At 37.6% G+C, this 144,179-nt stretch overlaps 9 protein-coding genes across 12 annotated transcripts in view; 4 read left to right on the forward strand and 5 right to left on the reverse strand.

The window, feature by feature from the left end:
- Positions 1-11,009: 11,009 nt before the first annotated feature.
- Positions 11,010-11,945, reverse strand: LOC129423277 (olfactory receptor 52L1-like). The gene is made up of 2 exons (XM_055179529.2): positions 11,594-11,945; positions 11,010-11,464 (listed from the first exon to the last, which is right to left on the reverse strand). The coding sequence occupies exons 1-2, from the start codon at positions 11,943-11,945 to the stop codon at positions 11,010-11,012; spliced, it is 807 nt and encodes a 268-aa protein (XP_055035504.2).
- Positions 11,946-22,009: 10,064 nt separating this feature from the next.
- Positions 22,010-23,024, reverse strand: LOC129423279 (olfactory receptor 52N5-like). The gene is made up of 2 exons (XM_073870981.1): positions 22,594-23,024; positions 22,010-22,464 (listed from the first exon to the last, which is right to left on the reverse strand). The coding sequence occupies exons 1-2, from the start codon at positions 22,988-22,990 to the stop codon at positions 22,010-22,012; spliced, it is 852 nt and encodes a 283-aa protein (XP_073727082.1). The 5' UTR covers positions 22,991-23,024.
- An 11,081-nt stretch (positions 23,025-34,105) lies between these two features.
- Positions 34,106-35,062, reverse strand: or70b1 (olfactory receptor, family 70, subfamily B, member 1). Its single transcript, XM_055179531.2, has 2 exons — positions 34,711-35,062; positions 34,106-34,581 (listed from the first exon to the last, which is right to left on the reverse strand). Exons 1-2 carry the CDS (start codon positions 35,060-35,062, stop codon positions 34,106-34,108), a joined length of 828 nt encoding a protein of 275 aa, XP_055035506.2.
- Positions 35,063-42,958: 7,896 nt separating this feature from the next.
- Positions 42,959-84,765, forward strand: slco2b1 (solute carrier organic anion transporter family, member 2B1). Its single transcript, XM_073871101.1, has 16 exons — positions 42,959-43,228; positions 48,593-48,702; positions 49,484-49,587; positions 53,295-53,432; positions 56,710-56,872; positions 56,981-57,205; positions 57,858-57,955; positions 58,324-58,455; positions 59,686-59,791; positions 63,273-63,437; positions 63,654-63,843; positions 68,853-68,997; positions 77,606-77,772; positions 78,691-78,755; positions 82,304-82,424; positions 82,517-84,765. Exons 3-16 carry the CDS (start codon positions 49,510-49,512, stop codon positions 82,716-82,718), a joined length of 1,995 nt encoding a protein of 664 aa, XP_073727202.1. The 5' UTR covers positions 42,959-43,228; positions 48,593-48,702; positions 49,484-49,509; the 3' UTR covers positions 82,719-84,765.
- A 4,869-nt stretch (positions 84,766-89,634) lies between these two features.
- serpinf1 (serpin peptidase inhibitor, clade F (alpha-2 antiplasmin, pigment epithelium derived factor), member 1) lies at positions 89,635-96,220 on the reverse strand. Its single transcript, XM_055180558.2, has 8 exons — positions 96,126-96,220; positions 95,049-95,112; positions 94,793-94,976; positions 92,294-92,449; positions 91,984-92,187; positions 91,749-91,888; positions 91,121-91,331; positions 89,635-90,489 (listed from the first exon to the last, which is right to left on the reverse strand). Exons 2-8 carry the CDS (start codon positions 95,109-95,111, stop codon positions 90,224-90,226), a joined length of 1,224 nt encoding a protein of 407 aa, XP_055036533.2. The 5' UTR covers position 95,112; positions 96,126-96,220; the 3' UTR covers positions 89,635-90,223.
- A 145-nt stretch (positions 96,221-96,365) lies between these two features.
- Positions 96,366-101,943, reverse strand: serpinf2a (serpin peptidase inhibitor, clade F (alpha-2 antiplasmin, pigment epithelium derived factor), member 2a). 2 transcript variants are annotated; one of them, XM_055180556.2, is made up of 8 exons: positions 101,870-101,943; positions 100,469-100,537; positions 100,176-100,353; positions 99,004-99,147; positions 98,651-98,839; positions 98,395-98,537; positions 97,696-97,894; positions 96,366-97,260 (listed from the first exon to the last, which is right to left on the reverse strand). In XM_055180556.2, the coding sequence occupies exons 1-8, from the start codon at positions 101,876-101,878 to the stop codon at positions 96,839-96,841; spliced, it is 1,353 nt and encodes a 450-aa protein (XP_055036531.2). In that variant the 5' UTR covers positions 101,879-101,943; the 3' UTR covers positions 96,366-96,838. The 2 variants fall into 2 exon arrangements, with proteins under 2 accessions (XP_055036531.2, XP_055036532.2); XM_055180557.2 differs by lacking the exon at positions 101,870-101,943 and adding an exon at positions 101,279-101,368.
- Positions 101,944-112,428: 10,485 nt separating this feature from the next.
- slc13a5a (solute carrier family 13 member 5a) lies at positions 112,429-126,982 on the forward strand. 2 transcript variants are annotated; one of them, XM_055180325.2, is made up of 12 exons: positions 112,429-112,736; positions 113,942-114,070; positions 114,450-114,586; positions 115,239-115,426; positions 115,855-116,035; positions 116,144-116,266; positions 116,643-116,855; positions 119,352-119,458; positions 119,643-119,752; positions 119,909-120,070; positions 124,003-124,140; positions 125,886-126,982. In XM_055180325.2, the coding sequence occupies exons 1-12, from the start codon at positions 112,629-112,631 to the stop codon at positions 126,009-126,011; spliced, it is 1,722 nt and encodes a 573-aa protein (XP_055036300.1). In that variant the 5' UTR covers positions 112,429-112,628; the 3' UTR covers positions 126,012-126,982. The 2 variants fall into 2 exon arrangements, with proteins under 2 accessions (XP_055036300.1, XP_073727203.1); XM_073871102.1 differs by lacking the exon at positions 112,429-112,736 and adding an exon at positions 113,139-113,717.
- Positions 126,983-127,419: 437 nt separating this feature from the next.
- med31 (mediator complex subunit 31) lies at positions 127,420-129,427 on the forward strand. The gene is made up of 4 exons (XM_055180327.2): positions 127,420-127,608; positions 127,823-127,897; positions 128,377-128,473; positions 128,926-129,427. The coding sequence occupies exons 1-4, from the start codon at positions 127,587-127,589 to the stop codon at positions 129,143-129,145; spliced, it is 414 nt and encodes a 137-aa protein (XP_055036302.1). The 5' UTR covers positions 127,420-127,586; the 3' UTR covers positions 129,146-129,427.
- An 11,727-nt stretch (positions 129,428-141,154) lies between these two features.
- The window catches only part of LOC129423923 (multidrug and toxin extrusion protein 1), a 17,351-nt gene continuing 14,326 nt past the window's right edge, over positions 141,155-144,179 (forward strand). The window contains exons 1-4 of one of the 2 annotated variants that reach the window (XM_073871106.1): positions 141,155-141,330; positions 141,806-141,907; positions 141,985-142,053; positions 142,137-142,285. In XM_073871106.1, the coding sequence (XP_073727207.1) occupies positions 141,319-141,330; positions 141,806-141,907; positions 141,985-142,053; positions 142,137-142,285 (332 nt within the window). In that variant the 5' untranslated portion in view covers positions 141,155-141,318. Of the gene's footprint in view, positions 141,560-141,805; positions 141,908-141,984; positions 142,054-142,136; positions 142,286-144,179 lie in introns of both variants that reach the window. The other variant, XM_055180461.2, reaches the window with a different exon arrangement.

Genomic DNA, 144,179 nt, shown 5'->3' on the forward strand with positions numbered 1-144,179 from the left:
TCTCGGGCCCCCATGCCCCACCCTCATAATATAGTCCAGACTTTTCAAGGGCCCTGTCTTCCTTTGGGGCCCTGGTAATCAGTACTGGTTTTACCCCCAGTCCGACGCCCCTGCGCATACTACAAGCAAGCGAACAACATACAACATAGACCGCAAACAAGTTTACAAATAAGAGATTTACTTACTAGTCCATCAACAAGATCGCCAGATCAGCATCCCTGTTGCATCCAGTGCTGTCTTTAAGCTCATGCCAACGAGTTAAAGCCTGACCGAGTGGGACTCTTGTCCGGTTCCTTACGCGATCAGATTCTCTTTTCCTTTTCCTACTCTCTTCCGAATGCGCTTTCTTAAAATCGTTTAGCATCACGTCTCAAATTCGCACATGCAGTTGTTTTTATAGGCTTGATCGACTTCGTGCGGCGCTGCAACAACCGACAGCTGGATGATGTTAAAGTGCCATCTCGGATCATTCTCGCGGTACATTGATGTCATCCGGCGGTCGGTTCTTGCAGCACCGCACGAAGTCAAACAAGCCTAATGTGTGTGACGTCGTTGCTGTAAAGCAAGTCGTGATTCTCGCGAGATTTGTCAGGGGCCCTACTCTCAAGCTTGCATTGCTGGTTTTTCTAGTGGCGTCCTCCCCGAGCTTCAACAGGAGAATGATTCGCCCTACTCTGACTTTGTTTACCACCGAAATAACTTTGAAGCTGTTATATTAACTCATTCCCCGCCATTGACGAGTTATCTCGTCAATTATGAGTTAATATTTAACAAATAAATATGCTTTTCTGGATGAATTTCAAAGTGAAAGTGTAATACCGCTTTTATCCACTGGATGGCGCCAAAACCGAATTTATCAAAAACGGAAGTTAAAAAGAAGTAATGATTTATTTTAACTGCCTTTATGTTTGATAGTCATTCTGAGTCTGATATCTAACATAAATTCCTTTACAAAAACGCAATTTTTTAAGCTTTTTCCTCAAAATGTTGTATTTTTGAACAGAAATATCCATATTTCAGTGGTTAAATTAAGTGGAAAAAGTATATATAATGAAACGTTTTTTCCCCATTTTGTTTGTTTGTTTGTTTATTTATTGTTTGTTTGAAAGCAAAGGGTGTGTTCTTTAATTTGATATCATTTGTATGTTTATATATTTATAGAAGATCATTTTTCCTGCAAGGAATTTTGTGAAACTTTTGTTGAAATCACAAAAATGCAGGTGGGCAACTTTTCTCAAAAAGGCTGGCGGTGAATGAGTTAAGGTAAAATAACTGCATGGTGTGTCTTTAATATTTTAAAGATATATAGGCTAAACACCCTTTCCATTGTACCAGAGATGGGACCAAGTCACACATGTGCAAGTCTCAAGTAAGTCTCAAGTCTGAACCTTCAAGTCTCAAGTCCCAAGTATTTTTTTTTTTTTTTGGCAAGTCAAGTCAAGTTGAGTCACAGGCTATGTGAAGTCAAGTCAAGTCCTGTAGGTCAAGTCAAGTCCAAATCAAGTCAAGTCACCTTATTATTGTAATTTTACCTGCAGAATCTGATCTTAATAAAGATATATAGAATATAAAGATATAAAGAAATACTCATGTTCAGTAAAATAAATCATGGAATTAAACAAAATTGTAATCTCTTCCATTCGCGTGCCTACATGTGAAATAACGAACTTGAGCGTGCAAAAGACGCGATATGTGAACCGGCCCTAACATTGTAGAATCCAGCTACTTTAGCTATTATTACATTAGCTAACTACTAACTAACCAGATATTAACAAATTGACAAGCACTTACTGGGCTTTAAATGACAAAATTAGAGGTTGTTGTCTGGCTGCCCGTGATTTTAATGTTCGTCTTTTGCCATCTTCTTTAAAGCCGAAAGCGATGACCCTCGGTACCCCTCTGGCTGACATGTTGATATCTGTTCTAAGTGGGCGTGGTGTGTGTAAGGTACGAGAGGGCATGACTGATGATAGTGTCGTGATTCAGTCATGACAGCGCCATTCTCAGCCTGCACTCCAGCTGGGTCAACTTTATTTTTTAAAATAGTTTATATATTTTGTATTCAAACTGAAAACATGATGTGATTAACACTCAAGTCATTCAAGTCATCGTGTCTCAAGTCAAGTCAAGTCCCGAGTCTTTAACCTCCAAGTCCTAGTCAAGTCTCAAGTATTTTATTTTTTGTCAAGTCAAGTCACAAGTCACAAAAATAGCGACTCAAGTCGACTCGAGTCCAAGTCACAAGTCCCCATGTCTGCATTGTACATTACATACAGATATAACTGTTGGGAGTTCGCCCCCTAGTGGCAGTTGTAATTAAATTTTAAGTTTAATTGTAAATCTGTCATGGGAGAACTCATTCCAGCGCAAGAACCTTTAATCTTATGAATATATTTATAGTTAATAATTTACTTACCACTAATCAGTTGTTTTTAAAGTATTCAAGTGTTACTGATAAAGTTAAACTTTGCACACAGTTTTGATTGGAACACACTGAAATACATCACTTCCGGTCGGCGTGTCACATGCGGTATAGTCACATAAGTTTATTTTCTTTAATACATCCAAAGCTCGAATTGGATCAGATAATTACGCACACGCAGCCCTTTCTGATTCTCTTTCCGTGTTTTTGGCCGTCATTTGTCATGTACAGTGGAAAGGTAAAAGTAACCACGCTGAATTTAAATCAGACTATGACCTAGAGCTGCAACTAATGATTATTTTTTCTGTCGACTAATCTAGCGATTATTTTTCCGATTAGTCGACTACTCTAACAATTTTTTAATTAATCTAGTGTTCTTTTTTTGATTAGCTAATTAATCCTTTGGATAACTTTACAAAAATGATTAGTACAACTTCTAATAAAGTATTTCAACTTTTATTACATTTTTTCCAAAAAATACTTCAATGAAGTTTTACAGTATACAAAAATAAAATGCCAAAAATAAAATGTAAACAACACTTTAGGGCATCAGGCATAAATAATGCCATATAAATTCTGCCTAACACTTTGCAAAAGATGCATTCTGAAGCCATTTTGTGGTTTAAAGTAGTAACACACCACAAAAATATTGGTCAACAATACTACTGCATGTAAAACATACCTGAACGTTAACAGTTTTTGAGGAGCCAAGTCCAACAAAAACACTGTGCAAAAATAATGGCCAATACACTTCAAAGTTTACCTGAAGGCATCTTGTAGTTTAAAGAAGTCCAACATAAATACAGCCCATTTTCTTCCTATGGAATAGCCTGCTCACTAAAGTACATGTGTATATCATTCCTCACAACTTCACTGTGACTTTCTTGATCTTGAATGTGACCAGTGTCATCCTCACCATTACTGTGGTCATCTGAATCTGAACCGAGCAAAGTGTCCAACAGAGACACTTGCCTCTTCTCTGAAAATTTAATGTCTGCACTGGCTGACTGAGCCTGTTCCTCACATTGGTGTTGATGTGTTTGCTCCTCATATCTTCTTTTCTCTTCAAGAGCAAGAGCTTGAATATTGAGGTGAACTTTTAAACTGTCCTCTGCTGGCAGGAATTTTAGTTTGCGGAATCTGGGGTCCAGGGCTGCTGCAATAAGACATATATTGTCTGAATTTAGTTTCCCACTCCCATCTTGATTTTATCTCCTGTGCAGCAACACTTTGGAAAGCCTTGACTGCTGCGGTCTCGAAAATTGTGGTCTGTATGGATTTCTGAAGGCCCTTTACCAGAGGAGGTAGAGTGGAACAAGTCACACATGACTCTCCACTCAAGAAAACAGTAGCACACTCAAAAGGCTTTAGGACTTGTTCCACTTCCTCAAGTAAGCTCCAATGATCAGGTTTTAAGTCCAGGAAGCACTTCCCTCGTGGTGTGACATCAGGTTGGGAAAGTGTTGCAGTCAAAGGCCACCTCTTTTCAAGCAGGCGGCTGATCATGTGTAAAGTACTGTTCCATCTTACGGATACATCATTTATTAGTGCATGCTCAGGGGTATCCATTTGTTGCTGCTTTGCTTTAAGCTTTGTAGTGGCCAGCTCGCTTTTTTTAATGTTCAACAAGGCACTTCGCAGCACTCAGTGTCTTGCTGACCTGGGGATCCCTTAGGGCATGGTTAACAACTAACTGCAATGTATGACCAGCACGCCTGAGAGAAGAGAAGAGATGCCATGCTTTTCTTCCAAAATACGCAGAGCAGTGACAACATTTGCAGCATTATCATGGACAACTACAATTACATTGGCCATGGATATCTCAAACTTCTCAGCTGCTTTTTCCACCCAGTTAGCAATGTTTTCAGCTGTGTGCAGATCCTCAAGTGGCATGGTGGTCAGATTGTACGATGTAAGCTCCCAGTCTTTATTAATGAAGTGGCATGTGACACCCAAGTAGGCCTCTGTGGCAATACTGGTCCATGCATCTGGGGTGAAAGCTATTTTTGAGTGACACTTTTAATCTTCAAATTTCTCCGCATATTTGTTCTCCATCCACCTAGTGAAATGGGCAAACATTTGCACTGTGTGCAAACAGTGACATCCTTTTTATGAAAAAAATATTGTACACAGCGTTGCCTCTTCCTGAAAAAAAACCCCCACAATATTAACCCCCAGGTGTCCAAAAACGCGGGGACGCGTTTTGATGTGTTTTCTCCTTATCATAGCAGAATCAACTTAAAATACTCCATCATTAATAATCAAACACTTACGTGTTTGACATCATTTGAAACTCTGAGGGGTCCTCTTTAATTAGTGTACATTCACAATAACAAGAGATCTTTGTGTTTTTGTCAAATAAAGAAAATAAACAGGGTGCGCATTCAGACATTTATGTCTCCGCCAGCTGTCTCTCAAATCACGTTACAAAAATCAGTTGAAACTCCACGAATACTCGTCAACAAACATGATACACATATCCAAAGAAAGCCCGAAATGTCTACTTTTAAACAAGCTAATTATAATCAAAACAAATATTTCCTGTTTATATAATCTGCATTGAAGTAAAGAGAGTACCGTTTTTCCTGGCTGAGCTCATTATCTCTAATGCGGTCACGCCCTCAGGCTGTTGACATGGTAATGAAGAGACGAGCAGTTCCAACAATAATAAACAAAGCGTAAAGTTTTATCAGATTTAAAGACTTTACCGCATGTTTGGATTATAAACTTTATACACACACGTGAGGAATATCTTTATTTATGTCTGGACATTGAGTAAGAGAAGCGGTTCCTACTTTCCTAAGTTTAACGTTACCTAAGAAGAAGAACAATGGTAGACGCAATAGAGAAGGATATATTCCTGAAGAAACTGTAAGTCATTTGTCTTCATTTATATTTGCTATCATGTAATATGTTATGGCTTGTGAAGTTCAGCCTACATAAGCAACCTCAGCAGACGGCACGCTTCGGATTTAAAAACTTTCGCATTGTTTACAAACGAGGGCGCGTGATTTCACGTAATGGCGGATTACATTAATACATGCTGTACAGACAGTGTAAGACACAGTTATTCACTTTCGTATCCTTCATGGCAACTTTGAGTAATGCTGCACTGCTGTATCTTTTAAAGGGGACAGAGAATGAAAAAACATTTTTACCTTGTCTTTGTTGAATAATGGTAGTCTACCCACATTCACAAACATACAAAAAGTGCAAAACATGCTAAACATCTCAGTCTCATAGAAATTCCTCTTTTAGAAATGTTAGCCAGAAAACAGCCCAATCTGAAAAACTGATGCTTATGACATCACAGGCATCTCAATGCCCCTCCACTTTAAAATAATTGGCTACATTTTTTGAGTGGCAGCAAAGTCAGCCAATCAGTAATGAGATTGCAAGTTAAGCCAGTAGGGGGAGCCAAATAGGTGCAAAACCACTTGTTTAAAATCCCCCACCCTAATAGAGCTATCTGAGAGAGGTTTTTAGGAAGCTTCTAAGGCATTACAGACCCAAACAAAAAAAAAATTGTCTACATGTCACATCACAGAACAAGGATAAATACTCCGTTCAATCATTCTATGTCACCTTTAAGTATGTGCTGTAATATGATTCCTTGTTTATATGCTTATTTACAAACGAGTAAGCGTGATCACGTAATGGCGGATTTCATTGTTACATGCTGTACAGTGTTAGACGCAGTTATTCACTTTCGTATCCTTCATGGCAACTTTGAGTAATGCTGCACTGGGGGATCTGCTGTAATATGATATTGTTTACATGCAACACATTCCATACATTGCGCTTTACACGCGACACCGTTTTATTATGAGCTCCGCGTTGTTTACACGGAGACGCGAGCTCGCGCACATCCATTTGCGATGTGTTTTTAAAGTTCATACTCGCTTACAGAAACGTGTTTAAAACAGAAGCTAGACGATAAGGGGATGGGCATCTGAAAACAGTCATCTGAAAACAGCTTTTTATATAACTAATCATTGCAGATGTTTATCTGAGATACTAATTTAGTTTATGATAGTTTATCTGAATGTAGTGCTATCATTTACCCATCAGTTATGTATGTAAGGGTATTTCTGTGGACAATTTATGCTGACAGCTGTTCATAACTCTCTTACAGGTCTGCATCCCTCTCATCAGTACAAAACTATGAAGTGGAAAAACATATTCACACTCTTTGGACATAAAGTTATATGGTAACATGAGCCACATGAAGTTTACAGCTCTGTTGTTTATCAGTTTCTTATACAAGTTAAGTTTTTTGAATAGGGTTTGTTTCCAAATAAACTGATAATGTCCTACTGACCTTCATTTCTATTTTGATTATATTGTTAACTTCTTAATAAACCTCAAACAATGTAAATTTGTCCTCACATTCTTTACTGTAGTTCCCTCCTGCCTCATTATGCAGCTCATTATGCGAGCCTTTGTTTGCTAGCTGTCAATCAATCCTTCTCGCATACGGCCACTCTAAACAAAAAGTGTCTTACAATTTCTAAATCAATATATTGGTTTATGTAAATCAGTAGGCAGGATGATTTTCACATAATTTTAAAGAAAAAACTCTAGACTACTAGATTCTGTTTAGGAAAGTCTTGTTAAAACATGTTTAGTATGGGTTTTGTGAACTTATATCAGTGACTTAAAATTTTAGCTTTTTAAAAAACCACGCATAGACCTTTTTCTCTCAAAAATACAAACATGTACATACATGTAGCTCATATAATATTTTAGCCCAGTTTGTGCTGAACACAGTGGTATGAGACACTTGCCATTATTATGTTTTAAAGCAACTGAAAAAAGACCAAATGTAAGAGCATGTCAGAACCTCTGACAGTGTCCCAAAATGGTCGGACTCCAGAGGGTTAAGGCTCTGATAGATCTACACAAGGGAGGTCACGACTCAGCCGTCTTTCAGACCTACGTGCGGCTACTGACCTGATGCTCTGTGCGTCCAAGGTCAGCGCCAGGCTGTTGGTTGTGCAATGTCCACACTACTGGTCCAGGAACACCATCTCAGGCTGTGTCTCGCAGACATGAATGATGTCAATAAGAATCGTCTCCTGAATGTACAGACTGGCTTTTTCAGCGACGTGGTGGAGTGCTTTACAGCAGTTCTCGAATGCCAAGCAGACTGAGGCCATCATGCCAGCTGCCCCCTTTCGGTGTATCTACCTCAGCCTGCTCCTCGCTGAGGGCGCCCTGTTACTGCTATTATCATTCCTCCAGGCAGCGCTCAAGAACCAGCTGTAGCAAGGCTGCCCTGCCCTGCCCACGGGGGATCACTCTCAAAATGGTTAGTTTGTTTCTGTTCCACACGATTCAATTCGACCGGCTTACCCCCAAATTTTCGGGCATCCGTTTCACCATGGTGAAAGTTGCCAACGCACACTTACTGCGTGCAGAGATCGCTGTCCTACTGGCGAAGGACGCAATAGAGCCGGTCAGGGTTTTACGGCTCATACTTCATAGTACCCAAAAAGAGCGGTGGGTTACATCCGATCTTGAATTTGCTTGTACTGAACCGTGCACTTCTAAAAAAGCTGTTTAGGATGATAACGTCAAAGAGTATTTTTCAATGTATTCGCCCCCAAGATTGGTTTGCAGCCATAAACCTGAAAGACGCATACTTTCCATTCTCCCTCGCCACAGGCCATTTCTCCGCTTTGCGTTCGATGGAGGGCATAGCAGTACAAAGTTTTACCATTCGGGCTGTCTCTCTCTCCCCGTGTCTTCACGAAGGTAGTGGAAGCTGCGTTAAAACCCCTGAGAGAGAGAGTGGTGTTCGCATTCTGGCTTATCTTGATGATTGGCTTATAATAGCTCACTCTCGGCACATGCTGTGCAAACACAGAGACTTAATGCTTCGGCATCTCGCTCGTTTGGGTCTTCGGGTCAACTGGGAGAAGAGCAACTTTGTCCTGTGCAGAGGACCTCTTTTCTTGGTATGGAACTGGATTCGGTCGAATTAACGCACCTAACCGAATGCGCGTGTACAGTGAAACCTAATGTGTCTCAAAGGCAACTTAGTGGTCCCCCTGAAACAATTTTCAGAGCCAGCCTGGTGCAGAGGTGCACACCGTGTAACCATTACACCTGCCGTCTCACTTTCAACATTGCGACTGTTGCGTATATCAATCACTAGGCGTGGATGCACTGACACACAGCTGGCTGCGGGTCCCCAGTGAGCCTTCTGTCACAGACACTGTGCAAAGTCAGGGAGGACGAGGAGTGCATCTTACTGGTTGCTCCTTATTGGCCCACCAGGAACTGTTTCCCTAAACTCATGCTCCTCGCGACAACCCCTCCCTGGCGGTTTCCCTCCTCCCCAGTATGTCTTATTACTGTTATTATGTCAACCATTGGTTGTTTATATCTTGTACCACCCATACCCCACCGGGGGGTGGCTTCAGCAGCGTTCCTACTCCGCTCAGTCAGGTCACTTCCCAGTTGCTGGTTAACTATCGTGGGTTAAGGAACAAGTAGTGACTGGCCTTCTGCCCTAAGACCTAATTCTCCGTCTCCTTAGTGGATTCGGAGGGTTTTACACAGACACTGGAAGGGTCAGCTTCAGTGGCGCTTTGGTAGGGATTCCCAATTCATCGGTCACAACGTGACGTTGTAGTGACCGACTGAAAGGCAACATCTCGGTTACGTATGTAATCCTCATTCCCTGAAGGAAGGGAATGGAGACGTCACATCCCATCGCCACGGTTTGCTGTTCCACTGCTGATTACCGGCCGGGCACTGATGCTCGGCTTTCTCAGCGAAAATAGTGATTTGGTAACTGCACCTGCCTCTCGTTAAATATTCAACCTGCGGGGCGGCGCCGGCAGATGCAAATACCTGCATGCCAAGTTCATTGGCGTTTTAGTAGTTCCTCGGAGTAGATTGGTCCCGCGGAGCGCATTCCCAATTCTTTGGTCATGACGTGATGTCTTTGTTCCCTTCCTTCAGGGAACGAGGGTTACATACGTAACCGAGACGTTTCATAAGCTCTTACTTAGTGTGAGAGTGTTAAATTCAAGTGAAATTGTGATTAACATTGGTTAGGAACCCTCCCCACTTTTTTATTGGTGTTTTTGGAGATATTTGTTAAATGTTTGACATGTTTAACGTTTAAATTGTTAAGTAGCAGTTCCATGAGCTTTGAGTACTTTATGTGAGCTTTGAGTAAGAATACTAAAATCTATGTGAAGCTTTACTGAACTCTTGGGCGTTTTCCCGTACAGGGTTTAGATTAATCCAGAACTAGGCCTTAGTTACTGTATATTAGGAAATTAAGGTAATTTTTACAAACGTGCCTTATAAAAAAACATTATTGTGGGCATCTTGAGACAAAACAATGAGACTGACATTTGTTAATATATGTCAGTGTAAAATGATTTTAAATTAAGACAGCTTAAACATGCTTTTTAGTCTGGAACTAGGATACCTGTCCAGGAAATCGCCTCTTGGGGCGGTACACGCAGTTACTTGCAATTCTATTTAAATTTTTAAAAAATATTTGTGACTGTTATTGTATAATTTTTTTTTTCAAAAGCAAAGGCTTGGTTCTTTATTTTGAACATGTTTATGTTTTCAATGCAGAAAATATTCTAAGGGCCATCGAAGTTTGGAGAAAATACATTCTGACTACGCCCCTGGCTGGTATGTTGGTGACCGCTAGCAAAACCAGCACCAAACCAGCATAGACCAGCATAGACCAGCTTGGGAATTATACTGGTCTATGCTGATTTTTCAGCAGGGATTGAACACATATGTTTTTTTTTCGTATACTATATTACTCCATCTGTTGAACTATTATTGGATTAGCAGTTTTTAGTAAAATTTAATGGATTACATGGGCTCTTAAAGTCACATGTAGAACAGATAGCAAATTAGATTGCCATGTATAGAGCATGTAGATTAAACACTGAATGATTTTTTTGTGCCACCCCATGGTTTGCAATGGCCTCTTCTGGCCACCCCTATTAAAATTTTCTGGGGGTGCCGCTTGACAGAAGTACAAAGATATGTGGTTTTCTTATGAGAGGTTCAAGAAGAACATGAAATTTCCAGTCTTTCTTAAAACTTAAAGGGCAAATCATTTATAAACATAAACAATCATTATTAAGACAATCAGACACATTCATCTGTTGAGTGAATTCCAACTGTGTTTATGTCATTTTGCCTCATACATAAATTATACTTTTACAGTATATTACCATAATCTTACAATTTACGCATCACAATTATATCACCTAGACATGGAAAAATATGTAGTAATATATTTTCTACATAGATGACAACAAATCTCATTCCCGTGAATGTTTTTGCAATAAACAACTAAAGAACGCTGACATGTTTTCTTGTAAATTAGCATTTTGTATTAGACTCTTAATAGATTTCACCAACGAAGCAGCAAAGAGGCCGGGATAAAGCAGAAGATATGATAGGAAGCAAAAGAAATAGATGAATGTATAATATAAGCTGAGAGCATTCAGTTGATATCACTTGCTCATATTTTACCTGCGCAGGTAGCGTTTACCAGCTTTTGCGTCTGAAATGTGATTTAGAAAAAAATTCTAAATCACATAGAATTATTAATAGTAAAATATTTAAAAACCTTTTGTCTTATTTCTTTGGCTTGCAAACCATATATTATAGGATTCAAGCTTGAAGGTATGACAAAAAAAAGTATAGCAGATATTTTTCTACCTTCAGGGATTTCTGAAAAGCGATGAAGGGTAATTGTTATCAATCCAGAGATCAACATAATTAAATAAACAGTTAAATGAGTTGAGCAAGTTTTTATGGCTTTACGGTTTGTTGCCTTGTTTTTGCTCTTTATGCATATCATGGCTATTCTAAAATATGTTATAAACACACTCCCCATTGAAGAGCTGAATAAAACCACAGTGAAAGTTAATCCATACACATTATTAATCACCACATTTTCACATGACAATTTAAAAATTGAAGCATTATCACAATAGTGGTTTTGAATCACAGATCTGCAGTGAGACAGACGTATAGACAAACTAAGCAGAATTGCCACCAGTATTAATGGAACACACCAGGCTCCTACTGATAATTTTACCACCATTTTACTTGTCATTATTGATGAGTATCGTAATGGATTACATATGGCCACATATCTGTCAAAGGCCATGATCATTAGAATGGTGTGAGCTGCTGTTCCATACAAATGTGTAAAAAAAGCTTGAAAAACACACTCCACATAAGTGATGTAGCGCATAGATGGATCTGTTAAAATATCCTTCAGCAAGAGTGGCACAAGAACAGTTGCCCCCATCACATCATTTATTGGTAAATTGCAAAACAGAATGTGCATGGGCTCATGTAAACTTTTATCTGCCAAGATCTGAACCAAAATCCCAATGTTAAATACTGTTATAAATATGTAAGCAATCATGAGAAAGATAAATGCAAGATGGTTGTACTGAGGTGCTATTTTCAGTCCCTCCATTAAGAGTACGGTGTATTTGAATGTCTGGTTGTCCATCTGTGACCTAAAGGAAAAATATAGATAGATTGACAGCCCAGCATACAGAACACATGCTGTACAGTACAGGGACAGTAAAGCACTTGTATTAATAACATCATCCTGAAGTATTGCACAGCACTATACAACATTACATGTCAATGATTATGAGAGGAGTATTTTTCTTTGTCTGTGAAAGTACAACTTATTTTTCAACTCGCCCCAGATTTGTTCAATGGGGTTGAGGTCTGGATTTTGAGGAGGCTAGTAAGAAAAATTAACTAAATCTTCTTATGCTGGCCACCACTGTATTTACAAAGTCATCAGTATGCTCTATAAACCATAGAATAGAGCAATCATAAAGAAAATTAAGTCCACTCAAAGGAAAGCCTTTGGGTTGAGTTGCAAATGAGGAAATATATTGACAGACACTATACCTGAGAGATATGCTGCTGTAATTGGTGCAAAAGGTGAACATACCAAATATTAAATTTAGAATTGGTACGACTTGTTCAACTGATATTTGTTGTGCTCAGAGCAACCATAATTATGAAATAAAATAATGTTTTAGAGCGAAAAAGAGTCAGTATTTTCAGACAGTATACAATTTAGAATATGTAAGAATTACACTTGAAATGTTCTTTACTTACAAGGGAAATGTATAATAGATACAGCAGTGACTTGATGTGCTAAGTTGCACCCACTTCTTCACGGTGTTACTCAGTAAACAAAATAATAAAGAATGCAACATAAGTTTAGTGGACATGGTGGTTTTATACAGTATGTGTCCCACAACAATTGACATATTTTTCGTCATACCCCATGAGTGGTTTATCTGTTTATCATTGGATAATAATAGATCTGTGTTCATCTGTGAGTTAAATTCAGCGGCTTGTTAAACTTATGGTAACTATTATTTTAGTACAATTAATATTTATATTAACTATTATTATTATTACTTGACATCCAGGTTATATTACATGAATTACTGCATGTGGTCTTATCTCCATCTACGTTGTGTGAAGGTTACAGACCAGCACTAACAAATAAACAGATTTTGGCAAGAATACACAATTTGTTTTGTTACATTTTCATTGTCTTTAATTTTTAAGTTATTCATTGTAAATGTTCAACCCAGTATCACGAAATTGCGTGACTATTTCATGCATGGACCAGCGTGACAATGTCACGCTTTGCCGCGTTTGAGCGTGAGCATGTCACGCTTTCTGTTTGTGTCGCTGTCACGTATTGGTTACTCAACTTTTTTGTCCTAATTTCTTACCATTGTCGCTTCGGTTTAGGGTTAGATTTACATAAAATGACACCCTTACCTAAACAAACTCTAACCCCAACGTCAGGTGACAATTGGTTAAAGTTTAGAAAATATAAAAGAATAAGTATTGTATCTTTTTATTTTATAAACCAATACTTAAAATGACAAATACTTAAAGTGACATATAACACAAGCACCAAATCTAACCCTAAACCGAAGCGACAATGGTTTGAAAATAGGACAAAAAAGTTGAGTAACCAATACGTGACAGTGACACAAACAGAAAAGCGTGACATGCTCACGCTCAAACGCGGCAAAGCGTGACATTGTCACGCTGGTCCATGCGTGAAATAGTCACGCAATTTCGTGATATAGGGTTGAAATGTTTGTCTCTTGTTTCCATTTTTCCTGTGTCATGTTCTGATTGATCACCATGTCCTATTTGTCATGTTCTCATTGGTTCTCTTGTCTAATGTGTTGTGTTTTCTGGTGGTAAGTGCCTCTAAGCCTGTTCCTCCATGGTCCAAGTCCATTCCAGTGGTCCATGCCCCAGGTCCGCAATTGCTCCACGACCCAAACCCACACTTGCTATGTGGCTAAGGCCACCATTGCTCCCCAGCCCAGGCCTGTCAGTGCTCTACAGCCCAGGGGTCTAATTTATAAAGTGTGCGTACACACAAAATGGGTCTTGAAACGTGGGTATGCCAGTCCCACGCAAAGGTGGTGATCTATAAAAAACAAACTTGATGGGAGAATAGGCTTTCAGAATGGGATCTGAGGATGATTCATGTACACACACTTGCAGGTGATCTGTGATTTATAAAGGAAACATTGCTTTGGTTTATAAGTTTTAATATTTATTGGCATATGCCATTTTTGTGCGTACGTAGACTTTAGTGAGGATCCAACACACAGTTATATAAATTAGAGCTCAGGCCCACCATAGCTTCACAACTTAAGCCCACCAACCCCAACCATTGACCTATGATTCCCTTTCAGTCGGTCACTATGAGGTCAAGTCGTGAATGACGAATTGGGAACGTGCCTCGAGGGACCATTCTACTTTGAGAAACTATTTACACGCCAATGAACTTGGCATGCAGATATTTGCATCTGCCGGTGCTGCCCTGCCGCTCTGGTATTTAACGAGAAGCAGGAGCAGAAATCAAATCAGCATTTTACACTTCAAAAGCTGGCAGTAACTGCTCACGAAAAGCTCTTCTCTTTTGGATAGATCTCTGTGCTTGGTTGGTCGAGCTTCACCTTCAGCAAAGCCTAGGAGTGTTCCACCTCTTTATTTTTTGCTTTTTTAGAGAGTGTGTGTGTAGCCGTTCCCTGTGTGCTGGATCAATATCTAGCATCTAAAAGAGTGATTCCTCTAAAAGAGTTTGCAGTGTTTTGCGTCTTTTTAAAGACAGCACTCACTTGCTGAGTCGTGTAGCAAATGGAGGGGTTACGGAATAGTGTTGTTTAAAACAACCAATCATCAATTTGATAATGATAAGTTATTCATTAATAAATACAATTATTAATGTTGATATTTTCTCCACCACCCTGTTAAGGGAAATTATTGTTTATCACTATTCCAATTTGGGGAATTGTTGATTTAGCTCAGATGCAAATACATACAATTAATCGTCATTAACTATATATATTTTGTAGGTTCCAGCAGAACGAATTGTAACAATGAATTGATTAATTCGCCAGCGAATATATATCTAAAATTGTACATCAATGCTACATCACGCTCAAGGTTTCAGCAGAATTGATCAAAAGTTAAAGTGACTTTGAATTAATCAGAACTCAGAAGGCATCCATGGATAAACAATCACATTTATTAGATTACTCTACTGGGATTACATGAGACATAGACAATGGAGACAAACGTGAACATTTAACATGAAATAAAGAGAGAGAGAGAGAGAGAGAGAGAGAGAGAGAGAGAGAGAGAGGGTTGCATAAACCACATTCATCTTACTTTACCGACTTAAATGCAGCTATATTCTAAGATATAGGTACTTGCATGTCTGTGCAGTTGAAGGCATTTGAAAGTCTTAGGTTCAGATGGAAGAAGATGGCTTGCAGGTCCAGTTGCAGCATTTTTATGCTGGAAGAACACACCAGGTTGTCGGTGTGCGAACCGAGTGTCCAATCCATTTGAAGAGTTGTTCCCAAAGGTTTAGAAGTGAGTTGGTGGTTTTCTGATTGTTGAAAATCCATTCTTGGTCAAAACTCAGGTGAGTTTGGCCTAAAACTCACAGAACAAAGAAAGGCCTCTGGACCTAATTGCCCTCCTCCCCCAAAGGGTTCAGATCTTTAAAACGAGAGATAACATGCATATAAACATTCACCATGAGAAATGTTGCAAACTATATTGATGCAGTTATCAGGAAATGATAAATGAGATGCATAAACAATGACGCACGTGCTGTAGTGTCATGGCAACATGAAGTTGGTTTAACTCTTTAAAATGAGGGATTTACAACATTCACGACGAGAAATGTCAGCAAACTGGACTGAAGCAGATATCAGGTAAGTTAGCTCGTTACTTACTGCGTTGAAACGGAGATCATTCAGCAGCATAAAAGAATATCGCGTCACATGCTCATTTGAGCTATAATAAACAAAAATACCCACGCGTCATCCCAACAAGATATATCGTTCAGCTCCTCAAAATGCGGGTTTTAAATGCATATAAACAATCACGATGAGAAATGTCTGAAAACTGTATTAAAGCAGAGATCAGGAAGCTCGTCAAATATCCACTCAGCATTAGAACAGCACGTCACACGCTCCTTTATAGTCTTATCATAAACAAAAATACACGCGAGTGGTTCTTGGAGAGAGAAATAATATATAATATGCAAACTTCAGATGCTGCGTACAAGAGAGGGCGGGACTTTCAATAGGTCATGTGTCTTTCCGGGACCATCATATGCCGGGTAATCATGGCAGTGTGAATGAATAAAAAATATAAGGATCCCGTAAAAATCTCGGATGCCTTTCCCGTCTATTTTACGGAATGTCTGTGTGAAAAGGGTTTTGTAGAAGAGATGATGAAAAGACTCAACTTAACTGAACTTAACTAACTGAACTGATGAGATTCCTGTATTTATCCTTTGGGAAGGACACGCCCATTCAAGTTTGAATCGACCAATCAGAGCTGAGCAGGGGAGAGTTGTTTGTCCCCTTAACTGTTAATCTTGCATCTTTTATTGCCTGCAGATTCCTTGGCAAAATATTAATCCAGATCATTGAACAAATAGAATGAATTGTTCTACCATCATACAATCTTTATCAATTAAGAGGAAACTGAAAGGTGATCAGCTTGATACCCAACATGAATGGTTTTAAACAAGCATTAAGTTGTGACTAATTCCAATGTAAGAATAACAAACTAATTAAACATCTCTATTTGTCAGAGATAATCTAGACTCAGTTATAGAAACACAATTGTACATGAGAATACAAGTTATTTAAAAGCAGTTTATAGAAGAGGGAACCAACATACATCAAACATGCATAAATGTATTTACAGACACAATCTCTTAAGAGTTTGTCTTAAGAGTTTGGGCAATTCACACTTCCTTTTCAGCTTTCTGTTGAGCTTCAAAAGGTGCCATAAAATGTCCCCCCCGAGACGGTTGGGGTGCGTTCGGGGATGACTTTAGCCCCTTTGATGTATCAATGAAGGGAGACTAAATAGGCTATGGGGGATAGCACATAATATCATATTTACTAGCTTTTCTGCAATCCAAGTGTCAGCTATGATCCGGTTCTGGCAATCCAGCCAGATGCTACAGTCGAGAGCGTCTTTTTAAAGATGTCTTTCCGGCCGTGTTCGACTTCTGGATGCGGCAAATACATGGGTCCTCGTGATGGACACGATCGTTGCGTCTCGTAACTTGGCATACAGCACGCAGAGGCGGCGTTCATGGAAGGTACATGCTCCACTTGTGAGGGCATGATCTGCGAGGTTGGGTGGAGTTTCTCCGGGATGCTCGCCCTCCGATGCCTAGTGCCCCTAAGAAGGCGGCTGTGAAGCTCCAGAGATATGACCTCCGCGTCACGGTGCTGGGTAAGTGAGCTGGTTTGTCCAGCGGCCCCCAGCGCCCTGATCCACGACCAGTTGAGGTGCAGATGGAGACGGAAAGCATGTGTTCTATGTTGCCTCCGTCCTCTGTCGGCCCTCCCGGGGATTCTGTGTCTGACGTAGCATTGGAGGGGCGTCTGTAATCCTTGCACGCTGACACAGACCCACTCCTGCCTTTGGGTAGGGTATGGGCTCCCATTTGCGGCTGCAAAGATGGTCGGTGTGGAGTGCAGGATTCCTCCCCCACCCGCACCATCCCGCCTTGATAATTGATACTTCGGGGCTGCTGCAACCACACAGCCCCCAACACCTGTACTATTCTTTCCCGAGGTGCATGAAGAAGTGACTTGGTCGTGGGGAACCCCGTTCTCCTGCCGGAACCGGCTGTTTCAGCCCTCACCCCTCATCTCCCTTGATGGTGGGGACACCAGGGGGTATGCCGGTATCCTGACGATAGAGCGCTCGGTGGGGATGCAACTGTGTCCCATCGGTGCACCTCACTTCACAGGCTTGTAGGCATTCCTCGTCTCTGACGGAGTCTGCCTAAAGGGCTTGTGGGGAGGCTGCTTCTGCCATGCATGCCATGGCTTTACTGCAGGTTCATCAGGCCAAGGCACTGAAGGACCTGCACGAGGGAGGTCACAACCAGGCAGTGTTTGAAGAACTTCGTGCAGCTACAGATCTGGCGCTTTGTGCGACCAAGACCACCGCACAGGCCGGCAGCCGTGCTATGTCCACCTTGGTGGTCCAGGAGCGCCACCTCTGGCTGTGTCTGGCAGACATGAAGGATCCTGATAAAACCCGATTACGCAGAGGAACATATTTCAATGCATTCGCCCACAGGATTGGTTTGCAGCCATCGACCTGAAGTATGCGTACTTTCATGTCTCAATACTTGCCAGACACAGGCCGTTTCTCCGCTTTGCATTTGAGGGGAGGGCATATCAGTTCAAAGTCTTACCGTTCGGGCTTTCTCTCTCTCCCCGTGTCTTCATGAAAGTTGCGGCGGGTGCACTGCAACCCCTGAGAGAGAGCAGTGTTCGCATTTTGGCGTATCTAGACAATTGGCTCATAATGGCTCAGTCTCGTCAGATGCTGTGCACACACATAAATAGTGTACTCAAACACCTTGCCCGTTGTGAGGGTGCCACTGAGACAGGTCTCCAGGCATCCTATTGTTGGCACAGATGCCTCTACCATGGGGTGGGGAGCCACGTACGGTGGGCTCGTCACTTCGGGAGTCTGGTCAACACCCCAGCAACATTGGCACATAAATTGCCTCCAGCTGTGGACTGTATATCTTGCACTCGTCCATTTCATCAAAGTGATTTGAGGCAAAAGATGTACTATTGGGCACTGACAACACTGCAGCTGTAGCGTATATCAATCGCCAAGGCGGTCTGCGCTCTTGTCACCTGTCGCATCTCACCCGTCCTCTCCTCCTTTGGAGTCAGAAGAATCTGTGGTCTCTTCGTGCCATTCACATCTCAGGGTCGCTGAACACAGCGGAAGACGAGCTCGCACGAGCATCATGCCCCGGCGAGTGGCAACTCCCCCCCCAGTCGGTTCAGCTGATTTGGAAACATTTCGGCAGAGCGCAGTTAGATCTGTTTGCTTCTCCAGAGACAACCTGTTGTCGCCTGTTTTATTCACTAACCGAGAGAAAAATCTGTGTGGATGCACTGGCACACAGCTGGCTGCGGGGTTTCCCCCCAGTAAGCGTTATTGCACGGACACTGTGCAAATATACGGAGGTTGAGGAGCACATTCTATTAGTTGCGCCGTACTGGACAACCAGGAATTGTTTCCAGAGCTCACTCTCCTCGCAACAGCCCCTCCAGGGCGGATTCCCCTGAGTAAGGACCTTCTTTCTCAAGGAGGGGGCACATTATGGCACCCGCGCCCCAATCTGTGGAACCTCCATGTGTGGTCTCTGGAAGGAGCGCGGAGGTTCTAGGTGATTTACCACACTTGGTATCTAACACCATCTCTGCAGCGTGAGCGCCGTCAACGAGACAGGCGTACGTGCTAAAATGGAATGTTCATGTTCATTGACTGGTGAGCTTCTCAATGAGAAGACCCCCGAGAATGCTCAATCAGAGTCTTATTTGCTTATTTACCTCCAACATCGCTTGGACAGAATGCTGTCTCCCTCTACCATTAAAGTAGGTATCGCGGTGATATCAGCGCGCCATGCACCGATAAACGGTAGGACAATGGGTCAGCACGACCTGGTTGTTAAGTTTTTAAGAGACGCACGAAGGCTGCATCCTTCTCTGCCTCCCTCTATTCCTCCTTGGGACCTGTTCGTGGTGCTAAAAGCCTTACAGGACGCTCCCTTTGAGCCTCTGCATTCTGTGAGTGTTAAGTTTCTAACTATGAAAACTTTAACACTCCTTGCTTTGGCCTCGGTTAAGAAGATAGGAGATCTTCATGCATTTTCGGGCAACGATTTGTGCCTACAGTCCGGGCCCGCTGAATCCAGCATAACACTAAGACCCCGGCCCGGATACATGCCCAAAGTTCCCACTACTCCTTTCAGAGATCAAGTGGTGAACTTGCAAGCGCAGCCCCAGGAGGAGGCAGACCCAGTCATGGCTTTATTATGTCCGGTGCGTGTGCTACGTGTGTATGTTACTCGGACTCAAAGCTTTAGAACCTCAGAACAGCTCTTTGTCTGTTACGGTGGTCAGCAGAAGGGAAATGCTGTCACCAAGCAGAGGATGTCCCATTGGATTGTGGACACTATTACCCTTGCGTATGAAAAGCAGGGTATTCCTTGCCCGTTTAACATCTGCAGAGCTGCTGGCTGGGCGACACCTAACACGTTCACTAGGTTTTACAGTGTTCGTGTTGAGCCGGTATCCTCTCGGGTTCTTTCTTCTAATCAGTAAAGACCACCAGAGACCGGATCGTGTCGGCTTGCAGCCTCTATTTTGGTGCTGCACAACCGCACCATTACGAAGGCCATTATAGCAAAAACGTCACAAAATAGCATTTTTTCACTCCTCTACTGCCTTGACAGCTAATGTTGCGGAGTTTCTGCTGTCAGCCTCTCACTTGATGTTTCCATGTGAACCTAGGTTAGGTTAGGCACCCACATTGCGCCCCCTGTGGATCTCTATGTGTGTATTTCCATGGAAATTCTACCACTTTCCCCTAGCAGAGCACGCTCCGTGTTCCCCTAGTATGAAATTCTACTAAGAGGGTTTTCATGATATGCTTTAAGCTCACACGATGTCACCCATGTGGTAGACATCATAGTTCCGCAGCGTTCTAGTCCCACCTGATGAGTTCACTTCCCAGTTCGCTAGTCACTGTTGTGGGTTAAGGAACAGGTAGTGACTGGCCTTCTGCAGTAAGCCTTAGCATCCGCTCTCTACGTGGAGGGCGGGGGGCTTTTGCAGGAACTGGAAGGGTTCAGCTTCTGTGGCGCTTTGGTAGGGTTTCCCAATTCGTTGTTTACGACGTGATGACGTAGTGACCGTCTGAAAGGGAACGTCTTGGTTACATATGTAACCCTCGTTCCCTGAAGGAAGGGAACGGAGACGTCATGTGGCCACAGTTCTGTCCATTGCTGAATTAGGCCGTGCACTGTTGCCAGCTTTCTCGGCAAAAAATCAAGCTAATGATATTGCACCTGATCCTCGTTTAAATACCCGAGCGGCGGGGCGGCGCCAGATGCAAATATCTGCATGCCAAGTTCATTGGCGTGTTAGTAGTTTCTCGAAGTAGATTGGTCAGGCGAGGCGCATTCCCAATTCGTCGGTCACAACGTGAGGTCTCCGTTCCCTTCCTTCAGGGAACGAGGGTTACATACGTAACCGAGATGTTGTTGTGTGCCCTTACATTCTGCAAATTGTTAAGCAGTTTACCACTCAAAGATAAATTACAGTGCTTAAGTTTTATTTATTTTCATTGTTTATTCCTTGTTGAAGGTTTAATTTAAGAAAGAATATGAAATCCTAATGCATTTTGCTTGAAATTGCATTCCTTTCATAAAAATTGATTTTTCTCGTTTTTTTTTTTTGTTCAAAATGTTCAATTTTTGACGAAACCTACTTGCATTCAACTGGTGATTAACAATGAACGCATGAAGATAAAATTAAATAGCTTGCTATGGCCTCTTCTTGCCACCTCTATTAAAATTTTCTGGGGGTCCGTTGGACAGAAGTACAAAGATGTGTGGTTTTCTTATAATATGAGAGGTTTAAGAAGAACATGACATTTCCAGGCTTTCTTAAAACTTAAAGGGCAAAACTCATTATTGAGACAATCAAACACATTCATCTGTTGAGTGAATTCCAACTGTGTTTATGTCATTTTGCCTCATACATAAATTATACTTTTACAGTATATTACCATAATCTTACAATTTACGCATCACAATTATATCACCTAGACATGGAAAAATATGTAGTAATATATTTTCTACATAGAAGACAACAAATCTCATTACAGTGAATGTTTTTCCAATAAACAACTGAAGAACGCCTGACATGTTTTCTTGTAAATTAGCATTTTGTATTAGACTCTTAATAGATTTCACCAACAAAGCAGCAAAGAGGCCAAGATTAAGCAGAAGATATGATACGAAGCAAAAGAATTAGATGAATGTATAATATAAACTGAGAGCATTCAGTTAATATAATTTTCTCATTTTTTACCTACTGTAGGCAGCGTTTAGCAGCTTTTGCATCTGAGCTCCTCAAATATGAATCACATAGAATTATTTTTAGTAAAATATTTAAAAACCTTTTGTCTTATTTCCTTGGCTTGCAAACCATATATTATAGGATTCAAGCTTGAAGGTATGACAAAGAAAAGTATAGCAGATATTTTTCTACCTTCAGGGATTTCTGAAAAACGATGAAGGATAATTGGTATAAATCCAGAGATCAACATAATTAAATAAACACTCAAATGAGTTGAGCAAGTTTTTATGGCTTTACGGTTTGTTGCCTTGTTTTTGCTCTTTATGCATATCATGGCTATTCTGAAATATGTTATAAACACACTCCCCATTGAAGAGGTGAGTAAAACCACAGTGAAAGTTAATCCATACACATTATTAATCACCACACTTTCACAGGACAATTTAAAAATTGAAGCATTATCACAATAGTGGTTTTGAATCACAGATCTGCAGTGAGACAGACGTATAGACAGACTAAGCAGAATTGCCACCAGTATTAATGGAACACACCAGGCTCCTACTGATAATTTTACCATCATTTTACTTGTCATTATTGATGAGTATCGTAATGGATTGCATATGGCCACATATCTGTCAAAGGCCATGATCATTAGAATAGTGTGAGCTGCTGTTGAAAAAAATTGGTTAAAAAACGCTTGTGAAACACACTCCACATATGTGATGTAGCGCTCAGACGGATCTGTTAAAATATCCTTCAGCAAGCGTGGTAAAAGAATATTTGCTCCCATCACATCATTTATTGGTAAATGGCAAAACAGAATGTGCATGGGCTCATGTAAACTTTTATCTGCCAAGATCTGAACCAAAATCCCAATGTTAAATACTGTTATAAATATGTAAGCAATCAAGAGAAAGATAAATGCAAGTTGGTTGTACTGAGGTGCTATTTTCAGTCCCTCCATTAAGAGTACGGTGTATTTGAATGTCTGGTTGTACATCTGTGACCTAAAGGAAAAATACAGATAGAGTGACAGCACCAGCATACAGAACACATGCTGTACAGTACAGGGACAGTAAAGCACTTGCATTAATAACATCATCCTGAAGTATTGCACAGCACTATACAACAATACATGTCAATGATTTTGAGAGAAGTATTTTTCTTTGTCTGTGAAAGTGCAACTTATTTTTCAACTCGCCCCAGATTTGCTCGATGGGGTTGAGGTCTGGACATTGAGGAGGCTAGTAAGAAAAATTAACTAAAACTTCTTATGCTGGCCACCACTGTATTTACAAAGTCATCAGTATGCTCTTTAATCCATAAAACATTGCAATCATAAAGAAAATTAAGTCCACTCAAAGGAAAGCCTTTGGGTTGAGTTGCAGATGAGGAAATAGATTCACAAACACTATGCCAGAGAGATGTGCTACTGTCATTGCTGCAAAAGGTGGACATACCAAATATTAAAGTTAGAATTGATAAAACAGAGCAACCATAATTATGAAAAAAGAAAAATGTTTTGGAGCGAAAAAGAGTCAGTATTTTCAGATCTGTCAGGTGCTCTAATAATTTTGACCATTACTGTACAGTATACAATTTAAAGTATGTAAGAATTACTCTTGAAATGTTCTTTACTTACAAGAAAAATGTATAATAGATACAGCAGTGACTTCACCTAATATGTAGTACAAGTTGCACCCACTTCTTCACGGTGTTACTTGGAAAAAAAATATTATATAATGCAACATACGTTTAGTGGACATGGTGGTTTTATACAGTATGTGTCCCACAACAATTGACATCTTTTCCGTCATTCCCCATGAGTGGTTTATCTGTTTATCATTGGATAATAATAGATCTATGTTCATCTGTGAGTTTAATTCATCGGCTTGTTAAACTTATGGTAATTATTATTTTAGTACAGTTAATATTTATATTATTACTATTATTACTATTATTATTATAACTTGTATATACAGGTTTACATTACTGCATGTGGTCTGATCTCCATCTACACTCGGTGACAATTACAGACCAGAACTAACACAAAGCAGACTAACAAATAAGAATACACAATGTGTGGCAAGAAAACACAATGTTCATGTCTTTAATTTTGAAGTTATTTGTTGTAAATGTTTGACTCTTGTTTCCGTTTTTTCTCGTGTCATGTTCTGGTTCATGGTCACCATGTCCTATTTGTCATGTTGTCATTGGTTTTCTTATCTAATGTGTTGTGTTCTCTGGTGGTAAGTGCCTCTAAGCCTGTTCTTTTATGGTCCAAGTCCATGCTTGTGCTCTATGGTTCAGGTCCCCCAGTGCTCCACATCCCAGGCCTGCCATTGCTCCACAATTTGTTGTCAATGTTTGTCTCCTGTCTAATGTGTTGTAAGGGTTGAGTTACATTGGTTGGGTGCTTTGGTTATTTCACTTTTTGCAGGTTGTGATTGGGGCATGGATTGAACGAACCTGTTCTAGATCCAGGGAAGGTGGGCAAGGCCCAAACAGACATCATCAGGGTATCCACCAAACTAGACTGGTGATGCGACCATCATGTGAAGTGGCTCAGGTGTAACAGCCATCTTGTAAAGTGGCCTGGGTGTAACAGCAATCTTGTGAAGTGGCTCAAGTGTAACAGTCATCTTGTGAAGAAGCTCAGGCGTGGCAGCCATCTTGGGAACTGGTTCAGGTGTGGCAGCGGCCATCTTGGGAACTGGTTAATTGGTCGAGGTTAATTCATGAGAGAACTAAATGGATATCAACACTCAACATAACATTCATTCAATGATTGACAATTGACAATGGAAACATTAGGCTTATATACACAGAGTAATCAAAGATGTGTGTGTGTGTTTACACAGGGTGCGTGTGAAGCGTCTAGTGCAGTATTATGGAGGTGCTTGTAGTTAGTGTATGTTGCATGCTGCTTTCTGCTTGCAGCTTTTGTTTTTAGCTACTGCCGCTGGCTAGCCGCCTCACAGGGGGTGAAAAGAGGAGCCGAGTGTGTAAGTTTCCTCCGCCAGTACACAGCCTCTCCACCACCAAGACTTTTGCAGTGCCTCCTTGCAGCCACACATGGTAACTGGGTACCTCACAGTCCCAGGCTAAACTGCAAGGGATCTCAGAGCAGCAGTGGGCCCTAGAGATGTGGTGTGCAGGCCCACCACATGGTGGACATGCCCTGACTCCTGTCAACCACTGCCCCAGCTATGGGTAAATAGCCCCACTGCCTTATGGGCAGTCTCTTTGAACCAAGGCTAAGGGAGCACACCCCAACAGAAAAGCAATGCGCTGGCGGTGCGCAATAGACAGGCCTAAATAGAACTAGGTCCCGGCAGCCTCTTGCAGCCAGGATGGGGAGCTGGTCGTCCTGGGCCCACCCATGCCACCAGACCTACCTCATCATGGGGAGAGCGCACCCCTTATACTTTAAAAAAATTCCTTGCGCAGGTATCCACCTCTAACCACGGTGAACATTACCTGTATCTACATCTGGTTGAAGTCTGGCGGCGATGGGGTGTCTGACGACAGGGGCAGGTTTGAATAGACTGGGAGCTCTTAGTCAGAGCCCTGAACGTCAGCGGCACAGGGTATTGGTCGCTAACAGCTGGGGCTGAGTAGCAGCTGTTCTCGGCAGCACCTTGTGTGACTGAGCAGCCCTATTCAGGGACCGCACTGCTCACCTCAAGCTGAGGAAGGGCCTAGAAAAGGCGGCCTAAAAATGCCCACTCAACATACACCTGGACAGGATACCGCACCTGTTGTGTTATTCCACTTCTGTGGTCGAAACAGAAGAAACAAATCCTACAACCTTAAACTGGCAACATGGAACATAAGAACCCTAAAACAGAGAGGGTATCTCTGTACAAGAGCATTACACCATTACATCACCAAGGTTTGGGATGATGAAAACATCCCACAGCAATGGAGAGATGCCAGTATTGTTACCATCTATAAAAGTAAAGGGGATAGGGCCATCTGTGGAAACCATAGGGGCATATCACTTCTTGCTGTGGCAGGCAAGGTCCTGGCCAAGGTGATGCTACAGAGACTGATCAATGACATTACAGAGTCCATGCTACCGGAGTCACATTGTGGGTTTAGAAAGAACAGGGGCACAGTCGACATGGCCTTTGCAACCTGGCAACTTCAGGAAAAGTGCAGGGAGCAACATAAAGACCTGTTTATGGCATCTGTGGACCTTTCCAAAGCCTTTGACACGGTGCAGAGAGATCTCTTGTGGGAAGTCCTCCACCGGTTTGGATTTCCCATTAAGTTTGTCAACGTCCTACGTCAGTTTCGTGATGAAATGACTGCTAGGGTGACAATTGGAGGGCAACAGTCAAGTCCTTTTCCTGTGTGCACAGGGGTAAGGCAGGGATGTGTATTGGCTCCAGTGCTTTTTAATATCTTCCTCATATGCGTCACCAAGCTTCTCCACAAGGATATTGAAGACAATAGTGGGGTGACAGTAGTGTACAGACTGGATGGTAACCTCTTTAATATCAGGAGGCTGCAGGCAGCCACGAAACTTCACAGAATGATGAGCTGCAGTATGCAGATGATTGCACTCTCATATCTCAGTCTCCACAACACCTTCAGTCTGTCCTAGATGCAGCAGTGAGGGCATACAGCAGTAAGGGGTTGTCCATCAACACCACCAAAACAGTGGTACTCTGCCAATGGAGTGCCAACATCCCATCTGTGCCACCCATCTTCACTATTGCAGGTGAAAAACTGTCAGTTGTCCCATCATTTAAATACCTGGGGAGCATTGTCTCTGAAGACAATAGCATTGACAATGAGGTCCAGAACAGAATCAAACAAGCATCAGCTGCCTTTGGGAGACTCCTGCAGTGGGTTTTTCAGAACAAGAACCTTCATCTCAACACAAAAATCTGCATTTACCAAGCGGTCTGTATCACCACCCTCCTCTACAGCTGTGAATCTTGGGTTACTTTCAGCCGCCACATCAAGTCCCTGGAACACTTCCATATCTGCTGTCTCCAGCGCATTCTGGGAATTACTTGGCGGGACAGAGTGCCTCATACTGAGATCCTCAGGAGAACAGGCTGCAAAAGTATTGAGGCCACTGTCACCCAGCACCAACTGCGTTGGTTGGGGCATGTGATAAGGATGCCCTACAATCGTCTGCCCCACAGAGTCCTATATGGCCAGTTACAAAAAGGCCAGCGCTCTGCTGGAGGTCAGAAGAAAAGCTGGAAAGATCAACTGAAGACAGCGCTTAAGAGGTGGAAAATCAAACCAGGGGACTTCGAGAGCATGGCTGCTGACCGCAACATCTGGCAGCAGTTATGTCTAGATGGGACCCAAGCACTGGAGGAGAAAAGGACAGTCAGGAGACAACAAAGAAGGCTCAGGAGGAACACACCCATGACTTCCAGTAGCACCAATACCATGTTTACATGCCCCACCTGCAATAGAACTTGTGGATCCAAGATAGGACTATTTAGTCATCAGAGAACTCACCGTTAACAGACAGAAGTGGACGTCATCATCGAATTCGATTGACAACCACAAGCAAAGCAAGCAATCAAAGATGACAAGACACAAAAACAATCAGCACACGGACCAATAAACAAAAGAACTACTGAAAACTACAAACTTGGCAAACAAAGACATAACTTCAAAATAAGAGCACAGGGAAACACAGAACATAGAATTTTTTTAGAGGGTTATTCGTATCTTGGTCAGCTCCGAAAAAGGTAAGTTATTGGGGTTTAAACTTTATAATTTGTATACTCCCAGTTAGGTTGTAGCAATGCTTTGCATTGTTTTTTTGTTTTAGTTAGTTGTTTTTGTGTACCTTGGGTTGAGTGCACTGCCGTGGTGGTGTTTCTGCGCTATTTGTTCGGATACACGCCAGTGGTATTTGGGTGCTTCAAAGGACTTGACTCTTGGGAGCACAAAGACTAGAGAGGATTTAAAAAGGTGTGCACAGTTTTTATCCTTAAGAATTACCTGAGCTGAATAGTGGTTAGAAGTTAATATTGAGTAAGGTGAATTTGTTAAATTAATTTGTAATTTTGTTGCATTATTTAGTTTTGTAAGGCGCCTTCAGATGAGCTATTAAATCTGTGCTCTCTAAAGCCTGAAATACACTGCAGGATTTTTGCCCTCCTATAAGATCATTACCTTATCACACTGTGCGACGTGGATCACAGTGTTTCCTCTAGGATTTTTTCCAGCTGTGGCGGCAGGGGGCGCCCATGATGATTATAAATGTACTTTTTTTATGTAGAATATAGGCTACAGTAAACTAACATGTATTTTTTATCATTTTCATGCTGTCATTTACTTTTCCTTATATTTAAAGCATGCTTTTCTATGTTTAATCTAAACTGTATTTTCTTAAAAAATACGTAAGTTTTATAGCTTCATACGGATCTTTCATTGTAGTTTTAATGTAGTGTGCAAGTTCTAGCTCATGTTTAGCGTTACAGAGCTGTTGCAAAGTCATGCACAGTCCTGTTTGATAATCCGCACCGCTGTGATTTGACAGAAAACCTGACCAGTTATCCGACATCAGCAGCAATTTTTTCCAGCATTCCACACCCGGCCTGGTTGACATAAAGAGCCCGACCCGGTCACACCGCAAATCGCGCAGCTAAATATAAACCTTTAACGTTCTTCAGACAGAGCTTAAACACAAATAAGCACAGGGTCATTTAAAAACTGCTACCTATCGGAATCGAGTCGAATTTTGGTCTTGGATGTTAGACCATGTTGTTTAGCCTACTCTTGCTTATTGAGTCCCGACCTGCATCTACAACGCAAATTACACTTTAATATTATTACACGCGTTACATCAAATATTATGCGATTCACCCGCGGGTACCCCGATCCTGCTGTCTGAAAACATATGAAACCGTCTCACCGTCTGCCTCAAGTTTTTATTACCAACGTCCGTCTCTTCCACGGGAATAATGTAAGTTTCCTTCCAAACAAATTTGACTATTAATGTCTTGCAGTCCCATATAAGTAGTATTCAGTGTTTAGCCTTTTGTTTTTGGACAAACATCTTAACATTTAATGTGAAACTTTGTGAGGGTCGATCTGAAGCACAGAAGATTGACTGGCAGCTGAGCGGTCAGCAGCGCTCTGCGCTTATAGTCTATATTCTGAATAACTAATGGCCTGATAAGTTGATAATATGAGTACAGTGATTCCAAATGAATGTCCAAAAAACTTGTAATATGTTAAATCGAAAGTTTAATCATGTCTTTTCTCGCAGCCCAGCGCTGCGTCCATGTATATGCGCATGTGAAAAGCATACGCGTGATGACCTTGCAACTTAAATTACCCTTAATTTATTGCCATACAGATAAAAGTAAAAAAACATTCGAAACTGAAAATTGTTTTTTTTATTTGTGTAAACTCACAATAAGGAGAAAACCTTGTGCTTATTTAAAATCATTAAAAACATGACGTGCTTTCTGCTGCTTTGGTTTAACAGCGCCTCACAAAAAAAGAACAGCAACTCAAATACTTTTTTATTCGTTTTGTCAATCTGATAATTATAACATATTTCGTGTAGGTTTATTTATTTTATTATATTTCTCAAAACAGAGACGTAGCCTAATCATCATCTGTTGATTTAAATCTATTTGTGCATGAAACTAAACCCATGGGGGAAATTATGATATTTTAGGAGATTTATTTATTATAAATGAGTGAACAACGCGAATCCAGAAAGGAATTTATTTCTTTAAAACAGCCAGTCTGGCAGGGCGGACATTTCGGTAGCTTTATTTATTTTGCGAGCTGCCGCCGTGGGTTTTGTCTAGAAGGGATACAGAAAATGCCGATTAGATTTGGAGGTAGGATCTTTAGGATGAAAACAGCGGCTCTGGCTAAATGAGAGACAAATACAACCGACAATCCTGTGAAATTTTGTGTTTAGAGTTGGGTTTGGGTGAAGGATTAAGATAAAACAGTGCTCATCCGGCGAGATTTCTTTGCTGTATCCCTTCTATCCACAACCGCAGGCGTGGCGGGGATGTTTTAGGCGTGGCGGCCCGCCACGGTTAAATATATATAGCGGAAACACTGGATCATTTAAACTTGGGTACGACAAGCATGTAGTACGACAAGCTGTACGATGATGGCACGAAGCTTCGACGGTTGCGTCACACGTTAGCGCAACATCACCATCATGCGTTTGGGGTAAACAAATACCAGTACGCAGGTCGTAGCAGCAAACACACTGTGCGGGGATCATGCTGAATTTCAGACACTGTCAGAAAGCTATTGTAGGCTATTTTTGGACGCAAGACTGGGAAAATACCGTCTTTAAACCTCTCTCACTGTACGACATAGGACCACCGATAAAAAGCCATGATCACAGAAATCGCGACGATTGTTTCACGATGGCAATCTTTCATCTGGGACAGCAAATAATCGTGCAGTGTATCCCGGCCTTAAGAATGTTATGGGAAATTCTAAATCAATACGAATTGAGTGGCATTGATAAGCAATTGAGAAAAGATGAGCTCAGTGAAAGTTAAGAAATAAGTTAGGTGATCTACCAATTACGGCAGCACAAGAAACAGCTGGGGCTAATTCTGCAGCTAAATAATCAATAGTTTCATTGGTTGATTTGTCGTTTGAGCAACAGAAAGAACTTTTAAAATGCGTGAAACATGTGCATGAAAAGGAAATGCGTTAATTGGAAATAGAACTAGAAAAACTTAAATTAAAAAACTTGATGAGACAACTTGATGAGACGGTTGCGTGAATAGGAAATAGAAATAGAAAAATTTAAATTAGAAAACTTGATCAGACAACGTGAAATGGATTTTGAAAAAATTAAATATGATCAGATATTATTTGCAGAACGACAAAATCAACAGTTTCAAATAAAGTTTGAGAGTTTAAAACTTAGAGGTGAAGGAAGATCTATCAATCTCATGGATAGTTTTGATTAAATAAATTATTTGAAATTGTTGACTGTGTTTAATGAGAGAGATCCTGATGTCTTTTTCTCATTATTTAAAGTATACCTGGCGAATGGGGAAGGCCTGATTCCACACAGTGATGTATACGTCATTAATAATGTGTATAGTGAATTTAATCTTTTAATATCACTGTATTGATGTGTTAAGCTGCATTGTGTTAATGTCCCGATGGTTTTAATGAAATTCTGGGCACTAATTAATAAAACATGGCCACGATTTAGCTTAATCAAGGGAACAAGTTAATAAAACGTGGCCACAATTTAATACATCGTGGGAACGAATTGCTAATTCGTGGCCATGATTTTAAAAAAAGTTTGGCCATGTCATGAGGCGGGCCTTCCAGCGAGTTGATATCCAGTAACTATTTAACTCTGCTTGCACTGCTGGTGTCAGATTTCATTGGCACACACACACAACATTGTGAGCAGAGAAGCCAGAAACTAAAACACGGGCAAAACCGGGTAAAGACAATAAACACAACACTAAGCAAAATGGACTAATAAAACAAAGAACTTGACAAAACTTTTAATTATTTAATTACAATATAACTAACATTGGTATGTGGCAAAGGTAAATACAAAACAACCCTGCTGAAAAAAACAGCATACCAGCAAGACCAGCATATGTTGTGTTTTGGTGCTGGTTTGCTAGTGAACACCAGCTAAACCAGCATCAAACCAGCATCAACACCAGCATTAGCACCAGCTAAACCGGCACCAATCCAGCATTAGCACCAGCATCCCCTGCTGGTCATACCAGCATATGTTGTGTTTTGGTGCTGGTATGCTGGTGACCACCAGCTAAACCAGCATAATTCCCAAGCTGGTTTGATGCTGTTTTTTTCAGCAGGGAAATCAGCACAAGATAGCAAACACAAGGGCAAGTAAGGGATAAAATTAAGAGGGCAACATGAATCAAATAATAATAGGGTGATTAACAAGGATATATAAAATTCATTATATTTTTATAGAGCTTTTATGATGCAGCACTCAAAGTGCTTTACATATAAGATAGGTACCACCACCAATGTGCAGCATCAACCTGGGGTGCGTTTCCCAAAAGCATTGTTAGCCAACTAGTGTCATAAGTTTCGTCGTTACTGACAAAGTTCAACGATTTGGTACCATAGTTCAAACGAACATTCGGAAGCTGCATCGCAAACTTGTGTGGTTTGAACGACAGCTTTTTACCTGTGGTTAGAAGCACAGTTCCTTGTTATTACAATATGTAGACTTACGTTGATCATGCTTTTGAACAAAATAAGCAAAAAACATGTAGTGCATTCTATATCCATTCTAAATAAATACAAGTTTTATTTTACGTCTTTACTGCAAGTTTGCAAAAATAATCTGACATTAAATCGATTTAAACGAATTAATTAGTACTCCTCCTCCAACGTGACATCATCAACTATTTTGTTGAACCAATATGGTTCAAACGATAAATGTGCGACAAAATTACTGTTTTCAGGAAAAACCGATTTGACTACGGAATAAGTTTCTCCAACTATGCATCGTACTATGGTGGTTCAGCAGGAGTTACGTCATTGTTCGAGAAACGCACCCCTGGATGATGCAATATTGCGCCAGAACGCCCACCACACACCAGTTTTATTGGTGGAGGGGAGACAGAGTAATGTAGCCAATCAGTATATGGGGATGGTTACAATGCTAATGGAAATTTTGACCAGGAGGTGAGGGTGTATCTTGATAAATGTTCTTATATTGAACGTTTTGCAGGATATAAACAACACTGGTCCAGAAGCACTTCCTGTTTTAGTTTTTTAACACTGAACAAAATATTAAAGGCGCTCTAAGCGAATCTGCGAGATGTTAGTTTTTGTTGACACTTGAATTGTTTTCAAACAGACGGAGCGTAGCTAACTCCTCCCTTCAGTGCTTTCATGAACGCGCCCAACCCCCACCCCCAAATCCTTTTTTTGTTTATTGGCTGGAATACTTTGTTTTGTTTTGTGGTGCTAGGTTTGGCCAATATGTTGTTATTGCCGTTTGTGTAGCCTGGGCTGTCTACAGAGATCGCTTTTTTTACAGTTAGATCAGCGGACAGGCAGCAAGCAGATAGTGAGGAGATGTTTGCTGTATGTAACAAAAAATGTTTTATGGTCTAAAACGCGTCAATTCGCTTAGAGTGCCTTTAACATTAATTAATATTAGAACAAAATACAAACAACAGAAAATTTAGAACTGAATAAAAATGTAAAATAAATGTGAACAAAAATGTTAAAACCAGTGTTGTTTACATCATGCAAAATGGTCTATGGACACATATCTTAGTTCACATTTTGTTGCAGCCTGCGAATTGCGACACAGCTGTGGAATAAACATTTAGGGGATTCACTCCTACATTTACAAGTGTTTGACACTCGAAACTTTGAAGTGTGTACAGGGCCATGGTGTCTAATGAAATGGCAATGCCTGTGTTTGAAAACAAGTAATAATATATACTTTTGGACCATTATTAAAATATTTATACAGTATATCTCGATATGGCCTTGGAAACACACAGACTTTAAAAACATTGAAAATGTGACTTAAGCTTGCTGCTTCTTTCCTAGCACCTGCAAGAGATATTGCACAATGGGATCACTACTAAAAAATGTAACTCTGTGCATTACTCATCAATGACCATCATAAATTCCTGATAGATTTCAATATTTGTAATTATATACTAAAGTTACTTCATATTAAGTTCACTTACTCATTTCCCTTAATAAAAAATGTGAGATATACAGATGTGCTTGTTAGATTAAAGATCAGATCATTTTATTAGTATCGAATGCAATGGTTTTCAACTTTATGCAAGTATATGTGTAAGCAAACATTTCTAAACATCAGTTATATTTCCTTTATTGCCACATAACATCTACAAAAAAATTACATTAAAAAGTTTATTGTACTCATATTGTATGCAGTGCAAATTCAAAGTATATAAAATGTAAATGTTTTACTTCATCAGGTAAAATATGACATTATATGACAAGAAATTCATATTAATGATCATAAAAGGAATGCAGATCAACCCAACTTGTACAGCATAGTTTATCAGTAATGCATTTCTTTTTAAACAAATGATCTGCACTTGAATTGTGAAAAAGCAAATATAAAGAAAATCTTTCAACAAGCGCTACAGTATGTGTTTTCCTAAAAGCAAGGCTAGAGAATTTAATTTGGGAACATCTTTCTCTGATTTATTTTCTTTATGCACAAAATCTGCATAAGCGCATGTCTAAGCTCAGTGCACTGCAAGCCATATATGACAGGATTTAAAGTACTAGGAATGATATGAAATAACAGGGCAGCAAGTTTCCTGTAATCTGAATATGCAGGAAAGCGATGTAGTATTACAATAGCAAAGCCACTGAGAAGCATAATCAAATACACTGTCAAGTGAGTGGTGCAGGTTTTAATTGCCCGACTGTTTAAAGTTTTGCTCTTGGTTGTCAAACAAACAGCAGTTATTTTAATGTACGTAAGTGCAACACTTCCCATGGAAGAGACCATCAGCAGCACTGTAAATATTAAACCATACAGATTATTAATGGACACATCCTCGCAAGATAACTTAAACATAGATGCATTATCACAAAAAGGATTTGATACAAAGGTTCTGCATCGGTTAAGCCTCAGTGTGAGGCCTAACAAGATGGCAACAAAAAATAACGCCACACCCCAGGCTGAAGCTGAGAGCGTGATTACCATTTTATTACTCATTATAGTGGTATAGCGGAGTGGATTGCATATTGCCACGTATCTGTCAAAAGCCATTGTCATCAGTATGGTATGGGAGGTTGTTGCATATGTGTGAGTAGAGAATGCCTGCACGGCGCATTCTGCGTAACTGATAGTGCGCTCGGATGGCAACCTTAAAAGGTCCAACAACAGCCTAGGGACCGTGATGGAATTACCAAAGATATCATTGAAAGTCAATTTGCAAAACAGCAGATAGATTGGTTCGTTGAGACTTCTCTGTCCTGCTATGAGAATAACCATACCACAGTTCATCACCATAACTATGATGTAAAAAATAAGGAAGAATAGAAAAACAGGGTACACGAACTCCTCGGATACCTTCAGCCCTTCTAGTTGCAAAATTATGCTGTTGTAAGTCAGGTTATCCATTGAAAAGCTGTACCGTTAAGCAGTCTAAAGATCTTAAAAGCAATTAAAAAGCACTCCCCTCTTAAAGCATCACTGAAGTATATCCTGAAATACAGAAATGTTTTTTCCAGAACAATGTTGGTAAATGTATAGAACATTCAATGAGGTAGTTACCAATTCTTTAGAAAGGAGTAAATGGGTTAAAACCAAAATCACAGTTTTATTTTCACATGCATGTGAGAATGAAAAAAAAGAGATCTGAATGAGATCTATTAGTGAGGCTGTGCTTATTTAAGAGTGCAAGGCTACAGAATATGCAAATATGTAAATCTGTACATTTACATCACCCCTACATCAAAGGTCAAAATGTACCATGGTTAACATCATCTGTAGGATTTTTTATAGTTTTGTTTTATATAATTTTATTTTAGTGTTAAGAAGAAATGATTTACATTTGGCATTCGTTTCATTATTTCGTCCAAATAAAAAATTAAATGTGCAATGTGTAACTTTTAAAAGGATCTCTTGACAGAAATACAATATAATATACCTTACTATATTATCAGTGATGTTTACACTGTAAAAATGCATCATGAAGTTAAAACAACTTTTAGACAAACTGTTTCGTCCCTTTGCTGTCTCAGACAACAACATGTTTGTCCTGTGGCAGCTACTGTAGCTTCTCTTTGTGTTTCGAAATTGAGGTTGGATGCGATTCGCAATCTCACCGGTAGATGCCACTAAAACACATTAAATTCTTATGCTGCGTTTACACAAACCACGTTTGATGCGTCAAAATCGCATCTACCGAGCCTAGTTTGCCGCTTGAACAGTTTGAATGCATTCCCGCACGTCTAGAGCAAAGTAGACACGTGGAAAAGCAAGTATTTGACGCATGCCGTTTCCACTGCAAAATTTCCAACTGCTATGCGGTTGTCTGTTTGCAAGATGGCTGAGGTTGACTGTGCATTTATCGAGAGAGTTACCGGTTTGTATTTGGTCACCTTACTATAGGGTGAAAATAAATGGAGCGGGTCGATAAACGTCAAAAGTTAAATGTGTATTTACAACTTACCAAGTTGCCCAATGTCCTCACTGAGACTCTTCCAAGCGAGGTCCTTTTTATTTCTGTCTCTATAGAAATAAGAACTTGTGTCGTATAGCTCTGGGTGACTGCTTACCAACAATATCAAGCGCTCCTTCATGTTGAATGAGTGACTACGGCGGGGCTGCCGTCACAGCAGCAAGCAGGCTCCTGATTGGTTAACAGGGCCCGAAAGTTCAAATTTTTCAATTCGGGCGTCAGTCGCAAATCCCCAAATGCACAAAAAGCACCATTCGCGCATTCTGCGCCAAATGGTCAATTTGCGCAATTCACATTGACTTAACATTGAAATAACTTGCGCTTGACGCCTCTACCGCAGTGTAAACGCAGCATTACATTTTCAAAATGTAAATGTATATGTTGGCACAATTATTTTGGTCTATAAAAATAATTTTAAACACTTAAACAAATATCTTCAGAGGAATGCCCTGTTTAAGCTACTTTCCTTTCCTTGCTGCACTAGAGGTCGTCTGCGCAGGACTGTTTATTTCTGTGTGTGTGTGTTTGTTTGCGTGTGTGTGTGTGTAAGCAAACACATTTAGATCAAAAGTTTTTTAAGATGACGAAAAACACTTTTGAATGGTAGTGTTCAGTGTAGCCAAGGTACACTATTAAAAATACAACCCAGGCTCACTCCCCTTAATGTACCTCTGCTAGCATTTTTTCATATCCCCAAGTACATTTCTTCTGGTACATTTCTCTGCAGAAATGTATTTTGTTTATTTATTACTGTCCTTTTGTTAGTCACCACTATGTATTTGTGAACAGCCAGCTCTTGACATACCTCAGCCGCGAACATGATACATTTTGACAGTAACGACATCAGACGTTTATTTGCCACAGTCACATGAATATATGCCAATAATGTTCAGGAAAGACTGCTTTCTAACCTTAAATGAACCCACAACAAAACTGAGAAAAACAAGCACCACGAAGTTAACTTCCTGTCTGTGTTTGTTTAATGGTCTGGCTAGTGGCCAAACTGACCTCTGGGACAAAAAACGTTTTCAAAACGTTTAAAAATGAAAACTTTTAGATTTCCTAAAGATCAGGGAAGATGGTGAGCATGGATCTCCGTTGTGGGAAGAAAGTTTTGTCAGCTGATCTGTAGTTAACATTTTTACATTGATTTCACACAGTAACGTTAGCTCAGTGTAGTAGCTGATTTGATTTTGATTTAAACTAAGCTAATTTACAGAAAGTTACAAACAGTCTGTCATATGTATATCTATGTGGTCACCTCCTAATGTCTCCATTCTTCTATTCTTAGTATTGCGTCTCATATAACACAAAGAAATCATTTGTGGCTTCATGGCTGCTTCTGTTGTGGTCAAATCTAAATGAGCAGTTCATTACAGAAACACTGGGGCATATCTAATAACCTCTGGGCATTACTTGCAACACCAATGACCAACATCTCTAATTGAATTATTGGACATCCATTATTGTCACAGGAGACGAATTCAGAACAGTTAAATTGTTTTCTACAAGCACCTTTGTTGGTGTGATTGAATGTAGCCATGCGCTGATTCTGTGACATTAAAACCAGCGGGTTTAGATGTTACCACATAAAGGATCTTCGCCAAGATATTTGTGCAATATGGCTTTATCTTTCACAACATTTGGCATCCTATCAGTTTTCTGTAGGAGAAAAACAAACTTTGATGCTTCTAATCGCATTATTAAACTATGAAACACTAGCCTAGCCACATTTTATTGATATAACATGATATTGCTATTGAAGTGGAGATCTTGGGCTGTATTCAATTGTTGCATAAGATGTTTTGGACAATAACAAATAACAAAATATCCAATTACGAATTAGAGCCATGAGAGGTCTTAAGCATCCTGGGACTTCATTATCTCCTCTATTATCATCTCTCCTCATTAGTAGATGTATCTGAAAAACATTTATTAGTGTGTCAAAAAAACTCCCAGAGGATTAATTATTATTTGACATTTTGAAGTGTCCCCAAAAGCAACCTATTTTAGAATTCATAATAACAATGCAACAGTTTCCTTGTCCCTTTGAGACAATAATAACACAAGCGTCTCATTAAGTGACTAATTATCATTATCATCATCTGCAATATGTTGTCTAATTTGGACAACAACAATTGGTTTGGGGTGATGTTGTTATGATCCTAAATGTGTTGTAGTTACATTGCATCAGCGTTGTTTACAACATTATGTGACTCTTTGAACAGCAAACATCCTATAGTCTATGGGGAAGCCAGATGTCAGACCATATCATCAAAATAATTCAAAGACTATTGGGATACAGATTAATGTTTGTAAAGTTTTTCATCAAACTTATGGCCTTTAACACATAAAATTTTACTGTTTTCATCTAAATTTAAATCTCTTAATAATTATACCAGTGCTACAATTGTACAATCCATGTCATACAATAAAAGTTGCAGTTTGAGTCTTTTCTGTGGCGCTGTGAAATGACCCACAGTCATTAGTGATGTCCAAACCATGAAAGAATCATGCGTTTGAGTCAGAACACCTAAAGAGGTTTATCAAAGTTACCTAAATCACATTGTACACAGCAACATTCATATTTGAGTATTTTTGTTTTGTTTTCCAGTCTAAATATAAAAAATAATCTTAAAGCCGAGGCACTGAATTGCAATTCCATAAACTTAATTCAAGTTATCTCTTTTATCCCACTGGGAGAACATTTTATTTGCTTTAAGCATGTAAAAAATGCAGCATATTTGTCAAATCAACATATATTTTTATGTTACTTTAGCTTAACAATTTAAGTTAAACTATTTTAACTTGTTTTGTCAACTTATCATAGGCCAAAGCTTAAAATACTAGGTTGGATTGATTTGCAAGTCATGCTGCATTTTTTAAGTTCAAAATTATTTTTTTTAATCATTTTGCTTTTCAAGTAAATGAATTTTGGGTGCTGTCGTGCCTAGTAGTATAAGGGTTTTGTCTTGTGTTGTGTTCATGTCTTTTATTTTGTGACATTCTAAATAAAAGACATGAACAGCTGTCCACTGCTCCTTTTGTGCGTGTGTTCACTTCTCACTGGGGATGGATAAAATGCAGATGTTTCTTTCCAAGTATAGACAAAAATTGGCTATTTCATTACTTTCACTTTTTACTTTATTTTTTTTGCAGTGTAAAACCTTAGTTGCACAAAAGTGCAATTCTGAATCCTTGTCTACTTTCCTAGTACTCTTTTTCATTGGTACCAGGAAGTACCTTTCTGAATGTTTTTGCTTTAAATGTAAACTGGCATGACGCTTACACCGCACCTAAATATATTTTAAAAATCAAGTATTTCTTTGTTTTGAGGAAGGCCTGTGAAATAGAGCATCATTACAATTTTGTTTGTATCTGCTGAGTTTCCAGCCAAACAGCATAATTGTGGTCATTATAATTACCAAAGTGTATGCAATCATGGCTGTCAAAAGCCAAAACAATGTGAGCCCAAAACATTTACTGGAATAGATGCCGTTTTCATGTAATCTGGTGCCTTTAATTTAAATTAAAAAGTGTTTTATGGCCTAAAAGGTTTGATAACATTTTTGTGCCGCAAGAGTACAGGAGGTGAAAGTACTGAAAACACGAAATGGAGTTTAAATTATATGGTCGCAGAATAAGCCAAGTGGAATGGATTTGAGGAAGCAGCATGGAAGTCAAGGATGTAGCTAAACGGAGTGGAACAGAGTTTAATTTATTATGGCATTCCTCTAGTGGAATAGATTTGACTGATGGTGCTTTAAAAAGTGAACAGACAGATGTGCTTAATTAAATAAAAGTTAGTGGGTCTTGTCCCACTAAATTATAAGGGGACATACACACCAAGGCGTTTATACTGGTGGTCTTCGTATGTTTTTAATTGTTTCCACCAGCAGCTGGCGGGTTTTCTCAGCACTGAGCGCCGAGGGTTTAAAATGTTCAATTTTGGGTGAAACACTTAGCTTGTCAATGTCACAGTCAAGGAGTGGCGGAACAATTATCACAACAATAACCAGCACATCATTCAATGACCGATAAAGAAAGCAGAAGTATCATAGCAAGCAAAGCACTCAGCTGAAAAAAGCTGGCAAGCGCCTACAGTCAGCATCTGGCTGGCTTTTCAGCCACGTTTAAAGGGACACCAGGCAAGTCTGAGTGTTTTTTCTTTATGAAGCTCCCCCTAGTGTCTGGTAGTACAGGTAAATGCTTTCAAACACACTGTCGTAAAAACGAACCCCTCACCATGAGACATTTACAGATAATAATGAACGCAAATAAAATATCAAAGTGTTACTTACAAGCGCAAAAGCAAGATCTGCATCTGACTTGGAGCCTACTCTGTCCTTCAGCTCTCGGCATTCTGAAAAAGCTTGACCAATGTTGATACGTGTGCGAGCCTTTGCTCGGTCTGAAGCTCTTTTCCTTTTCTTTCCATCTTCTGTCAAGGGTTTTCGTTGCTTTTTCCCCGGCTCTGCCATTATAACCACGTTTGCAACAATCGCTAGCTGGGTTTCGTTAGCCTGTCTCTGTGCTGGGGATGCTTGCCGTAAACTGATCCTGCTTCTTGTGATGTCTGAGACTTTGTGAAACTAAAGGACGCGGATAGGATACACCGAATTTGTAAAGGGCTCGTTATAGTTGTTCGTAGGTCCTAGGTAGGTGTATGGTTTCGTGTCAGTATGGCGTAGGTTTCGTGTCAGTTTTCATTTATACTTTTGCGTCATCGTGCGCGTCGACGTGCAAACACATGCGCAGACCGCTGGTAGGCAGTATCCACGCGTAACCACAGTAGCAGCGCGACCGTCAATGAAGAAGAAGCTTGGCAAGTTAACCCACAAACGAAGAAGAAACGGCAACTTCTTATGTATTATTTGAGAAGCCCAGCAATGATGGAAGTAAATAAACAGCGAGTTTTGTTGCAGTTTGAGTTTAATCCCTCTTCAACTTGGCTCATCTTTGTTTTCACCGTCGCAAACGAAAATACCTATGACGCAGTTTTTTTACCTGACAGGAGGGGTTCTGGTGGACCAATCAAAGCGCTTGCAGTCCGCGTAGAACCGACGCGCTGTTAAAAATTGTGCGAAGTGCACGCCAGGCTACGCAGAGCTACACACAAGCTACAGATAACCTACGCCGTATAGCTTATGCACGACTATAAATCGGGCTTAAACAGGATATTCTTCCTACAGGCAGTCGGTCCGGGCGCCCTGTAATGAGTCATTTAACCATATACTGACTTACGAAGATGATTAATAAACACGAAAACGTTGCCTGGTGTCCCTTTAAACGCTTTGGTGTAAACACCACCTAATGGTTCTGACGCCCATGTGTGCAATCATGGCATTCATCCCAATTCATTCATTTTGGGTCACTAATATTATGACCTTGACCATCACATTTACATTTGACAGATATTTTAATTCAAAGCAACTTACATTGGATTTATTATACAGTATGTTTATATTCTGCATATCTTTATCATTATGTTAGTTTTGTGATCAAACTCATGACCCTAATATAATTCTCTGGCAGTTAAGCTACAGGAATGTAGTTGAGTTATTTGAGTGTTTCTCCAACCTTGTTTTACCGAAATCCAACATTTATTTTCAGAAGTCAATGATGTGTAATAAATGTTAGTGTCTCAACAAGATCTTTTCTGTTTGACAGCATTTTCACACTGTCTTAGTAAAGACAACCAGTTATTTTAGCTCCCTTTATAGTATATTAATTTTTAATCCTTATATTAATGAACATATACATATTTTTATTGTTGTATCCATATTTTACATTTAATATTAATGGTTCATATGAATTATTTTGTTCTGTTAAAACTTTTCTTTTGCACAATGGTTGTAGACACCGTAGCTTGTTTTCGTTACAGCTTTCCATGATGACTGTTGTCTTGGAAGAAGCTGATGTAAGATGTTCCGTACCATAATCCCCAAGAGTTGCATCATGTTGCTGGTAATGTCCTAGTAAGATTGCTACATATGAATTTAAGTCTATGTAAATGACTACTTTTCTAATTCCAGGAATCATTTTTAAATAAAGTTTGTGGTATTGAAAAATATGGTGTCAAAGTATGGACATTTTTTGGCTGTTATGCAGCGATTACGACTTTCTGTTCCACTGACTTCCATTCATAGACATGCAAATGCAGCAGACGCGAAATGCAAATGCAAGCTCATGCAAAACAATTTCGCATGTCGGTGCGTTCAAAGAGTTTAAGTTTGGTGAACTCTGACCTATAAATTTGTATCAAGTGAAAATGTGTGACCAATAGATGATTGATATGAAACAGCATGTCCTTTGCAGGTGAAGGATAAACTAAATATAACAGTATCACACAAACACGTCAAAATCCATGATGTCTGAATAAAAAACTTTTTTTTTTTACATGTTTTAACAAGTGATATCATATCCAGCTGCTGCCCATATCCTCTACACAGGGCTCTGCCTAGAAATGTTGAGAGCTAAAAATGTGACCACAGCATTACTCTGACTATTAAACATAAATGCTTGTCTTATCTATTTGTCTAAACGACGGCCTTATTCCAGCATTCTGAAGCAGCTCATCAAGTGTTCAGGGTTGCTTGATACTTGCAGACAGTTGTATGAGCTGGGTTTCTTTTGTGTGTTAAGCACACTTTCTACTGAACATCAGAATCCATGGTTAATCCAAAGTTTCACATATTCCTGCAACAGTATACAGCGACACAAAGCCATTAACATGATTCAGGTTTTATTGCTTTAGTCTCCGCCTCAGATGAGCAAAGGTCAAAAATTGTGAAATTTGATCAGTCCAGTAGATAGCAAACAACACAACTCAACACAACAACCCACGAGCCAGTGGGTGACAAACACCTTAAGATAACACCTTGAGTAACATTATGGTAAAACAAAAAATATCTTTCCTTCTTCGTTCCTTTTCTTCTTCTTCTTTCTTTTTCTTTCTGAAGAAAAGTGGTTTTGCTAAACTATCTGTTGGGATCAGCCAAGATGGAAATTTGGAGGACACGGACAAATAAGATCGTGGGTACTGGCTCAGTCGATGGAGAAAGAGTTCTGAAAGGGATGGTGGCTGCTCGAAATAAAATTGAGTATGTTTATTTTAAATTAGTTAATGATACATTTCTCTGAAATATGGGCTGTGGGGAATTTTTTGTGTGAGGTCGGGGAGGATGAAATGTTGGTTTTAAAGATGTAAAGAACTGTTATCTGAATTGACTGAATTATTGCTGTTATTTTTTATGATGTTCTGGAAAGATTTATGACGAATGAGTAAATAAATATGTTTTAAGCCTTTCCTACTTCTTTCTTTCTCTCTTCTTTTTTCTTTCTTTCTCTGTTTTTCTTTTTTTCTTCTTTTTAGGATTGAGATATTGTATTGTTTCATAACATTATTTGTGTTGTAATTGATGGACAATTATTTTTGATATGCTGTTAGGGGCTGGACACACCAAAACTTTTAAACGCGTCTGAAAACGCCTTGATGACGCCGAATGCCAGCTGTTTTTCAGCTGAGTGCCAGCTTTCTTCAGTTGAGCACTTTGGTAGCTGTGATACTTCAGCTGCGAGCCGGTTGGTTGCTGTGGTAATGTCCCGCCCCTCCTCCACTGTGATTGGGTGGCCGTGTGAGAACTGACATTGACGAGCGGAGCTTTTCTCCCAAAGTTGAATCTCTTTCAACTCTCAACGCTCAGCGCCGAGCTCGGAAAAACCGCCGAGCGCCGTTTTTCAGCGCGGAAAAAACCCACTAGCATCTGGCTTATTTGAAAAACGCAGAGCTTCCATTGGAAACAATTGAAAACATGCGCCGGCCGCGGGCATAAAAGCGTTGGTGTGCACGCCCCCTTACAGTATTTTACAATTGCTAAAACACTAAACCCCATTCTCTGAACCCAATGCTCAGTGGCCTAAACCCATTTGTCGAATCAGTCACTTTGTAGGCAAAACTTTAAACAAGTTCAGGTAGTTTAGACACTGTTTGCAAATCTCATCCAATCTTTTTGCAAAACTCTAAACACATTCTTACTCACTGAAACACATTTTGCAATGTGTTGCAAAATGGTAAATAAATGGGGCAAAAGTTAAAACACAACTATAACACAGCTGTTATCGTTTACACACAACAACTCAAAATTATTCACACTTGTTTCTAATGATGTGATCAAATCAGCGGTCTAATATATAAGCCAGTTCAGAGTACACAAGTGGCCCAATTACGTTGAGTGTTGATACCACAATGGATGGAAACAATGTGAAAGGCAGAGGAGGGAGAGTTTGTGTAAGAGATGGTGGACGAGGAGGAAGAGTACAAGGACAATGTCACCCAATGTGCAACCATAAGCAATGGGGGGGGGGTCTCCACCGTCATGCAACCCTGGGGCTATATAACACTGACCATCTTCTTACATTTTTGGGGTGGTCTTCGGGATGTTTTGTTTGAACGGTAGCAGCAGCACGTGCATCCTGTCTATGTTGTGGTTTGGGACAATGTCAGCTTTCACCGTGGTGTCCAATACGTGAGTGGTTTAACATCAACCAGCGACTCGTAAGTGTTTGCCTTCTACCATACAACCCTTTCCTTAACCCAATAGAAGAGTTTTTCTCTGTGTGGTGATGGAAGGTCTATGACCGTAACCCATATACAAGGGTAAATCTTTTACAGACAATGGAATTGGCCTGTGATGGCATAGGTGTGGAGTGTTGTCAAGGCTGGATCTGGCACACAAGATGGTTCTTCCCGTGTTGCCTAGGAAGGGACAACATTGCATGTGATGTGGACGAAGTCCTCTGGCCGGACCCAGCCTGAAGACGGGATGCTGAGGGAGAATAAGTCTCTCATTGACTTTGATTTTGCAATTGCACGATATTTTGTGTAATACCCTTTTCATTAAGAGTTGTCTTTGTTCTTCGGGCTTACTTTATGTTTATGCTGAAAATACAGAAATTCAGTATTACTTGCAGTACTTACAGTATGCAGTATATTTGCTGTACTGAGTTGTGAATAATTTACTTTTATTTATGGCAAAATTATTTTCTATATGCAATAAACATTTTTCTCTGTAACTACATGCTCTGGACGCTGTTTTCTCGAGTTTTCTTGTCTAATGAGTTTTATATATTGACTGGCTGTGTTTACATTTTGAAAGCATTGTTTGATTTTGAGCACAGATAAAATGGTTTTGTTTTGAGAATATGGGTAAAGGTTTCAAGAAATGTGTTTTAGCAATTGTGAAATACTGTAGTTTGAGTTTTGGGTATATGTTTTGACCTTGTTTGTTTGTTTGGTTTGTTTTGACTTAAAGGAACAGTATGTAGGATTGTGGCCAAAACTGGTATTGCAATAACAAAACTTGTGGCTAAAACTGGTACTGCAATCACACAACTGGTGGCCAATACATAACATGACAACATAAACATCAGTTGAGGGCTGCAACTCCACTTTTTAAATGACAATATCCTGGCCAGACCACTGTTGTCAGTGATATAAGTATTTGAAATTAAAATGATTTTTTTTAATTTCTAGTGATATATCAGGGCCATTTTATGATTAATTGATATACATTTCTTACATACTATTCCTTTAAGTTGGTTTGTATGGTTTTTATGTCTATGTATAATAAAGGTGTATGAAATCTCTCTTCTTCTTTCTTTCTCTCTTTTTTTTCCTTCCTTCCTTCCTTCCTTACCTGTACCTACTTACATACCTACTTCTTTCTTTCTTTCTTTCTTTCTTTCTTTCTTTCTTTCTTTCTTTCTTTCAAGCATTCTAACTATGCCTCTATTACAGTTTTTATGAATTGCTTACACACGTTTTTAAAACTAAGTCTCCTTTTTCAAAACTCTACACACAATTCTTAAAACTGCACACACAAAATGCAAAGTAGCTCACATCTCCTTCAAAATGCAACACTGCATTCAAAATGCCAAAACACAGCATTTGCATCAAATGGCAAACACTTCTTTCATAATAATAAATTTTTGGATATACCATCTAAACACTGCGGTTCTAAATCTAAAGCTCTTTGGTCTTTATATCTACATTTCAATACAATGTTCTCCAGTAAAAGTAATCTGCTGAGAGAGGTAACAAGTAGACCGGAAACGCCAATGCAATGTAGAAACAGAAAATATTTATTAGTCCAAACATTACTGTTGTATACATTAGCATACAACAAAACTATAAACATGTAAACCAAAAATATATTCTTTACAGTAGAATACAGTAAATTGTGTCTGGGGTCCCGGTCCAGGAATTGGTGGTGGGGGGTGCAGATTGCCAAAACAGGTAATCTGACCTTTGACCTATTCATAGGCATGCCTATATCCACGATTGAGGTCCCCGAGGTCCGGACCTCGGTAATTCTCTGAGGTTTACATAATAGAAGTTGTAAAATAATAGCCTATTAAGGCTAATAATTTTACATATATTTGAAATATATTCTACCATATAGTAAACATATATGTGAAACAATATCTCTACATATATTGTTAATACATTTTCGCATATAAATCAAAATACAATATTGCAGATATTTATAAATATAATATTGCATATATTTTTAAATATATAAACACATATATTATATCCATGTACAATATATTGAAAGTGGCAATAATTTGTATATTTTGCAATATACTGCAATATATTACACATATATAGAATATATATATTCTTCAATATATTATTCCATGTATTGCCAATGTATAATATATTGGAAAATGGAAAGTAAAATAATATATTGCAATATATTACAATATATTTCAAGTAATATCTTGGTAAATATATTTTCCTTTCGTAAGGGCAATCGTAAAAAACTGTAAATGTTAATCATAAGAACTTGTATGATTGTTTGCCTTCTTCCCTACAGTATATTTTGTGACTGGTTCTGTGAGAAGTCATCTTTTTACAGTTTTTTTCAACTGCTTACACAGAAAATTATTACTTGTCACACAATTTTTAAACCTGACACCCAAGCACCAGAACCACACACTAAATCTGCAAAACCATACACAACTTTTTGGCCTTTTACTCAGTTTTCAGTTTCATTGAACACTTTTTGCAAAACACAACCCACAGTTTTCTATACAACACACAGAATTCTGACAGAAGGTTTCTTGATTTCCTTTTATAAACACAACCAATCAGGATGGCACACTAATTTATCAGTGCCTCACACTAACTCCTCACATGTGCAAACACTTGTTGCTTTACTTAACAACAACAAATCATGACTTTAGAAGTGGCCTATAAATAGGACAAAGGTCAAGTAATAGCTTTTGGACAATAGATGCCCATGCCATGCCATTGTCCATTAATACTTTTTTGTGGATGAGGTGGGCTTTAATCTCAGCAAACCAGAAGAAGGGGAAGGAATGTCATTGGACAACGTGGCGGAAACATTACAATGTGTGCTGCAATTTCACAAAATTTTTTGCTTTTGTTTTTACTTTATATGTTCGACAGCTCTCTCCCAATTACATTCAATCATGTATATGCAAGCTTTTAAAAGAAGAGCTTTAGGTTTTGAATAACAGTGTGTATATGACATATTCAAAAATATAACATTATGGTAAATGTGTTTACAACGTAAGACAAATGTTTGCTTTTGAAATATGTTTGCGATATTTTGACTCTGGTGTTTCATTTTGAAAGAGATGTGAGGCATTTAGCATATTATGTGTGCAATTCTTGAATTTGTGTGTTAGCAGGTGAAAAAAACTGTAAAATCATTTTGTATATGTCACGGGAAATGTAGAAACTGTCCCAAATATCAGAATGCATCCCTGTAAATCACTGTAAATCTAATGCATGACTATTACTATTTCTGCACTATCCTATATTGTAATTGGGATGATGTTATAGAGTGAGTGTGTGGTTTTATAAACAGTACTTTGTCTCTACCTGCTGGCAGACTCTTTACTCTGTGTTCCAGTTTGTCTTTTTCCCATGAGAGGAAGTTGAGGAGGAGTGTTTCTTCCTTGTATCAAATAACCTATAGCATACATTAAACACAGAATGTATTGTACATTTTCTTTTACTTATTTCCGTTCTTTGTTTCTATGTTATCTTCTCTTCATTTAACCTTACATTTTATTTTTACATTCTTTTATATACTGCACATCAGTATGAGGAGAGCTTTTGGGGCTCTTCCTCATATTCTTTTAAAAAAACCTTGTGGTACCTGTTTCTTTAGAATTTACTATTTTAGTGAGCAGAATTTTTCTTAAGAAGTTTTACAGTATATTTATCTGTGAAATGTAATAAGAAAAGCAGAAATGCACATCTTATTCCAAAACTGACCCCAACATTGACATAAATAATACATAAAAATCAAAAGACTGATCTAAAGACTGCTTTTAGACAAACGTCAATTGTTTCTTTTAAAGGTATTAATCATGATTTTATTCAGCATTTTTACTTTTTGACCACTCCATGTAAAATCTCTTCCAAATAGCTGAGATTGTGCAATCTTGAAAGCCCGCCCAGGAAGTGGTAAAGTTGTCTTCAGCTTCCTTAAAGTGAAAGTAGGACAGACGTTCTCCAACTCTTCAGTCACAGCAAGCTGTAAGTACCCTTCTACATACTAATGAAATCAAGTTGCTTCACAAAGAGCTTAGGTGCCCTAATGGTAGTACACTGTAAACATTTTGCAGCTGTTTGCCAGTGACTTACTGTAGATTTAAATGTATGTTATTTGCTAGTTTGTTCAAAGTTAAATGAACATTCAACATTAACAAGTCTTTATCTTTACAGAATAAAACTATATAATAGCAGCCTCATGCAAAGCATTCTGGGAAACAAAATCTGTAGGAAAAGGCTTTGCATTAGGCTGTTATTTTACAGTTTAATTCAGTAAAGATAAAGACTTGTTACTGTTTAATGTTTATTTACAAACTGTTGCCAGTAAATAACATAAATGTTTTACAGTGTAGCCTATTGTTGTAAAAGAAATGCAGAAAGACTTCATTCATTGTTTGACAAATGGAAATGCGCTGCTATACAGCAAATTAATACATTAATACCTACTTTATTTTGTTTTATGTGTGTTTTTCTAAATATACTAGTCAACATTTATAGTGGATCAAAACCTTTCATAAAATTTGTTTTAAAACCAATTTCCAATATACGTTCTTGTCTTTGGACAACTTTGATGAATATTTTTGGTCCACTTTGAATGTTGATCAGTGCAATAAAAAAAATCTTAAAAATAAAATTGTAGTTTTATTTTCACATTCTTCTCAATATAAAAGTGCATATTTTACAGTAATACCTTCAATGCTGAATTCAAATAACTAAAAGTGACAAAATAAATTCTTGAAAATTACACCATGTCTTGTTTCTACAGAATGTGTGGGAATCTTGTGGGTGAAAATGACAGCTTTTGAACTCCAGGGAAACACGCAGACAGTGAGACCTCGTAGAACAATGGGTCTTTTTAACAATATCAAGGTAAGATTTTAATAAACGTATATAGTTTTATAGTTTATTAAGCCTATAGATTGCACTAATAAATTGATTATGCATATTGTTGAAACAGCTGATTAAAGACAGCATGATAGTAGACAAATCCATTTGTCTTGCCGGTACGCATTCATTTACTTTAGCGATTCTGGGCTTTCAGCCTGGATTGTGAAATGATTTAGTGATATTTGACAAAAAAATAAACCAGAACACTGTGAGCACTTATTTTACTTTTCATTTCAAAATGCTACAACCCACTATTTTTATGTGTAAGCTTCTTTCCTTCTCAGTCTCCAAAGATTAGGCCTGATGATTTCCTTGTATTCAATGCACATCCTTATATTGTTCATTATGTTTAACCTGATTACAAGGTGACTACTGATATACAGACAAATGAAAGTAATAACAAAACTTTACACTGCAGTTACACCACATCGAGCTCAGATTCACAACATTAAAACAAACTCATTTCTCAGCTAAAGTCCAGACATTTTCTAGTTTATCACTTAATGTTGACTCCAAAGGGTATTCAATTCCATTACAAATCACTCATCTATGCATTTTAACACAACACTGACAATTCATGACATGCATTTTGTAATATAAGAGACATCAAGCCACAATATAGCCTATGTAGGTCAAATTAAACGTTATTTGCCATAAAATTTCCATATTGCTTATTTTCATTTTGCTGCAAAGATTTTATTAACTATGTGAAAATCTTTTCATCGTACACTCTAAAAATTTTTTTCGTTTTTTTGTCACATAGTGGGGTCAAATATGGACCAACCCAACAGTTGGGTTTCTTCATTTTTGATTGCCTCTGTTTTTTAGATTGATAAAACTTTAAAGACTGTTAGTTTAAATAGCTTATACCACGTGTCTGTTGAATGCTGTATTGTGATTGGCTGAGAAATGTTCCGTGGGTATGCATTATTTTTCGATAGCCGCACACCTAACCTTTAAAATGTCTTAAAAATAGGCACCAGATCAATGTTTGTGGTAACCGTGGTATAAGAGGAATAATTGACTCCGGTCCTTTGAATTATTTGAAAATAATGCACACCCGCAGTGTAACGACACTCCGCTTCATGTTGTGCCACATAACCACCTTTGGTGTGCATTATTTTCTTATAATTCAATGGCCCGTCGACAATTATTCCTTACTTATTTTATGTTTAGACAACTTTCATTATTAAAAACCAGAGTACTTAAAACTTTCGAGGAAACCAATTACTTAAAAACATGTAAGTAAACCAACTCAAAATTTTGAAGTAAATAATATTTATACATTTCAATTAACCCAAACTTTAAAGTTTATATTTCATATTTATCTACACTATACTTAAATGACTTCGTTGTGTTTAGTTTTTCACACGTCACAGAAACAGACAATGTGAAACTAAGAACATTTTATGTAAGCGAGAAGTGACTTAGCTCAGTGCTGGCATTGACTTCACGCAGTTATTGTTTAAATCAACACATATCCCACCAACAGCCTAAGCACAGCCACTACACTTCTGAAACAACCACAAAACTAAAAATAACAAACTCTTCTAAATCTCCAACATAAATGAATGTTTAACACTACTGAGTCTTTCTCTTTACTGAAAACACATATAATGTTTGGAATGTTTGGAAATTATACATTATGTTTTTGAGTTCGCTAAGTTCCCTTTCAATACGGTTCACTTCGCATTGCGTCAGTTAGCTGACGCTATGGGGGGGGGAAACTCCCCCATAGCGTCAGCTAACTGACGCAATGCTTCGTTCCCGTTATTTCAGGGAACCGGGGTTACGTGAGTAACCTAAACGTCCCCTTTCAATACGGTTCACTTCGCATTGTGTCAGTTAGCTGACGCTATGGGGGAGTTTTCCCCCCCATAGCGTCAGCTAACTGACGCAATGCTTCGTTCTCGTTATTTCAGGGAACCGGGGTTACGTGAGTAACCCAAGCGTTCCCTTTCAATACGGTTCACTTCGCATTGTGTCAGTTAGCTGACGCTATGGGGGAGTTTCCCCCCCCCATAGCGTCAGCTAACTGACGCAATGCTTCGTTCCCGTTATTTCAGGGAACCGGGGTTACGTGAGTAACCTAAGCGTTCTTTGACTTATTTTATTTGAGTTTGCGAAACCTTAAAGTGGTGGAATACTTTCATGTCAACAGAAATGAGTTGTCACAACTTAAGTGGAGAAAAGTCAACTTAATTTTATAAGTTATTAACAACTGACCTGTGGTTGTAATAACTCATCTCTAGTCAAGATAAATAATAGTAAGTTGAAATGACTTGTAAATCCAAGTTGATTCAACAAAAAAATTAAGGCAGCAAAGTATTTTTTACAGTGCATATAAAACTTTTAAGTTGAATACATTTTTTCAGTGGTTTGAGTACAGTTCACTCGATTTAAATGAGTAGGCTACACAACATTTTTTAGAGTGTAGTTGATAAGCCCTTCTTTGCTTTTTGAGTGTCCGAAACTCTTATAGACTTTAGTATATGCATTAACTAACATAATGAACAATATACAGTAGTTTTTCAGCATTTATTCATTCTTGTTAAAATCAATACAGCTATTCATGTTAGTTCATGTATTAGCTAATGCTAACATTTGAATCGTTTGATTTTCCAGTAAATGCAGAAATAAACTCTTTCCCCGCCAGCCAGCGCCAGCATTTTTTATGATTTTCATAAAAGTTTAATGCCTTCCAGAAACTTTTCTTCTTTAAATATATAAACATACAATATATCAAATGAAAAAAAAACTTTATTTGTTCTCTTTTTATCACCTCTCAAATATGGGTAGGTTCACTCTGGCTGGGTTATTTTTTAACACATAATGGTATATACCATTGGTATATTTTTAACCCATAATGGGTAAATATTGAACACAACACACCGATGGGTTAAAACTGACCCATGCTGGGTTGTTTTAACCCAACAGAAGGGTTATTATAACCCATGGTTGCAAAAAACAACCCCCATTGGGTAATTTTTAACCCAGCATGTGTTCTGTCCAATATTTACCCATTATGGGTTAAAATGACCCAGCCATTTTTAAAGTGTTTTTTCAAAAATACAACATTTTTACAGCTGAGATAATTACATTTTTGTGAAGAACTTTTGATCAGTGGCAGGCCGTGCATTTCACAACTAGGCCTTTAATGCCGTCCTGAAGTAAACTATATCGTAATACCATCATTATGACTTCACGGCAACAGAAACACATCAACCATTAAACTGCAAAGACAAATGAAAATAACTGGCCAAGATTAATAAATGCTGTAGAAGTTAATTAATAATTCAAAACATCTATATTGTTCTTTCTCTAGCCTTATTCCTACATGTGAGCTGTACACTTATTATTGTCTCCCTAAAATGTTAACCCTCTGGGGTCCGACCATTTTGGGACACTGGCAGTGGTTCTGACATGCTGTTACATTTGTTTTTTTTTTCAGTTGCTTTAAACATATTAAGTGCTTATTTGTAAATCACTTTGGTTAAACGTGTCTGCTAAATGAATAAATATGAATGCAAATGTCAGCATCTGTATTAAAAAAGACTGACTATTAAATCTAGCTTCTAATTCAGTTTTCCATTATGGATTTGTTTTATTTGTATGTCTACTAACTCATTTATTTATTAAAATAGGATATGTTTGCTAGCCATTTTTTAACGACTTTTTGTGCATTTCAGTTTTTTGTACTGTGTCATGGGATGCTCCAGTTGGCTCAGCTCCTGGTGTCTGGCTATCTGAAAGGCTCCATTACCACTATTGAGAAAAGATATGGATTCTCCAGCCAGAAATCAGGACTTCTGGCTGCTTTCAATGAGGTAAGACTAAAATGTTACAGTAACTTTGCAGATACAAACAGTGAACATGCAGGTATCCTACAGTCAGAAATGCCCTGAAGAAAAAATACTTTTTGTTTGTTTGTTTTGGCACTGGTTAGCTCCTGGTTGGCAATTATCATCTTTTTTATTTCAACAAGTTGAGACATTTAATCTTATCATTAGCGGTTGTGAAACTTACACCAGTGGTTCCCTCAGGTATTTATGAGCATGGACGTCATTATTACGACATGATTTACGTCCGAGTGATTTAAAAAACAACTACATGCTGAGCAGTATAGGTGTACTTCAGGTGTAACGGATTATTGCTGTCTACAAGTGCACCTGCAAAACCCATACTTCTAAGTCAAGGATTACGTGTAATTCATTGCATTAATTAAATCAAGAAAATGTCACATCAAGTCATCCAGCCTACTGTATAATGGGCCCTATTTTAATGATCTAAGTGCATTGTCTAAAGTGCATAGTGCACGGTCTAAATGGGTGTGTCCGATTCCACTTTTGCTAATTTAACGACGGGAAAAATTATTTATGCGCCAAGCGCACGGCCTAAAAGGGTTGTTCCTATTCTCCTAATGAGTAATGGGTGTATTTTGGGTGTAATGTGCAATAAACCAATGAGAGTCTCAGCTCTCATCCCCTTTAAAAGCCAGTTGCGCCTGCCGCCATGCCTATTCCCTATTTAGAAAGTGGAATTTGTTAACTGAAAAACTAAACGGAGGACCACCAGTTTAAGAATAATGTTTAATAATTTTGTTGTTTTCATTTTTATTAAAATTATTATTTTTTGGATTAAAACCTTTAAAAGACGTTTTCTTTCAGTCATAGAAGTAAAAATAGCAGGCTTTTAATTGCTGTAAATGTATTGATATCCTAAATAATAATTGTAATCTCATAAAATAATTAGCAAATATGCAAGAAAAGGTTTGTACTCTAAAAATACAAACAAGAAATAAAGAATTTACAAACGTGCAGAGAGTTGTTTCAGCACTCGGACAGCGCCATGGGATTTTAAAAAAGCATTACTTAATAACAGTTCTCATTTCATCATATCCACAGGTACAGAGTCATCATATACAATAAATCCGTGGGGTAGCATTTAAAAACATTTAAAAACAGATGCATTTGTTTAAAGCAAAGCATTTGTTTACTTACCTGGCTACAGGTGAAGCAGCTCTTTATGCCTTCTAACATCTCATAATCTTTTAAGAAATACGTTTTTAAGAAAGACTCAATCATACTCTTTTACTTTCCTTTTTTAATATTTTAAAACGTTTATGTGCTGCTGCCCATCCATGTGATAAGCAAACCCGCGTTGCCGTCCTGTTTATAGCGCATATTACTAACGCGCTCTTTAAATAACAAAAACATATTGCGCCATTGACTTTAGACCAGGTTTTTGTTGGTCAATGGCGTAGTCTATTTTAGTTGCCTCAAAATAGCAACGCGCCAACAATGCCCCTTGAACACACGTCTTTTTCAGACCAGAACGCCCATGGGCGAAAAAAAAAAACGCTATTTAAACGTAGTGCTAAACGTGAAAATAATCATTGTGCCGGGTTGAAATTAGCAAAAGACACTTGCGACACGTATTGCGCTGCATTGCGCCGGGTGTATGATAGAGCCCAATCTGTTAACAACCTATAAAATTAAGGTTAAAGGTGTAGCGGAGGATTTTCTCGAATTTTAGAAAAGAACCGCCTTCTCCACTTTTTAAAAAAATGCAATTGCACAACACTTCTAATTGACAACGAGGAGGAACAATAGTCTTGATGATCCACCCGGAAAAAGAAAATCCTCCACAATACCTTGAAGGAAATCCTAGTAATTGATTTATTTTTTCATCAATCATGCACCATACATTGATTTCTTATATCAGTGTTTAATATATATTACAATATAAGCTGTTCCATACATTACATTTTGGCTGATATAAATGACTGAAATAGAGCATAAACAATTTTAATAACTTTGCTGTTGGAATTGTCCGCACACTGAAAGACTTAATCAGACCAAAAAAAGTCTATCAAAAATATTTTTTATTTTTCGAAAGCAAAAGTAAAAAAGTGACAAAAGTGCAAAGTGTATTAAAAACAGACCAGAGAGCAAGCTTTTTAGCCCATGCTTTCTTTAGTGCTCATAAAGTAACATTGCAACATCACACTTACAGTATATAGCCACAATTGCAAATTGTAAGCAGCTGATCTAAATAAATAAGGGATAATTGTAATGCCAGCTGTTTCCTTGTACAAACAACTGCACAATCATTATTTATATTGACAACAGACTTTTTTCCACTCTGTTTGAAAACAAGATGCCCCACGTCTGCAAGAATTCTGAACTCCTCTAAAGTTGCACTGTCAGCGTTGACAACTTCAGTTTCTTATTTTTGAAAACTATTTGCTTGCTTCATTTTTCAGGGCTTCCTGCACGCACACAAAAGAAGTACAACAAAAGTTGTCACTGGGGCGATACCCATTTAAAAAGTAAAATTTTGTACCTAAGAGATGCATATTAGTACCTTAAAAGTACATACTGGTAGCTCAAAGGTAAATATCTGTATCAAAATGGTATTACGGCCTTTTGAAATGGTACAATCCCAGTAATAACTTTTGTACATTTATTTTTAAGAGTGAGGGCCTCCCGTAAATACAACTTTGTGGTGGGGTTCATGTGCACTCATGTCATGAACATGATCATTTTGGCATGACTTAAACACACCATTATCTGCGGATATGTTGAAATCATGTTGGAATTACTATAATTAAAGGTATCTGACTTGTCCGGCTTGTCATTGAACTCCAAAATGGTAGCTGGCTCAACTCTTACAACACACATTTTTATTTATATGTAATTGTAGACGTTGCACTTTTTAAACGTCTGCATTTAGCCAAGACTATATATAAGAGTATGTTTGAGTCTTGTCATTGCAGTCATTCATATGCAATAAATGTAAACGCAGCATTATACACCTCCTCTCTCCCTAAACATTTCCCTGAAAAAATACTGTATGCATTCATGTACACAAAAAAGCTTGGACATGCATGGTTTTGCACAAAAAACAATTGATTGGCTAAACGAAGGTTCTGACCTTAGGACACAGTTTAGATTTGTTTGCACACAGATAAGTGATATATTTCTCGACATGTATTTCCATAAACATTTCATAAAACACCCCTTTGATATAATTTTTTTTTACACAGAATTTTTGAATAAACAGCATACGTCTGTCCAATATTATTGTTTTATATTTGTTAAGGTTGGAAACACGGTTCTCATCGTGTTTGTGAGTTTCTTCGGGAGCAGGGTTCATCGGCCGAGATGTATTGGAATTGGAGCAATAATCGCAAGTGTGGGAGTGTTTCTCATAGCGATGCCTCACTTTCTTAGTGGAAAGTATGAATATACAGACTCCAAAAGCTGTAAGTTTCAAATCCTATTGTGTCTTAGGAGAATTTTACATTTCTGTTTGAAAAAAAAATCTTTACTATTACTGAACATCTGAATGTTTGTTGTTGAAACATCTACAGACACCAAATACAACAGCTCTGGCCTTTGCCAATCAGACAGCATTGCCACAAATGAAGCATCCAATCAGACGTGCAACCGAGAAAAAAGAGACGCCCACCTAGGAGTGTATCCGGTCCTTCTGATGGGCCAGTTACTGTTGGGTATCGGCGGAGTCCCCATACAACCATTTGGGATTTCCTACATAGATGATTATTCAAAAAGGAGGAATTCTCCCTTTTACTTAGGTTTGCATAGAAACGCTAGAAGCATTTGGTTTTGTTCACTTGTCCATTTGTGATCCTTTCTGTAAAATTTAGGCTTAGGTTAAGTCTCATAATCTAAGGATGAGTTTGAAAAAAAATACATGAAGGTAAAAAAGTCACTGGGGCCGTATCTTTTCCAATAGTACACTTTTTTCTCTAAAGGGTGCCTATTGCTACCTTAAAGGTAAACATTGGTACCTTAAAGATACATACTAGTTCCTCAAAGGTACACTGTAAAAAATGTCTGTAGAAATTACAGTATTAATGGGTATTACTGGCAACTAGCTGCCAGTAATTTTCTGTAGATTTTACATTTATGTTATTTACTGGCAACATTTTGTTCAAAGTTAAATGAACATGAAACATTTTTTGACTTTATCTTCTACAGTAAGTTACTGGCAACCAGCTGCAAAATTACAGCAAATTTTTTAGAGTGTACCAAATTGGTACATATTAGGACCTTTTAAAAAGGTACCATCTCAGGCTCAGTACCGTCAAGTTTTGTACCTTGTGTGTAAGATGATTTAAGTAGAAAGCTGTAAATCACAAAAATGACATAAGCTTGGTTTTCACAGGAAGGGTCACAATTTTGTATTTTGCACTTTTTGATCAACCCTTGATCAATCTCCTGCAGGTATACTGTTTGCAGTGACTGTAATAGGGCCAGCATTCGGCTACATGATGGCCTCTGTCCTGCTTCGTTTCTTTGTTGACATTGACAAGATGTCTTTGGCTGAGTCTCACATTCCATGTCAACACCTTTATAATGTTCTTGACGCATGTTAAGCCGAAGACAGAACAATCTTTCACTGTGACCCACAAACCAATCTTTTCAAGCTTTAAATGGCGCGGCGGGATGCGATTATTCTGTAAATAAATACTTTCACAACTAAACGTGTTCGGACGAGTGCGATATGTCACGCAGAAAAATATTAAATAGATTTGTTGACCTCAAGGTTCAGCATGTTGTTGTTCTTTGCTATTTTGCTTAATCAAACATGAGACAGGATGTCATTTTATAGATATACTGCAACAAGTTTGGCTTTATGCCTTTCAAATGTGGGGGATGTATAATGTCTTACCTGCTTTTTCCATTTTCAGCTGAAATAACTCTAAGAAACGATGATCCCAGATGGGTGGGAGCCTGGTGGCTGGGATTCCTTGTGGCCGGGACGATACTTTTGTTAACATCTTTGCCATACATGTTTTTCCCTAGGAAGATGATCAAGGAGGTACATCACAAATCTCACCGGTAGCCTTGTTGACTTAAAAAATGCCTTGAAAAATGATAAGGGATGATTTTAAAAATTTGGCTGTGATACACCATAAAGACAAAGCATCAACTGTAAGCTGTTGCATGTGAATGAAATGTTCTTTTGTTCTTTTGCCTTTACTGTATCAAGTGAAAGTGCAGAATCTATCATCTTACTGAAACTGGCTCTGGTCCCAATGTTGATACAAGAAATGCTAAACTTGTCGTAAACTTGTCTGAGCATGCTTTTACAGCTTTTGTTTAGCTTGATAAAATAGCATGCTAACCTCATATAAGTGTTATATGTGCGTGCATGTGTGTGCGTGTGTGATCATGGTTGATATTCATGCAGGTTCTTGCAATACGCTCCTAAATAAAAAGGGCCAATGTGCACAACGCCATAGTAGACAAATCACTTTATTGTTTCCCAATCTTTGTAGGTTGCTTTGAATATGTAATGTCCTAAATGTAATGTAAATGTATGGTTCCATTAAGAACCTTTATTTTACAAAGAACAAAAAATGGCTCTTCTCTGACATAGCTGTGAAGAACCTTTAATAGCACCTTTATTTTTAACTCTTTCCCCGCCAGCATTTTTAAAAAAAGTTGCCAGCCAGCGCCAGCATTTTTCATGATTTTCACAAAGGTTTAATGCCTTCCAGAAAATGTTCTTCTTTAAATATATAAACAAACAATCGATCAGATGAAAGAACAGACCCTCTGCTTTCAAACAAAAAAAAACCGTTTCATCCTACCTTCATTAGTTCTCTTGTAATCATCTCTCAAATATGGGTAGGTTTCTTCAAAAACACCCAATTTTGAGCAAAAAGCTGAAATAATTGCAGTTTTGTGAAGGACTTTTGATAGAGATCAGATGCAGAGCGATCTTTAAAACATACACAGAGTTCTTTCTCTTTCACGGGAGGTGCTACTTCCGGGTTGTATAAGTTGCGGAAGTGATAATAGCGGTATTGCGGAAAGACGGAAGCGTTTTCCCTTAATTAACAAGATATCTAGTCTATGGCGGCGAAAGCGTTTAAGAGTGTATCACAATTTTCTAAAATAGGTTTGCAAATGAAAGTGGATTCAATCTCAAATTTAACTCTTACTCATAAAAATTTAACTAAAGACACATAATAATTATTTGGAATTAATGCTATCAGGCTGTATGAATTGTGTCTCAGATGAACGATTGTTTTATTATATGTAGGAAATCTCAGAAGCTCCAGCAGAACCATCTTCAGAGAAAATGACGGAGGAGAAGAAACCCCCAACTGACCCAACAGAAGACATGTCTCTCACTGATTTCCTAAAAAGTATGTTTCACAATTTTGATCAAATGAAGTTAAATTCTCCCAGCAGTCGACAATCTTAAAATTTTGAGCATCATAATAGCATATGTAAAAGCTTTATCCTCTTACAATAATTTGGGTGAGTCTCACATTCCATGTCAACACCTTCAGAAATGTTTTTCACGCATGTAAAGCTGAATACAGAACGGTCTTTGTTTGTGACCCACAAACCAATATTAGCAAGCTGTAAATGGCATGGCGGGATGCCATGATTCTGTAAATAAATACTTTCACAACTAAACATGAGCATCATAAAAACTTTGAGCATCATAATAGCATCTAAGCTTTATCCTCCTACAATAGTTTGGGTGAGTCTCACATTCCATGTGAACACCTTCTGACCTTCATAAATGTTTTTCCCGCATGTAAAGCTGAAGACAGAACAGTCTTTCATCATGATCCACAAATTTCTTTAGCTTACATGTATTTGTACACATGTATCTGTACACCCTTTCCTCATTTAGTAGGCTATACATGGATCCATGAATATGCAAATTAGTCCCTGACTTTACTCAATCACGCGTAGACCATTTACAGGAATATGCTAATTAATCCCTGGCTCTACTTAATTGCACCAATTTGGACTTTAGACATGAATATGCAAGTTAGTCCCCACCACCACCTAATCGAACCAGCTCGCACCATAGTTATTTTTGGACATATATGCAACATTTGGCAGTTTCAGACACATATCTGCTTTCACAATGCATTTGAGAGTTGTGCATTTGCAACACATATTTTTCTACGCTAATGTTAATAGGTTAGAGCGTCACAGAAGTAGAGCTGAAGCAGCAGTATTGCAGTTGTTTCAGCGCAGAGTCTATGCATTCATATCCATAGCTCCAACTACTAATCTACTCATTCAACTGTGTTGGTGTGTTGATTGGTTAGATGTTTGTGACATAGGAAACCAACGCAATTTTAAACTGCAGTTTTAGTCTGTCTTTCGAAAACTCCAATTTAATAGAGAGAATATTCAGCAATGATGTTGAATTTGCACATGGTTTGATTCTTAATGGCTGGCAGCATATTTTGGCTCACAAGTGCTTTAGTTCAAGCACTCTGCCTCCCACGATACATGCATAATGAAACTATCAGACCCCAATTGGCAAGAATTCTCTCTTTCAGTCTGAAACGCTTGCTATAAAAAAGAATATGAAGTTGCTTCATGTGTCTTCTAAAATAGAACCAGATGTCTGATAGAAGTTAAACAATGATATTGTTCACATTACTGCAGAATTCAATTGTTTAATATTTAAGATTCAATATTCTTGAGAGCTCAATGTTACACTCAGTTTAACAGAAACAACACTGACAATTGCATTCTACTGACTCCAACAAATATCTTTTCAGTTGTATTCACATTCTGAATAAACCTGTGCTACTGCATTCAAATTGAAAGTAAATGTCTGTCACGTTGAACTTGTGTGCACTCATGTGAGGTTCTGTCTTCACAAAGGTGGAGATGCCCACGTGACATTTCAGAACTAGTTACTGCCTTCCATCGGAGCTACTCCTATCAGATCTGAAAGCGATTCAAACAATGTGCTCTACACCCAAGAAAGCAGAAGCCATATTACTAAATTTGTCCAACAGTTGTTTTGGGTGTTGGATGGTGTGAATGATTAGTTACAATTCGTTACACCAATAACTATAAAGTTTTAGAGAGAATAACACCAACAGCTCATCACAACCACATCATCAATGGTAAAGATACAGAGGAACAACATTTTGGGACTTTGTTGCCAGCTCATGAATAATAAAACCATTAAGGTCAATTAAATGGCAGCATAAACTTAAATGGAAGCATAAACTTCACCTGGGAACTGTGCGCAAGTAACCTTAAAGGAATATTCAATTTTCTTAAAAGAAAAATCCAGATAATTTACTCACCACCATGTCATCCAAAATGTTGATGTCTTTCTTTGTTCAGTCGAGAAGAAATTATGTTTTTTGAGGAAAACATTGCAGGATTTTTCTCATTTTAATGGACTTTAATAGAGCCCAACATTTAATACTTAACTCAACACGTAACAGTTTTTTCAAAGGACTATAAACGATCCCAAACGAGGCATAAGGGTCTTATCTAGCGAAACGATTGTCATTTTTGACAAGAAAAATAAAAAATATCCACTTTTAAAGTACAACTTCTCATCTAGATCCGGTCGTCATGCGCTAGCGTGACCCCACGCAATACGTCATGAAGTCAAGACGTCACAGAGGACGAACGCGAAACTCCGCCCCAGTGTTTACAAGGGTGTTGAAAGAGGACTGTTCCTACATTGTTGTATGTCAACTGATACTAATTAATGTCTTTGTGTCAGTTTATTGTTTAAAATGGTCCACAAATGTGCGTTTCATATATGTAACACGTGACCTCCCTACGTCACTACGCATTTACGTTAGGTCGCGCTGGACTGGACCTAGACGAAAAGTTGTGGTTTAAAAGAGCATATTTTTTATTTTTCTTGTCAAAAATGACAATCATTTCGCTAGATAAGACCCTTATGCCTCGTTTGGGATCGTTTATAGACCTTTGAAACTCCGTTGAAAAAAACTGTTAAGTGTTGAGTTAAGTATTAAATGTTGGGCTCTATTAAAGTCCATTAAAATGAGAAAAATCCTGCAATGTTTTCCTCAAAAAACATAATTTCTTCTCGACTGAACAAAGAAAGAAATCAACATTTTGGGTGACATGGTGGTGGGTAGGTTGTCTGGATTTTTCTTTTAAGAAAATTGAATATTCCTTTAACAGCACAGTTTACGAATTAATACAGTATAAATATGCATAATTAATAACATATGCAAGATTTTATGTTCAATGATTAAACCGAATGTTCGTGTTTTGACTTTGAACTTGTTTTAACTTGTCTTGGCTTACACCCATATGGAAACGGGTTTCCCTCATAGAAGGTCCGTATTTGTTTAAAGGGCACATATTTCATTGCTAAAAAACAACGTTATTTTGTGTATTTGGTATTATACAATGTGTTTGCAGGGCTTATGGTTCAAAAAACACATTATTTTCCACATACTGTACATTTTTGTAGCTCCAGATTTCCCTCTCTTCCTGAAACACACTGATTACAAAACTCATCGGTGTGAAAATATTTCTTTCAGCAGAAAATGCCATTATCAGTTTTTAAACATAAGAAAACTTTCAGCAGCTAAAATCTTGGTGCATCCCTAAGTAATATTTTGTTTCTACTTGTATCCTAAGTTATATTTTGTTTCTTACTTGTATGCTAAAGAATTTTGGTACTGTGTAATTTTTATTCCCAGTACAAAATCTGCTTCCTGCAGAGCAAGTCAAGAAACTGCCTTGGCAAGCTTGCCTGAATGCTGTTTTTATTATAGATCAGTTAACTTCCAAAATGTTTCTTTGTATGCTGTAAAAACGAGAGTTACTGATTCTTTCTGTTTTCTGTCTCTTATCTCACCACAGGCTTTCCCAAAATCATAATGAGAACTTTGCGAAATCCAATTTATCTGTTGATAGTGCTGGCTCAGGTAAATCTTGCTGCCATGGTAGCAGGACTGGCCACCTTTATGGCCAAATTCATAGAGAAGCAATTCACACAGACAGCCTCCTTCTCCACAATGATGATAGGTAAGCTAGTAAAGAACACACACGTTTTCAAGTGGTGAACACATTAATGGGAAGAAAATCTTTTGTTCTGTTGTCTGTGGCTTATGTAAACATTGTAGGCCTACTGTGAAAATAGCATTCCTTACTATTTATTTAAGGAGGATTTAGCATGGAATGCATTATAGGGTACGTGTTACCATTAGAATGTGTGTTTATTTTAACTATGTGTATTCGCAGGTGGTTTGAATATTCCCTCAGCCATGTTGGGCATAATGGCTGGAGGAGTTATCTTCCGTAGAGTGAGTCTGTCCGTCAAATCTTCTGCCGTGATGTGCACAGCAGCGGTTTTTCTTAGCATTGTATCTGCACTTCCACTCCTATTCCTCGGCTGCCCCACACAGAACATTTTTGGCGTCAACAATTTTAGGTGAGTCGCATTTCAATAGCTTGCAATGTCAGCACTAAAATGTCCAGTTCATTGTGGAAGTGTACATCTATTGGGAATATAGTATATAACACGTAGGCCTGTATGCACTCAGTTGTCCACTTTTAAAAAAATCTTCTATTTTGAACAGTAAGAGGTCTTCAATGTTACAAATGTACAATAAATTTACAAATAAGGCAGTATTATGGACATAAATGACACATTTTAAATACTATCAGCATGATATACAGATAAGTGTACTATGAGCATTGTGAGGAATGGTTGAGAACGAACCCAGGCACAGACACAAGTAGAAAAAACACTAAGGACTTTATTTACAAAAACAAGAAACAAAAACCCATGATGGGGCAAAACTAACATCAAACAGGGAAAACAGAACACTGACAAGACTAGACTATATTTTATAACAAACAGCTGGACTAGACTAACACTTTAACAATGAACTAGACTTAACTGGATCATACTCTACAGGAACACGACAGAAACAAAGCAGTACGTAGACAGAACAATGGGCTCAAGGACTTTAAATAGGGGAGAAATAATAAGGGGGACAGGTGACAATGATTAAACAATAAAGACGAGAGGATTACAAGGGAGTGGGGTAAAAGTGACAGGACACAAGAAACACGTAGTCTAATAAAACCAATAGAGGGTATGCACATGACATCACCGTCGGAGACAGGGACTGCGGTTACACCCACTGAGTGGCAAAAGACAGAGCAGCAGCATTTAAGTACAGCGTGACATCGACGAAAACACAGTGAAAACGTGTCGAAATGGTAAAAAATGTTGTGCGATAGACCATATTAACAGATTAACAAGAATTCGGAGCTATCGTTTTACAGACTGCCAAAAAACACAGAAAGGAGAAGTAAATTGATCATTCATGCCAACGTCAACAAACCACAGGTGGGTTGACAAGTTGTTAGGGTCACTATCAAGCAGAGGCTTTACTTTCTACTTAAATGTATTTTTCAAGTATTTTATCCGTGTTTTTCTTTGGAAAGCATACATTCCAAAGCATAGTATCATAATTTTACTTTTCATAAATAATATGTGTTTGTTTTACATTTAATATTTAAGTACATTAACGTACTTTTACTCAAGTAAAAGTACACATTTTTAATGTAATTAGGTTTTTAAAAAATTTTAATATGCAATATTAAAGAATACACGGCATGATTCTTTGCTTTAGACTGTAGTGAAGTAATGTTTTTCCCACGAGGAAAAAACGTCTAAAGAGAAACAGCTGTTGTGTGATAGAATGTACTAACTTAACAAGAATACTGAGCTATCGTTTTACAGACTGACAAAAAACACAGAAAGGAGAAATAAATAGATTGTTCATGCCAACGTCCACAGACCACAGGTGGGTTGACACATTGCTAGGGTCACTATCAAGCAGAGGTTTTACTTTCTATTTAAAAGTATTTTTCAACTATTTGTATTTTATCCATGTTTTTCTTTGGAAAACATACATTCCAAAGCATATTATCATAATTTTTATTCTATCACATTTCATAAATACACGTTTTTGTTTTACATTTAATATTTAAGCACATTAACATACGTTTACTCAAGTAAAAGTACACAATTTTAATGTAATTAGGTATTAAATGAATTTTAATATGCAATATTAAAGAATACACAGTATGATTATATGCTTTAGAATGTAGTGAAGTAACATTTTTCCCAATACAAACAACCTAAAAAGCACAGATGCTTTGTAACTAATGTAACTAAGTATTGTCCACCTCTGCTATCAAGTCCAACTAAATCCAATTTAAGCTGTTATTAGTCAGTTTTACTAGCATTTGCACGCAGCCGCTATAAAAAGCCGCCATTTTGTTTAGGGCTGTAACGATTTATGTTGCAAATGCGTGTTTTCTCAATGAATGATTTGAATGAATTACGGTGAAATGCTGCCACATCCAAAAGCCAGGGGGCGCACTCGTGCAGAAACACCACTTGTGCCACAGAAGAAGTAGCGTTACAAACCCTATTCCAGAAAATGTCTACAGGAATATTTATATTGCTGTTCTTCAAATTGTTTCAGGTATTTTCATGATAATAAAGAATATTTTGAATGACTTTGTTTAACGAGTGTTGCTTTTTTAAATGCACGTTATAAACGACTCAGACTCAAAAAATTTTTAGATTGATAACGGACTTCTTACTGACCAAAACGCCATAGTACACGCACGAGCTGCGCATGAAACACAGAATCGCGATGCAGCCATGCAGATTCGATTTTAGACAGGTCTTTTTAATGGGACACGCGATGTATCGTTACAGCCCTAATTTTGATAAAGGTTTGCCACTCAACAGGGGCGAGTTCCGGCGTGGTCTCGTGGGAAAAGTGCCGTCAATGCATACCCTCTATAAAGACGAGAGGATTACAAGGAAGCGGGGTAAAAGTGACAGGACACGAGAAACACATGGTCTAATAAAACCAATACAATGACCACGTTATCCCACACAAAACATGGTACTGTCAGAACCCTGCCACAAAGATTAGATATAATACAAGATAAGATTTTGACAGGATCCTGACAGAACATACTATACATATGGATTAAGTAAAAGTGTGTATAGGCATATGAACATCATTTACACTAGTGCAATGGACAGTAAAGTTACATAGAAAATATTTCAGTGTGCAAATGGATTACTCAGTACTCTGAATGAACAGAGTGCAAGTAATAACAAGTTTACTGTTTTTTTTACTTGTTTGCAAATAAATAAATAAATCAGATGTAGTGATGAGGAGGGGTGAGGAGTCTATGTGTATGGTGGGGCGGGGGGCTGGTGGGTGTCAGAGGGCAGAGTTCAGTAAGGAGACAGCTGTGGGGAAAAAGCTTTTCCTGAATCTGCTGGTCCTTGCCAGTAGGCTCCTGAAGCGTCTTCCCGAGGGCAGGAGGTTAAATAGTTTGAGAGAAGTCTTTAAGAATGCTGCTAGCTCGACATAGACAGCATTTTCTCTGGATGTCCTCGATAGCAGGAAATGGTGTCCCTGTGATGCCTTGGACCGTTTTCACCATAAATGACCAGTAAATTACCTTCGTTCATATATCATATCTAATGTGTATCAGCTACTACACTGAGCTAACGTTACTTAGGGTGACCATACGTGCCATTCTTCCCGAACGTGTCCTGGCCAGGATTTCAGTGCGTCTTCCGGAAGTCGTATTTGTTGACCGCATACGCCATTTAGTTAAAAACATAAGACATACAATCAGGGCCGGCGTCAAGGGGGGGCATTCGCGGGCAGTGCCCCCCCGAACAGGTTGTTGTGCCCCCCCTACAAAGTTTTTTATTACTTTAATATATATCAAGAATAATTTAAATAAATTAAACATTGAATGTTTCATGACTTGTAATGTAATCAAATGAGGAAAATATAGTTGATATATGTTTTCTTTAATTAAAATAGACCAGTTTCTCTGATTGGATGTATTGTCGCGTCTCACCCGTCGTCTTACGTCTTTAGCATATTTGTGACTTGATACTAGCAACGTGTTTTTTCGCGGCATTTTATGGATCGTGTAAAATATGGATATTAGAACATTTAGAACGAACCAGCACCGCCTGCTTCATCTTCATGCAAACACAGACTGGCTCAAACTCGGAGATTAGAGGTCGAGGTGGAATTTACAAATCTACAGGACACTGTTTTAAGAAAGTGTAATGTTCTTACACACCGTCTTCAGCTATTTTAAAGGTAAGTTAGCGTTGTTTTAAATTACGTAAGCTTAAATGTGAAGTGTGCCTATAGACCGTTAACAGCATTACGACGTGATTATGGTAAAGCGGTAAAGCTAGGACGCGGTGTGCGCTGCGCTATGAAACCCATTCATTGCAATGGCTTGTGCCGCGCGAGGGCGGTTTGTTGTTGCGTCGAGCCAAGCGCGAGTGCAGCGGAGCTCAGCTTGCGCTCACGCCACGGTCGAAGTTCAACAGTTTTGCGCATAGTTTGTGGTCTTTTGCACTTTATACGAGAAATGAGCTGACAGTCTGTACTGGTTGTATGAGTGTGTGCTTGCTGTATTTGTTGTTTTAATGTCTTGTTTTTGCAAGTTATTGTTGCTATTGCGTGCCCCCTGTTGGAAGCCGAGTGCCCCCCTGTTAGTTATGGTCTGGCGCCGGCTCTGCATACAATCGTAGTTTCATTCTTACCTTAAAATGTAATGGTTGCTTTTCTGTAATAATAATAATAATAATAATCCTCTATGATGTATGCGGTCGACAAATACGACTTCCGGAAGACGCACCCGAAATCCTGTCCAGGACGCGTCCGGGAAGAATGGCACGTATGGTCACCCTAACGTTACTGTGTACAATGTATGTATACCATGTTAGCTACAGGTCCTTGTAATTTTTGCCTGGCTTTCAGAGATTAGTTAAAACACTAGCCAGACTGATAAATAAACAAAGACTGTAAGTTCACTTCGGTTCAGGCGCGTAACCACAACAACATGCAATCTGTAGCGTTTTCCTCTCTATCACTATCTCTGTTTAAAACAGAATCGCAAGTTACTTGCAAAGGGACTTTCATGTGGGCTGAAGTCAAACTGGCATTTCTAGCGAAATCGTACCAGGCAGCTCAAATGATACTAGTTTAGAAATTACTAGTTACTGTTGCAAATCAGGTTAATGTAAGGAGAAGGAGACAGTGTTGAACAATGATTTTACATACTTGCTAAATTACTATTTTGTTATTTTTTTTACAAAAAGAGCAAGCCTAAAACAAACCCAAAGATCTGGGTTGCCAAATCTCTAAAGCTGTTGTTTCATTCATTGATTGTGGTTTCAGTTTAGTTACATAAACAGTTCACATGCTTTTGTATCCCTTTACAATGTTGCGGACGATGACAGCATTCTTTTTGAAGAGTACAAACATCTTGTTAATTTCCCACAAATGCAATCATTTTAATGCTTCATCGAAAAAGAGATCATGCTGTAATGCATCCTGTTTGTTATATTTTTTTCAGCAATGACCTCCAGCAGTGCAACTCATGTTCCTGCTCTGATGAAGCTTTCAACCCTGTGTGTGGCTCAAATGGAATTGAGTATCGTTCCCCCTGCCATGCAGGCTGCACGACAGAAGTACTCGAAATTAATAAATCAAAGGTTTTGGTAAGTTCTTATTCACTTCCTTTCTTAAATTTGAATTGAGCAAAAAGTGTGCCGATTCTGAAAGTTCTAAGGGAACTTCACATAGATGTTTGAACTTACTTAGGGAAGTTAAACCGATAGTTAGAATTACCCCATGAAGTTATGAGTAATTTAATATAATCTTGCCTTATATCGAAACCATCCACAATTTTCTTTGAAATCCTTGGATTAGACGACTTCTTATTAGTGACTGTCATTGTTTTGGTCTCTACTCTTTGCGTTCGTCACTACGCCACTAAGTCACTACACATTGTAAGCTATGTCCTATACTGAAGCTCTCTGATTTATGTGCATTGGCACTAACAAAAGCTAGTTATTATAGCGTATAACATTTTTAATATGTATTGATCAGTACCCCCAGAAGGCCTTCATTTGCCCGCTGCATCATTTATTGAAAGTCATAGGCATGTTTGTTTTCAACTGTTAAAAAGCATGGAAGAGCCAGGACATTTACCCTACTGAAAAATCCAGCTAAAACCAGCATAAGCTGGTAGCTGGTATTAGCTGGTTTTAGCTGGTTTAAGGTGGTTTACGCTGGTCCTCCCAGCCTGACAAAGCTGGTCATGCTGGTGGGCCAGCTGGTATTCCAGCATGACCAGCTAAGTCCAGCTAGACCAGCTTAAAATGTGACCAAAACACAGCTGGACCAGCTTGCTACACCAGCAAAACCAGCTTCCTACACCAGCAAAACCAGCTAAAACTAAGCTGGGGACCAGCTGGAACCAGCTCGCCGGCTTGTGCTGGTCTTGGCTGGATTTTTTAGTAGGGTACTTAAATATCTCCAATTGTGTTCATCCTAAAGAGGATTGACATATGTATCTTGGATGGCTTAAGGGGGAATAAGTCATGGGTAGTTTTCATTTGTTGCTGAAATATCCCTTAAGGAGTTTGATTTTTACTAGAGATAGTTTCTACCTAGAGGCCAAATATGTAAGGTGGTCGAGCGGGAAAGCCATGTGGAAAAGAAAAGGACCATGCACACATTGGCAGGATGACAACAAATATCATTTTTATACTGGGATAAAATGAAGAAATGCTAAAATTAGTGTTGTATAAGATGGATCAATGAATTCAAATTGAAAATATGAAATTCTGTTACTGTAGTTAAAGGGAAACTTCACCCCTGTCTTCATTTACTCACACTCATTTTGTTGTAAACCTGTATGAGTTTCTTTATTCTGCTACACAAAACACAAAAGCAGAGATTTCGATAAATGATAACCACACAGTGTCACGGTGGGATTACACCGAATACTGGAAAACTAAAAGACGAACCCAAACGCAAGGATGTACAAAAATATAACTATGTATTTATTAACAACAGAACAGAAACACCCACGTGGGGGTAAAACAGAGGATAAACTGAAAACTGTGATGAAACACAAACAGGAACACGGGAGTACAAGAACAGGTATCAAAACACACGAAGCACATGAACACTGAGTTTTCACAAACAACGTACGCGCACAAGACGGAGAACGAGAGGACATTATAAAGACACCACATCAATGGGGAACAGGTGAACATAATTAATCACGTAAGACACGAGTACATAAGGGAGTAGGGTAAAAGTGACAAGACACTGGGAACACGTGTCACACATACATGATGTGAAACACACACGTATTCCCACATAACACAATGCTGCCCTGGTCTTGCCCTCTGGATAATAACCAAGGTCAGGCAAGACCATGACAGCCACAAAACACTGGGAACACGTGTCACACAGATATGATGTGAAACACACGTGTTCCCACGTACACACAATGCTGCCCTGACCTTGCCCACAGAACATAGACCTGAACCTATACTAAGGTCTGGCAAGATCACGACAGCAACAAGACACCGGAAACATGTGGAAGCCACACACAGAATGTGATCCCACATGTCCCCACACAGAACATGATACTGCCACGGTCCTGTCAGATGCACTCAGACCAACATCTAGCACGGATGTCCGACAGGACCGTGACAGTACCCCCCTCTTAAAAGACGGATACAAGACGTCACCAACAAAAACAAACAAAAACATTAAACACGAGGAACGAGAGACTGAACAACAGACAACACCCAAGAAATCAGAACAACAAACATCAATGGGAGACAAACATAGGTAACAAATGGGTTGGGGTGGTTTAGCAAAAATAACACATCATGAAGGGGTGGTGGGGAAAAAACAGGGGGAACAAAATGTCCGGGGTGAAAAGAATGAGTCCCAAACCTCTGCTTAAACGCAGAGGGGTGACGAAGTCCGGGTTGCGCCTGCGGCTGCGCAGGCGGCTGACGTGTCTCCGGCTGCACCGGCGGGTGACGTGTCCCCGGCTGCACCGGCGGGTGACGTGTCCCCGGCTGCACCGGCGGGTGACGTGTCCCCGGCTGCACCGGCGGGTGACGAGTCCCCGGCTGCACCGGCGGGTGACGAGTCCCCGGCTGCACCGGCGGGTGACGAGTCCCCGGCTGCACCGGCGGGTGACGAGTCCCCGGCTGCACCGGCGGGTGACGAGTCCCCGGCTGCACCGGCGGGTGACGAGTCTCCGGCTGCACCGGCGGGTGACGAGTCTCCGGCTGCACCGGCGGGTGACGTGCCCCCGGCTGCACCGGCGTGTGACGTGTCCCCGGCTGCACCGGCGGGTGACGAGTCTCCGGCTGCACCGGCGGGTGACGAGTCTCCGGCTGCACCGGCGGGTGACGAGTCTCCGGCTGCACCGGCGGGTGACGAGTCTCCGGCTGCACCGGCGGGTGACGAGTCTCCGGCTGCACCGGCGGGTGACGTGTCCCCGGCTGCACCGGCGGGTGACGAGTCTCCGGCTGCACCGGCGGGTGACCCTCCAGCTGTGCCGGTTCCAAAGCCCTCTTCCTCCTCTTCCTCCTCCGTCCAGAGGCAGGAAGGGCAGGATGGGAACCGGACACAGAAATGATCTCCGGCGTCGGGGAGACGGAAGATGACATCTCCAGCCTGATCGCCCCGGTCCTAATGCCCCTCGGGCTGGATGGAGTCAGGCGAGATCCAACAGGTCCGGTTGGTCGCCGCCTGGCATTCACTTCGGGTCCGCATACGAGTGGGTCATAAAACTCGTAACCCGACTCGTATGCGGGACGGGAACTCCTTCCCCGTATCGCCAGGCGGCTACCGGCAAACATCCTCGCTGGGCTCTGTTTAGGCGCGTACGTTATGTCACGGTGGGATTACACCGAATACTGGAAAACTAAAAGACGAACCCAAACGCAAGGATGTACAAAAATATAACTATGTATTTATTAACAACAGAACAGAAACACCCACGTGGGGGTAAAACAGAGGATAAACTGAAAACTGTGATGAAACACAAACAGGAACACGGGAGTACAAGAACAGGTATCAAAACACACGAAGCACATGAACACTGAGTTTTCACAAACAACGTACGCGCACAAGACGGAGAACGAGAGGACATTATAAAGACACCACATCAATGGGGAACAGGTGAACATAATTAATCACGTAAGACACGAGTACATAAGGGAGTAGGGTAAAAGTGACAAGACACTGGGAACACGTGTCACACATACATGATGTAAAACACACACGTATTCCCACATAACACAATGCTGCCCTGGTCTTGCCCTCTGGATAATAACCAAGGTCAGGCAAGACCATGACAGCCACAAAACACTGGGAACACGTGTCACACAGATATGATGTGAAACACACGTGTTCCCACGTACACACAATGCTGCCCTGACCTTGCCCACAGAACATAGACCTGAACCTATACTAAGGTCTGGCAAGATCACGACAGCAACAAGACACCGGAAACATGTGGAAGCCACACACAGAATGTGATCCCACATGTCCCACACAGAACATGATACTGCCACGGTCCTGTCAGATGCACTCAGACCAACATCTAGCACGGATGTCCGACAGGACCGTGACACACAGTTGACAGTTCCTATTGACTTCCATTGTACTTTAGGAAAAGCAAATACTGTGGAGGTAAATGGGTACATCAACTGTGTACTTAACATCATTTATCAATATATCTGCTTTTGTGTTCAACAGAATGAAGAAACTCATACAGATTTAGAACATGGTGGTGTTTAAATTATGACATAACTTTCATTTTTGGATGAATTATTCCTTAAACAGGCCCACAGACTTACAAATCAGACTAAAAAAACCCTTCCCTGACAAACCCACTTCCTGAATATACAATCATAATATCGACCAGAATGGTTCCTGTATTTTTTTTTTTAAATAAACCAGCAAGCCTGAATGAACATAAATTACAACAGAAGTAAGATTTACGATACCTCCACAACAGAGTTGGATATGTTTAAACATGGACCAGTGCTGTAACTTGTTTAAGTACATGCTGTACTGTACTTCAGTTTGTTTAGAGCTGGCAGACAGCTACAATGGATATGAATGCCACTGTAAGGAAACAGAGCCTCTATTAAATAAACAAATAATGTAATGGGAAAATAAACTCAGTCTATACCTGTATGTATTTTAAAGGGGACATATCATAAATATCTGACTTTTTCCATGTTTAAGTGATATAATTGGTTCCCCAGTGCTTCATTCAAAATGTGAAAAAAATTAACTCTGTTAATTTAGTTTTGGTAAACCATTCTCCACAAGCATGCAAAAAAATAGGTCATTGTGGCTCCCCTTGTGATGTCAGAAGGGGATAATACCGCCCCTTAAACCACGGCACTTAAATTTAGTGCATAGATCAGCTCATTTGCATTTGCAAAGTGGCAATTTTAACATGTTATAATAAATTATCTATATGGTATTTTGAGCTAGAACTTCACATACGTACTCTGTGGACACCAAAGATTTATTTGACATCTTGAAAAAACTTGTGAAATGTCCTCTTTAAAACTTTAAATCTCCTACATCCAAGAAAAACATTATGCCTTATTTTATGATTTAGACGGCCAAAACAACTAAATGACTATATGAGTGTAAACTCTTGCGGGGTAAGCCAGTTTACTTCCTCTTTGTACAATCTACTTTAGAAAGATTTAAGATTAGGGAAAAGTGAAACATAAATAATACATTCCTTGATCGCTATCGTCCTCAAAGGGAATAAGAAAAGAATTGATTTACTGATATATAGCATATTTAAGCAATATCGCTCGAGTAGGAGTGTGATATAGCTCTATATCATCACGGCTGTGATTAGGCCAGAGGAGGCAATCACAGCCGTGATGATATAGAGCTATATCACACGACTCCGAGAGCCATATTGCTTTTATACAACAGTTTGACGGCACACGTTTGAAAAAAGAAAACTAGAAAACAACAACGTAGTTATTTTAAAAGCCTCTTTGTTTGGGAACTACTTTCTTCCGCCACGGATTTGAGGGCGGCCAGAATGACAGGTAACACTTTCTGCTGCTTTGAATCTCATAATAACTCAATGGACGGAAAAGCCGTTTCTTTATATTACCGTTTCTTGGTCACAAAGTGTAGTTTTAAGATTAGTTCAGTCGAGAATATATATGTATTATATTTAAATCTGCAGTCGATTAGTAAAGATAGCGCCTGTTTGAACGTTTGCTTAGTGAGATTCTGTGCGTATGAGAACCAAAGCATGAGCGGATGTCAGTGTTCACTCGCCCCGCTGACCACCGCCCTCTCTGGGCTACATCTCTGACAGGGATTCCCTGGCTCTCATGTTGGCCTGATGATCAAAAATTAGATCACATCATGTCATGATGAAACTATTACTTGGTTTCTTATTCATATTTAGTGTCTTTTGTGTTGTAATTTATTTGGCGCGAGGTAAAAGTTAATAAAACTATACTTATAAATATAATGTTACTATTGCTTTCCAATTTAATCTTTACGCGATATCATACGACCACTCGCTTGTTATTAGACTTTGTTCTTGTCAGTACTATATAAATACTATATTATATTTTTTATAAGTGTCAGAGAGATGTTTTTTGCATGCTGCTTATAAATATATCAGTGGTGATATCTCATAACGTGTTTTAATAGTCACGATAAAATAAATGATCAATGTCCACATTTAACAGCTGTAGTGCTTACCTGCAGTTCCACGGTGTTTTTGCGTTCTGAGGAGAGAGATCGCTCCAGAAAAAAATATTGTTTACATTCCTCTTTCCAAGTGTTAATCGTCCACACGATGTGACAAGACATTACTCCCATTAAGTTTATTGTAACATCCAAGAGCGCTGATCTTTGACGGAATAATAACTTCCGATTGGGATTCACACACTGATTCACGAGCTAGTGAACTAATGAGACACACAGAGAGTGTTTAAAACAGCGCGTCTGTGTGTGTGCGTGCAGTTTTTCCAGTCAGAGATGAGCCTGTATCACTAATACTAAAATGACCAGCAGGTGGCGGAATGATACAAAATGGTGAAGCGGTTACTGTGCCGTTATCAGTAGAATATTGCACGCCTTTTAGCCAGATTCGAGAACCGGGAAGAACTGTTGTATAATATATATACCATACATACAGCAAGCTGCCTCTGTGCCTGGACAGTTTCAGGTTTGTACCCACAAACCTTTGCCCAAAAGTTTAGACAACACGTCATTTGGGTATGCTACAATGAAAATAGGTCAATTAGCATGGATACAGAGCCTCTATTAAATGAAGAAATCATGTAACGGGAAAATAACTCCATCTATTATAATACCTCTATGTATTTTTAAACTTTAAATCTCCTGAATCCAAGAAAAACATTATGGCTTAATTTATGATTTAAACGGCCAAAACAACTAAATGACTATATGAGTGTAAACTCTTGCGGGGTAAGCCAGTTTACTTCCTCTTTGTACAATCTACTTTAGAAAGATTTAAGATTACGGAAAAGTGAAACATAAATAAAACATTCATTGATCGCTATCGTCCTCAAAGGGAATAAGAAAATATTTGTTTTACTTATATATAGCATATTATATATATATACTATACAGCAAGCTGCCTGAGTGCCTGGCCAGTTTCAGGTTTGTACCCACAAATCTTTGCCCAAAAGTTTAGACAACACGTCATTTGGGTATGCTACAATGAAAATAGGTCAATTACCATGGATACAGAGCTTCTATTAAATGAACAAATCATGTAATGGGAAAAATGACTCATTTTATGTGTATTTGATAACTTTAAATGAACACATGTTATGCCACAATAAAATGGGTCAGTTAACAAAGTAAAGCTTTGTTAAACAGATCCCTAATGCTCCATAATGTGTGTAATTTAAGGCTTTTCATTAAGACTTGGTCCTCTGTGCATATGCAGAAAAAAGAGATGGCACTTTCAAAACATTCATTTAGCGATCAGTCTTTAATGTTTTTTATTGTAACTTGACATCCTAAAATTTCCCAGATGTCTATAGAGACGCAGCTCTATCTTTAGCGCAGTGTAAGAGATAAGAACCAGACATGTTGGCATGTCATAATGGTTCACTAGTAGGAAATGGGAATTTACAGTCCATATTTATACTGTTTCAAATATAACTGCTTTCTCTTAAATGAATCGTTTCAGTTGGTAAAGTCTATAGCAGGGTCAGTTGAGCCAGTTGTATTATAAAACAGAGACAAAAAATCAGCAAAATTTCAATGAAATCCTTTAGAGAAAGAATTAAGCAATAACAAAAATAAAAGTCTTAAAAAATCAAATTAAGTTTTTTGATCAATTGGAAAAAAAAGTCAAAATAATTTAAGCTAAGCAAGTCCTCACTTATCAAGAAAAGCTCATTGTAAGGTAATAAAAACAATACAGTTCATTATGTAAAGTCTTTATTCACCACTGATAATATAGTTATGTAGATTATATTGCATTTCTGTCAAGAGATCCTCCTAAAAGTTACACAATAAAACATTTAAGTGCAACATAGATTTTTTATAATGTAAAGATATTTACAGTATTAAAAAAACGTGAATTGAGTATTGTGCACATATATAATAATACATACAACAAAAATAGCAAAAATAATAACCAAAGCCAATACATAATAATTTGGTTTAAGGAGCATGGTTTTACTTGTTTTATTTATACATACAAAAAAGGCGAAGCATTTCCCGCATGCCTTATCTTTATAACTGCTTTCTAAACAAACAATCTTTTTTTTAGCGCAGCCTTGTCATCCACATTGCATAGCAAGTGAAAGGCAGTATCAGTAACCCTGATATGCTACAAAGATGCCTGAAATAAGACCAAGGCCTGGTTTCACAGACAAGGCTTGAAGCCAGGAATATATGCCTTAGTTAAATGGAGATGTTTTGAAAATTATGTTACTGGTGTGTATCATAAGACAAATTAATGACAATGACATATTTTAAGAATTGTACGTACGAGTTATTTTCATTTGAGACAGCTCAAACATGTGTTTTAGTCTAGGATTAGCCTTAAGACTTGTCTGGAAAACCAGGGGCAAATTAAATTAAGCCAGGAACATGAATATACCATGATAGGTCTAAATTATATGTGTTAAACTTGTGTGTCACATGTAAAAATTGTTACACTGTTTTAAATTGTTTAACCGTAAATGCTTTTCTCTTCAATTTTATTTTGTCCGTGTCTAACCATGACTCTCCCATCAGAACTACACAGGCTGTGGATGTGTGGCATCAGGATCACTGGACTTTGCCACACCAGGAACATGTGGAAGCGGCTGCGCTACCCGACTCATTCCTTTCATGATCTTCTCATCCATCACATGCTTTGTGGCTTCTCTAGCTCACACTCCATCATTTATGATGATCCTGAGGTAAAAATATAATTTTAATAGTTTAGTTTGTCATTTAGTGTTGTAGTTTTTTAGTAAAACATATATTGAAAGGTTTGTTTACTTAAGAGGCCTGAGAACATTTACCTGCATGATTGTGAAAAGGTGGAGAAGTATGCTTATGTGGCATTATGTACAAATGGCAAACACAATAAAAACAAATCATGTTCACGGTAGGTTTGACACATGTATTATGGTTGTGTTGAGAACCCAGGATTAAGTTTCTGAACAGGTTGAGACTTGTTAAAGTCTAACACTTGCATAGTTGTTGTTACCTAAGGCATTGTAGTTGTGGGTTTTTTAAAGTATTGTAAGAAGTGTTTAGGGCAAACACATTACAGAAATCCAAATTATATACAGTATTTATTTGTGACCCTACCTGTCAAAACCCAGTTAGTATTTTGTGATTGAATCTTTCCTACATAAAATCATATAATGTAAAAAAAAATTGATTCAAATCTCATAGTATTCGAAGACTTCAACCTGGATTTTACAGACAGGGATAAATCTGGTTCTTCTATGAAACCGCTTTGAACGAAAACCTTTCAGAAAAAATGAAGGGTGTAATCGTTACACACACTAAGGTGTCCTCCCATTTTTTGTGTCCTCAGATAGGTCAAATACTATGACAAATGATTACAACCTTTAACCAGACTGTGTGAAAGTATCATTTTATATTGACTTGCCTGTGCAGGTCTTGATAGCATGTCATGAAATCTGTCATGAGGTTAATAGCAGAGTGATGGCTTCAAAGTGCCTGTACTTTCTGAAAAGCCTAAGGAGATGCGAACTTGTTTTGTACACAGTGCTAATGTGCTTTAGAAGAAATTTTGTATCCCTTTTGTATCCGCCATCCTTGTTCTAATGTGTTTGACTGAAATGTTTTTGGTTTGTCTTCAGGACTGTGACTCCACAGGACAAGTCCTTTGCTTTGGGAATTCAGTTCATGCTGTTTAGAGTGCTTGGTAAGTAAAAGAAATGCAGAACAGACTTGTTTGATTGATAAACAAATGCCAAACCTTATGAGCACAGTGAGTACTCTAAATAATAGCAAGACCAGTAAAGGAACACTTCATTGAAGACAATAACAGATTCATGTTATAAGTTGGACAAAGTTCTTAATGTTGAACCCAATTGTTGGGTCAAATATGAAAATTTCTGGATTAATGTAACCGAATGGCTTTATTGACCCAATGCTAGGTTGAAATGACCCAGCATTTTTTAAAGTGCAAGTAAATTGCTACATTAAGACACCGAGAACATTGCACATCTTATAACATGCAGCTGTTATTATCTTTAACACTCTGAGGTCCTTGGGTGATTTGGCTTCCTTGAGCAGTTTTCAGTTGCTTAAAACAAAATAATGGCAAAAGTCTCATAACACTGTGTTCAACACAAACTGCTACAATATTATATAAGCAATGTATGTACATTTTTGAGAGAAAAATGTTCATGCGTGGTTTTTGAAAAAGGAAACTGTTTCAGTCACTGATATAAGTCCTCAAAACCCATACTAAACATGTTTTCACAAGACTTTTCAAAACAAGATCTAATAGTCTTGAGGTTTTTTTTCCTTTAAATTGATGTGACTCATTCACATAAAACTAAGACACTTTTTGCTGAGAAAGGTCATATGCAAGGAGGTGTGAAAGCTCCTGAATAATCTGTGATTGACATCTGAGGAAACAAAGACTTGCAAAATGAGCCTCTCAGACAGGAATGTGAGAGGAAACAACTTTTTTCCTTTTTTCTATAAGGTATACTTGTGAAATTTTATATATATATATACATATATACATATATATATATATATATATATATATATATATATATATATATATATATATATATATATATATATATATATATATATATATATAATTATTTTCATTATTAAAATATTTTGCTGTAATTTCTCAAGTATACCATATAGAAACCATGGTTTTATTACAGAAAAAGTGCTAAATACAAGTTGTCTTATCATATGTTTATTAAAAAAATGGTTTCTGTAATACAGGGCCGGAGTGGGGCCACTTTTCGGCTCGGGAGTTCAGGCCCAAAACCGGCCCACTTGGTGCAATTCCAAATTAGCACTTTTTACAAATTGGATAAATAAAGTAGTTCAGCTCTTACTATTGTGTATAGTTTTAATACCATGGTTCAACCAATAATGTAAAAATTAAATAATAATTCACTTATTCACTACAAAAAACAATTAGTAATAAAAATAATACTACAAAGTAATTTTACTGCATGTACAGATCAAGCTTGAGTTTTGTTATCAATATTAAATTACATAATATTTGCAAAGTCTATGAATCGCCATGTATTGGGCGATACACAAAAGGATTTTAATAAAATTTTATACTTTGCTAGTGAATAGGTTAACAAAAGTATTGAATAATTACATTGCTAATGCCAATCCAATCATATGCCTATCTCTGTTTACCTGCTGCCACTTGTGTTTATCCTCTTTTAAATAAATTGTTATGCTTGTCACATTTGGCAGCATCCTCCTCCAATGCCTTTTTCAGCCCCTCCTGGCCTTTTCCTCCCACCCATCCTCCCTAACGCGTACCGTTACTGTAGGGCTGGCCCAGCTATCGGTAGGCGCTAGCAGTCGCCTACCTGAAAAAAGTTTTGGAAAGGACTTGCTATGGACCCAACCAACTCTATGGGAGGGAAGGTTTTCCCGATTACCCACCCCGGGCCTGCTGTAATAAGACAAATTGGTAAATTTGTGTTCACTGTGGTTTGAGAGATTACGCGAATAAACAAGATTTTAGAAGATTTTAGATTTTAGTTTGCAATTGTGTCATTTACAGTAAGAATACCACAAAGCGTGTCAAAATAGATGCCTCTAGTGTGTTTGTTTGGCCATCGGGTATACAGTTTGACAGAAACACAAAGAAATCACTCGCGTCTCGAGAGAACTTTCAGTGACACACATACGCAAGAAAATAGATGTCCAGTATGCAGAAAGTGGATCAGGAATTGAGTGCCCATTGACTGTGGGACGTGAACAATGCATATGGATCGTCTCAGCTTTTTTACAAAATACTCTAAGTCTCTTTGTGTTAAAAAAAAGAGGTTGTGGTGTGGGCATAAATTTCCCCAGTTCCCAGAGTTCATTTCAACTTGTACTTTTTGTACCAATATGTGCCTTTGATGTAATATATACCCATTAGATAGAAATATGTACTTTTGTAAAAGGGTGCTGACCAAGTGACAGCTTGTATTTCTCTCTATCTGTCTGTCTGTCTATCTATCTATCTATCTATCTATCTATCTATCTATCTATCTATCTATCTATCTATCTATCTATCTATCTATCTATCTATCTATCTATCTATCTATCTATCTATCTATCTTCTACATTTAACAAATAAAAAATATTTTAACATTGTAATGTTAATCACTTTTCTATGTACACTACTGTTCAATGTTTAAGGTCACTTGACGGCACTGTAAAAGTGAAAGTAGTGTCTACTTAAAAAATTACTTCACTTGGTAACACTTGAAAAATTTAAGTTTTTGCAACATAATGTTCTCACTTTAAATAAAAAAATTAAGGTGATTTTTTTTAATTACATCAATTGGTAACACCTAAAAAATATAAGCTTTTTCAACTTAATTTTTTTTTACTTTCAGAAAATTGAAAAAATAAAAAGTTAATCCAACTATAACTGATTGCCACGGAGCCCATAAGGGGACATGGAGAAAAAATGTAATAAAGTTTAGTTTCGCATGCGCACGTGAAACAAAACTTTTTAAAAAATTATGCACATGAAGGTTTCACGTGAGCAAATGAAACTAAACTTTAGATTTTTTTACTCCAATGTCACCTTAGGGGCTCGGTAGTTTGCCGTATAAAATGTTTATTCTTTAGTAAAAAGAGTAGAGTAGCCTACATTTTTGCAAATTTTAAGCAGATGTTAAAATATAACATAGTTAAATGAATTTCATGTTGATTTTGCTATGTTGATTGAGTTTACTATTATTCTAAAAATGTGGAAAACAGCATAAAGATTGAGTAAGTGACACCAACATTTTAAATGGTATGATACTTTAGAAGTTTTAGAAATGTTTACACAGTTTTGACAAACATTTTCACAGGGCCTGTTCAGGTCCGTCCTGTTTAGTTGAGCGTTACTTGGCTTTGTTTGAGTTGTTTGCTCTCAATACAACAAGATTTGCAAGTATTGTGAAAGTTGTAAAGGTGATAATCTCACAATTTCGTAATACCATTTAATAACATTGTATGCTTCACACATAACACATAATAGGAAAGGTGTGTTGGGATGATACAGAATTGTGATTGCAATACTAATAATATCTGATGGGTCTATCGTGTTTGTATTGTGATAAGCATGTTTTTATAACCACAATGTCATGGGAAAAGTACATTCACTGATTAGGTATGGAAATGATTCATACTGTGATGGATAACATAATCTACATTTTACATAGGTATTTGCATAATATGTTCACAAATGTGTGTATTTCCTTACAGCCTTCCTCCCAGCACCTGTGCTGTATGGACGTGCTATCGATAGCACCTGCATTTTGTGGGGAAAGAAATGTGGCCATACAACATCATGTAGCTATTACAATTTAGACCATTTCAGAAACAGGTATGTTTTCATTTATTCATTTGGCAGACACTTTTTTTATTCAACAATACTTTCAGCGAATTTAAGCTATTAACATTTGTTTTGTATTTTAGATTCCTGGGACTCCAGATTTTCTTTTTATTCGGTGGCTTCATCTGTTTCCTTCTGTCTTTTCTGGTGCTTCGAAGGATAAATACACAGCCAAACGATCAAATAAATGACGAGAGCAAAAATGAAAAGTCCTTAGATATGAAAGATGTCAAGCAGCCATTGAGCACTTCAGATGGAGAATGCAAAACGCAAAAATGTGTTTAAACGGCAGTAAACAGAAGGAAGGAAAACTCCATTTAAGGACTGAAAGGAGTGAAGCAATAACTGACATTGAGATCTGGAGACCTCTCATGTTTCCTTGGTAATCTGGCTGTACCTTATGCAGCTCTTCATGCTAAAACAGGCCAAGTAAATGACACAGGATGAATCCCAGCCTATTCATTTCTGTTTACAAATGTTTTCAATGAAAAAGGTTTAACAATGAAACATACTAATGCAGGGAACCAAATTCTTCTGCCAAAAAACATGTTAATGTGTTTGTTAAACACGTCTTTACACACTGTTTATCAGTGAGAACAAGGTATTGGGACTGTGACACTAAATATGCTTTTATACGCTTACAATGTGAAAATTATGTTGTTTGAACTCACTGTTAAGTTTAGACATGGAGCCATGTACATAGAGAGGTGAATAACTATGAATTATCGTTTCAGAGCCCTTTTTTATTTCAGACTTTCTTACTTAGTATTTTTGTCTTGTTTTCAGTAAAAATATCTAAAAATTCTTCAATTATTTTCTTGATGAGCAAAATTACATTGTTTTTAGACAAAAAATATAAAATTTGGATGGATTTGTGCATGAAACAACCAAAATAAGGTCTGCCAATGGAAGAAGAAAAAATTTCTTGAAATAAGTTTACTTTTTTCATAAGCACTTATTTCAGGAAAATGTTTCTTTTTTTATTGGCAGATTTTTTTTGCTTGTTTTGGGCACAAATTAGTTTGAATTTTATATTTTTTGTCTAAAAACTAGACTTATTTTCCTAGGTCATTTTGCTCATGAAGAAAATACACCTTGATTGGAGAATTTTTCGACATTTTTATTGAGAAAAAAATACAAAAATACTAACATTCACACTGCAAAAAATTATTTTCAAGATAAAAAAATTCTTAGTATTTTTGTCTTGTTTTCAGTAAAAATATCTAAACATTCATAAATTAAGATGCTTTTTCTTGATGAGCAGAACGATGCAGGAGGGTGGGTCTAGTTTTTGGACAAAAAATATAAAATTTAAGTGATTTTGTGCATAAAGCGAGCAAAGGGATCTGCCAATGGGGTAAGCAAAATTTTCTTGAACTTTTCTTGAATTTAGTGTTGAAGAAAAATGTTCGGGATTTTTTTGCTTGCCCCATTGGCAGATTTTTTTTCTTGTTTTATGCACAATCATTTATATTTTATATTTTTTGACTAAAAACTGGACTTGTTTTCTTGGGTCGTTTTGCTCATCAGGAAAAACATCTTAATTTTTTTTATATTTTTACTGAAAACAAGACAAAAATACTAAGAATTTTTTTCTTGAAAATCATTTTTGCAGTGCAGTATGTTATGCTTTCATGACAAAGCTGTTTAGTAACTTTTATACTGTTTTATTATAGTCTATATGCGCACCAATAGAGGCATTCTTTCGTTTCAGTATATTTGAAATATATCACATCTCTTTAAAGGTTTCAGTGTAAGCAACATGTATTCATACAGTAGCAGTATAATTATGAACATATGAAAACATCAGATTCACTGTGGTAAACTTTACGGATTGCAAGTCACATGGTTATATGTGAAATATATTTTAATCTTTACATTTAAATACAGTGGGGTGGTTTTTTGGACAGGGTCTATAAAATGCATGTTTGGCTCAATTAAAAATCACCTTGCGGTGCCATTTTTTCTGTCTTAAAATGCACACCAGTAAAGTTTTTTTCTTGGGTAATTTTTGTAAAACCTACTTGGAGTCCTGGATTAATCTAAACCCTGTCTGGGAAACTGCCCAAATATGTGGGTTGTGGAGGCTTTAACCTGCTGAATTAAAATACAAATTTCATATTTCATAAATGACATTTTTTTTGTATAAAGTTTCGTGTGCAATATTAAATATGCATTTACATGACAAATGTGACTTTGTCTGTGAAATCCAGCCTAAGTCGTAATCTAATAATGATCAAATGTAACAAATAATCAAATGTAAAGTGAGCAAAGTATTACATTTCTTATTGCATATGGTAATAGCTTGTTTTAAATACAAAATGTGGCTTAACATCTGTGTGTTTTCTGCTACAGAGTATGTGCATGGACAGACATGAAAAGTGTGTCTGTTACAGTTAGAGGAAATGAAGCGACTCAAATGCTGAGTTGAGCCTCTTTGGATGCTCTCACAGTGTCAAGTTTCACTTGAATGTTGTTTGAACTCTTAACATCAACTTCATATCAACCTAGTAGCTCTAACATGGACCACATGCTACTACAAAGACGTGAGTCTTGTCATTTAAGAGGACAATCAGATTTTTTCATGTTGAAGTGCTATAATTGGGTCCCCATGCTAGCAACTTAGAAAATTTAAAAAAGATCAACCCAGTAACTTAGTTTTGGTAAACCATTCTCTGCAATCATGTAAAAAATAGGTCTTTAAAAATTTGGCTCGCCTTGTGATGTCAGAAGGGGATAATACTGCTCCTTAATTTGTACTATCCAACCACAGAACTGCCATTTAGTGCAGAGATCACCTCAATTGCATTGAAAAGGACAAACACAAAATGGTATTTTTGCTCACACCTACAAAGTGTTAATTTTAACATGCTTTAATAAACAGCATTAATACTGTATATATATCATGGATCTATCTGTTGACCTCTATTGGATGAAAAGATATCAGAATCAGAGGTTGGTGAGAAAAAGCTTCCTGTTCTCATTCCAAGCCTGAGTTATTTATCTAGTCTCATCATCTCTTTTATTTATTGTTAAACCCAGATACTTCATTCACCTGTATGCTGGTATTATCCAGCTGTTTTTTTTTTTGCATTAAGCCATGCACTGATAAATTAAATGTAAAAAAACTGTAAATACAGAGTACTGACATGTGATAGACTAGATTTTCAAATTCTTTCTCACTTTCACTGAGACTCTGTGGAGCTTTCGCAACATTGCTCTGGTTGTTTACATATCTCCACAATCTTAAAAGTTCAAATGTTTGGCTAGTAAGTGTAGTCTAGTAAGCCCCTGCTGCTACAGTAAATACCTACACCATCTATAATAAGGCATTTTTTAAAAAACTTAAAAGACTAATTTACATTGCTTTGGCAATAAACATCATGTGTATTTGTCTCCTTTAATAAAAAAGAGCACCAGCCAACAAACAAAGTACATTGATGAATGCATGAAGAGGCATTATTTATAAAGTGTAATGCAACATGTTACACTATGTAACCTTTCTAGTGCTGTTGATGTTGTATACATATAAAATAGATAACATTTAATCCAACACTGAAAGGAGATAGCTTTGTATAATTGTTTTTCTGGCTTAAATAGATCTATTTTTTTGCAAAGACTGAAACATCCAGACTGTTTCCTTCTTTCATTCTGTTGTGAAAGAGTTCACGAGGATTTAATGTTTCCTGTAAGGGAGACAGAAAAGCACATTTCCTTTCAACAGAGGAATTTCCTGGGTCATCAAAAAAAAAATTGTGTGTCAATGGGGGGGTCAAAATAATTATCGTGAACACATTAAGTGTGACAATTACAGTACCTTGTGTTTCTGGTCACCATCTAAAGCATGGGTCTGTTAGTTTTAGATTTTTATAGACACTTTCATAGTTGCACATTTTCCTATGTTTTATTTTTGTAAAAACATATAAAATGAATAAACATAATTCAAATTAATGAATTTGAGAAATGTTTTATGATAAGTGTACTTACATAAAAATATTATAACTTATTTAAAATGTTACACACTCACATAAATCTACATAGGAAATGTATTAGTAACTATTCGGTTGTTTATTATTTTAAATATATTTGATCTGTTTGTTTGATTATCTTAGCTTATGGCGCCATCCAATGGCTAAAGAGAGCATCACAGCGCTACTGCTCAAGTAACAAAGTTTCCTGTGAACTTAGCTTTACTAATTTTCTGATATTGGATATCAGTTGCTATCCAAACTAACCTATACTCAACATTTACTTATAATGGCTAAATAAAAAGAAAGGAAAAACACATGAAGTAAAGCTGTTTAGGGCTGACTAAACAGTTATTCTGTGTCATCCTCTTATGTAGGTATGTAAAAAATATATTTAACAGATACATTCATACAGGCTTTTTTCTTACACTGAATTATTTATAGTGTACATCTTGAAAATATTAAGACCATTTAGGAGAAATTATGCAAGAGCATTCACCGAGCGCTCTGAGGAATGAGGTCATGTTTTATTTTTCAAACTTCTGGACTCTGGCCAGTGGACCACCAGAGCCAAAGTAAACTCTGAAAACAAACGCTGCTAAATAGCACTAACAGTGGTTTACTGGCTTGTAATCATAGGGGAACCATTTTAAGTGCCATATACCTATGTAGCACCTGTGTAGAACCTATTGTGCTATATAGAACCATAGAACATAGATGTGCTATATCACCCCTGGATGGTTCTTCATATGTGCTTTATAGGTGCTATATAGCACTAAAAATGGTTCCCCTATGATTACGAGCTTTAAGTGCTATTTATTTTTTAGAGTGTACATTTAAAGACATTTGCATTGCATCAGACAGAAGTGGATATAGTGTTTGCTTGTGTTGGATAGTTTAGAATAGCTGAAAGTCTTTTTGGCAGTTCTTACGGAAAATGTTTGGACTGCATTTACACTATAGGTTTCAAGTTTTGCTCCATCAAATATTTTGCAATTCAATTCTAATAAGACAAATACATCTCAGGCGTCTACAACTTTTTTGTGAGCAAGGGCTACCACAATGGATGAAACAATTTGTAGGACTATTTTTTAGGACTACTTAAAACTTTATTTTATTTTATTTATTATTATATTTATTTGAGAATTTTTTGTGCTTTGGTTTAAAATAAAAGCTTCAGGTGTATTCTTTTCTTAAAAGCATTGATGATAATGCTGTTAACTGTCGAGAAAGATTAAAACTAAACTAAAAGTGAAGTTTACTGACCTTGCATACAGTGTGTCTACATAAAGGGTGCTTTGTAACTGTAAATTCAGTGCTAAAAGTTTGCATATACATATTTACTTGTTTAATGTTTTATTTCTTTGTGGACTTCTGGTGATGGTCCGCCCATGGAGAGAGAACTAATTTGAATGTTTACTAAATCCTGCATAATGTGCCTTTAAGGATTTGTTCATGTTATTATCTCTTATAAAAATTTTCATCTTTGGTATTTTTAAATAATGAATTTAATAATTGAATAATTGTATTGCATGATTTTACTGCTCCTACTGATCTCTCCATTCTTTGTAAGTGGGAAAACTTTAAAAAATCATCAATGTATTGTAACGTCTGCAGTTACTCATTCCTCCAACCAACAGAGGGAGTCCTCGCCCAAATACTGATCCCTCTCCAATTGGTCTGTTGTCACTTCCCAATTGCTATAACCTTGGGTGCTTCTCAATAGAGGGCATGCACGTGACGTCACCTTCGGCGAAAGTGACTGCGGTTACGCCCACTGAGTGGCAAAAGACAGAGCGGCAACATTTGTGTACAATGTGAAATCAGCTAAAACGTCTAAATGGGAAAAGGCTGTTGTGCGATAGACTGTACTAACAGATTTAACAAGAATTCTGAGCTATTGTTTTACAGAATGACAAAAACACCGAAAAGGAGAAGTAAATTGATCGTTCATGCCAACGTCCACAGACCACAGGTTTGATAAGTTGCTAGGGTCACTATCAAGCAGATGTTTCACTTTCTACTTAAAAGTATTTTTTCAAGTATTTGTATTTGTACACAATTTAAATGTAATTAGGTATTAAATCAATTTTAATATGCAATATTAAAGAATACACAGTATTTCTCTATGCTTTAGAATGTAGTGAAGTAAATTTTTTCCAATACAAACATCCAAAGCACAGATGCTTTGAAAATGTAACCAATGTAAAGTGTTGTCTACCTCTGCTATCAAGTCCAATTAAATTCAATTTAAGCTCATAATAGTCAGTTTTACTGGCATTTTCGCTGCAGCCACTATGAAAACCAGCCATTTTGTTTTTGAACGTTTGCCACTCAACAGGGCGAGTTCCGGTGTGGTCACGTGGAAAAGTGACGTCAATGCATACCCTCTATATGCATCCTTTGTTTCCTTGGTCCTATGACCCGGAAACCGATCGAGCTTTGCCATCTTGAGAACATCTCAATTCTTTAATTGTACCACGAGGAGGTGAGGAGTTTGAAGGCTTAAGGAGTCATGAGCGAGGATACACAAGTGTATACTATGCGTAAAATATTTTATTATCTAAACATGACGAACGTATGTTCACACTGTCACATCTTCAAACATGCATAAATGTTGGTATTAATCATTAAATTATTGTAAATGTACACGTTTTTCACAATATTTTTAATATTTATGTATAGATCACCGATCTAAATGATCAGTGGTATAGACACATATATTAATTTTACAGCACTTTTATGAATCTACTCTGACTAAAGTATGTATTAAACTTACTTTTTCTTGTTAAATATTTTTGGGTTTTAATGCACTTGATAATTTGATAACAGAGAATGAACTTTATACAGAGAGTGAGGAATGAGGATATGCGCTTTCACTTAACGCTTCGTCTCCTCTATTCTCGCTTACAAAGTAAGAGCGATGATGCACAAATAAGAATTGAAATGCACCCCTTGTAGGTGCCTCTCAAAACCCAAAATTATGTTTCCCTGCTGCTCTCTTCACTAGCATGTGACCTAAAAACTGCTGTTTATTGGCTTTTACATCTCAGCTCTTCCTATTTAATATTATTGTTTAACATAGATCTGACATGTGCCGTATACATTTTAGTCCACTTTGACTTTTTATTTTAATACAGTACAGTGGGGCAATGTAGGCTACCCAAGTTATATATGGTTCGAATGAGAATAAAGCCAAGAGCCAAGAAAACAAAGGCCAAGAGTCTGAAAGATTCAGTTTGAAAGTTGTTTATTTTTTTCTCTTTTTTTCTTAAAACATAATATACACATTCTCAATGTTCTTGCTTGTAGTAAATGTACATATAGGAATATCTAACTAAAATAATTTGAGTTTCTTTTGAACATTGCTGAGTGATTGCTAATAAAATGTTATAGTGACAAGTAAATTGGCCATTATAACATGTTGAGATTTGTTACCAAACCATTCCATAGTCATGATAATGTAGCAGCTGCAGATACCAGAATTTTTAATAAAGTAAAAAAGATTTATGAGCGTCATTAAGTTATTATGCAGAAAAACGAATGGCTAAGATCCAGACAGATACAACGCTTAACACTTTTAGTACATCCATAAAATATTTGTAGTAAATGACCCAATATAAATGTACAGCTTGACTGTGAATTGGTACACATGATGAGGCTTGCTAAAAATGTTGATGGGCAAAGCAATGAAGGTGAATTTAGGCTCCGAATGTCAATGTAAGTAAGATACTGTATGTGATTGGGCTTAAAGTTTACACACAAAGTTGAAGTTCTCTCGTTTGTTTACATTTGTGTATACTGTAAGTGTATATGTGTGTCTCATACCCTTTCCAGGTCACTGGGCCTCAACACTTTCCCAATGAAGAGAAGAGCTCCGGATGGCTCATCTCTGACTAGAAAGAGGAAGGGGCGGTCCACGTGGTATTTTAGTGCCAGTGATTGGCCTTTCGCAGTGGGGGTGGTGGCGGCATACTCGGTACCTTCTGGAGCCGTCTCCATGACAACCTTATGACGGACAGAGTTTAACTTGACTGATTGAGTGGTAATTTTGATAAGGTCTGTTTCTGCTAACCATTCGGATAGACCTGAGAAAACAAGAACATAAACATGAAAACCCTCTAAGACATGTTTTCTTGTAAATAAGCATTTTTATCCGGCTCTTATGTTTAGGTTCAGTACTTTCACTTTAATGGCAATGAATAGGTTGTTAGTCAGTTTCAAATTCAGAAATGGTATTTTAAAAAAGTAAGCCCAAGTACATGCAAAAATCTCTACTTATAAAACAGTCCTTTCTGAATAAAGATAAAAGGCTAATATTTTATTCAGTAAACCTCTTTTAACCAGCTAAAAAACTTCTTTGACATGTGTGTGCCGTCTTTCACCCAATTTTTCCTTTGTGCATGTTGTAGTGTTTCACAGATTCTGCCAACAAACCATTATTTCTGAACGGCCTGAGGCTGGGATTTGACGGATTTAAAGTAAAAGCATTTGTTAATACGTGCTGAGAACATTCGGTTAATATCAGTATCTCATTTTTGACAGAGGTGGCGTTGATCAGCGTTTGCATCTGAGCTCTTAACATAGCAGTGACATATTATATAAGCAAGAACTATCAAGAAAACTGTGACCAACTAGCAAAAGATGAGCTTTCCTATTGAATTAGCCTCACTATATTGAACAATAAAGGAAAAACGTGAAATAATGGTCATGGCTCACCCAGGTCAGAGAGAGATGATAGCAGATCTGTGCTGTAACTGACTTTCATAACGGGCAGGGTGAGTCCCACCTGCACCGCGTGGAGGGTATTGGCGAGGTCCTGGACAAATTCAGCAGTAAGTGCTTCCTCTATCAGCGTCAGGTTCTGAGTCACCTCATCGGGCAAGAAAAAATACATGCTTACTCCATCCTGCATAGGAACCTGGGCAATCTGTGAGAAGATGAGATAGAGATTATATGGCATGTCCAAAAATACAACATCCTTTGGGTCACTTCAGAAAATGTAGTCTTTAAATGTGCAAATCTGCAATCATCTAATCACTCGAGTCATAATGCTGTAATGTACATAACTATACTGCATAAACATGAACTGAAATGTGAGCATCCCTGTCATTTTTTGTGATTTCTACATACATTTTGTGAAAATATAACCTTGATGTCTTTAATATTGGCTGAGTAAGATCATGTCAAAGATTGAGATGTAATGGAAAAACTTTGATACTCCTAATGTCATTATTAGAATATGTGACTTTAGCCTGGATTTCACATACTCAGGGTCACAAATACGCAATTTTACAATATATAAACATCCTGTATCTTAAAATTTCAATACAATAGGTTCTAGTACCGTACAGCCAAGGTCAGGGTCAATGCCCATTCTGATTGGGTAATTTTCTTGCGCCATCATGGGAATGAGAACTGGTGCTTCTCCATCCATCTGGAAGTTCTCCATCTTGTTAGACTTGCTGAAACTAGTTATCCATTTACCTTCAAAAATCTATATTATCATTATTTTCTAAGTGACATCCTTATTGACAAATCAAAATGTGTGGAAGGGAGCACAGCAGGAGAAATGTATTTACCCTTGAAATAGGCTGCCCCCACTGGCAAGATGGCGGTGTTGCGCAGGACAGATGAGGGAAGGACTTGGTCCACTTTGTTGCCAGTCTTCTGTTTAAACCAATCATTAACAACTTTGAGATCCCTGGCTCCACCTGTAATAGTATGAGGGCGTACTCCGTATTGCTTCTCTACACTGTTGAGGTAATCCAACTTAAGACGCAGCTCTGAAAAAACAGGAATAAGTAAGGATATGTGCAGCTCTTCTTCAATTCATCTAACAATTTTATTTTTCTCTTTCGTGGACACACTCACATAAAATGGTATACTCACTCCTAGCCAACAGGATGCGTTCTGCAGAGCTAAAGCCCTTGGCTGATGCACTGAGTGAGGATAGAAGGTCTCTCAGTGTGTCATGGAGATGACTGTCTTGCAGAGTGTGGTAGCGTAGAGCCCTGTACATCTGCGTCTCAGCTCGTTCAGATGCACCTATAAAAGATGACAGAGTAAATCTAGGATTATGGTGGATCACAGTAGGCTGATATCTAAGCTTAAGGTCAAGATAAGATTGTCTTAGCTCAAACTAAGATGTTATAAACTCAAGATAAGATCTTCTAAGGGCGTAGTCACACTATCCAAACCAAACCGGTTAACCCCTGGCTGGCTTGCAGAGGTGAACTGGAGCGCGGTTCACTTGGGCCCAGTCGCAGAAGGCTATAGTGTGAGTGCAATCGCGCCTGAGCGCAATTCGAAAGGAGAGACGTCAATTGCGCGACCACTTACCTTCATCTGCCTTCTTAAAAATCTTCTGATGCGCGCAGCAGGGTTACGCGAATGTCCGAGTTGCACACATGACAGACCAACTAAGCCATACGATGGCATGTGAGAGGGCTGTGTGTCATCGCGCACCGAACAACTCCGAATAAAAAACACAGACTTAACATTACGATGGGTTCCAGTGTTAACACTGCAAAAAAATTCTTAAATTAAGATGCTTTTTCTTGATGAGCAAAATGACCCAAGAAAATAAGTCTAGTTTTTAGACCAAAAATATCAAAATTAAGTGATTTTGTGCATAAAACAAGCAAAAACATCTGCCAATGGGGTAAGCAAAAAACTTTTTTCTTAAACACTAAATTCAAGAAAAATTCAAGAAAAATTGGCAACTAAGAATTTTTTTTCTTGAAAACATTTTTTTTTTGCAGTGAAGAGAGCACTTTACTTCCTGCTTTGTTCAAAACAATCGCATCCTAATGACGAAAACCCACCCCGGGCTTGGATCGATAAAAGTACAGTGTGAGTGTGTGCTTCTGGGGGAGTGGGGAGGAGGACAATCGCGCTGGGGCATGGTTTGGTTTGGATAATGTGAGTGCAACCTAAACTTATGATAAGATCATCTTAGCTCAAACTAAGATCTTCTAAACTCAAGATAAGATCGTCTTCGCTCAAGATAAGATCTTCTAAACTCAAGATAAGATCGTCTTAGCTCAAACTAAGATCTTCTAAACTCAAGATAAGATCGTCTTAGCTCAAACTAAGATCTTCTAAACTCAAGATAAGATTGTCTTAGCTCAAACTAAGATCTTTTAAATTCAAGATAAGATCGTCTTAGCTCAAACTAAGATGTTATAAACTCAAGATAAGATCTTCTTAGCTCAAACTAAGATCTTCTAAATTAAAGATAAGATTGTCTTAGCTCAAACTAGGATCTAAGCTCAAGATAAGTTTGTCTTAGCTTAAGATAAGTTAGTCTTAGCTCAAACTAAGAATGACGAAAACCCACCCAGGCTTGGATCGATAAAAGTACAGTGAGTGTGCTTCTGGGGGAGTAGGAGGGGGGACAATCACGCTGACTCATGGTTTGGATAATGTGAGTGCGACCTAAACTTATGATAACATCGTCTTGGCTCAAGCTAAGATCTTCTAAACTCAAAGATCGTCTTAGCTCAAACTAAAATCTTCTAAACTCAAGATAAGATCATCTTAGCTCAAACTAAGATCTTCTAAACTCAAGATAAGATTGTCTTAGCTCAAGATAAGATCTTCTAAACTCAAGATAAGATCGTCTTAGCTCAAACTAAGATCTTCTAAACTCAAGATAAGATCTTCTAAATTCAAACTAAGATTTTCTTAATTCAGATAAGATTGTCTTAGCTCAAACTAAGATCTTCTAAATTCAAGACAACATTGTCTTAGCTCAAACTAAGATCTTCTAAACCCAAGATAATATCATCTTAGCTCAAACTAAAATCTACTAAATTCAAGATAAGATTGTCTTGGCCAAACTAAGATCTTATAAACTAAAGCTAAGATCTTCTAAGCTCAAGATAAATTTGTCTTAGCTTAAGATAAGTTTGTCTTAGCTCAAACTAAGATCTAAGCTCAAGATAAGTTAGTCTTAGCTTAAGATAAGTTAGCCTTAGCTCAAGCTAATCTAAATCTAAATTCAGATAAGATTGTCTTAGCTCAAACTAAGATCTTCTAAATTCAAGAAAACATTGTCTTAGCTCAAACTAAGATCTTCTAAACTCAAGATAAGATCGTCTTAGCTCAAACTAAGATCTTCTAAATTGAAGATAAGATTGTCTTAGCTCAAACTAAGATCTAAGCTCAAGATAAGTTTGTCTTAGCTTAAGATAAGTTTGTCTTAGCTCAAACTGAGAATGACGAAAACCCACCCAGGCTTGGATCGATAAAAGTACAGTGTGAGTGCGTGCTTCTGGGGGAGTAGGAAGGGGGGACAATCGCGCTGGGGCATTTCAAGCTTAAACTAAGATTTTCTAAGCTAATGTAATAATAAATAGGTGATTAGTGAACAAGAGCAGACCTCACCCATTGAGAGCTGTGAAAAGGCTGCTGATATACTCATGGGTGACAGAAAGACGCTGGCCTTGGGGTCACGTGCCGCCAGCTGACGGAACAGGTTGTAGCCAAAATCGGAGGTCGCAGCAGCCAGCTTGGTGCGTGGTGTGGTAAAAAGATCAACCACCTCCTCCTCACCATCAGCCTCATCTGTCTGTAGAGAGAGTGTAAAGTTGAAGCTTGTGGAGCAACAGAATAAGTATAATTTCTGAACACCTTTCTCTACCATCTGAGCATGTGAGAGGCAGATAAGGCTCCATAAACCAAACAGCAGGGCTATCGTCTTCATCCTGACAAATACAAAAATAGATCAGCACCGTTTACAAAGATCAACTGTTTGGCACACTTTTAAAAAACATTGTTGATTCAAAAAATAATTTTGGTAATATTAATATATGAGAATCCTGCAAAAATTTACAAAATCTGAATCTCATTTTTTGAAGGAATTTACAATTTTTTACATTTATGCATTTGACAGACTTTTCTGACTTATACAGCACTCAAGCTTCATATTTTACTTTGATCAGTATGTGTTTTCTAGGAATTGAACCCATGACCATTGGTTCAAGTTGCATTTGCAATACGATACCCTTTGAGCTACAGGAACACATACCTCAGTATGGTCATTTGTTTTAAGAAAAACATTAAAACAATATAAAACTAACTTAAGCTAGAAGGGAGTGATGCCTAAACTTTACATAACACATGACACAGTTAACTTCAGGCATAGTTCAAGGATTGGATGAGTTCCTACAAAAAAAAAACAGACACTCAACACAAAAGCTTTCCCATGTTCCTTTAGCACATCTGGTTGTCATTAAAGTGTCTACCAGGTTTTTTTTATATCCATCACTGGAAAAAATAATACACCTAACACATTTTTCACATTAATATGACCAACTCCCACACTGTATCTGCCACGCAGTTAAAAGGGATGACGACGACTCAACTCTTATTTCATATTAACAATTAACAAACTATTAAACAGATAAAATAATAAATGCACCATTTTGAAGCTATGCATTATAACATTACAATTAACCTTAAAATGTACTGTTAATAGAAAACATGAAGCCTTTTTAGAAAAGCTTTTCACTCCTCGCGTTACTTCTTCCTATCCCAAAAGCACTGCAATGTATTTTCTATTTACAAATATGCTAAATTAATAAACACAATCTTAAACTTAAAATTTAAAGAAGAGAAGAACAAACTCCTCAGGTTAAAAATAACGCATTTTTATACGAAAAAACAGTTACAACGCTTTACCCATCAAATAAACAATACAATTTATAACATTTCTGACCTGTTTTCTTCTTTCACCAGATCGACCGTCCACAGCTGCCTGTCTCCGCCAACTGTGCGCGCGCACTACAAGCACGAGCAGCGTTTCAGTGAAGATTCCCGCCCCGCGCTGACGACTGAGGAGAAAGTCTATTACGGTAAATTATCCTGGTTTCTAAGTTATAATAATAACAAAACACAATAAGTAAATATTTAAAGGTCAAATGCAGTAGAAAATAAATATTAGGTCATTTAGGCGTAGTTTGTTTTAAAATTTGCGTTTTATTTTTTATAACTGTTAGCATAAAAAAAATGCTAGGGCGATGCACTTCAATTAATACTTCTGTACACGCAATTCAGAAAATAACTGAAAATCAGAGTGTATTTGCAAAATACAACGTACATTTATGATACTATTACAGGCATATCATTATAGGATTATACATATAATTTGTCTTTATGGCATATTAATGTGATTTAATTGTCATTGTGTACAACCACACATATTAATCATTACAAAAATTCTTAAAGTTATATAACTTTCCCCATTAGAGTTAGAGTTACACAACTTTCCCCAGCTGTTTTTTAAACCAAAAACTAAACAATGGTCATCTTCACGTGTTTAGGTGTTGCATACTGTAATGCAGGTCATGAAAAACAACACCTTGCATTTCACCAAAGGACATACAGCAAGCAAAGTCTGTAATATAGACAGATCCATGCACTATTTTCCTTTTAGTTCCCTTGTTCCATTTCCTGATGTCCAACGAACTGCTGTGGGACTGTTTCCCTCCACATATTTAACATGTAACTTAACATGTTTTCATGTGGGCCATCACTTAGTGTGCTTGGTACAGTTCTGCTGTCATTTTCAGTTTGTGGCTCATCGCTTGGATCAGCTGTCGATCCAGGATTGGGGTTGGTGACCATTCCCAGGAAGAGAGGGGTGTAAGATGCATCATCCACCAGGGCAAAGATGAAAGGCATGTTAACTGCAAACATGGGAATGGTACGGACAAGGGTAAAAGAGGTCGCGGCCGAGGCTTTGGCCCCCTGTTCGTTCAGTTCCATACTTGAGGCATGCTGAACTCCTGATACCACTAACGGGCCCTGTGCGATTCTGGATAGTTCAGGGCCGGTAAACAACATGCCCAGACCTGAAGAAATAGATAAGACTGTGTATTTAAGTGTATACTTATCTAATTATATACCCTAAACCCACCCTTAACCCTGCAGTAGGCTTTCGATACATTTTTACGCGTACGCGAGGGTCCGTGTACAGTGCGTGTGACGCAAATTTCATCATCAGAATAGTATGCACGCACTACTGGATCTGTGAGGCTGTGCATACTTTGTACACATTGTTGCGCATACAGAAGTAGTACATAGTCTAATTCGACCATGTGTGTATGCTCGCGTACACTTAAAAAAATGACTTAACCCTAAACTTACCCAAAACAACACGCAAAAGCATAGTACAGATAATGTAGTATGAATAGTTAACAACACCTAATATGAAGTGTAGATATGAGAATATATAAGATTCACAACATAATGTTATTTGAGCATGTGTGGAGAAAGTTGTCTCTTACCCATGTTTGTAAGTGCTTGCCTCAAATCCTGTTTGGACTCGAGCTTGAATTTGGGAAGTTTAACATGCATAGACTTTTCACTTGGAAAATGTTCATACAGGTCGGATATGTTGAGTTTGGCAGCCGTGGTTGCCAGATTTCCATGTGCTGGCATTACCACCAGAAAGCTCATGTTTCCTTGGAAGGGGAATCTTGCAAACTGAGGGGGATATGATGAACACCAAGCATTGTTAAATAATTATATAATATTATAAAACGGTTAGTTCCAATCCTTGATTCTGATTGGTCAATAGGTATGCTTTATTCATGATAAAACACGGCTATGACCAATTCACCCAACGGTTCTGTTTATTACTGCGCCCTTAGCAACACCCTTAGCAACCACACATATCGGTTTGTTGTTTTTATTTGAGCTTTCATGCATATTACACATTGGAACACATTTTTTTCATGGTCAGGGACTATTTTTTCTAGTGGAAGGATGCTTTTATTGATTTAACTTCATGAAAGTTGCACTAATATTTTTTTTACTTTAATATTGTGTGGTAACCGTTTTATAAAAGCAATAAGGTACTTGAGGCAAGTGCTGTATCATGAATAAGTAACAGCTTATTGCTTACATAATAATACTGTGTCTACAGGTTGAAGAACATTATGATTAACAAAACAAGCAGGAAAAATTCAAAGGACCAAAGTTACCTGAGTTCCATCCTTTCCATCCACAAACATACTGAGTGGATATCTGGATTCCATCATCATGTCTACCTTTACAGAGGATTTTTTGTCAATGTAGAAGAAATCCTTTACGGTAAGCTTTGAGTCAAAGCGAGATTGCCATTCTCCTAAGAGTAAGAATAAAATATTTGCATCACTTTACAATTTTTTATTGCTTATTAATATAACATACATTATTTGCACCAGAACCTAATCAAATTTACAGATAAATTGAACCAACCTTTAAAATGGATGGCGTTTATCAGCATTAGAACAATATTAGGCGGAAGACTGGACATAAAGTTGGTTATGTGACCTTTGGTGGCTTCCTCCACCCAATGATTGACTTCTTCAATTGAGGTCAGTTGTGCAGGTTCAGATTTATACAGGTGCATAGTTCTGTCCACAAAGTCTTGGTTTACATTAAAACCTTTTCAAAGATAAAAGCAATTAAAAAATGTACCAAAGACACAACCTCAAGAAATTGCATAACTTAATGGGTTTGTTCAATACATTGTTTTAAAGCAAAATTTTTCCTCTGGTTATTACTGTGTTGGTTTTTTGGCAGAAACTAAAATGTCATAGATTCCTCACCTGGTATGAGGTAGAGACGGGATGCCATTTTGACAGCCTTAGCATTTAGTTGTTCTTGCAGACAGCTTAAGGTTTCATGAAAATTAGTCATTGCATGTGCCTGAAGGACTTCTAATAACTTCTCCTCTGTCTTGTTTTTTGCACCTATGGCATTAGAAACATTATATTTATCTACAGTATTTGAAATATGTAAACATGTGTCACTTGTTTGTCACTAATGTTTGCCATTAAATCAGACAACTAATCATTATTTAAAATGAAGGCCCTTTTCATGCATAGCTGCAATGTAAATTGTGTGTGTGGGTGTGCATGTGTGTAGAGGTTTTTATACATTGTGGGGTCCAAATGTCCCCCCAATGATAGTAAACAGTGTTATTTCATAATTATGTCAAAGATTATGGGGGGTCCCCTAGCTAAGCCTCACCCCTACTGGCCAAGCCTCCATCATTATAAGTTTGCCATGATTTCACAAAGTAAGATGCACTGTAAAAATATGCAGCATTTTTGTCAAATCAACGTGTATATATATTTTATGTTACTTTAACTTAAAAAAATAAGTTAATAACCTCTTAAAGTTTCAATGTACCATGGGAGGAGCACTGCATTTGATTTAAAAACAAAAAGCTTAACATGTCACATATCTTTGGAAGGCTGAAATTCTTGTATAATGAATGATATACACCGTTTTAAGAAACAATCAACACAGTGAACAATAAGTGTCCCTTTTAGCCGTTTTTTAGCATTTTTCAGGAATGCTATTAAACAATTTCAACTTGATTTTAAAAGGGTCACATTTTAAAATGGTAGGTTGAATTGACTTGCAAAACCAAGTGGTTTTAACTTCATGCTACTTTTTTTACAGTGTGTGATCAACATTTTAATCAATGAAAATCCTAATTATCCTTAACTCAAACCTAACCATTTTTACCCCTCAAATTAGTGTTAAACAATAGTTTAAGATTATTTTTTTTTAAAGCTCCTAACCCAGTCCTAAATCTAAATCTAACAATCTGACAATTCCTACAGAAAACAGCGTGAGGCGCACTTGAGAGTTTACATTAATTTTAGACTTTTAGATTAGTTTATTGCAAAATTGGAACAAATAATGGACAGTATGTGTTTGTGTGTGTGTGCATGTGTGTGTGTTTATGTTCCCCAGTAAAATTACTCACCCAGAGCGAGTTCAGCAAGTGCTAGAGAAACACTTAGAGGAGATATAATTATATTTGGTTGTTCAGGCCCAGGCTGTAGATTCTCTAAAAGCTTCAAGCCAAGTTTGGCTACCGAAGCACCCACTGCACGTTGAGCATTCAACCTTAAAATTTCGTTGCATTTCACTTTGTCTGAGGCCTGGAAAAGAGGGGAGTACCAGATTTTAGACTAGATCTGCTTTTATAAGGTGCTAAAGAGAAACTGTTAACAAAAAATATATGTTTTTATTAAGATTCAAGAAGTTGTTTCTTACCAATTGACCAAACCTAAATATAAAAAGCAGCGTAAACACCACAAGGCAATGCTTCATGCTTTTGTTGGCCTGGAACACAAAATATCTGGCTATAAGACTTTTCAACTCAATAAAAAACAATAATTGGCAAATGCAGCAATGTTTTATGTTTGTAAACACTACACACCACTGTGCAATGAATGTTTTTCTGTGCAGAATTAAATGTAAAGGTTTGCATTAAATAAAGTCACCAAGACAGCTCAACATGGTAATAAAAAGTATTAAAGTGTTTGTTATTTGAAAATGAAATCAATAATAAAGTAATAATTTGATCATATAAAATAATTTGTTAAAATTTTTAAAATATATTGTGCTACCAAAATGTATGAGAGTCCTTGTTATATTACGCAATAAGCTGAGTCAGTGCCAGAACATTTCTAGCTTGCAAAGTGTTGAATTATATGAGAAAACAATAACAAATATGAACATAAAACATGGCATAACATTTGCTTAAATTATGTTTGAAATTTTGCTACATGTAAAATTGTAATTGTTTTAAAACAATGTTGTAAGATTATAGAATATAAATATAATAGATATATTATGTATTAGAATAAATTCTGTAACAATTTCAATTTCTGCAAAAACTGATTTTTACAAGATCTTCATAGCTGTTGTAAATCTAGAAATGTTATTTCACACGTGCTTGTATTACAGCTAATCTATGAAAAAGTCAATGCTAGACTAAATATTATGATAAATGTCAACCGTAAGGCTTTATGTTCAGCTAAATAGCCAAAGCTGTTAAAAAACCAGACAAGTTAAACTTACCGAACAAAGATTTTGACAGCAATGTGATGATAAATATAGGGAAAGTGAATGATGTGGTTCTAAGACTGATCACTGTGAGTAAAATGGTGTCAGACACTGTGCTGTTGGTTAATGTTTTATAGCTCATTGACTTGTGTCACTGTTTAGTTTTGAATGTAAATATGAATATATGTGGTCCAGCGGTCAAACTCAAGAATCTCCACATAGCCACCAAAACAGGAACATATGCCATAGTTTAACAAGAAAAGATTATGTTTTTTATTTATATAGTATGTCAATCATTTTAGTCCTTGAAAACATTTTCCTTTTCCTTCATATATATGTATATTTATAAATAACATTAAAATAAATTGTTTTTAGAAAGTGCAATCATTTTCTTAAATAAGACGGGTGATTTAAAAAATATAAATTAACATTGGTAAAAGAAATTTCTTAGAAGTTTAAATTTCCTTGAATTTCCTGCTCATCCCCTAACCTAAATATATTTTGCATAATTAAACATCTCTCAGAGTCTAAAGTTTGTTAGTAAATCTTGCTTTAATATTTGAACCACTGGCATTAATAGAAGTAAGTAAAAGTTTTAAAACCTACAAAATGCATTTGTCCAGTTTGCCCTGCAAGTCCAGTTCTCCACCCACGCAAAACCTTGAATGCTTATTCCCACCCCCTGTTATAATCAATGTCACTATACTAAAAATCCAGGGGTCCACCTGCCAAAAAGTCATCCTAGGTGACCAAAATACACAAACTCTGCAGAATTAAGCATTCTGTTAAACCAAAATATTAAAAGTGCAAATTTTAATCATTTTATACGCATATATAAATATAAATCACTAGCAGCAAATCTAACACAGCCCACCTCTTCCTGATAAGATATTGATCGATGTTGTCATCAGAAGGTCACTTTCCATGTAACAAATATGTCACCATGTACAACTTATAACAGTTTGTCATCCACATGTTGGACTCTAGAGGGCGACAAAGCTTCTGGTAATGAAGGAAATGTAAGGTCTGCGTTTGTAAAAATCACATGTCAGGTAAACATTACATTATTCTTGTCAAGTACACATTGTAATTATTATTGTACTGTATGTCAGTGGTTCTCAAACCGGGGGCTGTGGCCCCCTAGGGGGCTCTGAGTGGGTGCCAGTGGGGGCGGTATATTTTATAAAATAAATTAATTCATCATTCATTTTGTGTAATTAAATATCTTAAAAAAAACAGGGCTGCACAGCTAATTAAAGTTCAAATTTCACTCATTTTGGAGTTTAATTCAACACTTAATTATAATAATAATAAAGAGTTAATTTAACATATTTAGAGTATAAGTTGTTCGGAGTTGAAGTTAAATGAGTTAATCAAGCCAGTTTTAACTTTAGAGAATTACACTCCACCCACACATTTCAGTCTTCTGTTTCTTCTGTGTCTCCAGATTAAACAATAAGTAAAAATAAATAATTCACACTAATTTTTTAATGCTCCTGTAATGCAAACTGTAACTTTGTCCTCTTCATCAGCATCTTTGAAACCTAAAATTGCATTTGTTTATCAAACTTGTTAAGTTTGTTGGCTCTTTCATTTAAAGTTACCATCATTGCGATCAGTGTTTGCATTTTATCAGCTTATTTGCATTTAAAAGGACACACCTAAAAGTGAGCAATTTCAACATGCTATATTAAATTATCTGTGGGGTATTTTGAACTAAAACTTCACGTATGCAAAGACGTATTTTACACAATCTCATTATATGACCTCCTTTAACAGTTTTGTGAGTCAAGGAAACTCTGGCCTACTAAATAAACTCTTAAAAATGTTGAAATCAATTCTGTAAGAGTTAATTTAACACTGAACGTTTTGCTGTGTGGTAACCTACACTACTAAATTAAATAATTGAGTATGTTTTGTTTAATTCAAATTGTAAGTTTTGGGATGTTTTATGTCATACATTTTCTTTGGGGTGGCCATGAAGGGATGCACAACAAGGTGAGGGGGGCACGCTGAAAAAGTTTGAGAACCACTGCTGTATGTGTTCACTTTGAGTGGTGCAAACTGGGACAGTACCTTTTCAAAAATTAAACTTTTTTATTTATAAGAACAATCATGTGATCCCGGGTGGTGTCCATTTGAGTTGACGTCATTTTCCAGCATTGCAGTTTCTGTGATGCACGACACGTCTTGACACTGGAATATCCATATGTTAAATTAACGTATTGGGTTCAACTGTGTACTTTTCTGAAGGGTACCAATCAAGTGACACCTAGCGACAATCTTTTGACCATTATTTCTGACAGTGTTTGCTTACATAAAATTGTAAGATAAGAAAATAAAACAGTAAAAATGAATGGACATCATGACTTTATATGGACACCTTCATACGTGATGGTGTTATAATGTTATTAAGCCTGATGGTTCAGTTCAAGGTGACCCAGGACCTAAAAGGAAACTATTATCACAACCGACCTGTATCACTTGTGCAAAGACACCCTGTATCAAAAATCAGAGTTCAGAAATATTACTGATAAATGCATATCATGTCTAGGTGATTTTATTGTATTACAGCATCCCTCTATGTATTCAGTTAAATGCTAAATATATAATAATCATTTTTAGTAGGTGATGAACTGCTCCCAAGATGTGCATCACTAAATTTGAGAGACTTAAAATTCAAAGGTTAATTAACTAAACTTTTTAAACTTTTGTTACTGTTATGCTATGGTGTTGGTGAGTGACAATTTCTAAATCACTTGCTGTTACACAAATAAATGTCAAGAAGTCTTTGTTATGCAAGATGCAGTATGTTTGACTAATGGTGGGCATTTTAATGTAGTTCTAAACGTCAATCATCATTATGCAGGGCTCAAAATTAACTTTTTTATTTGGGAGCACTGGTGCTCCCAACTTTAAAGAGTTAGGAGCACCAGCAAAAATTTAGGCGCATCCATCCAAAAATTAAAAAGCACCACAACTACAATGTAAATGTTAATAGATTTATTTTATTAAAAATAAAACACCACCGCCGGGCTTTACACATCCTATGGCCAGCATTTAAAAGTTGGTCTTCTATTTTATTTTATTTTATTTTTTGCTGCATAAATTCCTAAATGAATACCCAAATGCTGTTGAAATAGTATAGCAGCAATAATAATTTAACAATTACAGGTAACAATTACAATTGATTAAGATTACATAGAAAATCTAGCAAACAAGTAAAACACTGATTAATTGTGACATTACAAAAAAGTGACCCTAATATAGAAGGCTAATATATATTGGTATTGATAACTGCATTACCAGGATGCTTTTACTACTAAATAGGCAATGTTTTAAAAAAAATACAACAAAAACATACCATCAGCATTGTCGTATTCCACGTCAACATGGACCAAAAGGATGTTTGTCGAATGTCCATTCACCAGCGCATGCGCACATACACCATCAAACACACTTTGACAGACAGGTCGGTGTTTCCATCAATAATAAACACATTTGTCATGACACGTCTTGTGTTTTTGGCACTTTCGCCATGTTTAAGCAAGGTATGTCTGGCGCTTAAAATGTTTTGATTCCGCCATTAACACCGTTTTACAGGATTTACAGTAAACACAGTAAGTTACATTTTCATAACGGAGACACTCGAAATCTTTAAGCCACTCTCTCTAAAAGGTTTAACGTCAACTCGTATTTTCCGGTGGTGGAGTTACATTTGAATCCGGATCGTCGTAAAAAAAATACAGTAACAACCTTAGCTGTAATAGGCTCGCTCTCGTCATGCTCTTTTCACATTTCCGCGCTTCACGGCAACAAGGAATGACTGACGCTCATATTAGCCAATCTGCGGTCGTCATTAAACGCAAGAACTTAATGGTGAAATTTGATTGGTTATGTATCGTTGGAGAGAACACTGAACCTGGGACAGCGCCAGCACGCAGGATCACAATCAACTCGCGTCACAACAAAATGGGCAGTCGCACAAATGCTCCAAAATATATTTTAAGGTCGCACAGAGTATATTTCGGTCGCATATGCGACCAAAATGGTCGCAATTTCGAGCCCTGTTATGGGCGTATATAAGGCAGCCTTCAGGCCTCAGGGTCCAGCTGGAATTTTTCCAGCATCCCTCCTCCTCCCCACCTCCTCCTTCACTGCTCTCTTTCTTCCTTTGTGCAGTTTCTGTTGCAGGGGGTAAAAATTGGGGCTCGAGCCCCGGCCTCAGGTTTGCTCTCTCTGAAGGTTCAGAGATCTGGTGCAGAGCTTCCTTTGGGGACAGCAAGCCAAGTTTGTGAACTAATCGAATTTGGCTGTATACATATAATATTATCTTGATGCATTAATGCTTAGTCTGATTATTGTTTATTTTTGTATTGTATTGTTTTAACAGCACAAAATGTTCATCTGAAACACGCAGCCTGCAGGTTCATCAGGATTTCCCACGACTCGTTGATGACATAGGGAAACCTCATCCTCACTCTCGCACAGAGAGCTTTTGTCAGTCTCACAGCAGGTCTGTAAGTCTGACTCCCCCGCTGCTTCTGTGTAGAGTTTCAACCAGTGCACCAGTGTTTATCTTCTTGTCATTCATCTCTTCACAGACAAGAGCACCTCTTTGTCTTCTGCCTGCTCTTCAACACATAATCTCAACTTCAGGCTGAGCCCGTTCCTACCTTTCCAAAGACCTTTGAGAAAATCAATCATTCGATCGTACTTTAATACAATAAAAACTATTATTTTGTCCATTCCTCTTAAGGAAAGATGAGGTAGAATAAAAAACAATAAATTTCAAGAAATTATAGGAATAAATAATACACAATAATAATACATAATACAGGACGAGACAATGCATGAAAGTAGTCGATACGATCCTAAAAAGAGATCTTTGCAGCGGGTGCGAAAGAACCTTTTTAGCCCTTTTTATTTATATGCCGCTTTTCACAATTGTTAATTGTTTCAAAGCAGCTTTACATTAAAAAAATGCAGGAGAAAACACAGAAAAACATAAGAAGCAGAGTAAAGTGGCTAAGATTAACCCGTACTAGTTAGTGTAATAATAATTTAACATAAAGAAGAGAGTTCTAAAATAAGCCAATGTCAGCTGACTCCAGGGGTTGAAAAAAACTTCTAGGAAAAAACCCTGTGGGGAAAGTCCTAGGGAAAAAAAAACCCTTGAGAGAGGCAGACACAGCTGATTCTATAGAGAATAAACTATATATTAGATACTATTTTATACAATTTTATATGAATTAAAACATTTAAAAATATATATAAACGGGAAGCGATCTGTGGTCATGCCAATGCTATCTCACAAGAATTCGTACATATTTTACGAGTTTTTTTTATTTGTATTAATTCATACAACCACATAAGTTTTTGTACGATTTGCCTTGACCCCTTTGAAGTTGGGATTAGGTGTGGCGTTAGGGGTTTGGTCTAGTTTTTTTCATGAGAATCGTACTGTAATGAGAGCCATCATGACTCTCTCTGCTGGCCTTCATCGACTTCTCCCTCACATCTCCAATTCTCAAGAACACAAGTACAGAGGACGCATGAAAATACCCGGATGTGTTCTTGATATCGAGGATGCGTCGAGTGCAGACTTGCGCGCTGAAATCTGGCAAGGTCAGGTGACCAACAGGAAGATCGCACACATCTCAATTCTCACAAGTGCGTTCTGCACTCTTAAAATGAATGTGTTAAATTAACACATCTTGTGTCTAGTTAAGGACAACACATCTAGTGTGTTGTCCTTAACTTAACACATCTCTGTGTTATTTTTGGAATAACACACTTTGTGTTGTTTTAACACATCTTGTGTTGTCCATTTCATTTATTTAAGCTCACATTCACATTGTCCATTTCATTTATTTAAGCTCACATTCTACATGAAATGACACACAATGTGTTAAAATAACACATAATGTGTTAAATAGTTTAACACAAAACAATGTGTTAAAATTAACACATCCTTTCTTAGAGTGTGTGTTCTTGTGACCTTCTGAGTTCGTTCTTCCAAGGTAGCCTGGCAAGACCGATCTCCACGAGAATGCAAGTCCGTTCTTTGCATTCTTGGAATTGAGAAATAGCCCTTGTGAAGTGTTGTTAGCACTGTCTGCACTACCAAGCATTATTCTGTTCTGTGTCTCTCTGTTTTGACCCGTGCCTGTTTATCGTTTTGGATTGTTTGCTGCCTGCCCTGACCTACGCCTGAATATTATACTGATTTGGATTGTCTATGCTATTTATGTTTTCCTGGTGGTTGACCCTTGCCTGTATGTGAATTATTCTTTAATAAAACTGCATTTGGATCCAACCTGTATATCACAGTGCATAACATATCCAGATAAATAGCAAAAAGTAAACAGATGTGGTGATGATCAGTGTGGTGCAAGGGGTTCTGGGTGATGGAGTCCTAAGAGAGATGTGAGGAAGAAGCTTCTGAAGGCCAGCACAGCGAGCCATGATGGCTCTCATTACACGTACGTTTTTGCACAATTAACTTTGTATGAATTCATACGAATTAGCCAACTCGTAAAATATGTACCAACTCTCGTGAGATCAGGCTGGTCATACAATATAGTGGTTGAATACGATTTGAAAAAATACTCGGAAAATTCATCCGGGATTTGTCTGGGATCATTTTATTTTTGGTTCATTCAGACTGCCAAAGATTTTCGCCATTGTTTCTGTCTCAGGGTTAGGGTTACACACAGGAGATGTTTTCTGCCTTGTTCACGCAGGATGTGTTCTACAAATGTTACAAAAATGTTACTAATTCCTCTTTAAAGGAGTGATCCCACAACATTTCCGGAACATGTTTGTGTTCACACAGAAGCCTCTCTGACAATTTTATGGAAATGTTCTGGGACCAAAGTGCTGTGTGAATGGGGTAATAGGTTCTCCAAGAAACCTTTCAGTTAAGGGTTCTGAAACTATTAATTTATTACTTCTTTATTGTTTGTTGAACATTTTTTACTATAGAACCTTTGTATGCATAAGAAACAAAAGGCCAAAAACAAGAAGAAATAAATATACAGTATAAAAATAATAATTATAGTGTATGTATTGATATCAAGGAGCGAAGAAACTTTTTAAAAACTTTTTTTAACCTTTTTGAAATGAAGACTTGCAAGCATTCTACATTTGGAAGTAAGTAGGTGTTATGTGGATGTGTAGGATGAACCCAAATGCAGACAACAAGGGGTTAACTCAGGATATTTAATGAATAAAACAGAAAACAAAACCCACGAGGGGGCAAAACAATATAAACAGGATAACTTGGGACTGAAGGAGTGAACACTAAACTGGACAAGATACAAGACTACACACTATAACACTAAACAATAAACTAGACAGAACACTAAATATACAATAAACTTGACTTAGACTTGACTTTAACTAGACAGTGTACTCACAGGAATGATACACAATCCACAAGCACAGGACAATGAATACAAGAGGATTAAATAGGGTAACAAATCAAGAGGGGAACAGGTGATATAAATCAAACAATAATGGGATAATTAATGAGGAAACAAGGGGGCGGGGTCAAGAGACGAGACTGAGAGCACATGGCTAGGAATAAACAAAGCCAGTGCTCTCACACAATACATGGGTCTGTCATGGTTCTGCCACAAGACTAGATAAAACAAAGGACAAAATGGCAGAACCATGACAGTAGGGGTGAGGGGGACACAAACTAGCGCAGGGTTAATTGTAACACGGCTATATTAATACAAGGCCGAGCAATCTGTGCTTTTGGTCTTTTTCTCTTATTGTCAGAAGATCTCCTGTGAATTTGTAAAAGTTTTGATGTGTTTTGGTTAAGATATTGAACAAAGAGTGTTTTGGAGGCATAAAAGTAAATTTCTTCATCTTATGATTTTTCCGATTTCTGAGTTGGGTGTGAAGTCACCAAATCCAACTTTATATTATTTTAATCACTGTCTTGTGTTACCTAAAACATGTCATACCTTTTTGAAACATGTCAGCTACTCCTAACTGATAGCTGGAATTGAAAACATTTTTACACAGTGGGGTTAATTGTAACACAGCGTTACAACTAGGCCTTCAATATACAATGATAATGAAATGAAAACAATGTAAATACTATTAATTAAGATGATAACTGTTAATACATTATCAGAGGAAATAACTCACAATTATGATTTTGTCTTAATTGTGAAGCCCTTTCAAAAAATGTATTTCTATGCATTGATGCATAATACAAGGATGGTAAGATGAAGGATCATGAATGGATGAATTTCTGGATATCTATCTATTATATGCAGATATATAAACAATATCCACATTTAGTATAAAGACAGAATTTTATTGAATTGTTTGTGTTTAAACCACATTTTCTAGCAGGTGTTACAACAAACCCTCTGCTTGTTACAATTAACCCCACCTATGGGGTAAGTTGTAACGTTTGCACTCCTGTTGCTTTCGGTGTAATTGTACAATAACGGTAGGTCCCACAAACAAACTTTAAGTGTTCCATTGTAGCCGAGAGGTGTGTGTTGATTGATTGTGTAAAAAATGTTTCACTTAAATATTTTTTGAATGATAGAGCCAAAGTCAAAAAGCGTTAGGTTGTGCCACACTCTCCCCTACTGGAAAAAAACATTTGGATCTATGTTATTCAGTTATGGACATCAGTTCAACATGAATGATTGAAACAAATTTTCTTAACATTCAATTAACATGTCACTGTATGAGGGTTCAGGGCTGATGTCCTGTGCAACTGGTCCCATAGATAGGAACAGAGATGGGCATAAATACATGGAAATGTATTTCAAATACAAAAACTGTGTGGAAAAATGTATTTAAATACAAATACAAAATACTCTGTGAAAAAATGTATTTAAATACAAATACAGTATTTTGTATTTTGAAAATACACAAAATACATGTGAAATTGGCAATTCAGTGCAAGTATTAGGCTGAAATCTATCTGGGTCTATATCTGAATGCCAAAAAGCATTTAGATGTGTGCAACTGCTTAGAAACTTTTGTTTTATTTTACATACCTCTTAAAAACTACAAATAAATAAATAAATAAAAAATAAATAAAAAAATACAAAAAAAAACCTTGGTAACACTTTACTTGAAGGGGTGTGCATAAGACTGACATGACACCTTTATAATCATGACATGACACATGTCATGAACATGAAGAAGATTGTATGCACATTTATAAAACAATTTGACAGAGTATTAACACTTAATGACATTTTAATGACCAATTAAATTAGTATCACTGGTAAAAAGTGGTCAGTTATGTTGTCTTGGTAACGTCAAGTTGTCGTGACAAGTTATGAAGTATTAGTTAATGTCAAGTTGTCATAACAAAGATATCTCAAACAATGTCATCCTCGCAAAAAAAATGACATAATTGTACAAATGACACTTAATGACAGTAGGCATAAACATGCTTAAAATCTCCTTCATGTTTATGACACGTGTCATGTCATGGTTATGAAGGTGTAATATCAGCCTTATGAACACCCATTCAAAGTAAAGTGATGGTTTATAAAAACATCATAAAAACGTTTCCATGTGTCGTCAAAATGGCCCACAACCTAATCAGTTTATATGTGAAGAAATCCATGTATTTACAAACGTCTCACGAGACAAATTATTCAGCAAACTAATTCCTCTCATTGCTGCTTTTTGATGGTTTTGAGAACAATTACTCACGAGTCGCCCTCTGTCATTTCACAGAATTAACGGAGGGCACGTCAAGCATGTAAGTCTTTTAGGTTTACTGAGGAGCCCGCAGGTTCACACCGTAGAGTAGAGCCATGCGAATTGCAAAAGTGTAAACAAGCCTTCAACTACACAAAGCTAAAGAGAAAGCAGCAATTGTGTGCTGATTCCACCACTTGCCGCGTCACATGGGAAAGGGCCTTTAAAGGAAAACACCACAGTTTTTCAATATTTTACTATGTTCTTACCTCAACTTAAATGAATGAATACATACCTATCTTTTTTCAATGCGCGCACTTTATCTTTGCACAGCGTGTCATGAATGTGTTAGCATTTAGCCTAGTCCCATTCATTCCTTAGGATCCAAACAGGGATGAATTAAGAAGCCACCAAACACTTCCATGATTTCCCTATTTAAAGACTGTTACATGAGTGGGTATGGTGGCACAAAATGGAACTTGGCGATTTTTTAAGTGGATATAAAAGAGAACTATTGTATGGCGGAAGAGCACTTCGTTTTCAGCACTTCGACCCCGGGCGCAGTACATCATCACTTCTGTGAAGATGTTACTGCGCGCCGAGGTTCAAATTCTGCAGGCTAAGTGCTCTTCCTCCATGCATTGAAAAAAGATAGTTATGTATTAATTTGTCTAAGTTGAGGTAAGAACAGTAAAATATTGAAAAATGGCGGCGTTTTCCTTTAACTCAAAAAGTGTAGGCCTATTTGTCAGCGTTCCACACTGTGTCTCGGGCGCGCAAAAAACTGCCTTCCAACGTGCAAGTATAAATTTGAATTTCCTTTCGCGACAGTTATAATAACACAAATCACATCACACCCACAATATCTCAATAAGTCGCCCTTGCTTTTTTCCCACTCCAACATTTTAAGTATTCCTGACCACTAAAAGCTGCACAGATATATTTGCTTACCCCGATAGGCCTATCTATCTAAACAATTTAGAAAAAGTTCCATCGATTCATCAATTTATATTTATAACGCAGGCTCACCTGCATGAATGTTGGGGTGAGGGGGAGGGACGTGTCTGGTCTGAACTATATGATGCATTAAACCGCATCCTGACTGGTTGACTGGCTTAGTACTATTTGAGTATTTTTAAATAAAAAAATACTCATCTTAAATGTATTTAAATACAAATTACATTTTTTTCAAAGGCTTTAAAATACAAAATACTATTTTGGTTTTCAAATACGTATTTTAAATACATAATACTGCCCATCCCTTGATAGGAACGAGGCAGCAATAGAAAAAGCCCTCTTTTAGTTTTTAAATGGGATTGGGGGGCAGATAAAAGACCCATCGAACATTCCTGACATCAAGATTTTCAGGTTCCAATGGGCAGGATTTTCAGGATCCAATGGGCAATCTCTCTGGGCAAATGTTATCTACATTTTTGTCTTCGACGATGTTGTTTGAAGAACTGCACGGGTTAATATGTAGGAACTGAAAATTATAGAAGGTACAAACTTCGCTTATGGTCTCCAGTGCGCGCGCTCCGTCACGCGTGTCTAAAACGAGAGAGAGAGAGAGCGCGCGCCCATACGCTGCCCCCTGTGCTCACACTGAAGTTGTGCTGTGTACCTTCCTCCAGCTTTTGAGTTGTGTTTGTAAAGTTATCCTCGTCGGATTATGATGGCTTCACGGGTATTTAAGTTTATATGGATGATGAAAAATGAACTCATTCTGTTCTGCACCCCATTTCTTCTGCTTCCTTTGCCGCTGGTCATCGGAACAAAGGTAAGTCTGCACTAACACTGACTGACAGCTCTTTTTGGAGTAAGTGTCAGTAAAGTATTTTTACTGGAAGACATCAGCGATGCTTAATGAATAGGCTAGCGATCTGACACAAACAAGCGTGTGTGCACGAGTGTCAAATAGATTTAAAGATAACGTAAAATACGATTGAGATGTTGTTTCAGCAGTAAATCCCTGCATCATCTTCTCTATATCTCTGTAGTATTGGAGAGCAGTCAATGGAACGAGACATTGGGGGGACACATTCCTTCACAAGAAACACACAATGCCCCATTTTTTGTCTTAACCCTTTGTTGACACACAAGTTTTTTAGGCTGCACCAAATAGGCTAATCATATAGCACATTTAAATAATCAAGATACAAAACAAATAAGAATAAATGAAACATGGTTATACCTGCTGGGCATATGGTATGTGTTTAATATTAGATGAACACTGTCAAAAAATCAAAATAACATGCAAGAACTTGGATTCGATTTGAATTTAATGTTACTGAGTGACTAAGAAAAGGAACTTTGTACCTTAAGTGTCTTAAGTGTATGCACAAAACAATGTTTGAATGATGGAAACAGCCTCTTTACTACACATAAAATTCAGATTTAGCGAAATATGTCTGCGGATTGTAAGTGGAGCGGCATGACTTTGCCTGCTGCTAAGTTGGAGAATTGTAGTTTTCTCTCACACTGAGAGCGCTCCACTACCGCTCCATCAAGAGCACAACTCTCATGTTGCAATCATAATGCAATCAATTGCAAAATATTGGCTTGGGCTAATATATTAGCTACTGTTTCAATAAAGCATGTTGATCTACACAGAACGCAACTGGGGGTTTACGAAAATAAACATTTACAGTGGAGTCTTTTTTTTCCATGGAGTGAGGAGTACATGAGAAAGAAGCAGGTAGGGAGCGAGGAGTGGGAAATGGTAAACCTGGAGCGGAATGATTATAAAATGCTTTGAGGGGTGAGCGGAAATTCTTGCAACTCCACTCACATGTCCAGTGAAATTGTCATGATAATATATTACAATGGTAAAAAATTTACTTGCAAGCAAATCAGGATAAACTTCCTCTAAACATGTATTTTTCTTCAAAAAAATGAAAACAATGTTGTATATGAGATAATATTTTCTCCTTAAACCATACGGCTGAAACTTAATTGTCCACATGTGTGCAATGCTCTCTGCAGGTAGCCAGATGTGCATATGTCGTTGCATTAATGGCAGTGTACTGGTGTACAGAGGTGCTGCCGCTGGCGGTCACTGCGTTACTCCCGGCTGTGCTCTTTCCTCTATTTGGAATCATGGAGTCCAAAGATGTAAGTTTTAGGTCCTATAAATCAGTGTTTCCCAACCCTGGTCCTCGGGCACCCCCTCCCAGAAAGTTTTAGATGTCTCCTTATTTAACACACCTGATTTAACTCATCAGCTTGTTAGGGACACATGTTTACCATTTTAGAAGGAGGCTGGTGAGTCGAATCAGGTGTTTTAAATAAGGAGACATCTAAAACTTTCTGGGAGGGGGTGCCCGAGGACCAGGATTGGGAAACACTGCTATAAATTACATCCTTATACTGGCATTCATACAGTATGTCTGCTGCAGTCTTACAGTATCATTGTGTTTGTTTATATTGCAATGCATTTGTTTTTATTTCACAAACTTTTGCATCACAGATATCTCATGTGTATACATTATAGGTTTGTATGCAGTACCTGAAGGACACCAATATGCTGTTTCTGGGTGGACTGATGGTGGCTGTTGCCGTTGAGCACTGGAACCTACACAAGCGGATTGCACTGAGGGTGTTGCTCATCGTGGGTGTGCGCCCTGCTCTGTAAGTGCTTGAGATCTGAAAAATTAAATGGTCAACATATGTACCCCGGCCGTCACTGGGGCAATACCCTTTTAAAAAGTACAGCTTTGCACTTAAAGAGTTCATATTAGTACCTCAATGGTACATATTGGTACCAAATATATACATATCTGTACCAACCTTTTAAAAGAATACTGCCCCAGTGACAGCTGTGGTACATATTTTGATAATTTGTCCTAAGGGGGCATGTACACCAAAGCATTTTCGGCGTGTCCGGCATATGTTGTCAAAAACGGCAACTGCTGATGGTTTTTGTCCGCACTAAGCGCTGGCCCTCGTCGGATATCCCAGCTTAGCGCTTAGCACCCAGAGTTGAATAATATTCAACTTTGTGTGAAATGCTCAGCTTGGCAATGTCACTTTTTACTCTGCTATCCAATCACAGTGGAGGAGGGGCAGGACAAATATAACAACAACCAACCGGCACATCATTCAACGACTGATAAACAAAGCAGAAGTATCATAGAAACCAAAGCGCTCTGCTGAAATAAAGCTGGCCGTCGGCGTCTGCCTGCTGTTTTCAGCCGCGCTTAAACGCTTTAGTGTACACGCCCCCTAACAGCGTTCTTATTGATAACAACAGCACAGTCACCTCTTTTCTGCCTTCACACAGGCTAATGTTGGGCTTCATGTTGGTAACTGCCTTCCTCTCCATGTGGATCAGCAACACGGCCACCACAGCCATGATGGTGCCCATCGTTCAAGCTGTACTCCAGCAGCTCAACAACACAGCAGAACAAGAACAAACGTCCCCTGCGGAAATCGAAGAGAAAAGTACCGAAAAACAAATCAACACCCAGGGTGAGAAAATTGGAGTGATGTACCATAGGATGCAGAGGGTTAAGACAGTATCTCAGTGCTTATTGTGTAGTGATCTCGTCATGCATGGTGTGTTCCTGGATCAAAGGTTTAGGGTCAGTGTAAGGTTTAAGATAACGACTGGGTTAGGGGCTTTTCAATCCATTATTTCCCTTTGATGTTAAAGGAAAGTCATGGTGGGTTGGGTTTGGTTTAGGAATATGTCTCTTTGACAGAAATGTTGTTTCAGGACCAATTAAAGATGTTGATCCAACACATCATGATGTCCCGGTGCATATGGTCATATGGTTATACAGATATGTATAAATTGAGGTGACCACTAGGAAACTTTTATTGACGATTTTTTCTGACAGTGTGTGGAAAATGTAATGTAGATTTCATCTGCAGTTTCTGCTCTTCTGTGTGCACAGAGCTTCTGGATTGCAGAGTCTTCCCAATGGAATCAGATGCAGAACATCATCGGGATGCAGCTGAAAAGCTAAAGATGTGTAAAGGCTTGACACTATGTGTGTGCTACGCAGCCAGCATCGGTGGTACAGCTACACTCACCGGCACTGGACCAAATCTGGTACTTATGGGTCAGATGAACCAGTAGGTACCTCACCTCGCTCTTTTCTAAATCATAATCTCAGTGATTGCAATGCTTTTAAATCAATTTATCCGAATATACGTGTGAATCTGCATTTGTTTGATCTACAGACTTTTCCCAGACAACCCTGACATCATAAACTTTGCATCATGGTTCGCGTTTGCCTTTCCTAACATGATCATCATGCTAATATTGGCGTGGCTGTGGCTTCAGATTGTCTTCTTGGGTTTCAAGTGAGTGTCCTTTCCCAGCAAATGAAAAGTAAAAGTTATACTTATTTCTAGTTACTCATAAAAAGAATAGCATACTGTATGCATATCCAGTACATACTGTATATATAGTTTACTTGCTAAGTACTTTAAACCTGACCTAGTGTATCCTTACTTCTGAAAGTTGCATTTAATTGGCCAATCAGATTAGAGCATGCCAGATAAGGGAAGTGTTTTTGTTGCGCAATATGCATCGGATGGTAAACTGTGAACTGTAAACATGGACTTTGGGCTGTCCATAGGTGTGCCATCAGAGACCGAGGTGATGTACAAGAATTTGTTTATATAAACATTACATTTTTATATCCTCAACATTAGCTGTTGTTATTAATCTCTGCAGCTTCAAGAAGACATGGGGCTGTGGGACGGTGAAGACAGAGAAGGAGATTGCCGCATATAATGTCATCAAAGAGGAGCACCAACGCCTTGGCCCAATGTCCTTTGGGGAGCTGAGTGTCCTAGCACTGTTCGTCCTGCTGGTGTTGCTTTGGTTCACTCGGGAACCAGGCTTTGTGGATGGATGGGCGACACACCTTTTCAATGCTGATAAAGAGTAAGAATCAAAATATGGGATAATGAAATACAGATACAACTTTAATAGAGCTTGCTATGGAATGAACAAACCCCTAAGTATTAAATCCTGCTACGATCAAGTGAGGTTCCTTAAATCCTGTCATCATTTACTTGTTCCAAAGCTGTCTATATTTCTTTGTTCTGCTGAACACAAAGAAATATTTTTTTTTAAAGAAAGTTAATAACCAAACTGATCACCAATGGGACACCATAGTTCTCTATAGTATTCTTTTTTCCTAATATAAGTGAATGGTGCCCCAGATCTGCTTGATTAGAAACATCTTATATGTCAAAATATCTTCATTTGTGTTCATCAGAACAAAGAAATTCATACAGGTTTGGAACAACTCGAGGGTAAGTAAATGATGACAGAATTTTCGTTTTTGGGTGAACTATCCCTTTAAGCATCCAGGATGGTGGCTTTTGGGACCTGACGGGAAACTGGAGTGGGTTATTTTGAAGTAAAATACCCTGTCTAACTATTTAAAAAATCATCATAGAGATGACTTTTGGAGTGAAAAAAAAACAATTATTTCAGAAATGTTTTATTTAGTTTGCTTGTTACACTAAATAGTATGAGTTTAAAATGTGATTGGTTTCCTGGTCTATGCCCTGTTTATCAGTGATTGTAATATAGCGCAATATAAAAAAAATACTTCCTTGAAATGAAATTTCATATGTCCTCAGATACCCTTTGATGGTAAACACATAATCCATTAAAATTCTTTGAACACATAATTATTAAATCCTTATAAAAACTTAGGTAAATAGATAGCTAAAATAGATAAGTGTTAAAAGTTTAAAAAAATGTCAAAATTCTGTCAAAATTTCAGCTGTCAGTGTAACCTACAGTACACATTGATCTTTTGTTTAACACAAACAGTGTGTTCTCCTGTTATCAGTTGTGTCCTGTCCCTTTATTTGTAGGTCAAATGTCCAGGAAAATTGTGAATGAAGTTTCCTCACATTGCAATCGATGCTAATGTGCTGTTTCCATTGACGCGCAAAGAGATATACACTCTTGACATAGACTTTATTTGGGTGAAAGGTCTAGACTAGAACAGAACAGAAAAGACAGAACACACAAAAACTCTTTTAAATATTGTACAAAACAGAAAAAACAAAGTGCATTTTATCTTTTAGGGCCCTATTTTAACAATCTAAGTGCATTGTCTAAAGCGCACAGCGCAACGTCTGAATGGGCGTGTCCAAATTCACTTTTGCTAATTTAGCGACGGGAAAAAGGGTTTGTGCGCCGAGCGCATGGTCGAAAAGAGTTGGTCCTTTTTTTTAATGAGTAATGGGAGTATTTTGGGCGTAACGTGCAATAAACCAATGAGAGTCTCAGCTCTTATCCCCTTTAAAAGCAAGTTGTGCTGGCGCTATGTCTAATCCCTATTTAGATGACGAACTTTGTAAACTGAAAAACTAAGCGGAGGAAGAAGATCCCCAGTTTAAGATTAATGTTAAATAATTGTGTTGTTTTTCACTTGTATTGAAATTGTTATTTTTTTTAAACCTTTAAAACCTGTTTTCTTTTAGTCATTTAAGTAAAAAAGCAGGCTTTTAATTGCTTTAAATGTATGGATATCCAATATCATCAAAAAATAATTTACAAGTATGTAAGAAAAAGGTTTGTACTGTAAAAATACTTTATTTGTAACAAACAGGAGATATAGAATTTACAAATGCTCTCCGCACGTTTCAGCACTTGGACAGCGTCATGAGTATTTTTTTAAGCATTACTTAAAAATGTTTCTCATCTCACCATATCCACAGATACAGAGTCATCATATACAATAAATCTGTGAGGTAGCATTTAAAAAAAAAACATTTAAAAACAGATGCATTTGTTTAAAGCAAAGCATTTATTTACTTACCAGGCTACAGGTAAAGCAGCTCTTTACGCCTTCTAACGTCTCATAATTAGTCCTCATTTATGTCCAAGAGACTCAATAATAATCTTTTACATTCAATCCTTTTATCTTTCATATTTAAAAACATTTGTGCTGCTGCGCATTCATGTGTGTGATAAGCAAACCCGCGCTGTCGTCCCGTTTATATAGGCGCATATTTAATGCGCTCTTTAAATAACAAAAAAAACATATTGCGCCATTGACTTTAGACTTTAGACCAGGTTTTTGTTGGTCAATGGCGTAGTCTATTTCAGTTGCCTCAAAATAGCAACGCGCCAACAATGCGCCTGAACACACCTCGTTTTCAGACCAGAATGCCCATGGGCGCAAAAGGGGGCGCAAATGCATTTGCCATTTAAACAAGGCGGCGCTAAACGTGAAAATGATAATTGCGCAGGGTGGAAACTAGCAAATTGCGCCGGGTGTAAGATAGAGCCCTTAAAGTTCTGATCGAGTCTTTTTTTTTACAACAAGACCTTTAAGAGCTCACCTGTTTTATTGCAGTACCTGTATATTACCCCTCTGTTTTAACCTCTGCCCCATGGCTCACCTGTGTGCAGGTTTGTGACAGATGCCACAGTTGCTGTGTTCGTAGCTGCCTTGCTTTTTGTCTTTCCCTCTAAACCACCACATCTATGCTTCAGGAGGGGACAGAGTTTTGACGAAGGTTAGTGAAACACAACCAAATAAACTCTAAAACAATGTGCTAAATACCACTTAAACAGATTCACTGGATTGTAATCACAGAGGGACTACTTTAAGTGCTATATATAGTGTCCAGCTGAACTACAGCAACACTATTTCATGCAATTATTTAATGTTTGTGTGTATGCCATGTCATTTTTCTTTAGATAGTGGCCCAACGCCAGCTCTGCTCACATGGAAGGTGACACAGAAGAAGATGCCGTGGAGCATCATCCTGCTGTTAGGAGGGGGCTTTGCGCTGGCTAAGGGCTGTGAGGTAAAACAAATGTTTCTCAGAATGCGTGTTTGTGTATTTGCTCGAGAGGACTAGATCAAAGATTAATACAAGATCGAGTCGTATAATAAATTTAGGACTAAAGGTCAGTTTCAAGCCCATATACTTCATGTTTATTTGATCTGCATCATCATTCAGGTCTCGGGGCTGTCCAAGTGGCTTGGAAATCAGATGTCGCCTCTTCAGAGTATTCCTCCATGGGCTATTGCCATCGTCCTGTGTCTGATGATAGCTACCTTTACGGAATGCACCAGCAACGTTGCCACGGCAACGTTATTTCTCCCTATACTCGCATCAATGGTAAATAGCATACATGATTTATATTCACTAAGGTATCAGTATTGGGACAATTCAGTTTAACCAAGGGCCAACCTTGCGATTTCTATCGTGAAGCCAACACGGAAGTGACTTAAACTGCGATTCATCGACTGGCCGCTAAAGGCTGGCTCCAAAAGGTAGTTAATTCCCATAGACCCTAATGTTAAAATGGCCAACAATAAATCATGACAACTGTGAGGGGGGTGAATTATTATATTTTTTAATTACATTAAGCCTTAAAGTTCTGCATAAATAAGGGCGTGGCAACTTGAGTGACGAGTGAACTGCCACTGGTGTCACTACCATCGAGCTAGGCAGGCGTGGTTTCAGCAACCAGCCAACTCAGGTCCACCCACGTCCCACCTCTTTATCCATTTTTGTTTATCCGCAAGTGATGCGCAACAGGCCCCACCAACTATTTGTTGCAAAAAAAGCTCTTCACAAACCTATGTCCATATTTTTCACAGTCTATGGTTTTAACCCAAGATGACTTTTTAGTGGATGTAGGGAGCTATTTTGACACAGGTACACATAGTAACCATGGAGTAGGTCATCATTTATAATTATCCATTTGGCAGACACTTTTATCCAAAGTGACTTACAATGCATTCCAACTATGCATTTGATCAGTATTTGTGTTGCCTGGAAATCAAACCCACAACGTTTTGCACTGCTGATGCAATGAAGTAAAAAAGTGTCCATTTATTTTCAACAATTTATCTTTTTTTTAAAACCTACCTACATTTTTTGCATAATGTCTTTTAAAAAGTATCATTTATTATAACCTTATTCGTTTACATCAGGGCTTTGAACCAGATTTTTTCCCAATTGGTTCGTTCCCAACAGAAACAGTATTTTAACGTTTCCGGTTTTCGGTTCAACCCTAAAATTGACGTTCCTGAACCAGTTAGAACAAAAAATAAATTCCCGAACCGGTTAGTAATGTTCCATTTCAGCTGTGGACATACAAATAAGTAGGCTGATCATTAGGACATTACACTTAAATTATTAGTCCACATAATTTTCCTTAAAGGGCGTTTTGCAGGTAAAATTTTTCAACGAATTTGTGCAATTTGCTTGTTGATAATAAACATTTAAACTGTTATCCATTGTATTTTATGTTGTTGGGTATCACAAAACCCGAAAAAGTATGAAAAAGTACAGCAATTTGCAATGATTCTCCTTTCCCTCACAACGCACTGTATGACGTCACGCTGGGGAGAGAATTGACCAAAGCCGCCTTGAGAGCATTGAGAATGACTATAGAAAGACGAGTAAAGTACAGTTCTGATAGCGCAGATTATTTACATAGATAGATAGATAAGCAACCCAAACGCACTCACTTTCTTACAGCCAGTAGCGGAATGGCAATCGAGAGAGTCGGGACTTTCCCGGTGGGCCGACCTGATAATAGTTATACATTTCGAGTTATATTAGCAACACCGTCTGGCGACGTGATGTGCGGTCGGTTCCCGCAGCCCGCTGGTCAAACTGTGCAGCGTCTCTGCTCAACAAAGTATACAAGTGCTCAACCTGTTCGGCAGGTCCAAACATGTACAGGATTTATAAAAATACGGTGATCAATGAGCGGTTCCTCCTCAAATGGCATAGTCTGTCGTGATGTAAAAAGACGCCGAACGCCTGTTTATTACAGTATGTATGCGGTCGGATCCGAGTATGCTGCAGCTGCTGACTGCTGCTGCATATAAAATGATCTTGTGATTCGTTATAATCGCATAAACAATATAACAAAGCATCCTTTTATTTCACAAAACAATATATTTGAGATATTATTTGATAGACTAGTAAGTGTGGATTAAGGATGTTTAAAAATCTCTAGCCTGGTGGTCAGGACATGAATGGATCAAATCAGCAGATTTGCGAAGTTTTATTTATCTCCACATATATCATAAATAATAATTAGCAAGGTAACTTTGCAGTATAACATATTATATATTTCCTACGATGTATATATGATTTCCAAATTATATACGTAAGTTTTAAATAGCAATAAATGTCTCATCTATCTCTATGGCTCTGGCTGAGTCTTTCTCCACTTCTCCCCAACGTGACGTCATCGCAGAATTGCGTTAAAAAAACCGTTAATACCAAAAACGTAAAAAAAGTGGTCTTTAAGACCATTTTTGAGACATTTTTAAATTATACACATATCTTGAGTGATTTATGTACCCATTAATCGAAAGTGGTGGTTAACCTACAACACACACTTTGAGTCTCTATCTTGTATGTAATCATATAATCTGTGTAAGCGGCATAACTGTAATTCTGACATGCCTACATTTGTTTCAGTTTTATACATGAATTAAGACAAGGACAATTTCTGCCATGTCGTTTATTGGCAAACAACTTAAACAAATGGTTTTATTAGAAAAAGAATACTGTGGTATTTTTCGAGATCATTTTGTTTGTATGTGTCCTGTCAAGAACAGAACGATTATAGATCGCTTGCTTTTTGAAACTCGTCTCTCCGTGTATGCACTTTTGAGTGCACTTAAACACACGCCCACACACACACACAGACGATTTCTCTTCAGGAAGAAGATACAGCATAAACAGTCGCTCTACATAAAGTGAAAATTGCATTGTTTTTCAGTGCTTTATTTGCCAAATGTATTTTAATGGACTACAGTATGAGACACACTAGCGTTGATTGGAGTTGGACCAGACACATTCAACCGCATGTGCGTGTGTTTGTACAGAAAACTGCTCACTTTAGGACCTTTTTGTGGTTAAATTGTTTAAAATCACTTAAGTGTTAACACATGCAAATTATCAACTTTCACCCTATTTAAATTTGCATATTAATCCATGAATCACATGCGAGCAGAACCGTGAGTTGTGATCTGTACAGATCGCTGATCAACTGCGATCCGTTACACCACTAATTCCGTTTAACACTAATTAGTATTAAAAAACAAACATCTTGAGATACTTGGTAGCCTACAATATTTACCTCTTATGATTGAGCATTAGAGACTTGGGCTTAAGTAGGCTATACCTGCTGGTGGCAAGCTTCTCATTTATCTGATGAGTCAACAACGTCTGGAAGTGAACTTCACCAGGTCATATTGCACAGAAATCTTTTTAAAGTACGAAAAAATAATGGTATTAACCGGTTACCATTATTTTAAATAAATGTTTCTGTTCCAGAACATCTTTTTTTTTTTAAGTTTCTGGTTTCGTTTCTGTTCTTTGCGAAACATCAAAAGTTTCTGTTTTTTGTTTTTGTTCCATGAACCGGTTCAAAGCCTTGGTTTACATACATACCTTTTTTAAATTAGTTTTTTACTTATAAGACCACAAACTTAAAAGTTTTCTCACACATTAATTTATAAGCACAGTTTCCTTCATAAATCTCATTAGATTTCACCTTTCTTGCCTCACGCTGAGATAAGGCAAGCAGTTGGCACAGGCTGTCCTATCCTCATGAATTAGCCTGTGTAAGGAGGCCTGTGTGGAGGGATTTGTAGGGGTCTGAAGTGCCACATATTGGAGAACCATCGAGATGTGCCATTGTTGTTTGGCTGTATAAAAAAGAGAGAATAAAACAGAATAAGTGTTGGGGGAAGGGGCCTGTTAACTTGGTGGTAGCCAAACACTGCTGTGTGAGTTAATGTTGTTGTCTTTTATATGTTACCTGGGACACAACTAAGAAATAAGAATCAAGCGTCCTAAAGTTTCATTTACACACTTGGCAGATACTTTTTATCCAAAGCAACATGTAGAGCATTTAAGGTTATGTTTTTTTAGTTTGTGTTCCATGGGAACCAAACCCTCAATTTTTGTAGAATACTGATGGCATAAGATAAACTTTTATAATGTTACATGGTTCAGTTTGATCAAAGTCACATGACTTTGGAACTGTTTGATTAATCATTGTCTTGTTTATTCAGTCCCAGTCTATAGGTATCAACCCTCTCTATGTTATGGTCCCGTGCACCCTCAGTGCATCCTTTGCATTCATGCTTCCAGTGGCAACCCCTCCAAATGCCATAGTCTTCTCATACGGCTACCTGAAAGTGTCTGATATGGTGAGTGCTGATTAAAAACATTCATTAATATTTGTATACATCTATTTATTGGGACAACACTCAACTTCACAGGCCCACAAGAAATTGTTTGGAAGTGGCTCTACATCACAGGGGCCGGGACATTATTCTCACTTGAGAAACTTGATGCTTTTAAAAATCAAATAATATTACAAGAATAAATAGATGTACACTTTATTGCTGTAAATGAAAAAATGTTTCAATTCAATTTTATTTTATTTATATAGCGCTTTTCACAATAGTTAATTGTTGCAAAGCAGCTTTACATAAGTAAATGTAGGGGTGAACACAGAAAATCAATAGATAATATAAGAAGTAGAATATTGCGGCTGAGGATAAACCGTATAATAATTTAACGTATACAGTAAAGTGCTTAAGTTAAGCCAAAGTTGGCTGACTCTCCCGGGGACGAATAAAACCCCTATAGGAGAAAACCCAGTGGGAAAAACTCCTAGAAGGACAAAAACCCTTGGGAAAAAATTAATATATATTATATATATATATATATATAAACACGGTAGGGATAGGAAGCGGGTAAGCGGATTAAACTGGTTCAGCCGGTGGTCGTTGGACGTGCATCGGCTGGGCATCAGTAGATCAGTGGTGTGATGACCTTCACAGCAACAGGAATTGGGTCTGTTTGTCTCATTGTCCTTGGTGTCGAGGACGAGACAGGGAGAGAAAAACCAGAATTCTATTAGCGTAGGGCCGTTCGCATGTAATGCAAGTGTCATACAGTACTGTGGTTTAATATTCGCTCGGTTCCAGACAGACTACCTATTGCGGCAATAGCATATTACCCATATGAGGTATGTGAGTGCTTTGTTCTAGTCAAAATAACTATTGCGGGATAATTACATTTACTGGACATTTTATGTGAATGCTTTGTTAAAGAAGAATGTCTTAAGTTTAGATTTAAATTGATCGACTGTGTCTGATACTCAAACATTATTCGGTAAATCATTCCAGAGCTTAGGGGCTAAGTAGGAAAAGGATCTACCACCTTTAGACACTTTTGATATTCTAGGGAGTGTCACCAAAAATGTGTGCCAGCTACAATCATTTTTGTGATTTACTGTTTTCTACATTAAATATAACCTTGATATCTATAATATTGACTGAGCAAGTTGACCTGTGCCTCCTCAGAAAAAGCTAAATATGTGTTCGAGGTGTCATCTCTGTGGGTCGTCATGTCAAAATATGTGTTTGGTGCGTCATGTGAAACTATGCGTATTGCCTGTCATGTCAAAATACGGGCTTGCTGCATATGCATCAAAAGCGTTCATGATAAAAGAGATGCTCACGTTTCACAAGACAATCATTTAACACTAAACTCACATCACACACGAGATTAAGCGAGTGTCTAGCAAGGCACGTATTTTGACATGATGCGCGATGCACAAAGGTTCACATGACAGCCAGAACAAAAATTTTGACATGACGATCCACACATGACGATGTTTGCCAAATTTTGCATTCATATGCCTTCTCAGAAAAGAAGTCACGAGCCTCCACTGGTCAAAGACTGAAATCATAGTAAAACAAATGACTGAAGTCAAACTTGATGCTTCTAATCTCACAGACAGGGTCGAACAAATGTTGTGCATCTAAATGATCAAAATTAACATTTAATCATGTTATAAAAAGTATTGAATATTCAAATATCATTTAAATATTTCAGCACTATATTTTCTACATTTATATTATCCAAATCTCTTTATCCGCAGGCAAAGACAGGCATTGTCATGAACATCATCGGTATTCTCTCAATTACCTTGGCTATTAACAGCTGGGGCAAAGCTTTATTCCATTTAGACACCTTTCCCAGCTGGGCCAACACTACAGCTGTGTGAGAAAGAGACTGAAGTTCACCATCAAGCTGCTGTCAAACTACAGCACTCCACACTTCTCACCATCTGCATTTTCATCTCAAACTGAGGAGGCCCAGCAGGGTAAAGCCAGTGGCTGAGAATCAGGGAGTGTGACTACTTGCACAATGAAACAGTTGTTTTTAAATGTAAATCTGTATAGCTGTAAATCTGGGGGTAAAGTTAAAATAAAAAAATGTTAAAGCTTCAAAAGCAACAATTCTTCAGTGTTCATAAGAGAAATATCTGTGTAAAGTCAAAAGGCTGACATCATATTGTATCATGAAAATGTATATAAAAAAAACATTTAATCATGTAGATAAAAATTTATTTAAAAAGGAATGATGACCCTGCTAAAAAAATAATAAAACCATTACAGTAAATTCTAATGTTCTAATGGAACATGGCCCAAAACACACTACAGTGTATTGGTTTTTGTTGTTCTCTAATGGTATGTATTGGTTCTATTGGTTCTATGTATTGGTTCTAATGGAATATGACCCAAAACACACTACAGTGTATTGGTTTTTGTTGTTCTCTAATGGTATGAATTGGTTCTATTGGTTCTATGTATTGGTTCTAATGGAATATGACCCAAAACACACTACAGTGTAGTTTTAATGGTAAAAATGAATGGTTCCTATTGGTATTTTGATAGAAACCATTAGAATTTTCTGTAATGGTTTTATTGGTTTTTTTCCAGCAGTTATTATGAGAATGAAACAGACATTTTAAAAAAATGAAGTTAAAGTGAACTACATCAGTAAGATACAATAAAACAATTGTCAATCAATAGTTTTATTCTCAGAACTGTGACCTTATTCTAGTCATTTTTACTAGATTTTTTAAATGGCACTTAAAAGCGCTGTTCATGTAAATTAACATATATGTATTAATACATTTATGTAACAAAATGATATTTTGTTTATATTCTGAATAAATTTTCTTTTAAATAACTTCTTCGTGTGTTGCATATTGTATACAGTAGCCAGTGAATGTTTAATGACATAGTACTTATAATGTTTATTAATAAAGTAACCGACTTTTTTATTTTTTTATTGAATCTTTGAAATTCATATTCAGTGCATATAAAGTCCATATAACATCACATATTTTCACATATCACATACCTTACAAATAAAATACAAGTAAAATAAAAAGGGCATCACAAACATATATTAAATTCATTTAAAAGAGAAGCAGTTTTTTTGGCTTTTTTGTTCTTTACAAATTTTATAGATTCTAAATATACTTTAAAGGCTGTTTGAAAATGAACAAAATTGGGTTCACAGTTATCCATTTAACCTGGTGAATATAAAATTTGCCAAGTAACCGACTTTAGTTCACCGCAAAAAGGACTTCAGTTTTGAAAGTACAACAAGGACCCGATTATGTCGTAAAACGCTTTTACGACACCAGCACAGGTTTTTGGCAAATATGGCGTCAGCGTAAATCCTACTAAACGAAACGAAATGTTGTTTTAGTAATCCTCTCGTAAAACTGCTTAAATATTGAACATTTTCAAGGTGTTAAACAACGTTTTCACTCCAGTTGTCTCCGATGGCTGGCGTTATGGAAACAGGTTTGTAATGTGTTGATATTTTGAAAATGTTAGTTAAAATAGCGAGGCAGATTCATGAACGCAGTAAATATTATTCAGTAACTTTAACGTTACGTTGACACAAGTGTTTTCAAAGGGATCCTAAATAAATAATAGTTTATCTAAATGAGTAATCTATTAAATATTTTTCAATTTGTGTATTTATTCATATGTACACGATTTTATGCTTTTACAGAGGAACAGGCAAGAAACCGTTTTCAGCTGGAGTTGGAGTTTGTTCAGTGTTTAGCGAACCCAAACTACCTGAACTGTAAGAACTGTTAATATATTGTGACACTTTTTAAAATCCTGCCATTGTACTAACGTGTTTTAACATTACCATAGTAAATATTAAAGTTTACCGCGCCATATTATGCAGTTTAGCATATCCAATTAACTATAGTTAAAACTACAAGTTTCTATACAATACATTAATAAAGTCTTTACTGTAATAAACTACAATTTACTACACTTTACATTAGTGAATACTAAATGATAGTGTATTCTTTTAGGTTGTGTTAGAAATATTGTAGCCATAAGGCTTTACATGATTCACATATAGGCTGTAACATGTCTTGAAAATGTTTTATTTATTTATTTTGTATGTCTTGAATATATATATACATACATACATACGCAAAGTCGTTCTCTTTTTAGTTATTGGTTAATTTTCATTTTCAAGATCGTTTAATAGTACATTTTATTCTATACTGTGATTTGAGTCTTGAAATATCCTGTTTCTTTCCCCAGTTTTGGCCCAAAGGGGTTATTTGAGAGAAAAGCCTTTTGTGAATTACCTGAAGTATCTGCTTTATTGGAAAGAGCCAGAATATGCAAAATTCCTAAAGTAAGTTTTTAAACTTATGTTATGTACAAACCCAGTCTTTATTGTTTCCTACATAAAATAATCTTATATAATGTGAAGAGCCTTCTAATGTTGATGTTGTTAATATAGACTGAGTAAGATATATTAAATATTGAAATCAAACTTTTAAGTATCCTTATCTCATAATTATATTAATACACTTTAACCAAGATTTCACAGACAAGGTCACATATTTATTTACAGTTTATACCATTTTAACATTGATCTCTGGATTACTTTATTCTGATTGGTGAGTGATTGTTGACCAGGAGTGTCCAAACTCAGTTCTGGAGGGCCGGTGTCCTGCAGAGTTTAGCTAAAGGGTTGGAGCTAAAATCTGTAGGACACTGACCCTCCAGGACCGAGTTTGGGCACCCCTGGTTGAGACTATCAGTTGGACTCATGCTGCCTACTGTATGTCTTAATGTGTCTAGGTATCCTCATTGCTTGCACATGTTAGAGCTGTTGCAGTATGAGCACTTCCGGAAAGAGCTGGTCAACGCGCAGTGTGCCAAGTTCATAGACGAGCAGCAGATCCTGCACTGGCAGCATTACTCACGCAAGCGCACGCGTCTGCAGCAAGCTCTCGCCGAGCAGCAGCAACAGCATCAGCAGCCACAGGCTCCACCGCACAGCAACACAACCTCCAAATGAAGCAGTATACTGTCTGTGTTTCACTGTAAATAGTTACAAGTTTCCAAGTGTTCTTAACAGGGCTTGCACTTTCAGACTGCTTTTGTAGGCCCCAAAATATTGTCTGTTTGTAAACCACTGGACTGAAATGTTCAAGAACTTAATTGGAATGGAAAACAAGGATGATTGGATTGATTTTCAGATGGATAACAGCTAACACTTTTTTTACTGGAAAAAATATTGTGGATTGATGTGTGTGTTTATTTGGAATAAACTCTTTCTGTCAGTGATATTTACAAAAAAGAGTGATGTATGTATATTATTAATATATGGCTCAAGTTTTCTGTTTTTAACTACCATGTTATGAACTCCTCCTGCTCAATGCTTTAGCTTATAAATAAAATAGTAATGTTAAGCTTATGTTTGCGCGTTTGGACAAGAATGTGTAAAATCTCTGAATAATTAACATGTATTAAAATAGATTTTGATCCACTAAATATCAGGGACTTTCTACACTGATAACTGCAAACAAATGTGTGTTCAAATTAATTTATTGATATACAGAAACATTTCAAAGGATGTTTTTGGACATGATCTTATTACAGTGGTTCCCAACCTTTTTCACTTCAAGGCCCCCTAGTTCCCCTCAACAATATTTGAAGGCCCCCCCACTCCCTCATTTTTTTCACATAAAATTAAATAGAACTTGGAATGCCTAGACAGATATATATTCCCTACTAAAATGGCCAAAAAAGACATCTTGATTTTTGTTAATTTTTTTAGCTAATTTTAATGCTTGTTTTGTCCAATTATAATTTTAAGTCATTTGAGGCCCCCTTGGAACTCTACTGAGGTCCCCCTGTGGGCCCCGACCCCCTGGTTGGGAAACACTGTGGAATCTCCATATATAATGTGTGCACTTTTTAAATTAAAGCGTCTTCTAAAAACAAATACGAAAACAACCCTCCATGTGGTCCGACAGGCCATCTGTTAGCAATTTTAGACTGATCTTAGTTCAGAAAAGTTCTTGTGCTTGTTGCAACAAAATATTGCTGTGAGCATAGCTGGCACTCAGTATGGGAGCTTTAAATTGAAATAGAAGAAAGCGGTTGCTTAGATAATGCAGGCAAATGTCTAAGTTTTTTAAAAGCACATTTCAAAGCACCAAAGTGCTGTAGAACAAACAAAAAATAAAGAAAAATATTAAATAAAGAAAAACAAATACCATAAGACAAACAGCAATGCAAAACATAACATTAAAATAAATTTCAACCAACAAACTATGGTATATTTCTTATACTCTTAACTTAAGGACAGTTAAAAGCCAGAGTAAAAAATATAAGTTTTTAACTTTGAATTCAAATTTTGAAGAGACTAATCTGAGGGACTATTTCACCGTTTGGACCCAGCAATTGAGAAGGCACAATCACCCCTCAACTTTAGTCTTGATCTCGAGGCCTTTGATATTCTTTGCTCAGAGGACCTCAGAGATCTGGCAGATTTTTGGACTTCAGATCACAGAGGTATTCAGGAGACACTCCATTTAAAACTTTAAATACAAAAAATGGGGTGGTTTCCTAGACGGCTTATCCTAGTCCCAGACTAAAATGCATGTTTGAGGTGCTTTCATTTTAAAACACCTTGCTCTGACATTTCTTAACATATATCAGTGCCATTGTTTTGTTTCAAAATACACACATATAGTTTATTGTAAGGTTTGTTTGTAAAAACTACTTAAATGTCCCAAAATAACTGAGGCCTAGTCAGATGAACATAATTTATTAATGATGAAGTCTAAATGCATTTACTAGTTAGCTAACCTTAGGCTACAAGTGATTTACACCAGTCTCTCAACATCAACGTCATCATCAATAAGCTTCTGAACTCTTTTAAACTTTTTTAAACATAAAAAAATCTTCCTTAGGAAATATTCATTGTTTTTGATATCTTAAAGGGGCCATGGCACAAGACTTTTTAAGATGTCAAATAAATCTTTGGTGTCCCCAGAGCACATATGTGAAATTTTAGCTCAAAATACCATCTAGATAATTTATTATAGTATGTCAAAATTGCCGCTTTGTAGGTGTGTGCAAAAATGTGCCGTTTTAGGTGTGTCCTTTAAAATGCAAATGAGACAATTGAAACTCAAAGCCAAATTTCAACGACCTGTTTTTTCATGTGCTTGTAGAGAATGGTTTACCAAAACTAAGTTACTGGGTAGATCTTTTTCACATTTTCTAGGTTGATAGAAGCACTGGGGACCCAATCATAGCACTTAAACAAGGAAAAAGTATGCTATGGCCCCTTTAATCATTGTGATGACATTTAAAGTCCCAGACAACATCTTTAGTCCCATGTTGCAACTTTTTAGCAACCACCCTTTTTAAAACACTTTAAAGCTTTAAAACCACAAGTGGTGTGTTTTATGTATTAGATTAAGGGCTCTATCTTACACCCGGCGCAATGCAGCGCAATGCGCGACGCAAGTGTCTTTCGCTAGTTTCCACCCTAATTTTCACGTTTAGCGCCGCGTTGTTTAAATAGCAAATGCATTTCCGCGCCCTTTTGCACCCATGGGCGTTCTGGTCTGAAAACGAGACGTGTTCAGGCGCATTGTTGGCGCGTTGCTATTTTGAGGCAACTAAAATAGACTACGCCATTGACCAACAAAAACCTGCTCTAAAGTCTAAAGTCAATGGCGCAATGTGTTTTATGTTATTTAAAGAGCGCATTAGTAATATGCGCCTATAAACGGGAGGACAACGCGGGTTTGCTTATCACAAAGTATATGAAAGATTAAAGGTTTGAATGTAAAAGATTATTATTGAGTCTCTTGGACATAAATGAGGAATAATTATGAGACGTTAGAAAGCTTAAAGAGCTGCTTCACCTGTAGCCTGGTAAGTAAATAAATGCTTTGCTTTAAACAAATGCATCTGTTTTTAAATGTTTTTTTAATGCTACCTCACGGATTTATTGTATATGATGACTCTGTACCTGCGGATATGGTGAGATAAGAAACATTTTAAGTAATGCTTAAAAAAAAACTCTTTGCTAAAAAACGCTGTCCAAAGTGCTGAACCTTGCGGAGAGCCGTTTGTAAATTCTTTATCTTGTTTGTTACAAATAAAGTATTTTTAGAGTACAAACCTTATCTTACATACTTGTAAATTATTTTTTGATGATATTGGATAGCCATACATTTAAAGCAATTACAAGCCTGCTTTTCTACTTCCATGACTAAAAGAAAACGGGTTTTAAAGGTTTTAATAAAAAAATAACAATTTTAATACAAGTGAAAAACAACACAATTATTTAACATTAATCTTAAACTGGGGATCTTCTACCTCCGCTTAGTTTTTCAGTTTACAAAGTTCGTCATCTAAATAGGGATTAGACATAGCGCCAGAGCAACAGGCTTTTAAAGGGGATGAGAGCTGAGACTCTCATTGGTTTACTGCACGTTATGCCCAAAATACTCCCATTACAATAGGACCAACCCTTTTCGACCATGCGCTCGCGCACAAACCATTTTTCCCGTCGTTAAAATAGCAAAAGTGGATTCGGACACGCCCATTTAGACGTTGCGCTGTGCGCTTTAGACAATGCGCTTAGATCGTTAAAATAGGGCCCTTAATGTATATCTTGGCTTGTGTTAAACCAAGATCTTATTTAAGACATTTAACCAAAACGCTAAAATGCTAATTCATTTTCGGGTTTTGCCTACAAAAATACATCATCCCTAGCCTGACGTTGTCATACTCAATTCTAGTCAGAATTTGAGTCTGATACCGCTCCATTGAGCTATAATTATGAGGCGTGTCTCAACCGAAAAATGCCTCTGCACTTAATTGGATAGACCTACGACCAATCAGAGCAACGGAGTGTGTGACGTACGTTACGTCTTTTGCAGCCTGACCGAACTGCTAGTTATTTTGCTACAATGACACTAAGATTGTGATTATACTAAGTCTTAGAGAACGTACATCAACACCTACTATGTTTACAACATTTAGTTTATATTACAACGTTAAGTATTTACTAAGTCATACAGTAAGGGGCCAGTCACACCAAAAGCGCTTTAAATGCTTGCAAACGCAAGGCGCGACGCACTGCCTTTTTTAAAAAAAGAGCAGTGCGACGCGGCTTTTCATATTGCTAAGCAACCACAGAGTCAGCTGTCTTGTCAATCAAATATTGAAGCGTGAAGCTCTTTTGCTGTTAACTGTCATATTAGCAGAAACTTTAAAAAGATGACGCTTGCTCTGACCTTGTTTGAGGGTAAGAGGTGCACAAACACGCAGGAGAGAGTGAGCGAGTGGAGTCCGGTTCTTCAAAGCAACTGTAAACTTCCCTCACCACAACGTAAGGCCCGCCTCTCCCCTCATTCGATTGGACAATGGAAAGACTCGAACGACGTTGGGCGCTTCTCCGCTCTCAGCGCTCCTTCAAAAGCGCGTGCTGCTTGGCGCGCATAAACAGCGCGTAAACGCTCCCTGCCCATAGAAAATCATTCAAAAAAGGCACCTGCAACTGCCATAAACGCTTTTGGTGTGACTGGCCCTTAAGACTATCTCTTACCATTTGTACGTTAGGTGAACTTCATCCATGACGATACCCATTACGTTGGCTTGAAAATATTGGAGCCTAGCATGTCCCTCCACTTATTCAGCAACCACGATTCCGGACTTCCGAAAAGAAGCTGGCAACGACCGCTAATTATATCCATCTCGTCATGCACGCCGAGTTGCATCGCTGTGATACCAATTTTAGTTGCGACCAACTTTTGCAGAATCCCGTAGGAAGGACAGCAAAAACATCAACAAATGCCTTGCTCGCGTTTCTCTGTTCCTCTTTTAAAATCAATGCTCTGTCGATATCTTTTAGAACAGAACAGAATCCTCACATCTGAATTCTAAAGCGGCAGCCATTTCGTTGTAAACAGATTTAACACACGCGCTCTTTGGTGACGTGGTTCATTACGTTACTGTTGATCATCTGTCCATCATCGTATAAAGCCCGCCCTGACAATTTGATTGGTTCGACCAGCTTTTGGTCTAGCATAGTAGCTCCTCAACGCAGAAACCCCAGACCGATCTTCCCGTTCTCAAAATGTTGTGGGCGGGGCTAAGATCGGCTGGCATCGAGGCTACATCATCCCTATTTCATTTGGAAATACGTCACAACATGGAAGTCGCTTACGACTGGAACTTTAATGCGTTGTAAATCGCTTTGCATACAAACATTAGCATAGTGCATAAATGTAAAAGTCCTGTACGTACTGACCTCCACTTCCTGTCCATGTTCCTTTTGTGATCAAAATAAAGTAATTGTCACAATTTTCTAAGACTTAATCTGTTATGGAGTTGTTCAGGGTAAATTGAATTATCCATCTGTTTCAAGCAACGGATATTTAAATGAGGTCTAAGAAGAAAATTAAGATATGAACAAAAACTTTTGGGCACTTACTATTATACACAGCACCCAATTCCATCTTATATTCACTAAAAGCCACCATATCAGCTCTTAGGTTATGGTTGTATTTCGTGGAAAATTCCTCAGCTGATACTTTCACTATATATTAATATTAATAATATATTATTTTGTATTGTGTATAATATATTAAATCATATAAATGAAAAAACACTGAAGTTCAGTCAAAGTTTATTACCCTTACAACAAATTATCTAAAAGGTGCAAAAGGATTCAAAAACATTGCATTTTCACTCTTTCACATCACCTATGAATTTTCAGATGCACTTTAAAAATGCAGCATTTTTTGTTAAATCAACATATATTTTTATGCTACTTTAAATTAGAAAAAAAATAGGTTGAATAGACTTGCAAAACCCAGTTGTTTTTACTTCATGCTGCTTTTTTTACAGTGTGACAACTTTTTATCTAACTTTAGTTAGTGTAACTAATTAGTGTAAGTTGGTTGCCTCAGTACGCGTCAACAATCCAGGTAAGTTGAGCAAAACTATGAATTATGGCAAAAAATACAATGATTAAAATATACAGCGTTTACATGAGGTTACCTATGATAAAGTGGTCACTTGAATATAGTGTATTGATGGCTTCATCAAGAGACACAAAATTCACAAATTCCTCTTCTCTGGGTAATCTTCTCTGACGGCATTCTGTAGATGCATAACCTAGGCTTGTCTCTTTGTCTCTAGTGCATTGTATTGCACAATAATTATTTAGTATTTAGGCTAAACAAGAAATCACTCACTTCTAAACCTGTGGAGAACCTCAGATAGCACTGTCTTGCCCGCCAGCAGGACGTTCCCCGCGCGTGACATCACATAAAAAATGTCAATAGTCTTTGATTATTATCGGCACCCCTTTGGGCTCAGAAATGCAAATGGTACCTGATGACTAAATAAAGGTTGCGACACAGAAACATCGTCATGTTTTCCCCAGCCCTACAATATCTTTAATGAATGGCAGCAGACGACTACAGGCCATATCCGCACAGAATCTGCGCCGAAGTCGGCAGATCCAGAATGGATCCGGTGCGGATCTGGTCCTGAGTCATTTGCTGTTCAGAGAAGTATGATTTAGATTCCCCAAGAGCTTAAGTCCAGACAAACCTGAATGTTCACTGCATGCATCTCGCCCAAATTCAAATTTATAGAATTTACTCAAATAGACTAGAAACAATAATTTCTGTTTTCTTTTCATTAAAAATTAAAAAATTCAATGAAAGCCATGCCTTACCCTGCAAGCAAGCCTACAATGGCCCTTTATGGGCCCACTTAGGGCTATCCCAAGGGCCCTGCGCAGGTTTGCTCACTGGCAAAGAGTGGCGGCGCCAAGGAGGAGCTAGTTGGTGCTGTAGCTCCGGATATAATATCCATAGCACCCGCCCAGCACCCACAAGAAATGTCTGCAATTTTTATATTTATATTTTGATGTCATGTTAGTGTTTTAATGTTGTTAAAAATGGAATTAAATAATAAATAATATATATTTTAGTCTAAAATATCATGAGGCCCAAACAGGTGATCTTCTTTGGCCAATGGGTGCACCGCCCAATGAGCGTTTGACCTTAACGCACAGCAGTTTTTGTTTTGACATAGACATTATATACGTAGACACATCATGACGTGCTGGAAACTAGGGATGGGCGATACCAGTTATTTTCTTGTCGATCCGATACAAAGTACTTTTAAGACAAGTATCGCCGATTCCGATACCGATTCCGATACTTTTATGAAATATTTTTATGTATGTATTAAAGTTTATTAAAGTGATTTTATGGGGTCTTTTGATAGCCATCATTATTAATATCAAATAATAGACATGACACCTTTTTGCACTGCACACTATTACCACATTTCTTCCCTTTATACATTTTTGAGATAAAACAAGTGAATGTTGAAATTAACATTTTCCTCTTGAGCCTGTTTTTTCTTTGACTGATAAAGTCTACTGCGAGGCTTCATCATTATTAACAGAATGCAACAATGCACTTAAACTAAGGTGACCAGACGTCCCCGTTTTCCGGGGACAGTCCCGTTTTTTGGTGTTCTGTCCCCGACTGAAGCTGTCCCCGGAAATGTCCCCGTTTTACAGCATTTCCAAAACAACCAGCAAATACACTGAAAAACCCGATCAACATAGCGTTTGTAGTACCCGACCGGAGCAATCAATCATGTAATGATTATTTTCATCAGCAGAGGGGGCCGCGAGCTACTTATTACTTGCGCACGCCATTGATTTAGCGATGAAGAATTTACAACGAGAAACATGAGAAAGCATCATTATCATCAATCAAGTTATCATAAGATATGAAAACAGTTAAAGTTATGGGGGCTTAAGGTACTAACTACTCATGTTAAATTAAAATAATAAACCAACGAAGTGAACTGATCACAGTATGCTACGGAGCATTTGTTTTGTGTAGGCTAAATATGTTTACATTTTGCATGATTCCTTCTGTTCTTCAAGTTTACAATGTTATGAAATCAGCTAAAGTAGTACCTTAGAATTCATTTTTGATGAGGTATGTCTCTTGTGTAAAAAACGGGAGAAAATAGATTTTTAGGCTACAGAAATTGTCCAATTAATTGAATTAGAAACACTGTAAAAATGACTTTCTTATTAGTATTTTCTCTTGTTTTCAGTACAAATACAAAAAAATTCTTAAGTCAAGATGCATTTTCGTGATGGGCAAAATGACCTACGAATATAAGTCTAATTTTCAGACCAAAATATCAAATTTGTGCTTAAAACAAGCAAAAAAAGCAAAAAAAATCTAACACTACTTAATTCAAGAAAAATATTTTTTGCATGTTTTAAGCACAAATTCACTTAAATGTATTTTTTTGTCTCAAAGCTAGATTTTTCTCAAAGCTAGAAAATGCATCTTGTTTTAAATTTTTTTTGATATGTGTACTGAAAATAAGACAAAAATACTATTAAGTAAGAAGAAAGTCATTTTTTGCAGTGAACCCACAACAATAAAAAAAGAAAACTTTTTGGTCCCCATTTTTTAATTCATAGATAACAACAAATGAGATTTTAATGATATTTTCACAATTTAACTAGGAAATGTCCCCGGTTTTCATTTAAAAAATCTGGTCACCTTAACTTAAACCCCTTTTTTAAACCTGCCTGGGCCGACTGAGTGTGCTGGTAGTGACTGAACGAATGAACGCACGCTGTAATACAGCAAAAGGAGATGGGACTGAATGAGCGAACAAACGAACGAACGAAGGAACGCATGATACAGCGGAAGGAGATAAGACTGAATGAGCAATGCATTAATACAGCGGAATAAGATAGTTCCCACTGACGTTACAATTTAAGTCTATTTATATACAAAACAGCGTCCAACTATTACTAAAAATTCTCAAATCACTTGTTAAAAAACAAACAAACAAATAGAATCGATACTTGTACTTGAGAATCGATCCTTTTGATACAAAGGCAGGATCGGAAATATCGATACTTTAGGATCGATCCGCCCATCCCTACTGGAAACATCAAGCGTCGGCGCCATATTGGATGGGTCTCCTCACTGTACGCTAGCACCAGAGTCAATCGGAGTTAACGTAAAGAAAGCAACTATGCCCGTATTTTGTGCAGCTTACGGTTGCAATAACCGGCGCAGTATTGATTCCAGATCACATGGGATTACATTTCACAAGTAAGATTGAACAATCATTTAGGTTATTTTACGTTATTATTTATAATATTATGTCAATGTTCAGCAGGAACTGGTACTCTCTCTCATGATCTCTCGCTGTTTTTCTTCACATTTGAAGGTTTCCCAGTGATACAGGCATGATGAGGCAATGGGAAGTTGCTATAAAAGGGGAGGGTTTTGTTGTGACAGAGTCGTCAAAGCTCTGTAGCAAAGAGTATAGAAGAACAAGAGGGGAAAATCTGATTCGTTTATGGCAGCAGCCACTAGATGGCGCTTCAGTAGCGTGGCTGCCAGGAATGAAAATTCTCACAACCAATTCATTCTCAATTCATTCATATTAAAATTAATTTAATACCTAATTACATAAAATACCTAATTATGTAAAAATTACATAAGTAAAAAGTACTTTAGTACACATTTTTAAGTAAAAGTAAAAAAGTAGATGTTTAATGTACTTAAATATTAAATATAAACCAAAAACTTGAAATTATGAAATGTAGTGGAGTAAAAATTATGATAATATGCTTTGGAATATAAGTTTTCCAAAATAAACACTGATAAAATACAGATACTTGAAAATGTACTTTTATGTAGAAAGTAAAATACTTTAGTGTCTGCCTCTGTCAATATGCCATACTTAAAGAGCATAATACAAAGTATTTTAGGATGAAAGCAGTATTTCTCAATGTGTGACAGTGTCCTGTATCATAACTAAATCTCTGCCGCTTATAATAACAACTCAAACCGTGTGAAAATCCGGTAAAAATTAGGGGAGTTATGATTATTCCTCATTAGAAATGAATGCAAGGGAGCGCACTGGAGACCCATCCAAGATGGCGGCTGCGCGATACGTCAGCTCCAATAGGCAGATCAGGGGACGAGGTGTCTACGTATATAATGTCTATGGTTTTTGATAGCGAGTTTGGAGATTTAGCCAAGTAAAATACACCAAAATGGATACATCAAAAACTACAAGAGGAACAGCAGTGGACACACTAGGACCAGTAATCGGGCACTTTTGGCCAGTCGCGTAGCTGGCCCACCCACCTGTCAGCTAGGCCCACCCACCTGCCTATCCAGCCTATTAGTTATCCTAATGAGTAAATTATGTTGCAATTATCACTATACTTGACCTATAAAATAAATCATTTTATTGTTTGCTATTATAATAAGGAATAAGTTAATGTTGTAAGTTGTAAATAGTAGTGCAATAAATAGCGCATTTCGAAGAGCCTCCTCGCCCCTCCTGCACGCCACATCATAGAAATGAACACCCGGTTTCGAATAAGGAGCACTGCGCTGCTTCATTGTCTTAGAATAAGGTCACAAAGACCTTCAGTGAGAAGACTTACAGCTTGATGGTGCACCCTTTAATATCACAGTTGAGGATTCTGAAGATGAGGTGTTGGTTCAGCAGCTAAAAAAAGAAAAGTTTTTGCAGATAACATTTGCGCCCATGAGCCTTCTGGTCTAAGAACGAGGTGTGTTCAGGCGCATTGTTGGTGCGTTGCTATTTTGAGGCAAATAAAATAGACTATGCCACTGACCAACTAAAACCTGCTCTAAAGTCAATGGAGCAATATTGCTTTTGTTATTTAATGAGCACGTTAGTAATATGCGCCTATAAACGGGACGAAAACGCGCATTTGCTTATCACATGGATGCGCAGCAGCACACAAACGTTTAAAATATGAAAAATCAAAGGATTAAAATGTTAAAATGTTTAAAAAGATTATTATTCACTGTCCTGGACATAAATGAGGACCGATTATGAGACGTTAGAAGGCGTATAAAGCTGCTTCACCTGCAGCCTGGTAAGTAATTAAAGGTTTTGCTTTAAACAAATGCCAATATTGCATTTATTTAGAATTTTTTTAATGCTACCCCACAGATTTATTATATATGATGACTTTGTACTTGTGGATATGATGAGATGAGAACCATTTTTATGTTATGCTTAAATTTCAAAACAACCGGCGCTGTTCTAGTGAAACGGCGCGTTTATAGATGATTTACACTGTAAAAAAAATTCCGTAGAAATTTCAATGTTATTGCAGGGTTGCCGGTAATTTACCGTAGATTTACATTTATGTTATGTTACTGGTAAGAGTTTGTTCAAAGTTAAATAAATTTTAAATATTAACAAGTATTTATCTTTACAGAATAAAACTATACAATAACAGCCTCATGCAAAACATTCTGGGATTCAGAAATCATCATCAACCTTTTTCTGTTTTTTGCTTCAGATTTTGTTTCCCAGAATGTTTTGCTTGATGCTGTTTTTTTAGTTTTACTCTGTAAAGACAAAGACTTGTAAATGTTTAATGTTCTTTTAACTTTGAACAAACTCTTGCCAGTAAATAACATAAATACACAAGGAATATAAATATTTTGTGTTGCATATACATGTTTATTTTATGTAAATTCAAAGACCCACTAAGTCCATTTTTTTCAGTGCATCCGTGTCGCCAATTCCCCTTAATTATCTCCAGAATGTGCAGAGACTTGACAGGTGCGCACATTTTCCCGTCAAGTTTGTTTTTATAGATCACAAGTTACAACCTATGCGTGGAAAGTGGTACCTGTATGCATGGTTCCAACCCCATTTTGTGCGTACGTACGCTTTATAAATGAAGCCCCTGGCAACATCTTCACTCTCTGATACGAAATCACAGGTCAGAGTTCACTAGACTTGAACTTTGCTAAGCAGCAGCCAGTGAAATATTGCTATACGAGCTAACACCTGTTTGACGAGTTCTCACGGAACGAAAAGTGTAGTGTGACAGCGGGTTTAAACCGCTTCCTTGATTAGTATCACCATCAGGTGCACTCAGATGGAGCAGCATTTACTACACAGGTGATGGCGATTTACCAATCAAGGAACCGGCTTTACTGACGATGACAATAGCGTGCGATTTATCATGCAGCTCTAAAAATACAATAACTTTCTATTTACAAGTGCAACATGAAACAACTGACAACAGCTGACAAAAATCATTAGACAAGTATTTTTCCTTGAAATCTACTGAAACTGTGAATGATCTTAAAGGTATTTTTATTTATGTTTTACTTTATAGTTGATTTGAAAGGTATTCAGGGGTACTGCCACCAATAGTAAAATGGACGGTGTAAACACAGTAACTGTGGGAAATGAAGAGTCAAGAGAAATAGATGTGGAGTCAAAGTGGAGTTCACAGATATGTTATGACTACAGAAGACTTTTACCAGTGAATTATAAAGAAGAGATTGTAGAGCTGCTGAAACTGTCTGGACCTGTGGTAAGTCTCCTTCAAATAGTTATAAATGTTGGATTTGTGTTTTTTTTAACACCACTGTTTAATCAAACCAATACATTGAACACAATGTGAACAATATTTTCTTAAAAAAAAGAGTGTTCCGTTCAGATCAACATTATAGGCTGTAAAGAGATCAATTTTAAGACATAACGCAAAGATAAATTTAAAAAAAATTGCATTCAAAATAAAGTGTTACGTTATAATTATGTTTTTTCTCTTTGTGTTTAGTTTATATCTCAGCTGATGATCTTTCTCATCAGTTTCGTCAGTACTGTGTTCTGTGGACACTTGGGGAAAACCGAACTGGATGCTGTTGCTCTTGCCACTGCTGTAAGTTTGTGTCTCTGTACTGGATATACATAAATATCCAACACCAGTTTGCACTTGCAACTATCTTTTTTTCACAGGTTATTAATGTTACGGGAATCTCTATTGGTTGTGGTTTGGCGTCTGCATGTGATACACTCATTTCGCAGGTATGTGAGAGAATAGTGAGTTAGTGTTTTACTGTCTGAAGATGAAGGTGCCGTTGTAAAGGATGTCTCTTCTTTCATTGCAGACGTTTGGCAGTAATAATCTGAAGCGGGTTGGTGTGATACTACAGAGAGGGATTCTCATCCTTCTGTTGGCCTGTTTTCCCTGCTGGTCTCTGTTCATAAATACAGAGCCGATACTACTGGCTGTCAAACAGAGTCCAAGAGTGGCCAGGTACAGTGTGTGTGGTTTTTTTTGCTTGTTTGTTTTTTTAGTTGGTTAAAGGCAGGATAGGCAGGAATTATCTAAAAAACTTTTTTACAAATTTGTTTAAACTGTCTTTATATACAAATACATAATTAAGTGTGCTTGCAAAAGCACACTTATTGTTCTTCTTAAGTTTTATTAAGTGTGCTTGCAAAAGCACACTTATTGTTCTTCTTAAGTTTTATTATTATTATTTTTATTATTTTTCCCGGGTAGATTTTTTTGGCCAGCTCTAGCGACCAGACCGTTTGACGCAGAGACACCGTTCAAACTTTAAAATGTTCGGGCAGTACCGGTGTAAGTTGCTTGAGAAGATGAAGTCACAGATCCATGTCGTTCGGCCACCATATTGGATAGAACACAAAACCTTTAAAAAGTTTCACAGGTCACAAATTTTGTCCAAACTTCAAGAAATTCCACGTACACGATCCTTGGACCAAGCCTCACAAAAGTTACTAGAAGGATTTTTGATTTTCGGAAGCATTTGCCCAAAACAGGTCAAAATATACCTATGGCGTAGTCCCCAAACAGGAAGTAGTTCATATCTCAGATTGTCTGTAACATATCTTTATAATTTTTTTAATATGAACTCGGAACTCCAATGTGAACATGGCCAAGATAAAAAAACATTGCAGTAACATGTCTATATTATGTTATTTTCACTTTAAAATGTCCAATAAAATCCTATGTAAAAATAAAAATGTCATATAGCTTTTACCACTAGAGGGCAGCCCAAGCGTGTTTAATTGCCTTGCCTTCACACGTGACTAGACCGAAACTTAGTCCGTGCCTATTGAAAACACCTATATACTGAGGATTATTTGATACTAAATCCAATGGAATATTAATATTTCTCATATACATTTGTGTACAAAACTGCAAATGGATGTTATATTCTGAAGGCGTGAATCAACGCGAGCTCTCTGGAGAACGTGCAGTACAGGTAGGAATGTTTCGGGGATTCAGACGTAAAACCCTTTCTTTTATTTCAGTAATATATAACATGACAAGTTTAATTCCGTTTTTCATCAATGTAATACATTGTAAACGTATTAGTTTGTAAAGACGTCAATTTCGCGTCCTCGCGTAGCAGTGATCGTTTGGCATCGGCTCTATAACAGCTGCATGGTTTAAATGATTGTGAATTGACGCGAAAAAGTGTCACTTTACCTTAAATCATGCATGTTATGCCAAGTGTATTTAACGTAAACAGTCATGACTTTGAGAAATGTATGAGACATTAAAACACAGCTTGCCACAGCTAGAAGACTGCGTATATTTACATAATCTTCAGATAAGAAAGTTATATATCATCGTATGCTTAACTAACGGGAACACGATCGATTGCATTATGCTGTCAATCATTATGCTGTCAATCACTCAGCGAAGCATTGATTTCACATGGAAAGCAAGAGGACAGGGTCGCAATCTTGATGCGCGTGCATATGTTGTTGCATGAGATGCAGAGCGCGAGTCACCCCTTCACGTGTATTCGCGCTTTGGTCTGCCCGCGTCAAGATGCAGAGACCACGGACTCTATGGCTGTTTTAACTTTATTTATTGTATTTCCAGCTTACAACAACTCCTCTTCCGACAGTTGTTGTCTGATATGTCGGCTCAACGATCACAATGACATTAGATGTCTTAATAAAGGAAACGATTTTTGTGAACTAGATAAAAGATCCTGGCGTTTCTCCGAAGTTCAAAGCAGACAAAGGCTCAAATATTATGCGAGTCATCGTTCTCACACAAGAATGCAATTTAAACGTGTAAGTTAATCGCCCATCGCTCATAGCCCAGCACCTGCACCACTGCATGCGTATCGCGCTGACAAACATACACGTGATTTTACTGCCCTGAT

This window comes from Misgurnus anguillicaudatus, chromosome 9, assembly GCF_027580225.2.
Source record: "Misgurnus anguillicaudatus chromosome 9, ASM2758022v2, whole genome shotgun sequence".
NCBI lineage: Eukaryota > Metazoa > Chordata > Actinopteri > Cypriniformes > Cobitidae > Misgurnus > Misgurnus anguillicaudatus.

Coding starts and splice junctions, on each gene's coding strand:
- LOC129423277 (XM_055179529.2), bottom strand. CDS start 11,945: ATGGACAACCAGACATTCAAATACACCGTACTCTTAATGGAGGGACTG. Junction 11,465..11,593: donor AGCTCACACCATTCTAATGA/TCATGGCCTTTG, acceptor TGGCAATTCTGC/TTAGTTTGTCTATACGTCTG.
- LOC129423279 (XM_073870981.1), bottom strand. CDS start 22,990: ATGCTGGTGCTGTCACTCTATCTGTATTTTTCCTTTAGGTCACAGATG. Junction 22,465..22,593: donor AGCTCACACTATTCTAATGA/TCATGGCCTTTG, acceptor TGGCAATTCTGC/TTAGTCTGTCTATACGTCTG.
- or70b1 (XM_055179531.2), bottom strand. CDS start 35,062: ATGGATAACCTGACTTACAACAGCATAATTTTGCAACTAGAAGGGCTG. Junction 34,582..34,710: donor CTCCCATACCATACTGATGA/CAATGGCTTTTG, acceptor TTGCCATCTTGT/TAGGCCTCACACTGAGGCTT.
- slco2b1 (XM_073871101.1), top strand. CDS start 49,510: ATGACAGCTTTTGAACTCCAGGGAAACACGCAGACAGTGAGACCTCGT. Junction 77,773..78,690: donor TCATTTATGATGATCCTGAG/GTAAAAATATAA, acceptor GTTTGTCTTCAG/GACTGTGACTCCACAGGACA. Junction 78,756..82,303: donor CATGCTGTTTAGAGTGCTTG/GTAAGTAAAAGA, acceptor ATTTCCTTACAG/CCTTCCTCCCAGCACCTGTG.
- serpinf1 (XM_055180558.2), bottom strand. CDS start 95,111: ATGAAGACGATAGCCCTGCTGTTTGGTTTATGGAGCCTTATCTGCCTC. Junction 91,332..91,748: donor ACCCTGACCTTGGCTGTACG/GTACTAGAACCT, acceptor ATCTTCTCACAG/ATTGCCCAGGTTCCTATGCA. Junction 90,490..91,120: donor ATCATCTCTCTCTGACCTGG/GTGAGCCATGAC, acceptor TTGTTTTCTCAG/GTCTATCCGAATGGTTAGCA.
- serpinf2a (XM_055180556.2), bottom strand. Junction 100,354..100,468: donor TATTTAGGTTTGGTCAATTG/GTAAGAAACAAC, acceptor CCTCTTTTCCAG/GCCTCAGACAAAGTGAAATG. Junction 98,840..99,003: donor CCGTCTCTACCTCATACCAG/GTGAGGAATCTA, acceptor ATCTTTGAAAAG/GTTTTAATGTAAACCAAGAC.
- slc13a5a (XM_055180325.2), top strand. CDS start 112,629: ATGATGGCTTCACGGGTATTTAAGTTTATATGGATGATGAAAAATGAA. Junction 112,737..113,941: donor CGCTGGTCATCGGAACAAAG/GTAAGTCTGCAC, acceptor TGCTCTCTGCAG/GTAGCCAGATGTGCATATGT. Junction 119,459..119,642: donor GGGACAGAGTTTTGACGAAG/GTTAGTGAAACA, acceptor ATTTTTCTTTAG/ATAGTGGCCCAACGCCAGCT.
- med31 (XM_055180327.2), top strand. CDS start 127,587: ATGGCTGGCGTTATGGAAACAG. Junction 127,609..127,822: donor GGCTGGCGTTATGGAAACAG/GTTTGTAATGTG, acceptor ATGCTTTTACAG/AGGAACAGGCAAGAAACCGT. Junction 128,474..128,925: donor GAATATGCAAAATTCCTAAA/GTAAGTTTTTAA, acceptor TAATGTGTCTAG/GTATCCTCATTGCTTGCACA.